At 38.5% G+C, this 121,896-nt stretch overlaps 1 protein-coding gene across 2 annotated transcripts; it reads left to right on the forward strand.

Moving 5' to 3' along the window:
- Positions 1 to 51,106: 51,106 nt before the first annotated feature.
- wls (Wnt ligand secretion mediator) lies at positions 51,107 to 115,454 on the forward strand. Of its 2 annotated transcripts, none has more exons than XM_039734549.1 (12): positions 51,107 to 51,337; positions 66,769 to 67,035; positions 84,713 to 84,840; positions 85,108 to 85,269; positions 91,013 to 91,149; positions 98,193 to 98,361; positions 101,327 to 101,424; positions 103,969 to 104,032; positions 106,624 to 106,767; positions 107,790 to 107,873; positions 112,442 to 112,483; positions 114,305 to 114,421. In XM_039734549.1, the coding sequence occupies exons 1-12, from the start codon at positions 51,232 to 51,234 to the stop codon at positions 114,317 to 114,319; spliced, it is 1,416 nt and encodes a 471-aa protein (XP_039590483.1). In that variant the 5' UTR covers positions 51,107 to 51,231; the 3' UTR covers positions 114,320 to 114,421. The 2 variants fall into 2 exon arrangements, with proteins under 2 accessions (XP_039590483.1, XP_039590482.1); XM_039734548.1 differs by having other exon boundaries at positions 51,116 to 51,337; positions 112,442 to 112,595; positions 114,305 to 115,454.
- The last annotated feature ends 6,442 nt before the right edge of the window (positions 115,455 to 121,896 follow it).

Raw genomic sequence — 121,896 nt, forward strand, 5'->3', positions numbered from 1 at the left:
TCTATGTTTACTGCTTAGTGCCATTTAAATTAGATAGACTACAAGATTAATATTTTTTTGAATCACCATTTAAAGTATATACTGCATTTGGAGACACACGTTCCATAGAAACAATTTTAATGTTTTTTTAGCAGAATTAGTTAATTTTACAATAAAAAATTAGCTGTGCATGATTTTTTCTCTGTTTCAGCAAATAAGATATGCGACTTGATGTTCTCTGTTTTTAAGATCTCAGAATATATTTATCCTTTCCATTTGTTCTGACTGTTTTATCTTTGTATCAGCTATAATGTATTTCAACCTCTGCCTCTTCTAAATTAAGTTTAGGCAGTGCTAAAACACTGATCCCCCAAAGCCTCTTGGACTTCCTCAGACTATCCATCCATCCATCCATTATGCAACCCGCTGTATCCTAACTACAGGGTCACGGGGGTCTGCTGGAGCCAATCCCAGCCATCGCAGGGTGCAAGGCAGGAAATAAACCCCGGGCAGGGCGCCAGCCCACCGCAGTTCCTCAGACTAGTAGGCCTATAAATTTCAGGACATCTAGTCCAAAAGCATCAAACAAAAATTATAATGTTGCAAAGCCTGTTAAGGTCCATAAGCACCTTTTACTCAATCAACCATAACCCTTCTTGAGAATAAGAAAGAATTAAAGAATTATGGCTGCTTGCTATTTGGAGAGTCCCAGGAGAGATGTGTTATCACAGAATAATACAGGCCATTCATTCAAAAGAGAAACATTAAAAGATTATATGCAGAGTTAAGTAGCTTTGAGGTTGCTCTGGATTCTAGCCCCTCTTTAGGCAGGAAAACTCAAACCCATGGACCAAAAGATTCTGTCAGTCCACTGTAGACTATTGTAATAACTCGATCTTAAGATAAAGTTTACAACAAGTGTGTAAAGCAGTACAGATGAGAAACCTGTAGTGTTTGTTTATTTTTGTTGAATGACCTGAAAAATATTCTTGTGTTTATGATCATTCTGACCTCTCTTAGTACTTCAAAACAGTTCTCCCTGCTTCAAAAGAAGAAAAAATATTTGTGTGCTCGATTGACAGATTCTGATGTTTTTCCCCCACTAACTTCAGTAATGACCCATACTTTTTATATTGAAAACAAGAAAATCTTACTGGAAAACTTTTCAAAACCTGAATGTGAGTCATTTTTTGCAAAAACATTTAAAAATGTGTAATTACACTTTTTTCCTTCCAAAAACAGTTCTTTTCCACAAGAATCATTCCCAAGTTTCTTTGAGGAAGACCACTTTTGTATTCACTAGCCTCTTTAACACTGATCTTGCTTTAGCATTGCCTGCCACTAACGTCACATCTTATGATTATGTCTTTTTTGTAGTTTATTTCGAATTCATTTTCCCAATGCTCATCTGTCACAGCAGAACCACAGAGGACCAACATCTATTGTGGCAGTGTTTAATGTAAGTCAGGGACCAACTCATAATGTCAGCCAATCCATTCAAATGAACATTCACACACATGCCAACAATCACTCCCACTGGAACGATTTAGTGTTACCAATCAGCCTAACATTTGTGTTTTTAAGATGTGGTAAGAAGAAATTGATATATCAGGGGAGAATGTACAAATTCAAAATGGTCAGTGATTGTCAATAACTGAAATCCAGGGCTCTAGAGACTTGAGGTGCTAAATATTACTGGCAGGGAGGTGAGCAGAACTGATGCACCTTAAGGGTAACATTATACTTGTACACAATAGGCATTAATTTGTATAAAAGGTTTCTAAAATTATTTTGTGGTTGTGAAAGGTTTATAGAAATATAATGTATCTTTCTTCCTTGAGAAAATGATTAGTCTGTGCCTGTTTTATCTTGGTAGAGTAATATATTTTGCTCTACTTACCCCTATTGTATTATTAACATGTAGCCTTAGAATACCTAATTTAACAGATTTACTACTGTTTATAAGGTATTATTGTATATAACTTAACCCCACCTTCCCTTCTATATCTATAACCTCGGTCTGTAGTATGATGTAGTAAAAAGACAAGCAGGAGTTAAGTTACACATAAAATAATGTATTATTGATAATATTCATAAATAATAACAAAATGCAAAGTACATTTGAATATTGGCAACTATACAACCTGATAAAATGGTGATGTGTAATTCAGGTGGCACACAGACTTGTAGTTACTTAATTTCTCTAGTTGAGGCATCATTAGTGCTCAGCTTTTAGCCACATGTCTGTTCAAAATGGCTGCTGAGCTGTGCTCTTCATTGTGTTGTCTTCATCATCACAGGTTAGCAAGAGAGATGCTTCTTCATCATATGTTGGTTAGAGAGAGAGAATGTGGTTGAGCAAGCAAATTTATAGGTTTTCTGTCCAACCCCTCCAGCCAATCCAGACAGCCATATCTCAGACCAATGGGTGAAATAGATCATCTTATCTCCTGCCCCAAAACCATATGTTAAACATCCTGGCTTCCTTGCAGGGGGTTAAAAGACTTTAGCAGAGAAATACTCATCAAACTGGTTTAAGACACATCCCCCCAAATAAAATTACAAAGAGACAGTCGTAAAATGGGGGGCAAACACGAATAACTCTCACCAATGTAACACTAAATTACATTGGTTTGTCTAAATTATAAATAAAGACATACAAAACATTTATCAGGTTATATGCAAAATCTCACATCACAATAGTTCCATAGCATAAAATTCTCAAATCTGCTTAATTTAACTTTAAGGGTCATGGGAGCCACATCCTACACCAGTGGTACTGGGTGTGAATCAAGAACTAGTCCTGGATAGGGGAAAGTGTACTTCAGGACCTGCTCTCACATGCACCTACATGACCTATTCAGAATCATCAATTAATATTTAGTGGTGTGAGATGAAAATTAGAGAACTGGCAGAGAATCTTACTCAAACAAGTAGTGAATGTTCAAACTTTACAAAGACAACAACAGCCAGAATGTTGGATCCATGAGGCAGCAAGGTTAATCACAACAACACTGTGCCACCTATAGCCCAAGCTTTTACTTATCTTGTGATGGCATCACACCAAAGAAAAGGGACAGCAGTAATGATGTAAAAGTGTACAACATGTATGACAAGTCATTACCCAAGTGCCGCACAACTAAAGCTCACTTATTGCTGCTGTAGGCAGAAAAGGTGTGTATATTTATTAAGCTTTGTAGTATATGCACGGCTTGCTTACATGTACTTTTGTTCTGATTATTTCTGTTATCACTATGTTACAATACTCAACTTTCCTTTTTATTATGCATTGCTTGCCTTTGATTTTGTTATTTTCCTCTGTGAGAAAGCTGTGAGAAAGTACTCATTGGGCTCTGCTAGGAGAAAGACAGAGAAAGTTGTTTGTTTTTCAAAGACCTCTAGAAAGGGAGTAGTAAAACTCCTAGTTAGAAACTGATTGATTTATTGTACCAAAAAATATCTTAAATTTATAAAAAGTGTTGCAACACCCTGGCATTTTGAGACCCCATAGCAGTTGATATGAATTGCTTCCCTCCATAACCTTTCACACTCCAAACATCTGCACAGTCCTACAACATCTGGTTAAGATAAGAGTCAGAGCACCAACAGCACCTCAGCTGACTGTGCCAGTCATCTCTTTTGAATTTTATCTTGGGTATCCCGACAGTGCCTGACTGTGGGTTTGTATGCTAAAAGATAAAATTACTATTTGTGAAGTGATTAATTTGTCTTATTGGTGTAGTTTTTTTGTCACTTTTGTGGCTTTGAGGCAGCAGTGTAAATCGAATGATCTCTCCACGATATGATTCTAAGTACTGCGCCTGATCCATCCAAGGAGCTAGTTCTCCCTACTGTACAACAGCTACCTAGAGATTCTTTACAAATTGGTAAGAATAACGGGGAAACATGCCTTTGTTTGTTTTCCTCAGTTCTCCTAGACTCTTCCATGTTGTACAACAACAGGCAGGGATTTGTAGTACAGGAGGGCAAACAAGCAAAAGGCACAAAGTTGAATATACTGTAGCAATTAGCTAGTCCTTCATTTACAAGAGATTGTTAAAGATTTTACTCTTCCTAAACTCAAGATAAAATAAATGGGGGTCGTAGTCATTAAATAAGAAAGGATCTCCCTTTAGAAAACATAATAAAGTCATAATAAACATCATCAGATAAATGAAAATCATAGATGTTAAATGAATAGTTAAATCATTATAAAAATTATACCAAGAAACAAATTATGATTGTGAAAGACAGACCAAGAAAAAGAAAAAGAAAAAAAATCACTACTTTTAACTGATAGCCGGAGATAATTGTTGTACATGGATGAATTGGTTTTCCCATCAGATCGAGCCTAGGAGAGCTTTATAGTAGATGTCTGTACTGCGCTGATTTTTTGATCCTGCTCCCAACAAAGGTTTACACTGTTACTTGTCACTACCAACAAAATTCCATTCCATTTCTGCCTGCTCCTGCCAAAAATGCATTCTTGTTTTCTCCACTAAAAGGCACTTGAATTAGGCTAATAGCCTGGGTGGATTTTTAAAACTTCAGAATCTACAATAGGAGATAACATCATACAGATGAAAGTGAATTAGTAGGCACTGAGGCAAAAGTGTACATTTACAGTTAGGAAGGAAGTAGGAAGCTCCATGCACCATTTGCAGAGCTAGCACATCAGACCTAAAGTTCATGTTCATTCTGTTCACAAAACTGCTGTTAATTTAAGAGAGCTCACCCGCAAAAATAAGACAATTTTTGAGGAATGTTCCATTAATATTGATCACTTTTTAAAAACAGTGAGGACTTCTCCTAGGTTATGATTCATGTAGCAGTCTTATTTTAATCTCAGACATTGTCATAAAAAAACAAAAAACTTTAATATTAACGTGGGAGTATATTTGTGTATTTTTCTTTTTATGCCATTATGGAACTTTAGAATGTCAATGTCAACTTTATTTATATAGCACATTTAAAACAACATAGGAATGCTGTGGCCAAAGTGCTTTACAATAATAGAATAAAAGAAAAACATACAATTAACATGAATAGCATAAATAGAGATAAAATAAATGAACATAAATAAAATAAATAATAAATAGAAGTGAGATTATATAATCACAATGAGGAAACCATCAGTATGACTGAAGGTCACAGAATGCAAGTGAATAGAAATGAGTCTTTAATCTCGTTTTGAACAGTTCAATTGTAGACGACTCCTTTATGTGATGAGGTAAAGAGTTCCACAGGCGAGGGGCAGCAGCTGCACAAGCCCTGTCTGTCCCCCCTTAGTTTTACACTTGGTACGAGGGACAACAAGAGACAACTGACCAGAAGATCTAAGCACTCCAGTTGGCTGGTGTAAAACACATAATTTGGATAAATAGGCAGGAGCAAACCTATGTAAAGATTTAAAAACTAGCAACAAGATTTTAAAAGCAATTCGAAAACTGACAGGCAGCCAGTGTAAAGGAGCTAATATTGTAGAAACAGAATCAGACTTTCTTGCCCCAACCAGAAAGTGAGCGGCAGCATTCTGGACCAACTGTAACCTGTGTATCAGGGATTTGCTAATCCCAGAATACAGCGAGTTGCAGTAATCAAGGTGAGAGAAGATAAAAGCATGAGTAGCTTTCTCAAGATCCCTAGAAGATAAAAAAGGCTTGATCTTACCTAATAGACAAAGCTGGAAAAAGCAACTCTTGACTACAGAATTAACCTGTTTCTCAAAAGAGAGATTACTGTCAAAGATAATACCTAGATTGTGGACTTGAGGTTTGCAAAAGACAGAGAAATAGCCGAGAAGTCCAAGACCAATTTGGGCTTTAGCTGATGGACCCAATATAAGCATCTCCGTTTTATTTTGATTCAGATCAAGAAAATTATTAGCCATCCAGGATCTTAGTTCAGAAAGACAGTTGTGCAGTTGATTCATTGAAGAGCTGCAGACGGGAATATAAACCTGAGTATCATCAGCATAGCAGTGAAAAGAAATGTTAAATTTCCTAAAAATAGCTCCAATAGGGTGAAGGCATATAGAGAATAAAATAGGACTCAAAATGGATCCCTGAGGGACACCATATTTAAGAGGAGCAGTAGACAAAAAAGAGGAATTTAAAGTCACTGAAAAGTGTCTACCAGTTAGATATGACCTGAACCAGTTAAGAGCAGCCCCTTTAAGCCCAACAAGATGTTCAAGCCGCAACAGCAATATCTCATGGTCAATAGTGTCAAAGGCAGCGGACAGCTCAAGGAGGAGAAGGACTGCCGTATCACCCGAGTCAGTATTTATAGAGATGTCATTGAATACTTTAAGGAGGGCCGTCTCAACACCTTGATAATGCCTAAAACCAGATTGGTAGATCTCAAAAAAATTATTGGAGTTAAGGTGATCAACCAATTGATTATAAATAATTCTTTCTAATATTTTAGCCAGAAATGGCAATTGGGAAATCGGGGAAAATTGGCTAAAACTCCAGGATCACATTCTGCCTTTTTTAGACAGGGACGTATTGCAGCATGTTAAAAAATGAGGGCACAACTCCCTCACTAATAGAACCATTGATAATGGCTAGTAAAGATGGACCCAAAACATGAAAGGCTTCCACTACGAGGAGTGGTGGTACAATATCAAGAGGACTGAGAGCTGGGTTAAGGGTGTCAATAGTGAAAGTGAGACAAGATCAAAAGAGTCCCAGACAATACCATGATTAACAGTAGGAATTCATAGCCAGTTGGAACAATACCACAGCGAATTTTATGAATTTTACTGACAAAGAATGAAAAAACTGCTCATATGAAAGAACAGTGCTATTTAATCTCATCACAGAATGAGGGTGAATGGCCACATTAATTGAATTAAATAAGAATCTATGATTCTAGAATGACAGGATACTAAATCAGCGAAAAAATCATGTTTAGCTTTCTTAACTGCAACCTAGAAGTTGAATAGAGAAGTCCTAAAAATCTGTTTAGAAACAATCACTCAATCTTTTTTCCACGCTGTTCCGCAGTTCGGCAAGCGCTGCGCAGCGATCGCGTAGTTTCATTTAGCCAGGGAGCAGGTCTTCCCTTATTACAGCGTATCTTGAGCAAAACAATTGAGTCTAAAACCCTTTTACAAAAAGAATTACTTTATGAGTTATAATGAAAAGACTCAAAGAAAATTGTTGCTATTCTGTGCTGTGACCTTTCTGAGTGCCATTGTTGACACTGTTGTGATTCTGTTGTTACTATATTTTTGAGTGTAATTATTATTTAGATTTTTCTATTCTGATACTGTTTTCAGTTATTTTGACTGTAATAAAACACTAAAGTATACAAATAATGGTTTTATTTGTTTATATTTAGGGCCCTGTAAAAACCTTTTCCCCAGGCCCTGCATTGGCTCTCAGTGTCCCCAAGTGTGGTTTGGTGGATTTCTGCCACTTTCCACTGTTTTAGTGTACAATCATTTTGTCATGTCTCAAGGTTCAAATTCATGTTTAATGTCTTTTTTGTTCATTTTTGATTCTTTGATTTATGTTGTTTATGCACGTTATTGTTTATTTTTGATTATGTATGTAAGCTGCCTGTGTTTTGGCCTATGTCTTTTATGGGTGGTCACCAAAGAGACGGGGTCACCTGCTAATCACTACCAGGAACTGCCCTCTACTCTATAAGCCTGGATTGTATCCCACAGTTCCTGGCTTGCCTGGAAGTGGTGAGTTTACTTGTGTTATGTTTGACTATGTTTCTGGATTACTGTATTGGATTGCCTTGGTGTTCTTAGGCAATTTCTTTTTTTGTGAAAATAAACTTTTGATTTAATAAAGATTCAGTCCTTACCCTTATTACTATCCAGGGTCTGATGATGATATCACCCTCTAGTGTGCATTTTTAAAAGTGATTTTGGAACTTATATGCTTTGGGCCTCCTAAGTCTAAGACACATTTATAGCATAGCAATCAAACTACATGTTAGGCAATGCATGTCACCTTCAGCTTTAGATCAAAGTAGAGTTGCCTTTTCAATGCATTTCTGTTTTGAATTCCAGATTAATTACTTTACTATTGTGTCTGGCTTTTAAAAAATATAATAGATATGGATTGTGAAATGAACAGCCTCTGCACACAAAAAGGTTTGGGGCAGCCACCCATATATTGTCTCTGGCTGGAAAAGGGTTTTGCATATGCATTAGACCTGAGGATTACTCTGGCTGTAAAAGTGCCAACAGCACTAGTGCCAAGTGTTGCTCCAGAAACAGTGCAGGCGGGTCTTGTGTAAGCGACTGGCCTTAGGATTACTCAGGTAACTGGTGCAGACATGTCTTCGCCTAGCCTCATAATGGCGTCTTGTAAAAAACATTTTTCAGCAGCCTAGGTGTTGCACGCTCTTGACAGTGACACGAGTAGTGATGACAAAGTGAATTTGGAATTCAGGAAGTGAAATTGAAATGAACAGTGAAATTAAAAGTGATTCTGATGAATCCGAAAGTGACACTCGTGTCTGGCGCAAATGTGCAGTGTGCTGTTCAAAAGCTGATCAGTCTGGAAAGAAAATCAGAAAGGAATCATGCTACTATTGTCCCAGCTGTGACACTGGATTGTGTATATCACCATGATTCAAGATATACCACACAAGTGGCACATTGTATTTGCATTATTATTATTATTATTTGTATCATTATTATACTTTCTGCACAGTATTAGCGTTTTGCACATTTTACAGTAGAAAGATAAAATTTAATAAATATGTCATTTTTCAAGCTAAAAAATGCAACACTTTTTAAATATTTTTGAAGAACAAATGTAACGCTAAGGAGGTTAAACTGTTCTGATACAAGATCTAGATCTGGAATGCAAGAGAATTAACTTTAAAAAGCACAAACCTCCACAAACCTTCCGCAAACCCTTCGCCAAACACTAATCACCATCTTTCCAAAACAAAATAACATACAGACCAATTTCACTTCTGAATAACGACGTTAAAATACTCTCTAAAATCATAGCCAGAATGATGGAGAAAATGCTCCCCTCGGTAATATCACAAGACCAAACTGGATTTATTAGGGGCCGACACTTATCTTCAAATCTTCAACGCCTGTTTAATGTAATATACTCACCAACTAAATCAAACACCCCAGTAATATTATTATCATTGGATACAGAAAAGCATTCACATGATTGAATGGAAATACCTTTTTACTACATTGGAGAAGTTTGGGTTTGGCCCGAACATTTGTGCATGGATTAAATTACTGTATACTAACCCAGAAGCTTCAGTTTGCATCAATAACATTTGCTCAGACTACTTTAAACTAGAACGTGGCACTAGACAAGGATGCCCCTTGTCACCCTGCTGTTTGCGATTGCCATTGAACCACTGGCAATACATTGTCGAAATACTGATCAGATAAAGGGGATTAGCAGAAAAGGACTGGAACAGAAAATCTCATTATATGCAGATGACATGGTACTGTATATATCGATCCAGAAAATTCTGTGCCTGCAGTCTTAGCAGCACTCACAGAATTTCAAAAGATCTCTGGTCTCAGAATTAATCTGAATAAAAGTGTACTCTTTCCAGTGAATTCTCAAGCATATAATATTAGATTAGACACCCTACCTTTTATCATTGCAGAACAGTTTAAATACCTAGGGGTAAACATCACAAGTAAACAAAAAGCTCTTTATCAACAAAATTTCGCGCCTGCATGGAAAAAATTAAACAAGACTTGCATAGATGGTCAACCCTTCATCTCACACTAGCTGGAAGAATTAACACTGTTAAGATGAATATTCTTCCTAAGCTCCTTTTTATTTCAAAACATCCCAATATACATTAATAAATCATTCTTTAAGCAATTAGATTCAACAATAACCTCATTTATTTGGAATTCAAAACATCCACACATCAAAAGAGCGACCCTACAAAGACAAAAGGCAGAAGGTGGCATGGCTCTACCTAACTTCCAGTTTTATTACTGGGCAGCAAATATACAGGCGATAAGAACCTGGACACAAATAGAAGAACATACACAGGCATGGACCGCAATAGAAGTAAAATCCTGCAGTACTTCTTTGTATTCCTTGCTCTGTGCTCCAATAAACACACGCTATCGGCAATACACTAATAACCCAATTGTGCTCCACTCACTTAGAATCTGGAACCAATGTAGAAAGCATTTTAAGACGGAGAAGCTTCTATCTGTGGCACCTCTGCAAGAGAACCACCTCTTTCAACCTTCACAAACATATGCAGTTTTAATATCTGGAAAAATTTGGAATTAACTTGCTTAGAGATCTTTATATAGACAACGCCTTTGCATCCTATGAACAATTACATTCCAAATTTAACATTCCAGCTACACATTTCTTTCACTATCTTCAAATCAGGAACTTTGTTAAACAGAACCTTCCAGATTTTCCTCATCTTGCACCCTCATCCATGCTGGAAAAATATTGCTCAATCTCAAGGACTTAGACTCCATCTCTACAATATATAAAATCATTTTACAATCCCTCCTTTCAAAGATCCAAGAGGACACTGGGAAAAGATCTCTCAATTAATATATCAGAAAAGGAGTGGAAAGTAGCAATGCAGAGAATTCACTTGAGCTCCATATGCGCAAAACATACAATTATACAACTCAAAATTATATATCGAGCACATCTGTCTCGACTAAAACTATCTAAAATGTTTCTAGGGCATAATCCACCCTGCGAATGTTGCAACCAAGTTCCAGCCTCACTATGTCACATGTTTTGGGCCTGCACCAAATTAACATTATTCTGGACAAAAATTTTGAATTACCTTCAGACAGCCTTGGACTCACAATCCCTCCTAACCCATTAACAGCTGTGTTTGGGGTTCTTCCAGAGGGGCTTAAAGTGGAGAAGGACAAACAAATTGTGATTGCATTCACTACACTGTTGGCACGCAGACTCATTCTGATAAACTGGAAGAACCCAAACTCTCCTCTTTTAAGTCAGTGGGAAACCGATGTGTTATATTATTTGAAATTGGAAAAATCAAATACTCAGTTAGAGGATCTGTGCAGACTTTTTCAAAACATGGCAGGATCTAATCAGTAATATTTTAAAATAAGTTTATAAAGCACAGAGAATTTATTAATTTAGGTATGTTTACAAGCCTTAAATTTTACGCTTGGCTTGCTCTCTCTCTCAGGGTGGGGATCGATCTGTTCTTAACTCAATTTTTCTTTTTGTAAAAACTTGATTGCTTTGTATGGATTGTAATAAAATTAATAAAAATAAAAATATAGTGCAAAAAAAAAAAGCACACCCTTGTTCAAATTCATTTTGATTCCATTAATCTTATGAAATGCTCATAGCAAATGCATTACTAATGGCAAAGGCAAGTATGAGTCTGAGATGTTCACTTTGGTCATCTCTGTTGTTTTTGGATTTTTACTTTACATATTTTTATAGTTCTGTAATTTTTGTATTTAATGTTTAAAAAAAAAATATATATATATATATATATATATATATTACTTTTATTTATGTAATACAGTATATATATAGTGGACTATGGCCGGCCATTCATCCTGGCCAATAAACCCAGGCCGCCAGAGGGAGCCCTCCCTGCGACATGGAGATGCCCCGAATTCCAGCAGGGCATCATGGACTATGTAGTTTTAGTACACAGCCCTGCTGGATAATGTCGGGGCCACCAGGAGACGCTACAGGGAGGCTCAGAGATGTTTATTTTCCCTATAACCTGGAAGTACATCTTAGGCACAGCGACAGAGGAAATGATGTACTTCCAGGATGAAGAAAAGGAGTTTTCACCTGACCCGAAAGTGTTAAGAATCACGTGGACTGAGGGATCAGAAACACTTCTGGGTCAGGGACTATAAAAGGACTATGGGAAACCCCAGCGTGTTGTGCTGAGTCGGGTGGCAGAGCGACAACGCGTCTGGGAGTGGAGGATTGATTATTGGTTATTGTGTATTGGTTATTGTATGAATATAGTGGAGTGGAGGATGCTTTGTGCATAATATTATTCGAATAAATATAATATTTGGCCTTTTATTTATTAAAACAATAAACAGTATACAGGCCTTCCTTATGATGAATCTTATCTTTATCTTACCTTATGTTATGATACATCTTATTCTGGAAATGGATAGCTAAGAGCTCAGTAGCAACCACAAACAGCATTGATGATAATGGATAAACTTGTGTAGTTCCATGTCCTAAATTGAAATAATCTGAATATGTATTATCCATATGGACTGAGGCTTCCAAACTAGTATAGAGTAATTTAATCCATGCAGATGAATTGATTTTTGATGTATGTATTGTTAAGTTAAATTTATTTTTCTTGAAGCTATGCTAGTCTCCATGGATTTGTTTGCATCCTTTTTTGAAAGCTGCTTTAAAATAATCAGTTTTCTTCAGTACTAATTAAACATCAGAAAAAAAATACCAGATGGATATTTATATATCTGCTTTTTAAACAACTGCTAGATACAAAATCATGTTGCATGGAAGCTCAAACAATGACCACTAGGATGCAAAGGAAGAATAGGTGTCTTTCTGTGTACTGTGGATTTAATTTCTATGGCGCAAGTCCCCAATTAAATTGTTTGGTGGCCTCAAATACTGTGGTGAGAAGCGGGAGCTTGATTTAATTTGAGATCCTAGCTGCTGCTGCTGTGAAAACATTTCTATAGGTCCCTGCTGACAATGTAAATGTTGTTGTACAAAGGCAGCACTCTCCACGGGGTCCTGATCATGACGTGACAACAGTCCTTCACGCTGGGCAGATACTCTTTATATCAGTTGCTCCCTGAGGGGGGGCTGCAGTCCATAACATTAAAGCCAGGAATATCCAGTACAAGCTATTCAAAGACACCCAGCAGGATGGCTAGGAATTAATAGAGGTAAATGTTGTGAATTCCACAGAGCTCTTTCTTTGCTCATCACAGCTGGGAATGGGGGATACTGCAACATGAGAGTGGCGCTGTCAGCATCAATCATTGTTAGTTGTGTTACAGCATTCCATCGACATTATGGGCCTCCTCTGTGGCCAAAAGCGTTCAGTCTCTGCTGCATGGTGAATGTCTGCCTCACAGCAGCAAAAGTGCCCACAGACTGACTACCCAGCAGTTCTTTTAACAGAAAATATTCAAATGCTTTTTTCATACTTTTCCCTTAATATCTAAAAATGCATTTCTACAAAATGACGTTTTCTCTTTATTACCAACCATGCACTGTAAATTGTGCTTAAAGATGGTGCTTAGGGCAGCACGGGAGTGTAGTGTCTAATTGTTTGAAACCTGGTTTTGAATCCTAGAACTGACTGCTGTATGGATTTTGGGTATTTTACTCTTGTGTGCATTGCTTTTATTTGGATACTCTAGTTTGCCTACCATATCAAAAACATATCCGTTGTAATGAACAACACGAATGGGCTGGCCTCCTTGCCAGGACTGTCCCCATACCCTTAACTGGACAGGAGGTCAACACAATGGAGAGATCAGGGGAAGGCTTAGTATCAAGTCTGTATGTTCTCCTGACCCACTAGATGTCAGCATCCCTGGGCTTCTGAACCCATTCAGACACCCACAGGGAATCCTGAGAACAGCGGTCTAGTGGTATAACCCTGATAGGATCTGTGGGTGCCGCCAGGGTGTGCTGCAGGGAGTTGCACTCCTTACTTTATGGGACTTCCGTATGACCTGGAAGTGCTTTCAACAGGCAATGCCCTGGCGCTGGAAGTACTCCAGGGTCTTCAATAAAAGGAACTGCACTGCCTTTTCCAAGCTATTTAGAGCAGGGAGAGGAGACAGACAACACTCATATGGGAGGAGTAGAGGAGAAAAGAAATAAGAAGAAAAGATCTTATTGCTGTACAGAAGTATTTCTTTAAAATAACCATCTTCATTTTGAACCCAGGACTTGTATGCATATCTGGGGTATGGGGCTCTGTGGCACCCCCTGTTGATAGTACAGCACTATGCTAACTGGTAACTCTAAACAGGCTCAGTAATTTAATAAGACCGTCACCTTTAAGATTAGCAGCAAATCCATATTACGTACCCTTAAACTGTGTTCAGGTATTGGCTCTTGTGAAATATAGCGACCCAGACACACACAGGCGGACACCATTTGCTCCATCACCACACGTTTATTAACACAAAGTCACAAATGTTAAGTGCACCGCAACCAAACCCCCAGTTCCCCAAAGTCAACAAACACAGTCCTCTTCACACAACACTCAGGCCTCTCCTCGCCTCCTCTGCCTCGACCTTGTCCTCCTCCTCACTCGACTCCAGCCTTGATTGCAAAGTGGCGGCTCCTTACAGTGCTTCTCCCTGTACCTTTAATGATTTTCCCAAGGTACTTGGGTTTCCTTCCACTTCCAAGAGACATTCAAATTAGTTTAACTGATGGCCCAAAACTGGCCTGTCATGAGTGAACAATCTCTATGATGAAATGGTGTCCCGTCTATGAATGGATCCTGCCTAGTACACAATATTGCTATGACTGGTTCCAGATCCTGATTACATTGTATTAGAAGCTAAGAGTTCAAAAATTGAGAAATGCATGTTTGATTTTTTACCTTAACATTTCTTTAGCTTTTCTACAGTTTTGAGGAATTTTGAAGATTGAATTGATTTTATTATCATACGTCACAGAGTGCTGCAGAGTGCTGGACCCTGGCTGGGTGTCCTCCCCGTAAAGTTTTCCCGTTGGTGTACATCTACTGTACAAATGCACCTAGGCTTCCGGGAAAATGTACTGTACAGTAAATAGGTAAATGGTGGGTCTGCTTGGGCATGTTCCATGTGATGGACTGGCTTCTTATCCATGCCTTCAATTTCTATCTTTTTAGAGAAGCAGACGTACAGTAGAAATGTAAAATTACTATTGCTGAGTGACCTCTAAAAAAAGTTGAGCCTCAAGTCTAGTAAAAGCAAAGGTTTAATATCAGACATGTAAAAAGATACACAAGAAGATAAATGTGTTTTGCTTCACTTGTCAGAACATGACACTTAGTTTTGGTTTATTGCTGCTTTATTCATTCCCTCACATATTGATGATGCTTGCTCCTAGGCTCAAAAACTTTCTGCAATCAGAAAAGTAAGGATTGATTGTAGCTGGCAATATTTGGCCTTCACTTGCTTGGCTAACTTTGTGAATTTCTTAACTTTAAATTTATTTCCCATGATTCATTTGTGCAAAATGATAGCAACTTTACTAGTGATTTCTTACACCCTTCAAAAAGTCAGTCTCAGAATCTCTAACTAGACCAAATAGATTTAACATATTTAGTGACTTTTAGTATCCTGTGCATTATTTCTTAAAATCACGTCACACCAATCAGAAATCTTACCATTAGTGTAAATTAGGTATAAAGTCACATGTACAGCAATTAATTCAGGTAAATTTTACTTCTGTAGTTAATCAGTGTGCATCAAATAAAAAATGTGGGCTTTTTCCACAATGAATGACATTTTGTATGCATTGTAAGAGGTTTAACATAGTGTTATATTTCAGCCAGGGTTCCGGATTCCAATGCTCTTTTATGTCCTTCTTGTTCGTTTTTACTTTCTCGTATATGAAATATAGGCAAAGTACTGTAATCGTCCAAAGATTCAATGTTGAAATTTTTATGAATCTCAATGTTTTAGACCTCCCCGACTTTCCTGTATACAAAGTATAGGGAAAGTATTGGAATCCTCCAAAAATTCCATTTCAAGATTTTGATGAATCTCAGCGTTTTAAACCTCCCCGAGTCTGAAAATACTATTTTTGGAATTATGTCTGTGTGTCTGTCTGTGTGTGCTGTGATGGGTGGACTTGGCCATTACGCACCGTGATGCCAATGGAATTGAAGAACCATCCGAGAGAAGATTGCTGAGGCAATACCTCCACAGGGCAGGCTGGAAGCTGGAGCTTGGTGAAGCCCTGTTGGGTTCCATGTGGGCCACCAGGGGAGCTGCAGAGCCATTCACTGCATTTCCACCACACCTGGGAGTGATTTCAGGTAATCCTGATGAACCACCTGGAGAACTCCCAGGTGCTGAGTAAAAGGAGCTGCCTCACTCCATTCGAGGAGTCAGAGTTGGGAGGAGGTGGCTGAAGTTTTCCTGGGGAGGAGTGGAGGTGGAGGAAGAAGGAAAGGGAAAGGATTGTGTTTGATTATCAGCACATTGGGCTGTATTGTGCTGAAGGGAACGAAAGGAAAGCGTTCCCCAACAGTGCATAAAATGTGTGCTGTGTGGCAACGTCTTGTCCTGTCTTTCTGTTTCAGGTTAGGGAAGCTGTATGCCTCCCTGGGCTTCACAGTGTGTATATGTAAACACGATAACTTAAGTACGCTTTCACTTAGGTCAACCAAATTTGCATACAAGTATTAGATACGAAACGTAGATTTCTTGTTAACTGGAAGTGGTACTTTACCTTTTATTCATGCAGCTGCAGAGTCCGATTTATTCAACTTTACATTTATAATAATTGTTCAACATATTATTAAGTTAGTTGCATTTGTTGTTGATGATTCTTTAATGTACATAATCCATACTAATAAAAGGCAAAGCCCTCACTGACTGACTGACTGACTGACTGACTCATAATTGAGTGCCTGCCCATATAAGGCCTTCCGTCAGCAGCAATCCAGCAATCCAATGGACTTGCTGCCGCTAAATATTCGCGGGTAAAGGACTGTGCTTATGCAAAGGAAGATGAGATGGTCAGGGATAGAATAGTGTCTGGCAGAAACTCAGCGAAAGTGCGAGAGAAACTTTTAAGTGCCGGGTCTGAGCTAACATTAAATAAAGCCGTGGACATCGCAAGATCGCACAAGATAGCACAAGCACAGCTGAGAACCTTCGATGAATGTACTCCGAGCGGCTCACATGAACTGACTGTGAACGCAGTATGCAGAGAACAAGCCAGAGCTCCAGAGAGCGCTGAACAAAAAACGCATTACACAATTGAGAAGGCGGCAAAAGAATATGAAGCGAGTGACGCATACAAGCATATTCATAAGTGCAGCTACTGCGGAAAGAAAGCAGATGGTGGAAAAAGTCAATGTCCAGCTAAAGGAATACAGTGTAAAAAATGTGGTAAATTGAACCACTTCCCTAAAGTTTGCAGGACTGGGAAAGGTAAACCCGTGCATGCAGTGTGCAATGTCTCAGAAAAAGATGAAGACGAGCTGTTTATTGATGCAGTAAAAAAGGAACAACCCTCTGAAGATGAACAAGCCTTTGAGGACATATCAAAAGGAAAGCAAGGTGTAAAGTTTAAGTTTAAATTAAGTTCATAGACACGCTGCCGCTAAATATTCGCAGGCAAATCCACAACTTAATACTGGGAATGGCTGTTAAACATCTTAGATTCACGAGTACCGATTTGGGTAGAGAACACTTCGATGAATGAAACCTGTTATCTTTACAATGGTTGACAAACACAGAATATAACTTGAACACAACACATCCTCCAAATGTGAACCTGATTGAAAGAAATAATGATAATCAAATCCTTGATGACAGCAACACTCATAACAGTGATAAAACAATTACATTGACAATCATGTTACGTTATTTTTAAAATATTTCCTTTTCTTTTTCATAACTTCTTTAACACACTACTTCTCCACTGCAAAGCGCGGGTATTTTGCTAGTATAAAAATATAATCATTGTCTTGCAGTTTAATCCTCAAATATCCATACCCATATCTGAGTATACGAGAATGTCTAGGGGAGACTACTCACGATTTTTGATTCCTTTGTTTGTGTTAATATTGTCGGTCATTTAATTTCTGTATACCTGTGTATCTTCTTTTATGGTCTGTTGTCTGTGGGTGGTCCGCCATGAGGCAGGGCCACCTGCTCATTTCCGTCTTTTGATATTTTGTGATTAACTGGATTTTGAAAACTTTTACTCTTTCTTTTGACTATTCTTTGTTTATTAGGACTGTTTTGGAATTGTCTATTTTGAAGGCATTGCCTTCTATGCCTTTTGTCTTGTGCTCCTAGGATCTTATTTTTGTTTAATAGATCTTTTTGTTAAAATACTAGGGGGCTCTGCCTCCTGTTTGCTTTGCTCGCCCACCCCTGTGCTTGGTTTACCGAAGGTACAATTTAAAGAGATTGTTATTTTCATGGGAATTGTTACATATGCATTATTTTTACTTTTACTTTAAGACCTTTTGCAAAAACAATACTTGTTCTTTATTTCCAGCCCCGGGCGTGGTTACAACTCTTTCTCGCAGGACTTATAACGCTGCTCATGTTGTGAGGGGGGGAGGCTGAACGCACGCTATGGAGATGCCGTCGGATCATCTGCTGTCTTTCATCTGCTGGCGAGCTGCCTGTTCTGCTTGTCGTATGTCGTTGTTTTAAGAGCTGTGAGCACATGATGCATGTCTGCCAAAAGCAATCCAACAACTGCTAGGTTAGATGTCTGTGGACTTGTTTTAAATGATGGCTCACTGCCTTGTCTCGCATGACATTGTAAAAACAATACTGATCCTTTATTTCTTTTCTCAAGCGTTGTTAAATGTCTTTCTCGCAGGACGTATAACGCTGCTCGCATTGTGAAGGGGGTGCAGCTGCTGTCCTTTTTGCCACTTCATGTCTCTGCTGCTCACGTTGTGATCGCTTCTCCGTGATCATAAACATACACCTGACCGAATTGTGTTTTCTTTGAATTAAACTTGTTGTTGCTTTAACTATTGCAGGACAACAGATTCTCATAGCGTATGGTCCATTATTGTGTAAATTTATGTTTTGTGCATTGAATGATACAAAGGCAAAAAGACTTTGTTTTCTGCTCTTCGCCTTTTATTTCTGACCTCGCTTTGTCCTACTATTTTTTCAATTACACCTGGTCCTGATGATTAATTTCCTTTTGTTTGCACTAATGCAATCTTTACTATCTTTTTTTTGATACTGTAGCGACTGACGTAATAAAGTGTCACAAAAGTTTTACTTGAACAATCGCTGACTTAATAACCGCAAATACAACTTTCTAGCACCCTCTCCAACTCCTCGTCCCCCAGGTCTCGCCCCCTTACCATATCAATCAATACCCCACTATCAGTCTTGTACTCCACCCTCTCTCAATCGGAAACTAACAGTCACTTAAAACAAAAAAGGCTTCAACCTGGCTGGGATGCAACAATACTTTCGAATTTAACTGCTTTCATATTATTTACCTTTCTCTGCATGTGTATTGCGCCATCGTTTGCTTGAGCCTTTCGAATTCCAATATTTTCATAATCTCTTATCTGCCTTTTTTTCTCTCCAGCGCTTTTGGGTTGCTGCTTCTTTCTTCTTTGCTTAGTCGTTGACGTTTCATCTAGAATGTATTGTCCTTATACGCTTTATATGTGCTGAGAGCACAGGATCTGTGTGTGCTATGTTCCTTTACACGGCTGAGTGTTTGCTGGCCATGCTCTCTTATTTGATATTGTTTGCATCTCCCAGGTCTTTTAAGTGTCTTCCGAGAAGATCGCGTCTTGTCGCCCTGCTTTTCCTTTCCAGGATTTTTTTTATAATAGAGAGAAATAATTTTTTAATAAAGATTCTTCATTGCCATCTTTGTTACTGTTTTGAGGGAATTTTCACCATTAATAGGTATTTTTGGGATTTTCTGGACTTTTATGCTTGTAGTGTAGGTTGTGGTAAACCAGCCTGGACACCAATACAGACAGACACAGGAAGTCCCGAATCACGCACGTTTATTTTACAAAGTCCCGCACAGAACACAGTGCCCCTGCACCAAATACCCTTTCAAAGTCCGGGCTTCTTTCTGGTCCTTCTTCCACCGCCTCTACTCCTCTCCTTCAAGCTTTGTCTTCTTCCTTCCGACTCCGGCTCTTGACTGGAGAAAGGTGGCCTCTCAGTCCTCTGGGTGCCAACTTATGGTGGCTACGGGCCCCGATAGGGTTGTGCTTCCATGCTTGGTTCCTGTGGCCCCCATACAGACCAGGGCAGCTGCCCTTTCGTGGCCCAGGGGAGGTATAATCCCTCTCCCGGTCCTTCCAGGCATCCAGGCGGGGCATAAGCACCCAGCCGACTGCCACAAGGTTGAATACTTGAACTCTTGAAGACTCCCCACAGACAATAACTGGACACAGAAATTAAACCCAGTCCCCCTGGAAGTGTCAGGCAGCATTGGTAAACATTGCCAAACCAACAAGTCAAGTCAAGTCAAGTTGGGGAGCATGCACTGGTACAATGTGCTGCCGCACCCACTACACAACGAAACAACTCGGGATCCCGGTTTGCAACCCCCCCAGGCAGATGCACAGTCCAGTCCCACTCTCTGGAAATGACCCTCTATCTGCTGCAGCCAGGTGTTACGTGGGCAACACCCTGGCCTGGTCCAGCCACTCGGGTCCCCAACAATGAGGATCTTACGAGCTGGATCACCCTCTGGGAAACGTGCCACATGGCCGTAATGCAGTAACTGATGCTCCCTCACAATGCAGGTAATGTGCCTCATTTGAGACTCCATGAGCAACCGATCATTTAACACAAAGTCAAACCAACGGTATCCAAGGATTTTCTGGAGAGACACAGTACCAAAGGAGTCCAGTCTTCATCTCAGGTCACTGGATAGTGTCCATGTCTCTCAACCATATAGAAAGACAGGAAGCACCAGGACTTTAAAGACTTGGACCTTCGTCCTTTTGCATAGATATCGGGAGCGGCACACACCCCTTTCCAGCAACCTCCTGAACCACCATGCTCTCCCAATCCGTCAACTGACTTCATAGGAACAGTCACCAGAGGCATGAATGTCACTGCCAAGGTAAGTAAACCTCTCAACAAGGTCGACACTCTCTCCACAAACAGACACACTACTGATGGCTGTGCCCAAGAGATCATTAAAGGCCTGGATCTTGGTTTTTATCCAGGACACATGCAAGCCCAGAAACTTTTTTTCCAGAAGCCCAAGAACACACTCCTGACGAACCCCAGAATCAACTGGGAAAAATGCAGAGGTCCTGCCTCCACTCTGCACAGCACTCACAGTACCAGTGTACAAGCCAGCCATGATATCCAGCAACCTTGTAGGGATCCTGCAAACCCTCAGGATGTCCCACAAGGCAGCTCAATCAACTGAGCCGAACACTTTGTGAAAATCGACAAAGGCTGCAAAGAAACTCTGCTGATATTCATGTTTGCACTCCATGAGAACCCTCAGTGCCAGGATACAGTTGATGGTAGACTTCTTAGGCGTAAAACTAGACTGTTCCGGTCACTGGTAGGTGAGCAAGTGATCACGGATCCTATTGAGGACGACCCTAGCAAGGACCTTACCCGGCAACGAGAGCGGTGTTATCCCCCTGTAGTTGCTGCAATCCAGGCGATCACCCTTCCCTTTCCAGATAGGGATGACAAGTCCCATTTCCAGTCAGTTGGGATGATGCCAGTCTCCCAAATGGAAGCAAAGATTGCATGCAATGCCAGGAGGACAGCCTTACCAACAGCCTAGAGAAGTTCACCCCGGATAACACAGATCCCTGCAGCCTATCCCCCCCTCAGCTGGTTCACCACCTGTGCAATCTCAGTGAGACTGGATGGTTCACAGCTAATCGTAGGATCAGCCTCAAGAACCATGAACCCAAAGATATCCAACATCCTAGCCAGAGGATCAACTTTGAACAACTACTCAAAGTAGCCAGCCCAGTGGGTCACAACTGCAGCGTCATCCGTAAGGACCGTTCCATCAGCCGCCCTGACTGCGACTCTCCAAGGAATAGATTCAGATGTGCGTAATGCTTCGATTCCTCTGTAATCAGGATGTGGGTCGCTAGACCACAGATGGTGTGTCACTTGCTCATAGATTCCTCTAACAAATGCCTCTTTATCTGCCCTCAGAGCCCTTGCAGCCATCCTTCCCAGTTCCCGGTACAGACCAGAGTTGCCTTGAGTCATGCGCTGCAACTCCTCTCGATGATATCCAGGGTGCCATGCGAGATGAAACACCTCCTTCTGGGAACACCGGTAACACCAACACAGCCCTCAGAGACCTTAAGGGTCTTGTCACGGAAGGTCTCCCACATCACATTAGTCTCAGCAGTCGTATCCAAATCTGAAGTTCCTCATACAAACTGCATTCAAACTAATTAGTATGGCTAAGTCCAGGCTCATTTTCCTAGTAGGTGGTAACCTAGTGGACCTAACCTGGATCCTAAGAGTGGCAACAACAAGTCTGTGGGCAGAATTCACAAACTGGGCACTTCTGTAGACCCTACAGTTTTGCAAGAGCCTCCAGTGTCTGCTCATGAGGATGTGATTGATCTCCTTTACCGCACCACCAGTATTGGAATACCAAGTTCAACGATGTGGTGCAGGGTGCTGGAACCAATATCCAGTGATTCGCAGCCCCTGACCTTTCGCAAAGTCGAGGAACATGGAGCCACTTTCACCACGGTCACCAGACCCATGGGGACTGAGACAATCCTCATAGCCAGCCCTGTCAGTGCTGCCAGTGGTTGCATTGAAGTCACCCATGACCAGAGGAGTGTCACCCTGTGGGCACCCATCAACCACTGAGCGAAGATGCAAATAAAATGTTTCCCTCACTGAGACATCACTGACCGTGGTCGGAGCATACACTGAGACAACAGACAAGGCACCCAAGGTGTGCCGTAATCTGAGTCCCATGATACGCTCGTTGAGTTGTCAATTTTTCCTGCAAAACCATGACACCCAAAATTAATTTAATGTTCCTTTTATTAAGTTGTTATTTTTAAAGAGGTTTCCAGACACAAATGATGTTGACTTCTAATGAATGATTCAGATAGCAATGATTAGGAAAGGTTCTTTAACTGTAATGTCTAGCTCATCCAATGTTTATTCTGAAAGTAGTCTCCAGTTTGATTTAACTGCAAGCTCACTGAGTCACCCAAGGGAAATATTTATTTAAAGCTGCTATCTGAACAAATCAGGTGGTCAAACTGCATACACATATTGATCATTTATAATTATTTATACTTCATATAATCAAAAACAGTTTGCACCTACATTTGTTACATTACTTTGTTTTCATAACTAATATGACTTTGAGAGACCTTTGGTGGTGTAAAACGCTCTTGAGACCTGAAATAGTTTTATTTTTATTTTGGGTCATGAGTAGAATAAAATGTGCATACTTAATAGTACAAATTCCCTCTTGTAAACCAGCAGAATAGCTTTACATTTGTTTACCTTTCTAGTACCAATCTCAGGTTCCAGCTCCCCATGACCCTACAGTTGGATTAAACGGTTTGCTAAATATGTGTGGGGGTGTAATATACAACAGAATACAATAGCTTTACACAGTGTCTGACAATGAACTTTAAATTAAGTTGGAAAGTCCATTTATAAAACCTATTTTTTTCTAGTCTGGTGATGTTCCTGTGCAGGGTGAGTCTCATGCTTTCAAGTTCAGTGGGATTTTGTGATCATGTCTTTCTTTAAAACAAGAAGCACAAACCACCTCCACCTACATTTAGATATCTTGACATACATTGAGCTTATTAAGGGTACTACTCTAAAAATCTTTCTTTCCTGTTATTATAACAAAGGCACATTTAACAAAATAATGGGTTTGCACTAATGTAATAATGCTTTTCCCTTTAATGATGCACAGGTGTTTGTTTAGTAGCTACTGAAACTGAACAGATCTTGGAAAGGTTTCCTGGAACAATAGGACCATTGTTGATCTGAGAACTGCGCCAAGGTACACCATGGCACAGCTGCACACATACTGCACCTAGAACAATTTAAAAAAAAATAAAAATTTTTTTAGCACATATGATTTTTAAACTTACATGATAAAAACTCAAATAGTATAAAAAAGAGATACTCCACAAATAAACTGGAAAATGTCTGCTGTTAGCTGATAATTATTAGTGTGAACTGTTTAATAAAAATATGTATTTATGTAAATATTTACAATATCTATAATACTTTCTGATAAAGCTCAATGTACTTCACACAAAAATACTATACTGATTACCTTAAGATAGGTACATTTTTCATCCATATATTTTATGTTTATATATATATGTATATAGTGGAATGAGCCCTGGACACAGACAGGCGGACAACATTTAGTCACCCAACACACACATTTATTTACAATATTTACAACTATATAAGTCCGTGCACAACCCAGTGCCTCCAACACCAATCCCCCAAAGTCCAGGCCTCTTTCTCCAGTGCCTTCCTTCTTCAGGCCACCTCAACTCCTCTCTCTCCAGACTCCCGTCCACTTCCACCCGACTCTAGTCATCGAATGAAAGGAGGCGGCCCCTTTTATACAAGCCCGGATGGGCTCCAGGTACTTCTGGGCACTACTCCACAGACACTCTCCTGTGTGGCGGAAGTGCCGGCTGCGCACCCGGAAGCCCTACGGGTGTCTCCAGTCTTCTAACCCCCAGCACTTCCTGGTGTGGTGGAAGTGCTGAGGTCCAGGGCTCTCCAGGCATCGGGACACCCCCTGGAGGTGACCGGTGCAACCAGGGATGTCGCCCCCTCCTGGGCGTCCCGGCTGGGTACCACCCCCAGCCATCTGCCACTCTATATATATATATATATATATATATATATATATATATATATAAACAGTACAGTATATATATATTTAAATATATACATATACATTCATATATACGTAAGTATACACACACACACATGCATACATATGCATATACTTATATATTGTGAAGAACCAGCCCGCATCACAGACAGACACAGGACACCTAAGTTCAAGAACACACACATTTCATTTCTGCTCTGTTTTACAGCACACACACAGTGCACAAATCACCAAAGCTTACAGTCTTTTCTTTCTCTTTCTCTTTCTTTCCTTTCTCCTTCTTTTCTTCTACTGCCTCCACTCCTCCCCCACAAGGTCTGTCCTCTGCCTCCGGATTCTGGCTACCTGAATGGAGTGAGGCGACCCTTTTATAATGCATCCGGATGTGCTCCAGGTGCTCACTGATGACCTTCCTGCAGCACTTCCTGGTGTGACTGAAGTGCTGCATGGGCACCCGGAAGCATTTCAGGTGTACCCTGATTCTCTTCCAGCAGCAATTCCACGGACTCCAACAGGGTTGAGCTTTCAAGCTCCAAATCTGTGGCCCTAATATAATCCAGGGGGGCTGCACTCTTGCACCCTGAGGAAGATATTGCCCCTCTCCCAGTCCTTCCCTTCTCCGGGCATCCTGGTGGGGCAAGGTCCCCAGTAGTCTGCCACAATATACATACATATATGCATACATGCATACATACATACTGTATATATTGTGATGGACAGGAGGCAGCTCAACCTGGCCGACACACCCAGGACACTAGTTGGCAACTTCCCTGCAGCTTAGAGGTGCCCCGTTTTCCCAGCAGGTGAGCTGGAGTTGGGAGGGAGTGTGAAAGAGCTGCTGGGAGGATAGGAGGAAAAGAATTGTATTATTGATTATTGATTTGTGTATTGTGGTGGTGGTGATTTGAAGGCAAAATTTATTGAGGAAAAAAGAAATTAAAATATTTCCTAGTGCTTTTACCTGGTCTCTTGGACGTTTGTCTATTGGGTTTGAGGAGCAACAGCGCCCTCTAGTGTCACAATATACACACACATATCTCTATATATAATCTTCATTTGGATCTTGATCTTTGTTTGTCCGCGAATGAATTAGAAGAAGAAGCACTAGATGGCAGTAGAGAGACAGCTAAAACATAGGCATTGCATTAAGAATCTCCTCCAGGCTTATACTACTGAAGACTGTAGTACACCAGTCACAGCTCTAAACACAGACATTCAAACTAAACAAATTGTTGTGCTTTAAATTAACTAAAGAGATCTTCATTTAGATCTTGATCTTTGTCCGCGAATTCCATGCATGCGTAGACCACCTTCCAGTTTAGCACGTTGTTGTTACTCACGGATGTCAACAATGTGCCCGAATAAGGTAAAGGGTGGTGGACAGTGTTACGCTGGTTAGCTCCTGAGGCCTGGTTAGAGAATGAGATTGCCAAAGATAAAAGGTATGTACCTACGTAACATATGAATGAAAGAAAGACAGTGGGTAAAATGAATGACAACGTAACCGCACGTTACGGAAATTATTATTGTTACGTTGTAGCCGGCGAGGGCTGCACGTCTCACAGTTGTACTGTGGCTTGCTCACATGTCAGTGAAGTGATCCCTATTAATGCTTTAAATAGCCTGGATTCCTATTTTTCCCCCTTTTATAACCATTGCTCCGTGTATATTGCCTTACTCTTTGGATTGCCACAAAGCAACCTGCAAGATTAGAGAAAGGTTGAGAAGAGATCGTGAGAGGAAACGACAGCGTCATGAAAACGAGACGGACTGTGAATGGACAGAAGCAGAAATGCTCCCACACCACCACATAATTACGATTCGGACAGTGATTACGAGTAGGCCGTTCCTATCGAATCAATGTCCAAGGGTTTTCTTTTGTAATTTTGTTTCCCTTATAAAAAATCATAATGCTGTGTGACGAAGGGCCCAGTTCACAACTGGCAGCCGCGTTTAAACAGTGAACAATAATTAACATTGAATAAGTAAGGTCCGATGGCCAGGGTGGACAGAAAAAACAAAAAAAAAACTCCAAAAGCTGGAGAAAAAAAATAAAATCTGTAGGGGTTCCAGACCACGAGACCGCCCAGTCCCCTCTGGGCAATCTACCTAACATAAGTCAAACAGTCCTCTTTGTATTTAGGGTTTTCATGGAAGGACCTGATGATGATGGTCACGTAGACTTCTGGCTTTCAGTCCATCAATGTTGGAGCATCATGATGCTTTGAGTAGGTGGTGGTGCAGGCCGCCACCACAAAGAAACCGGAAAAAGAAACAGAAGAGAGAGTTGGGGTCAGTACGGATTTTAGAGCCACTATGAATAGTTATTGTGATGAATTGAACATACAGAGTATCAGTATTAAGTTAAAGTGAAGTTATGAGAAGGCCATGTTAAAGTAATGTGTTTTCAGCAGTGTTTTAAAGTGCTCTACTGTATTTGCCTGTTGAATTCCTATTGGCAGGCTATTCCAGATTTTAGGTGCATAGCAGCAGAAGGCCGCCTCACCACTTCTTTTAAGTTTAGCTTTTGGAATTATAAGGAGACACTCATTTGAAGATCTAAGGTTACGATTTGGAATATAATGTGTCAGGCATTCCGATATATAAGATGGAGCGCGATTATTTAAGGCTTTATAAACCATAAGCAGTATTTTAAAGTCAATCCTGAATGACACAGGTAACCAGTGTAGTGACATCAAAACTGGAGAAATGTGGTCGGATTTTCTTTTCCCAGTTAGGATTCTAGCAGCTGCATTCTGCACTCGTTGCAAGTGATTTATGTCTTTTTTGGGTAGTCCTGAGAGGAGTGCGTTACAGTAATCTAGTCTACTGAAAACAAAAGCGTGAATTAATTTCTCAGCATCTTTCAATGATATAAGAGGTCTAACTTTACTTCCGTCTTAACTTTTAATCCTAGTGCATCAAGTTTATTTCTGATAACCTCATTGAATCCATTATTGCCAATTACTAAGATTTCAGTTTTCTCTTTATTTAGTTTGAGAAAATTACTATTCATTCATTCAGGAATACCAGTAAAACATTGTGTTAGTGTATCGAAAGAGTCAAAGTCATCAGGTGCTATTGATAAGTACAGCTGTGTGTCATCAGCATAGCTGTGGTAACTCACGTTGTAACCTGAGATAATCTGACCTAACGGAAGCATGTAGATTGAGACCCAGGATAGAGCCTTGTGGAACACCATATCGGATATCATGTGTCTTTGAGTTGTAATTACCACAACTCACAAAGAATTTTCTACCTGCCAGGTAGGATTCAAACCAGCTCCTCTGAGCTTTGTCCTTCCGCCTCCCGACTCCAGCCTCGAATGAATGGAGACGGCCCCTTTTATATGGTTCCCGGATGAGCACCAGGTGTTCCCGGCATTCCTCCTCTGGCCACGCCCAGCGTGGCGGAAGTGCCGGCTGTCCTCCCGGCTGCTCTCCGGGTGCCGTCCTAAATCTTCCCCCCAGCTCTTCCTGGTGTGGCGGAAGTGCTGGGGTAACAGGTCCCCAAGGCATGTGGGTTCCTCCTGGCGGTGACCACGGGCCCCTACAGGGTGGAGCTTCCATGCCCTGTACCCGTGGCCCCCAAAACAACCAGGAAGGCGACCCCCACGTGATCCAGGGTGGGCACAGACCCACATCCGGTCCCTCATGACGTCAGTTATGACGATAATCAGTTTCAGCTGCTGTGGTGTTAATGAAATTAACAACAGATGCACTAGAGGGGCAACAATGAGATGACCCCCAAAACAGGAATGGTTTAACAGGTGGAGGCCACTGACATTTTTCCCTCCTCATCTTTTCTGACTGTTTCTTCACTAGTTTTGCATTTGGCTACAGTCAGTGTCACTACTGGTAGCATGAGGCGATACCTGGACCCTACAGAGGTTGCACAGTTAGTCCAACTTCTCCAGGATGGCACATCAATATGTGTCATTGCCAGAAGGTTTGCTGTGTCTCCCTGCACAGTCTCAAGGGCATGGATGAGATTCTAGGAGACAAGCAGTTACTCTAGGAGAGCTGGAGAGGGCCATAGAAGGTCCATAACCCATCAGCAGGACCAGTATCTGCTCCTTTGGGCAAGGAGGAACAGGATGAGCACTGCCAGAGCCCTACAAAATGACCTCCAGCAGGCCACTGGTGTGAATGTCTCTGACCAAACAACCAGAAAGACTTCATGAGGGTGACCCAAGGGCCCCATGTCCTCTAATGGGCCCTGAGCTCACTGCCCAGCAAAATGCAGCTCGATTGGCATTCGCCATAGAATACCAGAATTGGCAGATACACCACTAGTGCCCTGTGCTTTTTACAGATGAGAGCAGGTTGTTAAAAAATATAAAAAAGCTCTCTTTAAAGCTTGCTCAGAATACTATTCTACAACAATAGGCAGCAATAAAATCCTCGGGTACTCTTTAGAACAGTGGCTAAATTGTCAAATGGAAACTCAGATCTACAGTGCAAAATACCAGCAGATATTAGCAGTACAGACTTTATGAACTTCTTCAATAAGAAAATTAAAATTATAAGATCCCAGATCTCAGCATCACAGTAAAAAACAAATACTAGCTTAGCAGACCCTGTCTCACATTGCATTTAGCACTTTAGTAATTTTAATCCTGTAACTGAGCAGGAAGTCTTAACTTTAATTTCTAAAATGAAGCCTACTACTTGCTCCCTAGATCCAGTGCCATCAAAACTAGTAAAAAATGCAATGGATGTTCTTGCAGCGCCTATTCTAAACATTATCAATAGTTCATTATTGCATGGCACAGTACCTGATGCACTAAAAGCGTCAGTCATTAAACCATAACTTAAAAAGTCAGACCTAGACCCACACATACTAAATAATTATAGGCCTATTTCAAATTTACCTTTTCTCTCTAAAATACTAGAAAAAGTAGTCGCCAATCAACTTCAGTCACACCTTACACATTGCAATTTATTTGAGAAATTCCAGTCTGGTTTCCGCACTGGTCATAGTACAGAAACAGCACTAACGTGGGTTGTAAATGACGTTCTGATATCCTCTGATGAAGGAAACTCCACCGTAATTATGTTGTTAGACTTAAGTGCAGCATTTGACACCATTGACCCTTCTATTTTACCGCACAGGCTAGAAAATGATGTTGGGCTTACTTATTCTTATTTATCAAATCAATTCCAATATGTACAGAACAGGCTGACAGTACTCCATCATTATACACAGAAGTTCAAAATGGTGTCCCGCAGGGCCCAGTTCTGGGACCTTTACTATTCTCAATTTAAATGCTTCCACTGGGATCTATCATTAGGAAACATAATGTTAATTTTCACTTGTATGCAGATGACACCCAGTTATACCTTTAATTTAGATCAAATGAAGTTTCTCCGATGTTGTCTTTAATTAGTTGTGCTAGTGAATTAAAAGAGTGGATGGGTGAGAGCTACTTGTCTTTAAACACAGATAAAACTGTGATAAAAATAGATAAAAATGTTAATTTTTGTAGGGAATGACGCTGATCACAACAATATTCTGTCATCATTTAACTCAGTTGGAATCACCATTAATTTTACTGAATCAGCCCACAATCTAGGAGTTATCTTTGACACTAGTATTTAAAGCGCATATTGCAAAGTTGTCCAAATTATGTTTCTTCCATCTTAAAAATGTTGGGAAAATAAGGCGCTTTCTAAATAAACAGGATTCTGAGAAATTAATTCATCCATTTATTTCTAGTAGGATTGACTACTGCAATGAGGTATTCACTGGATGTTCAAACTGTTCTTTATACAGCCTACAGTTAATCCAAAATGCTGCTGCAAGAATTATTACAAGAACAAGAAAATGCGAACACATAACTCCAGTTCTTAAATCCTTACACTGGCCCCCAGTTAAGTTTTGGACAGATTTCAAAATCCTCCTTTTAACATATAAAGCATTAAATGGCCAAGGTCTGGCTTACTTGCCTGAACTTATCATGGCTTACAAATCAGAGCGCACATTAAAATCTCATGATGCTGGTCTGCTTATGATTCCAATGATTAATAAAATAACAGTGGGAGGTTGAGCTTTTAGTTATAGGGCCCCTAAACTGTGGAATGGTCTGCCTGCTACTATAAGAGATGCCTATTCGGTCTCAGCTTTTAAATCCCGGCTGAAGACTCACTACTTCAGGTTAGCATATCCTGACTAGAGCTGCTGATTAACTGTACAGACTGCATCTCTGCTGTTAGTCATTAGCACTAAAACATAAGTAACATGATAGTTATAATTGGATACAAACCCTCACCTATTCTGTTTCTCTTCTTAGTACGCAAATGTGGCACTTGGTTCCACAGCCCACCTGCCAGGTTGTTTTGTCTACCTAAGGTAAAGTCATCCCTGATGGAGGATCGCAGGAATCATGGGAAAGAGGGGTCCTTTCATCGGAGCAACGTTTCAGCCGTGGCATGGCCAAATGGGGAGGCAGCAAGATGGATGAGGTCTCCAGGACTCTAAACAAATCCAAATCATATTATGTGTTATCATCTACTGTTAAATTCTACTCCGTATTTCTAAAATTTTTATTTGAATACTGTATTGAGGATTTGTTCTGTTCTGTGTATTGTATTGTATTGTATTGTGTTGACCCCCTTCTTTTTGACACCTACTGCACGCCCAACCTACCTGGAAAAGGGTCTCTCTTTGAACTGCCTTTCCCAAGGTTACTTCCATTGTTTCCCTACAAGGGTTTTTTGGGAGTTTTTTCTTGTTTTCTTACAAAGACAAGGCTGGGGGGCTGTCAAGAGGCAGGGCCTGTTAAAGCCCATTGCGGCACTTCTTGTGTGATTTTGGGCTATACAAAAAATAAATTGTATTGTATTGTATTGAAATATGTACATTCACCAAAAACTAGCCCATAAACACACTCGGATTACAGAGCTCAAATTTTTAGAACAAATTCATATTCTAGAAAAAGCTACTCACAATATAGACATGGATCAGATAACCTATCAAACTCTGCACTACAACAAACAAGGCATCATACCATTAAAAGCCTGACAAAACAGTGTTGCTTATTGACATTGCTTTAGAAAGCCTAACGTTATAATAGATTCAAAACAGTCAAAAATGCAGCAGCCCCATACACACTGAGTTACAGTGGGACATCGGCAAAGAAATCACAGCTCTGGTCATCCTGTGAATTAACAAAATTTAAGTGGGCTGTGAAAAAAATGAACGTCCCAGGGGATTATCTGCAAAAATCTGCACTTGTCATGATATACTATATAACTTAACGAAAGAAAGAGCTACATCCAAAATGACTCTTGGTTATAGAAAGCAGTTTGGGTCTTTTATGTTTAAACGTATAGATGTTTGTTAGGCATATACAGTATTTTGGTTAGAATTTTATCAAAAACATTTTTCAAAATACTGTTATTTGTTATATGCTATTTGGTATGAAGAAAATCAACTGATTATGAATATTTCATTAGTCTACTCACCTACTAATTTGCTTTATAATTAGTCATGATAATAGTCAAACAAAATTATTACTAATAAAATTCACATGCTGTATTTCCTGACAGCTAATACAGATACAGTTGTATACTCTGGTTATACTGTAAGAGTTACAGCTCTGTTCAAAGCCTAAACTTGAGAGAGGCAGCTCCTTTTATTCTACTTCTGGGAGTACTCCAGGTGGCTCATCAATATTGCCTGGAATCACTCCCAGGTGTGGTGGAAGTCCATTGTAGGGCTCTGCAGCTCCCCCTGGTGGCTCCCAAAGAATGTGGGAATCCATGGTGCCACAGTCACCCAGGAGGACTGCCCTCTAGCATCCCAGGGGAGGCCTCAGAGAAATAGAAGAAAATAATATTGGCAACATTTTAGCAGTGAGGTTCTGTAAGAAAAAGCTTAACAAAATCATGTAAACAATTATTTCCTGCTTAATTTGTGTTATTTTAAGCGCACCACATTGAGTTTACCCAATTATACTTACTTTACTTGATTTCACACAACATGAGCCTATTTTAGGACTCATCTACTTTGGGTCTGTTCTTTTATAATAATTGTCAGAAATGGGTGGAATTTTTTCAGGAAACAGTGGAGTTATTTTTCTACAGTGTGTACATGTATAAAAATGATTGTTTTTCATGTTAAATGTGTTACTTTTTATAAAGGGGATCTACTTTGTTGCTGGTAAATTATCAAAAAAAATCAAACTCCCTCACTGATATAAAGAGAAGGAAAGGGTTAAATATGGTTTGGATTTTTAACAGCTTTTGCCATTTGAATTTTGAAGAAACAGGCAACCCTAATTAACATATTTTCCAGAAGAGGAGTGTGATTTTTTGAAAGTGGCAATTTTTTTTACTGCTTTACGCACATTTTTAATATTATTAAAATAAATATTAAATAGTCAGACATCTTTGTATGATCAAAAAACAGTAAACTTTGAATTGTACTAGGAAAAAACACATAATTAACAGTGTATAAACATAAATCTATTCATTTGCTTTTGTTTTTGCTGGGTTGAGCATCCCCATGTAAAATATGTACTGTACTTGGCAGGTTTCCTAGAATGGCTTATCTTGTTTTGGTCAGGTTGTATAATAGAAATCAGATTAAACTACTCCTCTTTGATGCAGTAACACTCAGGCAGGTACCAACGTGTAAGCTACTCAGCCAAAGTGCTGCCTTTCTAGCCTCTAGCAACACCTAAAAAATTAATAAAGAGTTTAATTTTAGCTTCAGTCATTCCAAGAGGTTTTATCTCTACTGGCAAATCCACCCTGGAAGATGAAAATGCTAGGCTAGATTGAACAACACACTTTCAAAGGAATATTTTACAATAGAACTAATGTGAATTAATTAAGTTTGTAATTAATTTTTTATAAGCGAGTAACATACCATATAAATAAATAAGTGAATTAATTAATCTGAACTAAATTTTGACTTATATGGTAAATTTTAAGTATGTCTTTTGCACATTAAACAGCAGCCTTACAGAAACACAACTGTTGTTTCAGTAACTTTTACCTTTTTTGTCCCGGCTTACACCTAATCTTTGCCATGCCTCCCACTGCCAATCACAACTAGTCAATAACAATTACAGTCAGTCACCTGAGGCACTGCAGTGACTGCATGTCACAGAAACTTTATACAGGCTCCCTCAGTAGTTTAATTCTTAATATTTCTGGTAGTTCTGCCTAATTTTTAGTTTGTTTTGCTATCCCCTTAGATGTGTCCATTTCATCTCTTTAGACCATTCCTTTTAAATGACTTGGACTACATCCTTAGAGATCATTAGTTACTGGCTATATCTCACATTCCCAGTTAACTTGATCTGAAATTGCAATATAGGGCATGTAATTAAATAAAGTCCTGGATTTCATTCGGTCATTAATTCTCTTGAGCCTCTACACTTCTTGTCAAGTGTATCTGGTTCTGCTTTTCTTTTTAAGCCATTTTGTTTTGGTTTATTGTGTTTCAGACACCTGTTTTGGTTTTGTGTGTTCCAATATTTTGTCTGATTTTGCCAAGATTTTAACCAAGTACTTGTTTACTTTTTAAAACCTTTATGAATCCTCTAATTTCATTATGAGATATTAATCTTTGTTCTGTTCTTGTTTTGTGCTGTCAGGATGACATCAGGATCAAACCATAAACAGCTGCACTCTTCCTCTCAAGCCTTTCCAAGTTTAGATGTCCCTAAACAGTTCCATTCCTAATGTGGGGGAGGCATGTAGGTTAGCTATAAACACCAAAGACAGGGTGAAATACTGTCATGGGTTGGATGCAGATCTAGCAATAAAATGTGATACATTTTATTTTGCTCTACTTTTGACCTGTTAAGCTCATATATTGATGTTGATTTTTTACTTGCCCTTTGTTGTCATTTGTTATTTTTTGTGGCTTATCTTTTAGCTTAAATCTTGCCTGGTCCTTGTCTGCCTCTGTATTTTTTCCTTTTCATGCTCAATCTCTACTGACATTACTTTTCTAACTTTCGGTTGCATAACTCACATTTTAAAATCCAGCTTTAAGCGACTCTACTAGAAACTCTCATGCTTTTATACCTTTTTGTGATTGCAAGATAAACAAATGGTAGATAACCAGAAGACATGCAATCATATGTAAGACAGCCATATACTGTATAACTGCATTGAAAAAGCTATGAAAAGTGATGTTTTGATTAACACTGTCCTTGACACATGAATCTTCTCTCCCTGACCCTTAACATTCTATGCAGATATGACAACATTCTGCCAGTATATTTTGTGTGCTTTTAAGCAAAGGATTTCCACAGGGCACTGCCCTGTACTGCAAAACATCTTAGAAGAAGTCACAACTCTGCTGACTCACAAAAGTAAGCTATCAGTAGACTGAGTACATGCTGTTATGCTGTTTGTATCGTTAATATGAAAGGGAGACAAAGACAGCCCACAACATACAGCCATAGCAGGCATGAGTGCTCATCTGAAATGGAAGTTAAACGGCAAACATGCATTTAGTCTGCAGGTGTGGCCTTGTGAGATGCATTAGATAGATAGATAGATAGATAGATAGATAGATAGATAGATAGATAGATAGATAGATAGATAGATAGATAGATAGATAGATAGATAGATAGATAGATAGATACTTTATTAATCAAAAGACATTACAACAAACGTCTGGAAACAGACCATACAAAGGCAACAATAATACACAAAAAGTTGAAAGAACTAAAGCACCCAAATGTCAAAAACCAAAATGCAGAAAGACAACTTTAAAAAGAAAAAGGAATACTCCAGTGCACACCACAAGAGTGAGCACTTTGATTGTTATGTTAATATCACAATTATCTGAAACCTCTCAAGCAAAGAAAAAGCAAAGAATTATTAAAAATACTCACAATGCAGAGCATAAGCTACTGTATATCTAAAAGAAGATAATTGGCAGAAGAAAGATAAGCGATTGATAAGCTAGTGCACACACATTATATGAAGGTGCACAGGTTACTTCATAAACAGGAGTGCAGGACAGTGTCACAGATACACGCTGGCGGATCACCTACACGGCACTGCTAAGGTAAGTAATACCACTCCGATACAAGTGGGGGCATTAATGTTATAACTTCTTTCTCACCTAGAACCTCGACAAGCATCCCAATGAGGATGTCTTGTCCTGCCATAAAAATTCCAGTGCAAACCCCACCCCTTCCGGACCCAACGCAATAAAGCAAGACGATCAACCAGAAGGAGGTGCCTTTTTAGGACCTGGCCATAAAGAAAGACAGTGCTCCTGTCTTATCCTGTTTATATCAAGTAAAAACTCATGTAGAGCACTGCTTTGGGCTACAGTAGGAACTTTTGTGTTGTGCCATTGACTACCTGTGTGATAAGTCAAGTCTGTAGACTTAAGTTTAAAAATAGTGTTTAGTATAGCTATTTAAAGCTCATCACGTTCAGATAAATAGTTACAGCTTAAAAAGTTACTTAAGTATTGTTTCAGTGCTTTAGTGTAGGAGAATACGGTGGTGAGGCAAAGTAGCACCAATATTCAAAGTCTTCTCGCAAGTCATTCCACTGATCTGAAGGCCTGCAAGTCAGGTGGCTTCTCCGGGCTTGAAGCAGCACTACTCCAAGGTGCGTGTCCGATGCCACTATATGAACCACAAGCACAATTTCAAATTGAAGCAGCACCATGGTAAAGCGCATGCCCGAAGCCACTGTGGGAAAACAAAGATCAGAGCAGTCAGTTTAAGAGGCTGACAGAAGAGAATATATGCACATAAGAAGAAGGATGAAAAGAATGAGTGAAAGTATGTGAAAGTTCACTATGTAGCTTACTTAAGAGGAAAATAAGCAGCTGATGCAGTGTGATTGTAATCACAATTGCACGCAATTTGATATTGGCAAAACTGCCCCTGATCACAGGAGGCCATAGAGTGATTGACTCAAAGTGATTTGCTGTTGTGGGACCCCTGAAAATGTGAATAAGAATTGGCTAGGCAAGGGGGATATCTAAATAAAACTAAAGTCTAGACCAGGGGTGCCCACACTTTTTCAGTTTGCGAGCTTCTTTTAAAATGACGAGGTCAAAATGATCTACCTACATTAAAAATGCTATATATATATTGTGAACTTGAACCCGGACACAGGCAGACAGACATCGTTGTTTGCACCACACACTCGTTTATTTACAGTATTTACAAATCCCGCGCTCAAGTCCGCAGTGCCTCTTGCACCAATTCCCCAAATCCAGGCCTTACAATGCCTCTCTTTCTCTTCTCAGGCCTTACAATGCCTCTCTCTTTTCTGGCCGCCTCCAGTCCTCCCGCTAGCTCCATCCTCTTCCACCCGACTTCCGCTCCAGACTGAAGGGAGGCGGCCCCTTATATAGTGCTCCCGGATGAGCACCAGGTGTTTCCGGCATTCCCTCCTTGGCCACGCCCCAGCGTGGCGGAAGTGCCGGATGTCCTCCCGGCAGCTCTCCGGTCGCCACAATAAGTCTTCCCCCCTTCAGTCCATAATTCCCTATCACTTCCAGGTCAGATAAAAGTCATTTTTTCACCCCAGAAGTACATCATCCCTTCCGCTAATGTGACTTGGAAGTACTTCCGGGGTATAGGGCAAAAAAGAAGTCTTTGGTCCTCCCTGCAGCTCCATCTTGCGGCCCCTGTGGTGTCCAGCAGGGCTGAGGATAAAAACTACAAAGTCCATGACTCCCTGCTGGTCTTCGGGGCACCTCCATACTGCAGGGAGGGCTCCATCTGGCGGCTTGGGGGACTTGGCCGGGATAAACTGCCGGGCACAGTCCACAATATATATATATATACTGAGTATACTTTATACATAAAATGTATGTTGTTGTACCTTGCATAACTGAATAACCTTTATGGCACAATAACAATTCAATACATTTATGGTCACTACAGTACTTGGATTTAATAATCTTCATGTGGGAAAAGGCTGCCTCGCATAAATAAATAGAGCCGAATAATGCAGCCAAGGAGCTTTTGAATTCATCCGAGTGAAAAATGACGGCTGTCCGATTAACTGCAATTTTAGTTCACTCTCCTTTCTCTTTCTCAGATCGCTTTTCAGAAGGAAGTCAGTTTTGTAGTTTTTATGAACAGTTCGAAAGTGCCTTTCCACATTTTCCTTCTTTGGAATAGCAATGATAGATTGACAGAACAGACAAACGCACTTGGATTGTGCCATTGTGAGAAAAAAAATCCTCTTCCAATTCCACATCCAGCCCATACCCTCCCCAATTTTTTTTTTTAAATCCCTTCTTTAGTCGATATAAATTGGAGTTTTACAGTAGCTTGCGCGTTTGATCGTGTGGCAGGATGACCAGTGTGTGTTAGAAAAAAAGAGACCGGCTGCCCTGTATGTCAATCAAGTGGCAAATGCCATAGGGAGGATATATGATTTTTTTTTGGAATGCAACGCGATCTACCTGCACTACCTTTGTGATCTACCGGTCGATCTCGATCGACGCATTGGGCACCCCTGGTCTAGACCACCAAGTATCATCCTTTGACTGATCTTTGGCCTTGCAGATACTTCTTTACAGCTGAGTTGGTACAGCAGAAAGCAGAATGTTTAAGTTTGTAGATACTGGTGTAAACAGTTTACTTCCATTTGTATATATATTTTGTGGAAGTAATCTGTGGTTGTGGGTGCTGAATTTTTTATTATTGTCGTTTTTCAATTATTGCTTTTTATTTTTGTATCCATTCTTCGTAGAAGAAGGAGGAAGAAAAGGCCTTTTGATTATCTTTTTTTTGGAATTTTTTAGCACTTTTTGCTTTGGAGTCATGGTAATTGTATGTAGCACCAGCACTTGTTTTTCTTATTTATGTTAATGTTCACATTGAATTGTGTAAATATATGTAACACATTACTGTAAATGGATATCAACTCCTTAGGAATAAACTAGGATTCTGTTTCTTGAACAGCCAATATTCTCTGGATCTAAATTCTTCTATCCCCTGGTCGTTCTATTACAATTCCAGGTGCATGGAGTCTGAAACTGCCATTGCATGGGGCACCATAGTCTATGATTTTGTTTTTTGTCAAATTAAATTGAGTTTCACCAAATTAGTGTCCCAAAATTCTCAATGGTGGTCTATTGCTTAATCACAACAAGCATTTTTAATTACTGTGAAGACAGCATGATAATAATATAGCTGTGAGCTTAATATTTATTGAGAAAAAACCAGCAACATGTACTGACAAGCAGTAGAACTTTAAAGTGCTGTGACAGAAGTCCAGGGATCTTGCCCCACCGGGATGCCGGAAGAAGGGAAGGACCGGGAAAAGGGCAGTATCTTCCCTGGACCACAAGGGGCGAACTCCATGGTTTACATGGGGGCCGCAGAGCCTGGGAGGTCAAACTTATGGTGGGATGTGGCCACCACCAGGGGGTGCCTGGACAGCTCCGGAACTGTGGCTCGAAGCACTTCCGCCACACCCGGTAGAGCTGCCAGAAGAGGAGCTGAACTCTCTTGAAGCACTTCCGCCATGCTGGATGCTGTATAAAAGAGGCCGCCTCACTCCACTCAACAGCCAGAGTCGGGTGGAAGTGGACAGAACTTGGAAGACAGGAGTGGAGGCGACAGAAAGAGAGAATGAAAGTCTGAAAGACTAATTAATGGTAATTGGTGCACTGCATTCGCATGAGATGCAATAAACGCGTGTGTTAAGGACATTCTGTGTCTGCCTGTTGGAGTATAAAATCATTAATCTCTATAGTCTACTGTATACTCTATAATTTCAGACACCAATATTTTTACATTTTGATAAGGTTATGGTTTAAAACCTGATGAACCCGTACAAAATTCCCCAAGGGAATGGGAAAATAAGAAAGGCAAAAGCACTACTTCTGCTATTATGACCAGCAAGGGTGTCTGTTTATGAAAATGGCAGATTGCTGGAGGAAATGTTTTCCAGAATGCACAGATCTGCACACACTAACCAGAAACCAGAACCTTGGGGTTGACTGATTGGGCAAAGCTTTGTAATAGGGCTAGCCAGAGTCTTTAATCAACAGTACTAAATCAATAATGTGAATTTCTAACAAAATCTTTTTTGAGAGAGGATGTTTCCTTTATTATTAAGTAAAGACATTCTTACTCCAATCTTTGGATCTTAATAAACAGTTAATAAACATGATTAATACATGAGTACAATACACTAACATGAGAAAAGGTCCATTGATATTAATTGTAAGTTTAAACACAGTATGACTTTATCAAAATAATGGAAATGATATGCAAAATTACTTCTCAAAGAAAGCAAACATGGAAAAATTGCCCCAAAGCACTATGTTACTGAACAGTTAACTTTCTGAAGAGGCTTTCAGAACTGACAGCTATGACGACTTTAAATCTTTTAACATTTTTTAAACAATGACAAGACAAAAATATTTCAAGTTATAAAGAATAAGCGTGCTGCCTAAATAAGATTTCATACAAATTTTAGAAAAACTTTTTTGCCTACAGATTATTAGACATGATGACCCAATTGGAGTTATGGCTTCCCTAAGGAATTTGGATCAGAAATTATTTTTGCAGTACTATTTTGGATTTGAGTTTGAAAGTCCTCAAGTGTTTGTGGATTTCATTTGCAGCTTTGTCTCTTTCCATAATTGAATGGCATTGTGTAAGGTTAATTATTCCAATTGGAGTAAGTGTGGGAAAGTGTGTGCCCCGTAATGGGCACCCATACTGCCTAGATTTGATTCCTGACAAACCTATCTTGCCTGCCATGATCCTATACTGGAAAAACAGGCATTGAAATGATACAATGCATTTAACATTGGCCTTTTCTCATCTAATATGTATTTTTTATGTTTTCAAAAAGTAGTTTAGAAAAATACTCAAATCAGAAACACAATCCATCTGTCCCCTTCACTAAACTAATCATGCATTTTTATTTGAAATAAATATTTTAACCTTTTCATATGCTATTCATTAATTTATGCTTATTATGATGTTCTTTATCTTTTTAGCTTTTCACACACAGACATGAATGCAATTCTTGATGTTTTAGCAATATTTGTTCAATATGCTGGGTGCTGTCACAAAAAGATACTGTTATATTTTAATTGAACAAAGCATTATCACTGTTGTTATATATGCTGCTTGGAGTCTATGTTCATGAAATAATTACAAGTGAAGTGGTAAGATGATAAAGGGTGGATGATGGATACCATTAACATCTCACAAAACTGAGTTCAAGTATTAAATCTGTGCAGGAGCCCCATTTTGCTCTTTTTTCATTCAATCTTTTCTGATTAATGGTGATCTGGCATACAATATACCATCCAGCTTTTCTGTCAGTGACTATTGCATATCATTTATTTCTGAGCCTCTTTTAGAGCAGAGTCTATCATATTACAGTATTTCTTCTTCATTTTTTACCTTTGACCTTGATCCATGAAAAATCAAAGCATTCCCCTTTTCTTGCGCTACTGCAAGGTTGAAATATTTTATCTTTAACTTTGTTTAACTGAAGATGACATCAAAGTACACTCAGGTTGTATCTAACACTACTTTCTATTTTCTTCTTGCAGTCACTTGTATGTCATATTCTCCTTTTCAAAAGCATGGATTTTCCTTCCTAATGAAACAATGTTCTTACTCATATGCTACATGTTGGAAAACGTTGGCTATAACATTTCTTATTTTTTAAGTCATCGCAGCATCTGTGGGTTTCATTACCATATCCAGATTAGCCATGACATTTTTGTTTATTATAAGCCAGTGATTCCTCATTTTGGAGTCTCCACCCATGTAAATGTTTAAAATCTATAAATTTCTATCTTTTTTATTGTACTGTAGGTCCTTACGTGGTTTACAAAGTCACATAACATAATTTTAGCATGTTTTATACTGGGCAGTAGGTCACTGTTTCCACTTAGTTTTTTTCCTGCTTATCAGGAGCATTTTCATATTTTATTAACTTTCAGTTGTTATGGTAGTGTTATCATAGTTAATATGATAAGTGATAGTTATTCCATTATTTTTAATTTTGTCCTTTGCTCCTTCCCATCCTGCCAACATACAACTTCAAAAAAGGAGGCAGTTGCTAAAGCACTGGCAGAGAATTTTTCCAGTTCAAACTATTTTTTCCATTATTTTTAGTTCTGAGCATTTGTTAGTTATCATGTATAAAAATGTCTTCAGTAGGAAAAGATTATGAGTCAAAAACTCATGCCTTTCATGATGTTTCATAATTTGTACTGATCAAAAAATTTTAATATCTTAACCTAATCTATGAAACAAAAGTGGACATTTCTTGGTGTTATAAGAGAACTAAGGGCTTACACCCTGCTTACATCGCTCACCAACCCAAATTGCCTGTGGTACGCACCAACCACTTTGTGTCTCTGCTGTTCTTGTGGTGAAGAGGGGGACTGAACACATCCCATGGAGACGCAGTCGCTCCACCAAAACCCCCTCTTAAACGGTGATACAATGGGAAATAAATGCAGTTTTTTTTAACCTCCTCTTTGCTTGATCAGCTGCTGGCTTACTGCTGCTGCCATGCCACATGATCTGCAACTTGCGCTGCGCTTTGAACATTTAAAAGCCTGTACAGCAGCTGTCTTTGTCATCTACTCTTTATTTTTTAGTTTATAATTTAAAAATGGAATAAGAATCTGAAAATCTAATAACCTCACATTAAAGTTTGATAAATTCTGAAATGAATGATATGAAACATTGTGGAATATTTGGACCCGGACACAAACAGGCAGAGACAATGTTCTTAACACACACGTTTTATTGTGTAACACACAATAACACCCTAAACAGTGCACCAATCACCATCAATCAGTCCTTCAGACTTCATTTCTTCCCTCTGTCTGTCGCCTCCACTCCTCTCTTCCAAGCCCTGTCCACTTCCACCCGACTCGGGCACCTGAGTGGAGTGAGGCGGCCTCTTTTATACAGCACCCGGAAGTGCTCCAGGTGCTCCCCAATTAACATCTGGCAGCACTTCCAGGTGTGGCGGAAGTTCTGTGGACCACTGTTCCGGAGCTGTCCAGGCACTCCCTGGTGGTGGCCGCGTCCCTCCATAGGGTTGAGCTTCCAAGCACTGTGACCCCCCATGCAATCCCGGGAGGTCGCTCCTTTGTGGTCCAGGGAAGAGACTGCCCTTTTCCCCGTCCTTCCCGTCTTCCGGCATCCCAGTTGGGCAAGGTACCTGGACATGTCTCACAACATATAAATGTAGGTTTTAAAATAAGCCTGATTTAAAGCATGACAAAAAAGTGCCATAAAAAGTCACATAGAATTGTTGCACAAAATCATTGCACTTTTATGTTTATGATTTTATATATACCTGTATATAAAGCAGATTGTAAGAAAATTTGAAACACATATCAAATAATTTTATCTACATGTATAAAATGTTAGTACTGTCAAAAGGGTACATATACAAGAAGGAACACCATGTTTTAGAAAAAATTGGAATTTGAAGGTATGTTAAATTTATTTAAAATTGGATTTGTTAGAGCCCAGGTATAGTCTAATCAAAGTACTAAAGTTATCTCTATAAATTCAATCCTATTCACTCTGACTCCAAAACCTAATCAGAGATGTGTTTCCTGAAAACAATGACACTTAGATATTAACAATCTACTTTATGAAATAAATATGTGATGTACATGCAACTTTCTTGTGAGTTTCTGATGGTGCCTGACGCCCCCACCTCTGCCACTGTCCTGAAAATTTTAACAGATAAACCACTTGGACCTTTTTGTAGGTAGGGGGATGAGGAGGGACAACTGGTACTGTGGGCAGTGTGCTTGTGTAGTGCTAAATGTGTCCCTGTGCAATGACCCCCCTGGAGTGTATGTACTGATTAAAAATCCATGGTAGTGTAGTGACCCCAGTGACCCTGCTGCAGTGACAGTGCTCCTGCCTCCAAGACCTCCTCTCCTTAAGCTCACTGTCTCATCTTAGTACCTCCCGACCTGGGGAACAAACCAAGTGGTGATGACAGGAGGAAGCTGCCTGGACTCTGTCACTTACTGGAGTCTGGACTGCACCTGGGTTGTCATTCATTCATTCACCCTTGAAGAGGAGGAGGAGAGGACTGGGACCAATCATGTGTCTGTCTAGAAGGCTGTCCATCACATGGGAAGATCAGGGCATGAGTCCTGACTCCTGTTCCTGGCAACAGCTAACTGACAAATGTGAAGTGGCTCTGTCACACTCTCATGCACGCAGCACACAATTAGCGAGCAAGCTGCCTGCACTTGTGTATGCAATAGCACACAGATTGTGCTTTACATAGTGCAGACAATGCTGGCTCTGCTGAGGCGCACAACATAAACTCTTCTTTGTGCTCTGGTCCGGTCTGGACAAATTTTTCTAAATAAAATAAACATTGGAATCTCTACATAGGGCTGCAGTAATGTGCCCTAAACACTAGAGAGCACCCTAGGCCCTTGCCTGGACAGCCATTGCCCAGAAACTGCCCTTTTCCACACCAGCCTGGTATACACTCTCTATTTTAAGATCAGCAGCATATCCAACCTCCATCCCTTCTTCCTTGTCCTATTCTTCATCATCTTCACTGGATCTGCTTAATCAACAATGTTGAGCAGTACTGCACATAACATTATCAGAGTGCAGCAAGACTGAGGTGAAAATCTGATGCCACCTGAAGAATTATAAAAGGAGCATTTTTCTACATACCACTACACCACCACACTGTGAGTTTCCTAATATACTACTACTACTACCTACTATAATCCAGTAGCCATCTACCACTAAACTCGACATTTCCTGTCAATTGACATGCTGCCAAATTGACCCAGATGTGGATGTTTAGGCTGTTTTAAGGCCTTTTGCCACAGTGTCTGTAAACAGAACACTTATTAATCAGAGTATAGCATCAAGTCAATGAAATTTCTAGGATATTGATCTTGTCAGTTAAGTAGCAGAGGGAATTGGAGTTAATTAAATTAACAACAGGTGCAGTAGAGGGGCAACAATGAGATGACCCCTAAAACAGGAATGGTTTAACAGGTGGAGGCCATGGACATTTTTCCCTCCTCATCTTTTCAGATTGTTTTTTCACAAGTTTTGTATTTTGGCTATGGTCAGTGTCACTGCTGATACCATGAGGCAATATCTGGACCATACAGAGGTTGCACAGGTAGTCCAACTTCTCCAGGATGGCACATCAATATGTACCATTGCCAGAAGGTTTGCTGTGTCTCCCAGCACAGTCTCAAGGGCATGGAGGAGATTCCAGGAGACAGGCAGTTACTTTAGAAGAGCTGGACAGGGCCATAGAAGGTCCTTATCCCATCAGAAGGACCAGTATCTGTTCCTTTGGGCAAGGAGGAACAGGATGAGCACTGTCAGAGCCCTACAAAATGACCTCCAGCAGGCCATTGGTGTGAATGTCTCTGACCAAACAATCAGAAACAGACTTCGTGAGGGTGGCTTGAGGACCTGATGTTCTCTAGTGAACCCTTTGCTCACTGCCCGGCAGCGTGCAGCTCAATTGGCATTTGCCATATAATACCAAAATTGGCAGGTCCACCACTGGCGCCCTGTGCTTTTTACAAATGAGAGCAGGTTCACCCTGAGCACATATAACAGAAGTGAAAGGGTCTGGAGAAGCTGTGAAGAATGTTATGCTGCCTGTAATATCATTCAGCATGACCGGTTTGGTAGTGGGTCAGTGATGGTCAGGCTAGACAACGGAACCTTGACTGCAATTAGGTATCGGGATGAAATCCTTGGACCAATTGTCAGATGCTGGTGCAGTGGGTCCTGGACTCTTTCTGGTACACGACAATACCAGGCCTCATGTGGCAAGAGTATGCAGGGAGGTCCTGGAGGATGAAGGAACTGATACCATTGACTGGCCCCCATGCTCACTCACCTGTCCTAAATCCAATAGAACACTTCTGGGACATTATGTTTTGGTCCATCTGACGCCACCAGGTTGCACCTCAGACTGTTCAGAAGCTCAGTGATGCCCTGGTCCAAATCTGGAAGGAGATACCCCAGGACACCATCCGTTGTTTCATTAGGAGCATGCCACAACGTTGTCAGGCATGTATACAAGCTCGTGTGGGGCATACAATCTACTGAGTACGATTTTGAGTTGCAATGAAATTTTGGCAAAATGGGCTAGCCCGCTGCATCATTTTTTCACTTTGATTTTCGGGGGTGTCTTTGAATTCAGGTCTCTGTAGGTTGATAATTTTCATTTCCATCAAACGATGTGGCATCCTTTTGTTCCTAACACATTAACCAGTCCATACCAGTATAGATATCCAACATGATTTTTTCAGATTGAGATCTGATATGTTTCTTTAATTTTTTTGAGTAGTTCATAATCCTGCAACTGCATTACTAAACCTCATGAAAATTATGCCATCTCTTCATGTATAAATTTTTGTTTTCTATATTTTCAGAGAACTGTAATGACATAAACTTATGCACTCTGTCTGGCGACCACTGTCTGTATTGTGGCACAAGATTTAGCCAGTTTAAAAAGCATGCCATTTAGTGATTAACAAGTGGGTCACAGAGCACACAGCTATTCATAAATAAAGCACTGTAATATGTTAATTTACAGTGGATTTTAGGAAACACTCATAAATTTATGACCTGTCTTAAAATAGAGCTTACAATGATCTTAGTGCTATCATGCTCTCAATGAACTCTCCTCCAAATCATGTTGATTAGCTATTTTAATCTCCTTTGCGTTTTCAAACTCTAAATATTTGTGTCATAATAAACAAATGCAAATTTTATATTTTATCCATATTTAAATGTACAAAAGTACAAAAACAAAACTGAATTTTCAAAAATATTCAATTTTGTTTTCATTACTATTTATGTACAACGGGTAGTACTAGGTTGTTGTACCGTGTTAGCCATTATGAATGTAGAGAAAAGCCAAGCAAAATGACACCTTTTATTGGCTAACTAAAAAGATTACAATATGCAAGCTTTCGAGGCAACTCAGGCCCCTTCTTCAGGCAGCGGGTAGATATGTAGCAAATTAATACAACAGAAACTGGAATCAAGCAACTGCATTAAATTCAGATTTACATTATCTTCAGAGTGGCTAAAAAAGCAGATACAATTTTTGGAAAGAGGTGTATTAGCATTGCTGCGTAGGGTTTTCTGTCACATGCATAAGTAACATTAGATCTGGCCTTCTATAGATTTAATAAGCTCCATAATCAATACTCTTTCTAAGTGAACACAAGGTTCTACTTGTGTCTTCCAAAATAATTCCTCTTTTCCAAAATGCTCTATAATAATAATAATAATAACTATATAGTGGGACTGCCACCCTCAACTCATTTTCATACAGTCACACTATCACCTGCTTTTCACAATCTGTTGGTGATGTGGCTCCAATTGTGCTATACTTCTTCCCAGAGTGTAAATGCTTCCTTGATTGGATGAAACTTACTTATACTGTACGTAGAAACTCCCAGCCATTCAGTAAATATATAGGGTATAAAACATCTCAGTAAAAGGACAGCATCAATTCCCTGCCCTCTGCATAAAAAAAAATAAACCATTGTTGATTTCCTGTTGCCCACAGCACCCTCATGAAGCATCCAAAGAACTATGCTGGAAGTACCACTGCTACCTTCACCTCTTGTGCTTTTTTCCACTTCCCTCAAAACGTATCTTTGCACTTATTTTTTCCTTATTTTTCAGCATAAAACCATAGTATGGTTACATCCACTTCCATAAAAGATGTGAATACAAGAAATTTACAAGACCTTCAAATTGGACTTATTCCTCTCTGCCGTTGCCTTGTGCCTTAGAAACAGTCTTTTGGGTCAGTTGTTATGTCTCCTATGGTAACTTGCGATGAAGACCTTTGTTTTATTTTTTTGTGTTGATTTCGAAATCAAATTGTTCTCTTAACACACAGATATTGTAGTCATGAAAATGTCTTGTCACTCTTGAGCACACATAGCCTAAAGATATGCCTGACACAAGGAAATAAGTAAATGGATCTTTGCTTCTTCCCCTAAACAAAACAAAACTGAACAGGCTGTTGTAGGATATTCATTTCAACACAAAAAGGTTGATGCTTTTTAACAGATGCCCAGTGCCTTCAAAATCTCCCCTAGAGCCTTAATCACCTGTTTTTGAACACTGTTGTTTCTACAACAATACTATGAACTCTGAATGTCAGCCACAAGAAACATCATAGCATTGTGGCAGGATGAATTTGCCTAATTTGTGTAAAATTACATATAACATACTGTATGGTTAGCTATCTAAGAAAAGTATACATTAGCTAAAATTTATTTTTGGACGGTCATGGCATAATTCCTGTGCCCCATTATTCTAGGCCTGGGTTCCTTTTGTGTTTGCACTTTTTAAATTTGCTTGATTTCCCTAGGAATTCTAGAGCCATGTTGCATTGGGCAGAGACATTAAATTCCTCCACTTTGCCATTATCTGCTTGTGCAGATGTGTTTTGGCATTCGCAACAGTGTACTTGTATATCATACAAGTTTCAACCTTGTATTTATGGGTGTCTCCCTGACCTTTAAAAGTGTCCAGCAATTTTCTTATCCCCTTATTCAACACAGGGTCGTGGAAGCCATACCTTATCACTGTAGCATTGGAAGCAAGATGGAGACCAACCCTAGATGAAGCACTGGCCCATTGAAAGACATTTTCCTGGTCATATTCTTGCTTTGAGTGAGCCAGTTTAGAGCTGCCAATGAATTTAAAGGTCATTTCAACATACAAACTCCACCCAGGCAGTACCTTTGACAGGACTTGAACCCGACCTCCTGAAGATATGTGGCAGTGGTTTTAACAGATGTATCCTTGCATAAACATTCAGTTTGGACAGATGGTGATTCAGAAGGTACTAAGACATGTAGTTCCTTGCATTTGCAACCCTTCAAAGGAATTTTCAACGGAACCACATAAAATAAACTCATTGTGTTTGCACATCTCTGTACCTAAAACTACAGAGTGGCTTGTCTTTTTACTTCTTGGCTTCAAAGTTTTAAAATAAAATACTACTAATAAATAATTTTACCTTTAAACTTATGCTCTGAAGACCGCATTGTGTGCAGGTTTATATTCTTAATTAAAAAGTAAGCTTTTGGCATTAATGAAATTAAACACCTATACAGATGTAAAGAATTATTATTATTATTTTATTAATGTAATGAATTGTCAGATATATCTAACTGTACATTTCCTGTAAAAATGACCAAATACTTTGTGGATCAGGCAAGTAAGTGATTTTCAATGTTTTATTTTTCTTGTCTCTTATTTCTTACTATTTATTTCATTGAAAAAGCCAGAAGCCATATATCAGACACATCTGATGCAAACAAGAATAAGCTGCTGTAGCCACTTGGCTGCCATATCCTTGTTGTCCATAGCTCACATAACTAACAGCAGATTAAGAAAAAAAAAGACCCAATGGAGGTTTCTGAATTTTAATAAGACGCAAAACTAAATTAAGTCACCAAACAGTTTGCTCCATTAGCAGTGATAATTCATTTCCAATTAAGAAATTGTCTGAAAAGAAACCCAGTAAGCACTGTGGCCATACTGAAACAGACACCCCTGTCTTGGACTTACAGTACCTGTGCATACATCACATAAAGAAACATATAATCATACTGTTGACTCCACTGAAAAATTTCATCATATTTACTTTGCCACTCACGGTTAACTCACCATTGAATAGCAGAGTTGTTTGTGAATGTGAAGGAGCCACATATTCCCAGGACAGTAACTGCAGCCACTGAAATCATTTTCGAATCTGACTGACATTCATGAGTCTGACAATAAAAAAAGCAGATTATAAAAATGGCAAAAGGTTAAAAAAATTGAAACAGTAACAAACAGTACCAAAAAGCAGCAGGCATGCAGTTAAAAAGTAGAAAAAAAGCAAACACAGACAATAAATTGCTGGTTAAATTAATTATTTACATTTGAGAAAAAGGAAGTCCGATATGCACAATTCAGCATTCATCTGTTTTCTTAAATGGTTTAATATAATACAAGGTTATGTGGAGCTGGGCAGCAACAGGTGAAATACCACAAACCAACCCTGAATGGGATGTTAGTTTGTCTTGCGGGGCACACACAAATACTGACATACCCACACTGAGTCATTTCAAAGTTACTGATTGACCTAAAGATCACTCCTTTGAGATGCAGAAATACACTTCACTGCTTGGCAAAAAAACCCCAAAAAAAACCTGAAAAATAAAGGTTATTTTAAATCCACCCAAATGGTGGCCAGACCAGACATTAAACCTAGGTGCAGGTATAAGACATCAGCACTGCAATGACGCAAATATCAGCTGCCACATCCATGTCTGGCCCATCAATATCAAAAATGAATTTGTTTCTACTCTACACCTACTCAGTCAAGAGCCATTTCAGACTGATGTGCAGAAAGGGTGCGGTCCATTTACACAACAGTATCTACAGGGAACTATTTACTCACAATGAGCTCTTCATGGATGCTGTAACAGGGACAGATTAGGCAGAATGTATGCTCTATGTAATAAAAAGCCCTTTTTCAAAAACTACAAAGTTCACGAAGGATATACATCTCCAATATTGCATCCTACTCAATTTTCTTTAACATCACATAATTTAAAAAGAATTATGCTTACATTTAAAATTTCCACCATAGAAAAAGATTATTTTTGATGGCTGAATGTTTAGAATGTGCAGCCTTTAGTGTTACCTGCCAAAGTCCTGATTCAGACAGGCTAGCCATACGCGCAAATATTAAAAGGTATACTGTATACTAGAGGCCTCCGTTTTTATTTGACAGTATCTATTGATATTCACCCATGAATGCCTGTTAATTTCATATATCAGTGGATATATTCCTGAATTTTGTTTCCAAAGTTTCATGTTTACCAGAGGGTCATTTGAGCTTCTGTGAGTCCGTTTCCTCTTCTTAGTGGCAACTGCAGTGACGACCTCGATATACTGCAGTTAACGGATCGAGAAACTTGACCATTAACAGTTCTATTTACAGAATTAGGACTTTCACCTCTCTGTAGTTTAGAATAATATAGCTTTGGTTTGTGTCTAACTGTTGCTTTAATAAAATATGCACGTATTCACTGTATACTCAACCGGCTCAAGGTCCCGGGAAGACGAAACCGCCAGAATCTAACGCGAGTCAGTCTGAAGGGCAGAAGGGTATTGAAAGCCACCTGCAATAATAATATTTAGTATCGTGTAAATTATTACACTCAAATAATTTGTTTCTTGCTTTGGAATGTAACATTCTGTATAGGAGTAAACCAAGAACGGCGTTGTGTAGGAGCAGACGAAATGAAATAACGACGTGAAGCTCTACGCGGCAACTTGAACAATCCAGGCAGCTTCAAGAAGATGAATGAACCGCTTGGGCTTCAGTTCACATCTGCACAATGTGGTTATGTGTGGCGAACAAAGAAAGAAGAATGGATTAACTTTTGTTTTTGACTAAAATCTTCGCGGCTTTTTCTTCTGTCCCGCGCTAAAACCGTACTTTATGAGCTTGTAATTTAGCTGACACTCACACAGCGGCTTGCAAGGGAAATCCCGGTTAGGTCACGTGAGTGCATCCCATTCCTGCCTTTAAGAGCTGCGAGGCAAAGGCAAGCCTGCATTGAACGGGTGGCGGGGGACGCAGTGATTTATACGGTCGGCTTTTAATTCCAAAGTGGCACCAGGGCAGCAAAAATGGCAGGGGCAATTATTGAAAATATGAGCACTAAGAAGTTGGTCATTGTTGGAGTTATTTTACTCATTTTCCAAGTGCTCTCCTTTCTGGTGGGAGGATTGATTGGTAAGTTTATATTTGTGATGTGAAACTTTGCTCATTCCTTCACCCCTTCGGAGCTTTTGTTAGCGATTTGTTACACTATCGCTGACTCGTTCCTAGGATCTAATTAACGCCGCTATTGTACTTTGGAAAGCACGGCTGCGTGGAGCTCTTTGTTGAGATTTAGTCCTTGAACGAAGAAAGAAGGACAGTGAAAGAAAGGCAGGCAGAAAACTTTTGGCCTAGTTTCAGTATCAAGTTAAAGAAAGGAGAAAAGTCTTGAGTATGGCGACTGACTGTGCGAGACTCGATTGTTACTTCCTTAACCTTTATCGAGTTAAAAAAGAAACGGTTCGATGTGTTAACATTTTATGGATTTTTGGAAAAATGCTCGAGTCCTCCTTGGTATCGAGGTTCTTTACCTTGTCACATAAAACGCCCTATCGGATTTGTTACATTTGCTAAGTGTCGGGTAAAACCATGTCCAATTTACGCTTTGTGTGGCCGCATTCCTTAGGATCGCTCACCGTCTCGCCTCCTTTGATATCGGATACTACCGCTTGAACGCACGGGCACATTGACAGTAAATTTAGTTTATCTTTGACGGTGTTCCTTCAGATTATGAATTTTCACGTTATCCGCCCCGTTGCCCTTTTTCTTCATGTGTTTTATCCGCGAGTAGTGCGCATTTTGAATCACAGTCTAATCGGGGACCCCGTTTCTGTGTATCAACCCTCAAAATAAGGAAATAGTTTCTGCTGCACTATTTTAAAGGGAAAAAAATATTGCTTAGTTTTGGGCATAAAAAATTAAAGCGATACTACCACGTGCAGTACATTTTCGTCGTCTGAGGTAGTCCAGTAGACATTAGCATCAGCACTTTAAAGAGGGCATTTTTGGTACATTAAAAATAAGAGTTTTTGTTTAGAAATGTACCTCTTTGGAAATCTGAATTTCAATCGTGTTTTCAAAAGGTTTTATTATAGTGACGCTCCATCACAAGGTGTTCACTGAATCAAAGAGGATGTCACTCATGGAACATATTTCAAGCCAGGACGGGTCAAGAACGCATTTCTGTGCATTAATGTTATATTTATATGTCTGGATACTCTGGAAAATCCAATTTTGTAAAATTAAAACCAAACCACCTATCCAGGCCAAGCTTTACTATTATAGAGGGCACAGTACATTTATCAAAGACATTTTTTTCAGGCTCCCCCACACTAAATTATTTTAGCTTTCTTTTATGATCATTTTTCAGACACTGTCATTTTCTAGTGTACATACATCTTCTGTAAATGCTTAAAGGCTAAAGGCATTGTTTTCATTCATTTTCTAGGTAGCTACCATTGTACAACTAGGTGAATGCAAAGCTTCATGTTGGACCTCCTCTGACACTTACAAATTTTTTTTTTTTTTTTTTTTAAAGATGTTCTATCATGATTATAACAATCTTTATATTGCTAGCATATAACCACATCAAAACTAAAGTGTCTCACCTTTAAAAGATGGTAATAGTAATAGCAATGCAAATTTTGCTTAAGTAGAAGGAAATGCATTTTAATAAATACTGTCCTTCTAAACATTTTTATAATTATTTTGCTACCATGTTTGTACTGTATTTCTTGGTATTTATTAAACCGGAGAATGTAATTGGCTTTCTTTTTAAATTGCAACTACAGCTTTCATCATTTCAGTTAGCAATGAAATTTTGTATATTCATAGCTCAACTATATCGGGGATTATACCGTATTTTAAATCAATATTGCCAAAACTTTAAATTACTGTATATTGGGGGCGGGGACCCATTTTTAATGAATACCATCTATTTAATGATTTGTGTGTGTGTTTTTTTTTTTTTCCTTCTAATGTGTTTGAGTAAATTATACATATACCATTTTAGTTTGTAGTTTTAATGATTCACACATTTTTTAGTTTTGAAATACAGTCCTTATTCTTTGCATGGTGCACATTATGTATTTTTATTTTATTTTTTAAACCACAACATAATCTTTGCTTATCTCTTTCGGCAGATGCTTATCCAACTTAAATGTATTTGGATAGGTGAGTGGGGTTGATTCAGCTTTGGCTGCCATGGGTTCAAAGTAAAAAGCAACCCAGGATGAGAGGTCAGCCCATCAATCGTCGCACACAAAGCTACTTATACAGGCTGTTCATGGAAGTCAAGAATTAACTGTATTTTATAAAATTTTTACAGTTTAGCAACATAACTCTGCTTATAGAGTGACAGTTTACTTGTCAAAGCATATAGAACATCAAATATTTGTCTCAGCCAAAACATTAAATAGGTACAGGAAGTATTCAGAAGTTTCTGTTATAGGGATCTTTCACTGCTTTATTTTTATTTTTATTTTATTTATTTTTTTTTATTTTTTTTTTTTTCCTGGAGGTTATTCAACTTTATTTATTCTTGGCATCATTTTGGTTTATTTTTTTTAAGTCCTAGTTAAGTGACTTTCCTACATTTTTATTTAATTTGTCAGTCTTAAGTCTAACAAGATTTACAGAATATACAAGGCACAGTTAATATTTATTAAATATCATTTACATTATAAAATTGCCGTGATCTTTTATTTTCACATTTTCATGTTAGATCATGAAATAAATGGCTAAGTAGGGGATGTAGGTTTTGTGTGTTGGTGTATCTGTTAGCAAAATTAATTGGAATATTTTACTACAGATGTAAAATCTAAGTATGGCCTTAAAGACATTAGTAATGTGTAATTTTACTGGGGCTCGTTTGTGCACAGACTTCTTACAGGTCTTCTGTTTATATTTACCTTTTTATCACATATGCTTTGAACAACTATACAGGAGCCAGTAGAGCTAACCTTTCATCTGCTCTCTTTGTGCACTTTTTTTTTTGTTTTTTCAAGATGAGAATTATCAATTTTTTTTCAGATAGCAGAATGTGGTAAAATGTTTTACATTTACTGAAAAATGTTACTCTGGTTCTCAAAGAGAAGCTGTCTTTTTCTACAAATGAATAGGAGACTGATGCCTTGCAGACCTGGTACTTAGATATTTGCAAAGTAGTATAGTTTTGGTATGTGGCAATTTATTCACATTTCCATTTGTAAATAGGATTACAAAATCTATGTGGAGTGTGAAAATGGGTTATGTTTTACTTGTTTATGTAGTAATTAAGATTGAAATGCTGATGCAGTATAATGTAAGAAAACTATCCTTGTGACTTGAAGAACACAAAATGTAAACCACAATAAAATGTATGAAAATGTAACATTTATTGTCTTGACCCTTTAGGAATCTGGTTTTCCAAGAAAAACGTGTGAAGATACTGTTTGCTTTGCTGTTGGAAAAATCTTCAATTTAGTAGTATGTGAATGGTAAAGATGCTGTAAGGAGTGTGCAAAGTGTGCTGTAGCTGCAGGGACACGCCTTTTAAAGTTTGTTTATTCTGATCCAACAGTGTTTTGAGTCCAAGAAATCCTGATTCACAATACATTTTCACTGTGTTATACAAACCAACAAATCTATGTGTAACTACTGTGGTTTATGGTGGAATTACTGACTGCAGAGAGAGTGCAGTCATCTATACAAATATCAACAAAGGCTCATTTCATATATCATTGGTGTAAATGGTGTGCATGTTGCTTTTAATACTGGGGAATCAGTAGTCGACAAATCTATACAAATTGTGCCCACTACTAACAACAGTATTGGTGAACCTCATTCCACTTCCATTTGAGATTGGTATGTTGAAGTAAAACAATACTTTACATATCATGCTTTGCATATACACCTTAGGAAAATGTAAGCTATTTATGGTTAAAATTGTCAGAAGAAATGTTCTTGTAAGGGAAGCCAAATTGGCTGAAGTAGGGCCAAAAATGGACCTAAACACACAGTGTGAAGGTGCAACTTTGGAAATTTAAAGTTCTGCCTTACGTGATGTATCAGTGTTTTGGTTTAGTTTGTTTCACTGAATGTACCTGAAACTTGTTGCACTGTAGCCTGATATTTATGTTTTGGTCTAAGGTGCCATGTTTTATATGTGAATGGGGACCAGAAGAGGCACTACTTGTTCATTCAGATGTCTTTCAATTTCTTATACACCATAATGTTGCCAATCAACTTTATCATTCTCTATTTAAAAAAGAAAAAAAGGGTATTTGAATACAGATTAATGAGCTCGATGGCCTTATCAAAATTTATAAATTTCTTATCAAATATCTCATTACTTAATCTAATTTTGTGTGTTAAGTATTCTCGCTGTGAGCATTGTTTTGCTGACACTGATTTCATACTCTGTGTCAAAGTCGAGCAGGAAGACTAATTAGTGTCTTTTGGCTTGGGGTATTCTGAGTTGAACTGGGCTTCAAAGCACTGCTAGTTTTTGCTCGTCTCCCAGGTTCCGAAAATGAAAGGATGGCTTTCATTTTTGTAGTATTTTAAAATTACTTCAAGGCCTATGTGTTTTCTAAATGTCAGAATCATTGGTTTGTAATTTTAAGCACTTGAATGCATTTCAATCCAAATTCCCAAGAGGTGTAACTCTCGAGATAGTCTTGTACTTCTTTTATTTTGTGCACTCAGTGAGTCATCTCTGAATGCTGGCTTCTGTTGAAGTTGTGTTGTAAACATCTACAGTAAAATGTATTGTGATCATGCTTCTCTGGATTTTCAACCTTCATGATTTAAGAGCTTCTTTACTTTAAAAGGCCTGGTTATTTGTTTACATTTCCTAAATTCCTCTATCCGAATAGTGGAGATTAAAACTAACACCGCTGTTGATAGGTACATAATCTATCAATAAAATCTCCAGATTGGTGAAATTCTGTTTTTCATTGTGCATTGAAGTAAGCCAAAAAATGTTAAATACAGGTCCCCAGAGAAACTGGTAGTAGAGTTTGGTAATCCTTTCTCAAAACCCAACTTGTACTCCTTTCAAATTTCATGAATATGAGAAAACAACAGTTTTTTTCCATACTAGATGTTTTTAAAGCCGAGTTTCAAAACTTGTGCATGTGTTATTAACAATACAGTGTAAATGATTGGTGGTGAATGGAACTGGCTAGTCAACATCTGGGGTAACTTGGTATAGGGTGATCTGTCAGTTAACTTTGCTTGAGTTACATATTTGTCAATTTTTGACCATCTCCAGCCATAAGGAGATCCACTGCCCATTTTTCAGTCCAATTATTATTTAGGTTTTTGTAATTATCTCATTATGATTAAAAATGAAACTCTTTGACTTGTTCTGAGTGAGTACAGCTCTTTTGGACTAGTCTAGCTTTTTGTGATCGTGATTACATACAGTATTAACTTCTTGTTTTGAGCTAGCCAACCGCTTGTGATAAATTAGCCTATCTGTTCCATCCTACTTCTGTTGGATTTACTGAGGCAGACTTTCATTGTATTTGTTCACTGGCTGGTGTGTCCTCCTTTTGCATTGAAGATAACTGGGTGGAAAGGTCAAATTGTAGCGGGGTTGTTTGAACACTGCATGAGATCAGTCGTTGGAGTGCTTTAATCACTATAGACATAAGTCTATTTCATCCATTAAATATGTGGATTTTCCTTTAAATTCATAAAAGTATTTATTTAAATTAAATCTTTCGGTAAGGATTTTAGATCTCGCATTTATTATTCGGAATAATTGACTTTTCTTTCAATAAGTGGTTTGATTGAATAAAAACTTGTAACCACCATAACCTTCTAGGTCTGGAACTGGTGGACTTCTGATCTGCATCTCTGCTTTGTGCAAAAAGGGTCAATTTCCTGAAACCATTCCTGGTGTTTCAGTAATTAGAAGTCAAGCTCTTAATGTTCTTGGTCATTTTACAAGATACTGAAAATAATCGGATACAGGTGTTAAGATACTGATGGCTTAAGATTTTTCTTTTAACAACATAATCATAAAGACGTGTTACTGCAGGCAAAGGGTTCTCAAGATATTTTGAGCTCTTTCAGCTTTTTAAAGTACTTAAGGAAGGGGAAGTGCTGTGAAATGGCTCATTCCCTTGGGTGTTGTTTTTAACGCTTTTATTTTAGAGATTCAGGATTTTTGTGTGCATGCTGACAGCTAGTTGCTAAAAGCCAGCAGTTAGTTGGATGTTTTGCTCATTCACACATTTTTCTTCAGATTATTGAAGATCTCTTCCTCCTGGGAGATTGGATCTTTAAGCCACATTTTGGCTAAGTGGGCTGTAAATAGTTCATGTGTTGCATGTTAATACTCACCTTTCATAAAGTTAGCTTTTAATTATTTGCGTTTACCATAACCATCAAGTTTAGAGTTTACAGAGAAAACATGCAGATTAAGGCAGATACTAGGTAAAAATGTTAACTGCTGCTAAGGAGATGCAGTACTTGGAGAATTGCTCAGAAAACCGACAGGTTGGCACAGATATCACTTTAATTTTTCATACTGGTAGAAATTTTTTTTTTTTTGGTCTCTCACAGCAATTAAGCTCACTCTCAATGTTTTAAAGTGAGTGTAACAATAATTCTTCTAATTGAAATGCATCTTTTTAAAACATTGCAAGTCCATATGGGTAAAATGCAACACCTTGATTTTGCTTTTGTTTGTCTTTCATCTAAAAGTGGTTGCTGAAAATTGATGACTTTTCACCACGGATGCTGAATTTGTGAAGTAGCAGCTTTTTCTGCTGCTGTGTCAATGTACAGTGCAAATGCTTTACATTTGCATATACAGTGAATTGTGTCCTAATAACATCTGATTAATGTAGCTGGAAGTGAAGAGTGCATTATGATCCCTCCCATATGGTTTACTTTGCCTTGTATGCTTGTACTGTTTTCATAACATTTTAGTAGATGTACAGATGGGTTTTTCAGGATAATGGAGTACTAACCAATTACACAATTATTAGTCTGGCTGCTAAAAACCAGTTACTAATGCAAGCTTCTTTTTCTGCTTTGATCGTTTTCCTGCCAGTCTTGAGGCTGTTGATTGTGAAGGACCAAGGAGGAGGTTTATTGAATCTCTTTTTAATTCTTATAAGCTCTTTCGGTAAACCAGCAAGTATGGAAGCTTTGTAAATCCCTAATAAAATAAAATGCTTAATTTTGCCTAGAGGTTGGTAAACCATGAATATCTGGTTGGGGGTGTTGATGTTCTGTGACCTTCCATATTGTTTGATTTGTTGCCACATTGTTTAATTACTTTATTGATTGTTAATCCATAATTGTAAATTTATTAGTTATCACATTTTCACTTGTGGCAATCAACTTTTGTTGCCTGTCCTATAGGCCTGGGTAAAAAATAATTTTTCAATTAATCATTACTTTACTTTTCATTAAAATTATTTGATATTGATTAAGGACTAGATCGATCTTGTGAATCTCAATCCTGCTTAATTACTACAATGTAGTTTTTTGCTTATCTTCATTTTTGACATCCAATCCAGTAGATAGCACACATTTGCCCGTTAAGGCTGTCTATGAAACTAGGACTTTACTATCTCACATAAAATGTCTCCACTTTAACTGAAATCGGCATCTTTATAACACTTAAATCAGATGTGTGGACAGCGGAACATTCAGAGCAACAGATTTCTATGTGACAATTGAACATTAAAAACAACCGAGCATCTGTGCCGGATGTGTTGCAGTCAAGCACACGGAATACAAGTCGCACCAGGAGCAACCTCACTGCCTATATACAGGGCTGCTGAGATGACTCTTTTGTTCCAAAAACCTTTCTAGCATTTCCAATGCACTGTTCCATTGCAGGACTGCATCACAGGTTTGTGTGTTGGCAAGTCCGATAAATGTTACTTCTCTTTAAGGACGTGGCTAGTTGTAATGTTGCTGTGGAAAAAGTTTGCAATGTGCCTAACCTGACAAGAAAAGTGGGCAATGGTTGAAATTTTCGGAGCAGGAGCAGCATGTGATACAAAAGTAAACGTGTTCAAAGCAGCCAATTTGAAGTAGCTCCATAATAGCAACGTTCTCAGTCACGATGGCCAGTTCTTATGTTCCATTCATTCAGTACCACTGTCAACAAGCATCTGCTCTAGATCCTTGTTTTAAAATGCTTGCTGAGGACTCTGAGGACACATTTTTGAAACTGCTACTTGAAGAATTATATTAAGACATGAGTCTTACTGCTGTTTTCTTTAATTTCAGCTAATTAAGATTATTTTAAATGTTAAATAGAGGAATAAATTTGGCCAACTTTTTAGTTGAAGGGTGTCTGCATGGAGATTCATAATGCAAGAATAGGTTCTTGAATAACATTTAAGAGGCAGTATTTGATTATTTTATAATAATTGCAAGATGACATAGCTGTTTTATAAATTATATGCCTTTGCATTGTATTAACACAAGAAGCCCTCCCATAATACGTGTAAATTCTGATGTGACGAAACACATTTTGCTTAAAATATGGTGAATTTTGAATAAGTGCAGTGCTGTTTTTTTCTTCTTCGAAATACTGGTGATTGCTGTTCATTACTAATCAAGTATTTCTTCTTAAATGTCATACCCTGTTTATGCATATGTTATGAAGTCACTATGTAGACACTTCAAATAAAGTGTTCCTGAAATTTGTTGCATTACTTTCTCATGCATGGAGAACATTATATTTAATTTCTAAAAGCCACAAATTCAAATATATTGGTGTGCGCTAATTCAGTCAAGATAAAACCAATATTGGATTGTGGCATTGTGAATCGGAATTGAATTGAGTCTGGACATCACTGCTGATACCCAGCTCTACTGTCCTACTACACTTGCTGAATAAACATGCCCTAGCCTAATGTTACTCGAGTATGTTTATTTCTTTTGCAAGACGCTTTGGATATAAGCGTCTGCCAAGCAAATAAATGTAAATGTCTTTGGAACTATGCCACCTTATATGGCATAATTCAAGAAGCCTACCTTGTGCTAGAGTGTCAGTGTGGTATTATGTGCAGATCCAATGGAGTGTTTAAAGTGGAGGAGGTTTGCAAAACCTGCAAACACCTTTCAAGGTAAAATCTTTTATCAAAAATCCTGAATATCTGTTCATGCAAGCTGAAATGGGAAAGCTGATTTTTCTGATGCCTTTTCATTGTTTTAAAGGTAATGCCTTTGTGTATAAGCTTGTATGTGAACTGTGTCTAATATATAAGCTTACCTCTTTCCCATAGTGATGTGTGGTTCAGTATTATTGATGGATTAATGCAGACAGAAAGATGGAACATAAAAATATTGTTTCTTGTGCCTTGTTTGCCATGCAGTATCGTGAGTGAAACAAGAACTTTGTCTCTTGAGCTAATGTAATATACGTAAATACTTGCTATTGAAGCCATTTGAGAGGAAGAACATTTAAAAAGTGCTTCAATGGATAAGAGGCATGCCTTTGCACATAACTAATTAATTCATTAGTTAAATGTTACAATCTGAATATTTATGTACAAATGAATTATACCAGGATCTACCAACATAGTCAGTTTTTAATGATATCTTGAAGTCATTGTGGGTTCAGAGACAGGTTGAGAGTGCTCCCTCCAGATTGCAAGTCAGTGTATTAAGACTCCATAGTGACCAATGTAATGTAATGTGCTACAAAACTGGTCAGTATCATTACATAAACATTTTGTCACTGGACAAAGCCTCAAAGTCAAATTTCAAAGATGTCTCCCAAGTTTAAAGCACTTATCCCTTAATGAAGTATTTGTAAGGGCCTGGAACTTCTAACTACACCCCCACTTTTGGTTATTGTTTATGGAATGTTAATTATAGATCACTACACATTTCTTTAGTACTCCTCACTTCCCTACTAAGGAGTATTATTTTGATAGCTGAGCAGAATACCCTTGAGCACAACATTCAGTCATTTTGTTGAAAAAGATTAAAACATAATTACAGGCTACTAATGAAATTTAAAGTATTTTCAGTGTTAATTGCTAATGTACTAGATGCAAATATCAAAAGGACGAACTTCAAAAAGGGAAAACTATGTTTTTGTTTTGTATTTGTATGTGGCTGTTTTAAATTCATGTAATAGTAATAACAGCAGCTCATTACTCAAAACGGTAAATGTTGGGAGGATCTGGGCTTGAACACGCAACTTCTTGATTATGAGGCAGCAGCTCTTGCCTCTACACCAGCCAAGCAGACCTGTTTAGGTTGTGTCGATTTGATATTTGGGCTTTGATTTTTACACATTGACAGCAACATGTAAATTGAATAATTTATTTTTCTTCGGTTATATTCTTGAATATAGGCACACTTATTTTGTTATACCATTTGTGAATTTGTTTATTTGATATTTGAACTTCAGACTTCATGCAGTATACACTTCACATCAACATTTATTACTATTATTACTATGACATAAAGTTTGTTTTAATTGTGTTCAGCATTTCTTGCCTCGCATTTCCTGTCATCCTACATTTACCCTGATTGTTGTAGACATGAAAACACACATGAAATATATGTATTCCAAATAATGATGTTATTTACCCTATACAGTTCCAGACCCCTCACACTCAGATAAACAGACTTGAGCTCTGAGAATTTTGTGTCTGACTTGACTTCAGCTGCCGTGGTGGGGGATAGGATAGCAGGCTGATTGACATATTTGCAAAACAGACACTGATGAAGTGGTGCAAAGAAAGTTAAGGTGGCCCAGCATTACGACTTTGTTTTTCATAGGCTTCAGGGATTCTGATGTTAAGTCATATTGTTTTGCATCCTTTTTTTTTTTTTTTGTTCCACAATTTCTGTTGCTCGCATGAGTGCTGAACCTTTAACAGCTTCATGAATCCTTTCTTTGTCCGTGTTATGTTGTTACATCATCAGTGTGAGCCTTTCCTAGTGTCCATTGTGTTAACAGTGAGAGTAGAATTATACCGGCAGAGTTTGAGCACTTGTGTTTTCTGTTTTAATATTTCAGCCTGTTAATAATAAACATTAAAAGATAAGAGTTCAGTATGGTTTCATGACCCCTTTGTGGTGGTTCACACAAAGCAGCACATCATGAGTCACAGCACAAACTTCAGACGTTAACCAGATTCAAAGCCAGAGCACAGCAGTATAGTTTGTGCCTTAAACATCAGTTGTAATGGGATAAATTGAAGTCGCATATGATTGCCTTCACTTTCTTTCCTATATCATACTGCTTGATCACCTTCATTTTTGCATTGAGATCAATTGCCTTTTTTCTGTAATTGTAAGATAAATGTAACTTAACATGGTTGAAACCGCTGCAAGTAATTCACTGAGATCAAGATGAAGAAGTCACAGCATATGGAGCTGGCATGGCAAAAACTGTCATTTGCCCTTGAGATGCGGTAACGGTTGTAAGTCGAATGAATGGTCATTAAACATACAGGTCATATGTCAACAACTACTTGTAAAATAAAAACCTTTTTAATGTGTGTTAATTTAAAAACTGAATTAACAGCTCATAAGTTTATGTATATTAGGAGTATAAATTACTTTTTTTTTTTTTTTTTAATATATAAGCTTGTGGCAATTTTAATGACTTCTACACGAGTCAGTTAGAAGCCACATTTTAATTTACTTTAAGCAAGCTGGAAATTATTTTTGAATTAGACTGCAAGAGAGATGCCCTGATTTTGTGTTTTTTAAATCTGCTACATCTTCATCATTACATCTGCAGGCAGCAGTTTACATCCCTTCTAAATGCTGTGTTCATAAACTTGGAGAATTTTTGTAAATGCATCTTGTGACATCTCAACTCTGAATTTATTGTACAGTGATCCCTCGCTATATTGCGCTTCACTCCATCGCGGATTTTAAATATAAGCATATCTAAATATATCATGGATTTTTTGCTGGTTCTCGGATTTCTGCGGACAATGTGTCTTAATTTATGGTACATGCTTCCTCAGTTTGTTTGCCCAGTTGATTTCATACAAGGGACGCTATTGGCGGATGGCTTACAAGCTACCCAATCAGAGCATGTATTACGTATTAAATAAAACTCCTCAATGAGCTACGATGTGCTTCCCACGCAGTGCTTGATTGTTTGCTTTTCTCTGTCTCTCTCACTCTCTCTGACATTCTCTGTGCCTGACGAGGGGGTGTGAGCAGAGGGGCTGTTTGCACAGAGGCCGTTTGCCTAGAAGATACGGACGCTGCTCTACAAAATGCTGCTTTGAGGTGCTTCGGCATACTTTAAAGCATGTATTGATTATTTGATTGGTTGCTTTTCTCTCTCTCTCTCTCTCTCTCTCTGACATTCTCTGCTCCTGACACGCATTCTTTGAAGAGAAAGATATGTTTGCATTCTTTTAATTGTGAGAAAGAACTGTCGTCTCTGTCTTGTCATGGAGCACAGTTTAAACTTTTGACTAAAGGGTGTTATTTCAGGTCTAGAGGGCTCTAATAATGTTAACAGTGTGGGAGAGTTTATAAGGGCTTAAAATGTATAAAAATAACCATACAAACATATGGTTTCTACTTTACGGATTTTAATCTATCGCGGGGGGGTCTGGAACTCAACCCCCGCGATCGAGGAGGGATTACTGTACAGCATTGTTGCACTAATGTACAGTAATAAAAGCTTCTTAGGATATGCTCTCCAAGTGGTAAATTGCAGGCAGAAATCTGTAGGTATTTAATACTCAAGTAGTACACTGGATTTGTTACATACCATTTGAGCAGCTGCCTTCTTCAGTCAGGTAGGGATGATCCTATACTGTGCTTTACCACAGAAGATTGAACCTTTTCCATGGTGTTTACTTGTAACAGACTGCATTTTGGTCATGTGTAATTCTGAAGGTTTTTTTATTTTTCTAGTAGATATCAGATATTTTTAAGTACATTTTGTTTATAACTTCTGGGTTAATTTTAGTAGGTAACTTTACAAAATTACCAAGGACTTGTTTAAGACTGCAAAATTACATTGATCTAATTTATTGCACGTAATTACAGTGTACATGTTGACCCCACTCCCAAAAAACATTCTTTTTTGCTGATCATAATTTCACCTATAACATTTTGATTATAGTGCATCAAAAGACAGAGTTGTTGTCACGCGTTTCAAAGAATATCTATTTTTACTTCAAATGAACAGGTATGTGCAAGCCAGAATTTGAGTGTTCAAGAGACATTCCTTCAAACCTAAGACTTATCTCCTCAATAATGCTGTACCATGAACAGCTGGTTGAAGAGGTAGTAGAAATGTTATGTTACTTTTTTGTTTGACTGCTGGAGTTATTGAGCCTTGGTGTGACATTTTGAAAAGCCATTCAAATTTTTTGAGTAATGTATTGCATCACCCTGTGACTATTGGCTGGTAATGCAGCAGTGGAAGTTAACAAGGCAAATTAGTGCTCATAAATTTTAAATGTGATGTTCTAGGAAAAAGGTGTTGGCTTGCTGTCTTTAGAATGTGACACTCACTTAAGATTCAATATGTACATCCTTAAGAACTTAAATTGACAATTTTAAATTTGTCACAGTGTCCATGACAGTGGGAGAGTTTCATTTACTGTTTCAATTCATTAAGTGTGCTTCCACTAAGCCCAGTGACATTTATAAATCTAGGGTGGGTCAACCCCGTCAACCCCCGCCAATACATACTAGGGGGTATATGTGTAATTATTAACAGTATTCCTTATTTAAATGAAGTTCATGATTATCTCTAAAATGAAATATACATACTTTTAATGCATTTCATCATGAAAGTAGTTTCAAGTATACTGTAAATCTAAGGATTCTAAATGAGCAGAGAGCTGGAATATCATAAATGTAATGTGTTCTGTGTGGCAATTGCTGCTTGCCGCTGCCGTCATTTCAGGAAGCATGTAGCAATTAACTGGGTCACTTAAGATGTTTTTGACATTTTGAAATTTCCACTTTAATAACAAAATAGACCCTAATTTTTATTCAGTGTGGCTCAAATATGCTACCATACATTCTGATGCTGTTGTGAAAGTGCAAAAAAAAAAACCAACGGAAAAAGACCACACAAAAGACTGTATGTAAGACCTGTAAAATGTATTGTCATTACGATGGGGAATATGCAATGTTAGAAAAGAAAAGCACTTTGCTTCACTACATCTAACCATTCATCAAACCTCAAAGCACACATCAATCCTGTAGGATCTGCAAAGCTGCTTGCTCTCACATGTTAATAGTAATCCAAGACTCTGACATCGCATTCCAACTTGAACACATTGTGCCCTCCCCCAGTAGTGCAACTTGCACACACATTATGTTAATTTCTGATGATGTGCTTGGAGGACATGTCAAATGAATGCTGGGAATGCGTTGTAGCCATGATGCATGTGCATATGCGTTCAGAGTGTAAAGTAGAAACCGGCCCTTAGGCTCTAACTGAAAATATTCTTGGTCATTGTAGTGACTGTCCCTAAAGTAGGTTTGTCCTTTTTTACTTTTTTGTAAAAGTGAGTGAGTGCACAGTGGCAGACCCATTTATAATCAGTCCTCATTTGTGAAATTCAGGGGTGGGAATTAGCAGGCACTTCACGATTCAAAGCAATTAAAATGCGGGGTGCTGTGATATGGTTTAAAAGTGATTCTTAAATCATTTTATGCATTTGACATATACATGAGTTTTTATTTTGTAACTACTTGTTGCCCTTAAAGCATAAGCATTATCCATCATGAAGAGTAACATTTTTAACATTCATTGGTCCCATTATGTTTTGTTTTTTTTTTTTTTGTTTTTACTAACCCAGTACAATAACAAATGGAGGTGGTAGGTAGCAAGTTGCATTGTGTGTCTGCATATTTTCTAGCATTTTAGCCCACAAGACCAAAAAGTGTGTGTCTTGTAGTAGTTTAGAGTTCACCATACCTGCAAAATCACTTAACATAATATGAAGGTGCATCTATTACTAGTGCATTTTAACATTTTTTATTTTATTTTTTTTTAAATAAATGCTTTGGGAGTCACGGATGATCCATTAAAAATGCATACAGTAAGGTGCTTGCTTAACAAAGTCTGGCCCAGTTTTTATACCTTACACTATCAAACATTTTCTATCGGCTTTATATTTGGTGTAATTCAGCTGGAATACATACACTTGTAAAAATGCATGTTTGCGTCATGCTTTGAAAGAGAGCATGCCCCTGTCTGTGTATATTACTCTTCCACTATAAAAAGGAGTTTGATTGTAGATCGCATGGCTCCGCACAGAGAACTGCTATTTCTAGCCATCTCTTATGATGTTTAATTAATCTGATCACAAGTTAATGTCTTTTTTTTCTCCTTTTAGTTTCCATTCTCTTAAGAATTTTTTTTCAGTTCACTATAACTAGATGAATAAAAATTTAAAACACTGCATCTCTAATATGAAAATAATGGAAGAGTGACTACTTGTAGCCAAAAAGGGAAATGCAACCAAAGCCATGTTACATATACTATATAAGCATTGTAGCAATTTGATGTATGTATGTATGTATCTGTATGTATGTATCTGTATATTATTATTATTTATTTATATATTTTTTTTGTTTTTTAATAGCTCCAAGTCCCACCACTGCAATTAATTATGGGACTGCCAAATGTGTGGATATCCGAAAACATCACCAGAAATGGCTTATGCCCTGGGGAGACAAACAATGTGAAAAGATTAAAGATTTCAAAGAGGCCGTAGAAAGACATTTTGAAGCCAATGACATTGTATTTGCAGCTCACATTCCAATGGAAAAAAAGGAGATGAGTTCGTGGTTCCAGTTCATGCTGCTTGTCCTCCATTTTGACATTGTCTTTAAACATGACAACCAAATTGGTAAGTAAATTTAAAGTTTATTAAAGTTTACTGGAGTTATGAGGAGAGGGAGTATTTATTTAATGGTGAAGTAGGAGTACTTGATTCAAAAGGTCTAAGGGTGGGAAACGAGCTGAGGGAATGTTTGAAATTTAAACTAAGATGGAAAAGCTTAAAGAATACCTATTTTAAAATGCAATGCCGTGAAGGAGAGCCTAGTAGGGTGATATTTCTGAAGCAAGAAATGAACAAAATCTTTTTTTCTACAGAAATGTCACATTCATGGTAACAGCAATTTTAATAAAAAAAAATGATGCAAGTGGTTTCCTTAGTACAAAACTTTAAATACAATGCATAAAACCATGAGATACTCGAATCCGTAGTGAGCAGGTGCCTCTCCATTGGGTAACCTTATACCCTTGAATGATGAACCCACTCTTTTTCCTTCCTACTGCAATTTTGAATACAGTGTAAGTGAACATTAGATCTGAGCCAATAGCAGCAACCTATATTTAAATCTATTTTTGATTAATGCAAGGTTAATGGTTGACAAATTAAAGTATCATCAATGGAGGGAAGGGTCCATAACTTGTAAAGGGAGAAAAAAGGAACCTAGGAAGGAGACAAAGATGTAGCTAGGCATAAACAAATGTTTAATGTATTATTGGTCTATTCATATTAACAAAGATAGATATAAGAAAAAAAAAATCATAGTTTAAAGAGTTTGAAAACCAGCAGAAACTCTGCAAACCTGAGACCAGCACAGTTCCTACCCTAACTCATCCAAGCATTTTAACCTTTTTTCCTACACTGCCTTTACAGTTTAGGACTAGCAGGATTAGACACCAAACCAACCCTGAAGGCAGTACTAGCCCACCTCTGTGGAAATTGTACAGATTGTACCAGATAGGATTTGAATCCTGGATTCAGCAGCTGTGAGTCGGAAACAATCACAGTGCTATTCAAATTCCTAGAACCTCTGCATGTATTTTTTTTTTTTTAAGGTACTGTCAAGACAATGCCTAATTGAACAGATGCACAGTTAGCAAGCCTGCCAAATCAGCAAATTTCATGGCTGATTACATACCTGCAAACTGTAAATTTGTGTCATTTTCTTTGTTTTAAAGGCAACCTAATGTTCATGAGTATAATCCTAAAAATGTGAAGAACTTCATGAAACAGCAGTTCTCATATTTGAATAGTACTTTTGCAATGGGGATGTAGTCTCACTTATGAGTAATTGAATAGAAGGAACTTTGGTCACAAATTATTTTTCTAATTATGTATAAGTATAAGTAAGGTGGGCTGGCTCCCTGCCCCGGGGTTTGTTTCCTGCCTTGCGCCCTGTGTTGGCTGTGATTGGCTACAGCAGACCCCCGTGACCCTGTAGTTAGGATATAGCGGGTTGGATGATGGATGGATGGATGTATAAGTACGTTGACAAATGCAATAACAAAATATAACTTAAGATAACTAGAAAATAGCACTAAAAGTGCTGTTTTTATGGTAGTTCTAAAGTAATGGATTAATGTAAAACTGACAAGTTTGATTTCACTTGAGACAAAGAAGGGAGAGATCACTAAAGTTCAAGCACCAGGGGCCTCATGCATAACGCCGTGCGTAGAATTCACACATGACGTAAGCACAAAAGCCGAAATGTGCTTACACACAAAAAATCCAGATGCATAAATCTGTGCGTTCGCCAACTTCCACGTTCTTCCGCTACATAAATCCCGGTCAGCAGGAAAATTGACGCACGTGCCTGCTGCCCCACCCCAACTCCTCCCAGAATCACGCCTCTTTGAATATGCAAATCAATATAAATTGCCCTTAAGCTCAGTTTTCTGTGAAAAGGCAATGGCAAAAGCACAAGGGAAAATAGAATTTCAGCGAATACCAAGTGGAGGCAAGGAAAACCGTACTATTTGTTGGTTTAAACAGTGGTATAAACAAGAAAAGGAAGCTGATCGAGTGACCTAGTGTGTCGGAGAAACTCAAGCTCAAGTTCACAAAGTCGCACAGTGCTGAAATAAAAAAAAAAAAGCTGTCAGATATCAAAGTCGCCGTGAAAAGGCGAGTCGTAGCACACCGTCCGAGTGTCATATGAAAGCTTATTAGGGTACAGAGGAAATAAAAAGGCACACACTGGGGGGGGGAAAAGCACGAAATGTCAACTTTAATCTCGAAATTTCCACTTTAATCACACACTTTATTTTGTCATTAAAGTAGAACATCATAAACTTCATCTTAAAATTGTTTAATTTATTAGTTTCTCAAATCCCATCGTAACTAAAGTAGAACATTAAATGCTTTGTTTTGTATTTGATCTTCTATGTGCTCTGTGTGTGAATCACTACGTGCTTCCAGGCTTTCTCTTCCTCCAACAGGTCACCGAATCTATTACATTCGTGATATTACAGCTCTCTGAATAATGAAAATACTGAGATGTATACGTGATATCATTTTCATGATAAGAGTTAAAGCATGTTATTTTACATGGGAACACGGTGGCTTAGTGATTGTTCACGTCTCAAGCAAGATGCTTGAATGCTCCATGCGCGACCTTCGATGAAATACTTTTATTGTAGCAGTACGGTCTTTTGCAAACGTAATAACCTCTAATTCCTGTCCTTACTTTTCTTTCTCCAAATACCAAATCGCCACACAATCAGCTCTGTAATAGACGTTAAGCCATCTGTAAGCTTAGAACGCCGATTCTTCAAAACTTTTAAGGAACATTGAAATATCTTCGTAGTGCATGTTTAATTATTCTTTCCATCTATCCATCCAGTGTTACGCCGGCCCCAGCACATATACAGCGTGAGGCAGGAACAATCCATGAGCGGATGCTGCGGCACCGTGTCCTCGCATGTTTAACCATTAACAATATAGATTATTTAAATGAAGTTAGTTTTATCTATATAAAAAAATAAACATATTTTGCTGCATTTCATCTTAAAAAGTATATCGTCATTATATGTAAATACACACTTTATAAAGTGGCTCAGATTGTGCAAAATTATAACTATCGCAAGTTTACAGTGAGATAATTGTACTTTATGTACAAACAGTTCTACAAGGAGCTCTTGATGTACTGACTGAGTGCGTTTTAGAGTCCTTAGGATGAAACTGTTTCTGAACCACGAAGTCCGTACCTGGAAAGGCTCTGAAGCGTCTCTCGTATGAGAGCAGTTCAATAGACCGCATGGCTGAGGCAGCGTGTGCTTGATGCTGTATACCGATTAATTCTCTTTCTGATCAGCTGTTGTACAGCTGTGATTCACACTCCTATACAGTGATATAAATACTCCGAGTGGTGCAGTGAGAGTAATATGGAAAAAGATTATCTGATGTGGCAACCCCTAATGGGAGCAGCTGAAAGAAGAAAAAGGTGCAGTGAGTAATAATGCTAAAGCAGCTATGGTATTTGGAATAGTTTGACCATTCTGTGGACCATTATATTGTTACAGATTAATTACAATCAGATGCATTAAACAAATAAACAATATGCACTTAATTTCAGTGTATTTATAAAGCCACGTCAGGGATGTGGATATAAAAAAGAGAGGAAAACCACACAGGAATAGTAGCACTGCTTTGATGCTGGGTACCGCCAGTTTGCAAAACCGAGCGCAGAACTTGCGTATGACCGGGTATGAGCTACCGTGGAAATGTGTGTGGTTTTAGGTTTAGGTATACATCACGATTTGAACATGGAAACATTCTTGCGCAACATTTTTGTGCGTACGCACCGTTTATACATGAGGCCCCAGGAGTTTGTGACATTTGAAAGTTCAATTTGACATTTTTTAAAATTTACTCATTAGTAGTTTTGCCCACATGAAAGAGATCCAGAATATTATACTTGCACTTTTTCTGTCCTGTATTACATTAATATTATAGTAAATAAACAACTAATCACACATTTTTAAAAAGGACAACTAGAGTAAAATGCCATTTACAGTGGTGTGAAAAACTATTTGCCCCCTTCCTGATTTCTTATTCTTTTGCATGTTTGTCACACAATGTTTCTGATCATCAAACACATTTAACCATTAGTCAAATATAACATAAGTAAACACAAAATGCAGTTTTTAAATGATGGTTTTTATTATTTAGGGAGAAAAAAAAATCCAAACCTACATGGCCCTGTGTGAAAAGTAATTGCCCCTGAACCTAATAACTGGTTGGGCCACCCTTAGCAGCAATAACTGCAATCAAGCGCTTATATAACTTGCAATGAGTCTTTTACAGCGCTCTGGAAGAATTTTGGCCCACTCATCTTTGCAGAATTGTTGTAATTCAGCTTTATTTGAGGGTTTTCTAGCATGAACCGCCTTTTTAAGGTCATGCCATAGCATCTCAATTGGATTCAGGTCAGGACTTTGACTAGGCCACTCCAAAGTCTTCATTTTGTTTTTCTTCAGCCATTCAGAGGTGGATTTGCTGGTGTGTTTTGGGTCATTGTCCTGTTGCAGCACCCAAGATCGCTTCAGCTTGAGTTGACGAACAGATGGCCGGACATTCTCCTTCAGGATTTTTTGGTAGACAGTAGAATTCATGGTTCCATCTATCATAGCAAGCCTTCCAGGTCCTGAAGCAGCAAAACAACCCCAGACCATCACACCACCACCACATTTTACTGTTGGTATGATGTTCTATTTCTGAAATGCTGTGTTCCTTTTACGCCAGATGTAACGGGACATTTGCCTTCCAAAAAGTTCAACTTTTGTCTCATCAGTCCACAAGGTATTTTCCCAAAAGCCTTGGCAATCATTGAGATGTTTCTTAGCAAAATTGAGACGAGCCCTAATGTTCTTTTTGCTTAACAGTGGTTTGCGTCTTGGAAATCTGCCATGCAGGCCGCTTTTGCCCAGTCTCTTTCTTATGGTGGAGTCGTGAACACTGACCTTAATTGAGGCAAGTGAGGCCTGCAGTTCTTTAGACGTTGTCCTGGGGTCTTTTGTGACCTCTCGGATGAGTCGCCTCTGCGCCTTGGGGTAATTTTGGTCGGCCGCCACTCCTGGGAAGGTTCACCACTGTTCCATGTTTTTGCCATTTGTGGATAATGGCTCTCACTGTGGTTCGCTGGAGTCCCACAGCTTTAGAAATGGCTTTATAACCTATACCAGACTAGTAGATCTCAATTACTTCTGTTCTCATTTGTTCCTGAATTTCTTTGGATCTTGGCATGTCTAGCTTTTGAGGTGCTTTTGGTCTACTTCTGTGTCAGGCAGCTCCTATTTAAGTGATTTCTTGATTGAAACCGGTGTGGCAGTAATCCGGCCTGGGGGTGGCTACGGAAATTGAATTCAGGTGTGATATACCACAGTTAGGTTATTTTTTTAAGAAGGGGGCAATTACTTTTTCACACAGGGCCATGTAGGTTTGGATTTTGTTTTCTCCCTAAATAATAAAAACCATCATTTTAAAAGCTGCATTTTTGTTTACTTTGTGTTATATTTGACTAATGGTTAAATGTGTTTGATGATCAGAAACATTGTGTGACAAACATGCAAAAGAATAAGAAATCGGGAAGGGGGCAAATAGTTTTTCACACCACTGTATTGTCTTGTCCTCTATATTGTAATATATCCTCAAAAAGCTTTTTGGAAATATTTTCAATGATTGCAGATCCCGTAAAAGGAGCAGGGTCTAACATAGCTATCGATGAACCTTGGAACCCTTTAGAGGTAGAGATGTGAGAGAGAAAGTAGTGCATTGTAAATAAGGCAAGAACTAAGCTTGACATTTTACCTTGCACTGCTGAAACATCTGCATTTAATGTTGTAACCAAAATTTCAAGTAGCTTATTACTAGAATGATCCATTTTTACCCTAAATAGTGGTTTCATGCCAAAAGTCTAGGGTCACCTCAAAATGTATTTAACCCCCACATCTTTCTGAAAAAAATATACCTAACAGTATTCTTAGTATTCCTTTTATCATGTCATTTGGCATATTGCCACATTGCCACATATATCTTTAAGGTTCCTTTTTAGTTAGGTTACTACTTCTTCAATGTGGCATTTGTGTGGTTTTCCTCCCTACATAAGTAGGTGAGAGGTTTAAATGAACCTGTTTGCTGGCCAGAGAGGACATACTGATTTGCCCTTGACAGAATTTTAGCATGAGAAGATAAGCCTAGAATAGACTGGAAGGCATGTGACATGTCAGATCAAAAATCTTAATATTTTTCTTTATACACACTATACTATATGGTGTGTTGTGTTGGGTTTTTTTTTTTTTTTTTTAAATACATTTTTTCTTAATTGCTGATTTGGTCTCTTATTAAGTTAGTATACCTGAAATGACATTTCAAGGATAGGTGCTTGGAAGCTGTCCAGGATTTGCTTTCATAGAAGGATTAGTTGATAACTTGGCCCCTGTAATGAAGGGGCATTGTTGTACCAGGCTGCCTGGGAAAATGTCAGTAAGGAAGAAGATTTTCACCGCCACACTGACAAATAAATGCACGCACACACACCCCCACCAGGGAGGCTTTACAAGATTAGACTATATGCATGTCTAAAGGGTTATAGTTTAGGGTTAATGTACAATATATGGTTTACCTTTAATGTATGCTGGGAAGAATTTTTGGTGGGTTACCAGCAAAGGCCTGCATGTTTTAATTAAGTCATTTAAATAGTGTTATGTGGTATCAAATGTAGGAATAGTACCAGAAGTTCAGAAGAGTTTTACCTCATTAACAATATGACCAGTTATCTCTCTTTGCATTGGCCTTTTCTCCCCAGATTATATAATTTAAGGCCAATTGCACACATATGCATATGCAGTAAGGGGGTTACCATGTTTATATTGACATATTTTCCAGTGTGCAGAGTTTTATGCATTTTCATTAAGTGTTTAGCATATAACCCCATTTAGAAACTGAAGAAAGAACTTCAGAGTTTACAAGCAAACCTATTGCTCCGAGGCTAGTAATGATTGGGAAGTGTTGTACGTAGTGTGCACATTGGTTGCTGTAGAGTGGCAAGTTGCAGGATGCCATTTACCTGTTTCCATGAATGCCACATTTATTTATCACTAGCAGAATACCCGCGCTTGGCAGCGGAGAAGTAGTGTGTTAAAGAAGGAAAGAGAAAGAAAAGCAAACATTTTGAAAATAACGTAACATGATTGTCAATGTAATTGTTTTGTCACTGAGTGTCGCTGTTTATATATATATATATATATATATATATATATATATATATATATATATATATATATATATATATATATATATATATATATATATAGTAAAATACCGCGCAGCATGTCATGTGTTAAAGAAGTTATGAAAAAGAAAAGGAAACATTTTAAATATCTATCTATCTATACTTTTTTTTAATCAGAGTATAGCATAAAGTCAGTGAAACTTATGGGATATTAATCTGGTCAGTTAAGTAGAGCAGAGGGGGTTGTTAATCAGTTTCAGCTGCTGTGGTGTTAATGAAATTAACAACAGATGCACTAGAGGGGCAACAATGAGATGACCCCAAAACAGGAATGGTTTAACAGGTGGAGGCCACTGACATTTTTCCCTCCATCTTTTCTGACTGTTTCTTCACTAGTTTTGCATTTGGCTACAGTCAGTGTCACTACTGGTAGCATGAGGCGATACCTGGACCCTACAGAGGTTGCACAGGTAGTCCAACTTCTCCAGGATGGCACATCAATACGTGTCATTGCCAGAAGGTTTGCGGTGTCTCCCTGCACGGTCTCAAGGGCATGGAGGAGATTCTAGGAGACGAGCAGTTACTCTAGGAGAGCTGGAGAGGGCCATAGAAGGTCCATAAACCATCAGCAGGACCAGTGTCTGCTCCTTTGGGCAAGGAGGAACAGGATGAGCACTGCCAGAGCCCTACAAAATGACCTCCAGCAGGCCACTGGTGTGAATGTCTCTGACCAAACAACCAGAAAGACTTCATGAGGGTGACCCAAGGGCCCCATGTCCTCTAATGGGCCCTGAGCTCACTGCCCAGCAGCATGCAGCTCGATTGGCATTCGCCATAGAATACCAGAATTGGCAGATGCACCACTGGTGCCCTGTGCTTTTTACAGATGAGAGCAGGTTCACCCTGAGCACTTGACAGAAGTGAAAGGGTCCGGAGAAGCCATGGAGAACATTATGCTGCCTGTAACATCGTTTAGCATGACTGGTTTGGTGGTGGGTCAGTGATGATCTTGGAGGCATATCCATGGAGCGATTCACAGACCTCTACAGGCTAGACAACGGCATCTTGACTGCCTCTAGGTATCCGGATGAAATCCTCGGACCCATTGTCAGACCCTACGCTGGTGCAGTAGGTCCTATTTTCCTCCTAATGCACGACAATGCCCGGCCTCATGTGGCAAGAGTATGCAGGCTGTACCTGGAGGATGAAGGAATTGAAACAATTGAATGGCCTTCACGATCCCCTGACTTAAACCCAATAGAACATCTGTGGGACATTATGTTTCGGTCCATTAGGCGCCGCCAGGTTGCTCCTCAGACTGTACAACAGCTCAGGGATGCCCTCATACAGATCTGGGAGGAAATGCCACAAGACACCATCCGTCGTCTCATTAGGAGCATGCCCTGACGTTGTCAAGCATGCATACAAGCTCGTGGGGGCCACACAAGATACTGAAAAGCATTTTGAGTAGCAGAAATTAAGTTTTTGAAAAAATGGACTAGCCTGCCACATCTTCATTTCACTCTGATTTTAGGGTGTCTACACAATTGAGCCCTCTGTAGGCAGAAAACTTTTTATTTCCATTAAAAGACTTGGCATCCTTTTGTTCCTAAGACATTGCCCTGTCGTTATTTGTATAGATATCCAACTTCATATTGAGATCTGATGTATCTAATGTGTTTCTTTAAAGTGTTCCTTTAATTTTTGTGAGATGTATGTATGTATGTCTGTCGTGTTAAAGAAGTTATGAAAAAGAAAAGGAAACATTTTAAAAATTAATGTAACATGATTTACATACATACACACAAATTATATATGTGTGTGTGTGTGTATGTATGTATGTGTATATATGTATGTGTATATATATATGTATGTATGTGTGTGTGTGTGTTTGTGTGTGTGTGTATGTATGTGTATATGTATGTATATATACACAAACATACACACAAGTATATGTATATATATGTGTCTATAGGTTTGGTCACTGAGTGCAAGGGAAAAATAATAATTTATAGTCTTTAAGTTATTAAACAGTAAAACATTAACGTTTTAAGAAGTACAGGTACATTGAAATTACATTTTCTATATGAACGTTCAAATTTGTGCCTTACCGGCATTTAAAGAAAATTAGTTTTGTGTCCTCTGCAGTGTTAAGAGAGAGAGGCTTTTTCTTTTATATAGTATAGAGAGATGTGTTCGCTGACGTTATGATCGCCTTTTTGGGACAGTCGTGGTGGGTCTTGTGTAGACTGGTCAGACGTCCCCGCCATTAATCGGCTGTGATGGCACAGTCAGTCCTCCACTCCTGTGCGTGTCTTCATAATCCGAGCTGAGGACCTCATAATCGTATACGTGCAAAAGAAAGTGTGAATCGCCTTAATATTTTGCCGTGGTGTAGAAAAGGGGTCCCGTGTTTGCACTTGTCTGGGCTATAGCGCAGGGGGAGGATGAAAAAAATTAAAAGTGCTCACTTTGACTTAAGGCAGAAGCGCAGTCAGCGTCTCAAAGGCCAGCACAGCTATGCACGCGCCGGTTGCTCAACTTTTGCTGGGTAGGAGACCCCAGTTTTTGCAGACATGTTCATGATATCAAAAGTCTCCGCGCTCTTTGGAGGTCATTCATTATATATATATATATATATATATATATATATATATATATATATATATATATATATATATATATATATATATATATATATATATATATATATATATATATATATATATATATATATATATATATATATATATATATATATATATATGGAGAAGTAGTGTGTTAAAGAAGTAATAGAAAAGGAAACATTTTAATAATAACGTAACATGATTGAATTGTCATGAGTGTTGCTGTCATATATATGCCTGCCTAAATAAGTCACCCTCGCTTTGCTCTTACTTTTTACCGCTCATTTAATCATGGCTAGTGGCGGAAAAATTATAAAATTGAAGGAGGATGGCTTTACCAAAACAATTATTGATGGTGAATTGATTATTCATAAAGCTTGAATTGGTGATCTGTTTTTCTGTGTTAACCTCATATTTTTTCATACTTCTTCTCAAACTAAGGTGGTGCGAGGGTAAAATGAATCGGGATGCGCTGATCAATGTAATCGGTGTACCAGGAAATCATGCATTGACAAAAGCTCCCCTTTGCTTGTAATGCAAAGTGCGATTAAATGCATTATTTTTTAACGCGTTATGGAGCACATGCATCGAAGCTTCTCAGCTGTGCTTGTGCTAAGAAAAGGAAAGATTTTAAAAATAACGTAACACGATTGTCAATGTGACCTTTTGTAAGTAGTGCCTGGAGGATTCAGTGTGGAGAAACTCTAGAGACAGCGTGTGTATTAACTTGTGGATTTTTCTGTGAGTATTTGGTGGCAGTCTGACGAAGTTGCTTCGGAAGATGGCGTTTAGCCTCGGAGCTCAGCTCAGAGCGAAATGAGATGAATGGGAGGGGAGATGATGACGTGACTCCCCCACCCGCCTTAACTGTCAATCCCCCACAAACACAGTCTCGGAATTTGCATAAGCACACCCTTCACCTACAATTTTAACTTAGTTACAAAGTGATCAAAACTCGCTTATATCCCGCCCTCTCATTAAACTTGTATCCCGAATTACCTGTGGGCATGTGAAACGCCAGCGGTAGCCTGTCTATGAACTTAATTTAAAGTTTAGGTTTACACCTTGCTTTCTTTCCGAGGTAGCAGCACTCATGAATATGGTAGTATATGTCACTCGCTCGCTTCTTATTGTTTCGCTGCCTTCTCAATTATATAATGCATGTTTTCTTAAGCGCTTTTTGGAGGTCTTCCTGGTTTTCTACGCACTGCGTTGACAGTCAGTTCACGTGATTACGGGAGGCGTGATGATGTCACACGAAACTCCACCCCCACGTCTTTCCAGCTAAACTCCATTATAGTTAATGGAGAAAAATACCTTCCAGTTATGACCATTAGGCGTAGAATTTCGAAATGAAACCTGCCCAACTTTTGTAAGTAAGCTGTAAGGAATAAGCCTGCCAAATTTCAGCCTTCTAACTACACGGGAAGTTGGAGAATTAGTGATGAGTGAGTGAGTGAGGGCTTTGCCTTTTATTAGTATAGATAGGCATACTATGATCCACAGTTGTGATATAATCAGGGCCCTAGAATGTGATTGGTTTTACTGTGCTACTGATATCATTCATTATGTGGGAAAATGTAGAAATGTAAAGAGTGGGGTGTGTGTGTGTGTGTGTGTGGGTGGTGTGTTTTTTGTTTTTTTTTTTTTTTTTTCTCTCTTGCAATGTTCTCCTTAACCTCTTGTAAAGTACTTTGAGGTACATGCCAAGTATGAAAACGTGCTATTGAAATTTTGGTGGTGGTGTTTTTTGAGTATATCGGACATTAAGTGTTATCAGGTTTAATGTTACCTATCTTTTATTTCTTATTGATTTGCTGCCATTGCCTCTGTAAATCTGCTGCTATTTTTTTTCTATTTCTCTGTGAAAATGTAATTATTTTTAAATATGTTGTTGGTCTAGACCAGGGGTCCTCAATCACGGTCCTGGAGAGCCGCAGTGGCTGCAGGTTTTTGCTCCAACCCAGTTGCTTAATAAAAAGCACTTATTGCTAAAGTAATACTTCTGCTTCACTTTAGTGATTTTGAGCCCTTATTGCTTAATTTTGTCTTAAACAGCTAATTTTAATTGTTCCTTATCAATAACATGCAAATGACAAGAGAGAGCAGAATTTCTCCATTTAGCTTATTTACATTTACACCTGTGTGTATTTATCTGCACTATTGGGTTTAATTAAATACTTGGAAGAAAAATGAAGAGAAAAAAGTGAAGGACTGAGAATTCCTCGTCCATTTTAGCCTTCAAATCATTTGCATGATAGAAAGGGAAAGAGAATCTAGGATATGAGAATGACCTGACATAGCAGAGTTAATTTAATTTCATAGCTTTTTAGTGCTTTATTGGCAAGAATTGCTTTCTAATTAAGCAACCAGGTCAGAACAAAAACCTGCAGCCACTGCGGCTCTCCAGGACTGGGATTGAGGACCCCTGGTCTAGACCCATGGTCCATTACAACTTGGCTGCTATCACCCCTTTGGGTATTCAACAGTATGATAAATGCATGCCTGAATCCGAAATGGTATATACTGATCTGATCTGAAGTAAAATTTCCTAATGTTGTATAATTACTTTTCGAATCACAAAGTTCCCAATTGCTGTCTCATGCAATGGGCATCTGCTTTTGCAATGCAAAATAACCCCACAGCAGGATACAAGGAGTCGAAATCGAAATGTTGACCTACAGTGGTGGTATTTAAGGAACGGATTTTGCTGTTTAGCATGCCGGTTTCACTTCTTCATGGATGTGCTGTGCCAGATTATTGCCTTGGGGCATATTGCTGTTTAGAGGTACCCACTGGTGGACATACTGCTGTTGCAGTGAAACTCATACAATTCTTCTGGTGTGCTCAATACTTCTTCCTTCTCATTGGCAAAAGTATACAAAGGCTGTAAAATAAAATACCAGACATCTTTAATTTTATAAAATTGGAATAAAAAATGTAGTCATAACTTACCCAGTGTCAAGCTTGGGCCATAATTTGTCTTGATACTAAATCTTGTAAATCTTGAGTAAGCCTAACATCTGCATTAATAGTTTTATTTAGTTTTATTTTGAACATGTGTGTACACACACCAGTAGAACATTTGAGTAGACGAATAACCTGGATATGCTGATGCATGTTGGCATACCAATGAAAAGATGAATTATTGCTTTTTCAATGCTTCTACAAATTCTCGATCTTTTGAAATAAAAATGTACAGTACACTTTCAATGCAAATTCATCTTCCTGTTCATTCATTGACAACACTGAATGTAATTGATAGATACATTATCCAATTTGGAGCAGAAGGAAATGTAGTACTAAGTATTTAACTTTGGTAGCAGTGTAAATGTTTGTCTACTGAGTAGTACCTGCATTTTACTATCCGTGTGTGGCTTGCAGTTTTGATGTGAAGTTGGCTTTAAGGAGCAGACTTCTGCCCTTGCTGGATCCTACTTTAAACCCTATGGCATACATTATTTACATATTTTTGGTACAATAGTTTGCCACTACTTTAAACATTGTATATTGTCTTTTTCTGTGCTCTCTTCGATGTGTTAAAGGTTGTGTCCATACTACAAGAATTTAGCTAGCAGCAAAACTAAGTCTCTAGTTAAATCATTTTAATGAATGATTCATCGGAGTATCATTTGAGGAGTAGGCACATCTTTTTGTAGAATTTCACAACCATGAAACTCAAATCCTGCACTATGTTTGAATAATTTTGGAGAAGAGAGTAACATTTTGAGCAAATTGCTAAAGGTAGTCTATCACTGTTGATTGATCTCCCAGTCATACTGTGTACTGTCTCTGCATGTCAACACTGAGTCTTCATTAAGAGGATCTTGTAAGCCTAATAGTAGCTTTTATGAATGCTGTGCAATGGAGAAGTAATAGAATGCATTACCACATTTGGTATTTTCAGTACATTTTATTTTATTGCTGTTAGGTTATGATAAATATGTTGTGAGGCCTTTCAGGTAAGGAGGATGAATCTTGAGACAAGGCTGTTAAAACTCATTAATCATGGTGCTAAAAAATATATGCTGACTATGTCTTGCAGGTAACAATTTCACTGTACTCTGTATAAATGATAGTAATAAGCCTATCAACCTATGTTGAGTGTAATGCATCTTCCCATGTGCTAGTGACAGGTTACTAAAGTTGTATCCCTTTAATATGCCACATGAGTTAGACAATCTGGATTTGTGTGTGTGTGTGTGTGTGTGTCAGAACGGGAAACTGGGAACCTTTTTCTTTGTTCACCTCATATGGTGTGTGTCTTTCATTTCATAACACATTTTACTATGTGGCTTTATTTGGGAACTGTAATCTGTTGAACATGAGCACATTGTAAACAAATGAAATACCTTATGCAAACTTCTCTTAAAGACTTTGTCTGCGGTGATGGTTATCAAGAAATGATATTCAGGTGTCTATTTACCTTAATGACATAAATGTTCTGCCTCCTAAAGCTGTGTATTCCTTCTTAGGGCAGGTATTGGCATGCCTATTAGCTGCAGACTCTCTTGTTATTGGCTTTTTTTTTTTTTTGGCTATACCTTTTGACTAGCTTGTTTTGTTTTAAATTTTTCATTCTAAATTATTTAAAAGAAAATAAGGACATTTTGTATGTTTTCCAACATTGCTCTGACACAATAAGGCAGCATAACCAAATTTTCCAGGAACTCAATTGTGATTCCTTAGTAAGAACACAACAATGTCTGTTTGATCCAAGATGAATAGACGTGAGGAAACAATTACCACAAGGATGCAATACATTATGAGCAGGAAGCAGTACAGACATAATGCACATAATACCACTTTGTGATTTATCACAGAATTCCACTTAACTTTCTGCAACCATAAACCACTAGTCATGGTAGAGTAATTTATGAACCGAAATTAATTTTTTTTTTTTTTTTTTAATGATATACGTTAAGATTGCAGACTGAAGTTAGGTTTATAATTGGATAAATGGAGTGTGATCAAAGTGAAAAAAAAGATGAAGCGGAGTTTCCTCAATTGCTTTTATTTAAACTGCTTGAAGTTTGTTTTGTTTAGGGCATTACAAGGTCAGCTTAGCAAAGCGTATAAGCATTAAAGAAGGATAAAAAAAAGAAATGCAGCATTATTTCAAAAAGGCATAAGCTGCACTCAAACAGATGAGCTCAACTCTCAATGAACAAGAGAGACTTCCTGTTTAAGAAAGCTGTCGAGCTCCTAATTGCAGAATTTCTGATCCCAATAGATGTTTTGAACTAATGGATAAGAGGTACCAAACTGTAAATAGGACTCCAATATCCTCTCGGTGCAATAAAGCTTATTCACACAAGCGAGGAGAAATGAATACTCTCCCCAAACGACTTTGGCAGCACTCCAGCAACAACACAGCTGTTGAAATGGCTTAGTCGCTGGGGCAATGAGCTCGGTGCTGTGAGGGAATGTTTGTGTGCTGTGAGCTGACATTCATACCATTGGCAGGATCTTCTGTGTAAAAGTACAAGAGCATCGAAACAACAAGTAATCCCCTCTCGGAGTACTAGATTTCTGGCTTGTTTCATAACAGTAGAAGAGCTTCTTTTTGCTCTGTGAAGTGCAACTTTGCTGGTTAATAAACATAAGTCCTCCCATTGTGCGCAATCCACCTATAGCTTTTAAAATCACAGGACTCGAGCAAGGAATGTCTTGCCATATCCTAATTCTGATGACTGCAGGCACTCTTAGTATGAGAGAACCTTAAACTGTAATTTGTACAGCTTCTGTCTTGCATCTAGAGACCTGAATAAACTGGAGTTTAAGTAGCAGCATTCCCTAGTTGATTGTAACTTAAGTGCATCTACTACGTAAAGGCTTATTGGAAGGAAGACTCTGGATTTGTACGGCTGCCTGCCATTAAAGTAACCAATGTGATGATAGTGACCATCTCGTTAGTGTCCCTAATGTAGTGGGAGCTGCCATGAAGAAAACTAAGATCTAATGCATGAATACACAAGGGTTTACAGTGACTTCATGAATGACTTGGTTTTAAGATAAGTGTGTTTTTATCTTTATTTATATTGGACTTCCAGGAAAGCCTGCTGGATAATTCAAAAATGTCTTTTTAGATGAACTGTACAAAGTGTGCAAGATTGTTTTGGGATTGCAGTGAATTTTATAGTATTAAAGTAACTTCATCTGTACCCATCTTGTGCAAGTCTAATGTCATTGTACGCATACCTTTTTGTCATATGTATTTGAACACTGGGCTAGAAAGATTTAAAAAGTTTCCTAACACTAAGCTAATGCACCCAGAGTCTGTAGACATGTAAACATGTTGGTATAAAAAATTTGAATGATAAGGTATTTTTGTTTATACGTTGGTAGCTTTTGTGAACTGATTAAATATATACTTGTCCTTGTTCTACCTTTATACTTGGGTTGATGTTTTATTTGTATGAACTTCACCAATCCAAATTGCATTCACTTGGTAGTTTGCAGCAAAAGATTACATTTTTTTTTTTTTTTGCACATTCCTATGCATTTGGGATCAGGGTTAGCCAAAAGAGCTGAGTTGCTTGAACCAGATCACTTGGATAAGTGTGGGTTGATGGGCAGAGTGGCTGGATTAGGAATCAAACAGATGGGTCTTGCTATAGTAGATCCTTTAGTTTAGTTTAAACAATTCAGTCTCATTTGGCTACAGGGAGTAATATCTAAAGAGTGCTACTTTTTTGAGGTTAATTCTGTATTTGATCTGGGAGAGCAGTTGCCAAGCTTTATCTGTGGAACACAATGACATACAATATTAGAGTATCTGGCTCAAATGCTACAGGCAGCATTTAATATGACTCGGATTGTTTAGTAAAAGTGACTTTTTTTACTTTTGCTCAATATGCAGCTGTAGCCATGGCAGGCAGCAAACGTAATATGTTGCTAATGTGAAATTTGACTTTCAGCAAGATATTTTGATATGAACAATGGCTGATGTGCAATACTGAATTTCAGAATAGTCTATATTACAGGTAAGATTAGATATATCCGTGTGATATATTTATGTTTCTAAAAGTTCTCAAATTTACCTGTCACATGTTTGTTCATGACTGTTTAAAGATGAAAACTGTGGTTTGAGAGCTATGCGATAATCTCACTGCACCCAGTGTCCAGTTTACTTTTCATTATGGCATGATTATTCTTTTCAATAGGGAGGAACTATTTGAGTTCAGAGCTCTGTATTGCAAATCTAACTTGTACCTTCTATGGAAAATTTTCATTAAATTAAGCCATGTGCTTTTATTGCATCTAAAGAGAAAAAGAAATGGACTGTCAATAGCCATATTTTAATTTCCATTATACTTGCTTTGTATGGTCTGCTGTTGCTATTGACCAACAAGCACAATCCTCAGCTGTCTATATAATCTCAGTATTATTCTTCCACTGTGTGCTTATGAGAAGAGCCTTGCACCCTATGCACTTTCTGTTGAAATGCTATTAGCACTACAGTAATAATGACAAGCCAAAACATTCCCACACTTGTTCTGCTGCAAACTTCTGTCGTCGGGTCAGTGTTGTTCTCCTCATCCTTAGTGAGAATACAGTGCTTTTTTATTCGGTGTCAGTAACAAAGCGTTGGTGGATAATAGAGCTTTATTTTTATACAAGGTAAGTATACAGTAGTTAGTTTGTTTTGACTGTGTTGAAATGTGTATTCCCTCTTCTTCCATGTTTGAAATATTGCTGCTTCTGTTTTGCAACTGTTGTGTGAATTTGTGTGTTTTTCTTTCATATATCCGTAATATGAATTGATTTTCATTTTAGTGGTCTGTAAACCATGTAATGTTTAAATGTTGTGTAAGTGTGGGTGAAAAAGTAACTCTTAGGATGCAGCTTTGTTTTGAAGGCCTGCAAAATTTCCATTTTTGTCTTGCAGATGAAGGAGTAGTCACAATTGATGTTTCCCTGGCTTATAGAGATAATGATCATACTGACACTGAATGGACACCAATGGCACATTCAAAAGAACAGCGCAAACTAAACTGTGTTTTCAAATATCCTAAGGTATGAGGTTAATTTAAAGGTTACTGTTTCAATTTTAAAATGTTCTGTCTTATTAGATGCCTAAATGAGAATTATTGCTGGTGTATTGTGAAAGCTAGGTAGTGAAACTGGTGTCATTTAAGTGCTTCTTTTCTTTGTACCACCATTGCAGAAATTTGTATATGTGTGTGTTTGCGAATGGCTTTAAAATCTTGTTTCATTCATAGTTAATACTATTTAATTATTTGTTGCTTTAGACTTCTGAATGTTAATCTTCTCCATTTGTAGACCTCGGAAAATGACGGTCGCCCCTATGATTGCGATTTGTTGCCGTTAATGGAAGTGGGAACAGTTGCCCATAAGTATTATCTAGTGAATATTCGCCTTCCTGTGAATGAACGAAAGAAAATCAATATTGGAATTGGTGAAATACAGGATATATCACTTGTGGTGAGTTTTAAGTGTGATAAACACCAAAAATAAAAACTTGTGCCTTTTTTTTTTCTCTTACTTTATTTCTAAAGTGAGATTTCACTGAGCTAAGTCCTTTAACAAATTCCTGAACCATGCAGCCCAAATTCTTAGTATAAGCATCTCTGAGTGGGGGGAAATCGCAGGATTTTGTTTTGTTGTTGGTGTTGTGTGTTTTTTTTTTTTGTTTTTTTTTTTGGCCATTTTTACTGGTTGAGCCTTTGGTTAGACAAAGATCATTTCTGGGCATGTCGCAGACTGTCTTTCAATTTAAAGTAGATTATTTTAAGTCTTGGGCATTATAGTGTGCACTACCAAAAGGAACGTAAAATTTTGACCTTAATTTGATTATACTTGCATTCCAGTTTTTGCTCTTTGATAGACGGCAGCTTTTTTTATTCAGCCTACTTGTCTTTTTTTTCTCTTTGTAGTTCTAGTATTGATTTTGAAGCTGTTGATTGTACTATGTCTGTGTCATTTATTTTAATAGTATGCTATTATAAATTTCTGCTTTTTGAAAATTTAAATGTATTAAAAAAATGAATAAAACTTTCCATTCATTTCAGCCCTAAATGCCAGTTCTGCGAAGTGTCTCCCAAACATTATGCTGGCACCATTGCATGTAATAGTTGGAAAGGGGCTTGCCACCTGATGTGCTTTTTCTTGGCTTACATTGGGTTCCGTTTCTTCTAGTCGTAACTTAGTGTCCTGAAACTCCTTTTCTCACATTTTCAAATTAGCCAGGCTCATGGGATGCATTGTGTACAATGTTATGAGATCGCCTACAATTAACTTTCCTTGTCAGTATACAAAGTTTGGAGGGACACTTTGATCTAAGGTGTTGAGCCATATGGTTCAAGGTTCTTTCTTTCTATACATTTCAGAACTTCTTCCTTTACCTTTTGGGAAGGCAGCCAATCTCTGTATTATTGGGGGACAAGATGCAAAGAAATCCTGGTTTGTTTACAAATTTATTGTAGGGTATGCTGTCTCTTACTAGGTCAGTTTTAGTATATTTGGAATGTAGGAAGAAATCCCCGATTTTATCTGATTTTTAAAATCCACAAGGTTACCCACATGTGTGTGGTTGGGGTTTTTTTTTTTTTTTTTTTAAATGAGCTGCATGATTGCAGTGTTTTGTTGTTTTTGATTTCTCATGTATTTCATATCTTTGGATTGTTGGGGGAAACAAAAGCTGACTTGGCTATTGGTAGAACAGAGAAACTCTACATGTGGAGTGACCTGCTTGGAAGTTTGGTTAGTGCTTTTACTTTACACTCCCATGTTCATAAATACTCTACCATAGTGCCCATCTTAGGTAGCAGTAGGTAAATAGTTCCTTGGGTATAATAATGTTAAGTGATTTAAAAGATGTGTTCTAGTGAATGTAGTATTGGTTACCAAGGATGTTATACCTGCACAACCTTGACTGCACTATATTTTGTGCTGCCTTTCTATGCATTAGTGAAGCATGTGCTTTTATTGAACTAGCAATAGCACTGTGTCTGGGGAAAAAAGCTGTTGCATGCATACTTAGTGTTGTGCAGTCTTCATTTTGGTAATACAACATTGGTGATGATAATGGAGGTTTCATTCCCACCACCCTCTGCATTCCTTGCACTGCTGGGCAAGCTGCCAGTGCCATGGAGTAACTGGATTGAATCTTTTGAGACTTTATTTAGCAGCTGTTGGTCTGGACGAGGTGAGCAATGCTTGTAAAAACTGCCATACGTATATACTGCTTAGGCACAGAACACCAATGCATCCTTTAAAACCCTTGGAACTCCATCTGGATGTTCTACATCAGTTTGCCTCCTGGCTTCTCATTTCTCTACACTTCAAACTGTTCTCATCTCATGAATCCTCTTTCATCTCCGTCATCCGCAGCCTGGCAAGTCAGTTCATGGCAGACTTGTAGGGCTTAGCCAGCTTTTGTAAGTTTGATTTACATGAGGAATTTATCTGGAACCAACTTGCAGAACATACCAGTAATCGTAGAATTTGTTAAAGATTATGGATGGCACCAAATGATACAAGGCTCGTGAAAGCAGTTGATATGGCATTTCAAATGGAGTCAGCCACTGAACTTAAGGCTAAACTTGCCGTTTTCCCTGGTACAGCACCACGCTGCCACATGACAAGTAACTGAATGCTCCAGTGCCACAAACGAGAACGCAGTTTCATTTCGGGACAGCTTCAGTGGTCACTATACAAGGCATTTGCTGGCTATTTCTAAACTGCACTGCAGGAACTGTGGTTCCATTGATCATAGGTCTAGAGCACTCCGCTGCCCCACAGACAATACAGGTGCCAGAACTGCGGGAAGCTTAACCTCTTTGGACTGCATCCACAACCATTCACTTGGTGTGTTCCACAGCCCTAACCTTCAAAATGCGCCTACTTTGGAGCTGGACAGTGCTCTGCTCTTGGACACTGGGATAGCTGTGTCTCTGCTTAATGTGACCACAGTTAAACAGCTTTTCTCTCACTTCACTCTCACTGCTAAACTCTGCTATTCCGGGGCAGTTATAGCAGTGCTAAAATTGAAACTCTGCACTCTCTCTGCCTGTCTGCTATAGCCGAAAATACTTGTTTGGCACCCCATTTCATGCAACACAGGTGGCACAGTACTTGTGCTACTTCATTGCTGTCAGAGTCCTCCCTGTGTGGCAGCATTTTGAGTAGTGAGAAAAGCATTATATAAATGTAATGAATTATTTTATTATCTCGCCCACTATGGTGCCAACTTCTTTACAGCCCAGGGATTTATATTACTAGGCACTAAGTGGTCAGCTGTTCTCCATATCTTCTCACCATAGCTTTAGCAATGACCAGCTTTTTTCACAGGTTTGGATTGTCTCAACTTTTAAGCACCAGCCACTACTTGATCCTTCCATGCACTCTATCATCCAACTATTCAGAGTTCCCTGACCCTCCAGGATGGTTATGGCTGCTGAACTATGCAACATGTTGAAGAAAGGCATAATTGAACCAGTTAGTGCATCATTGTGGGTCTGAAAAACTAGTAAAAGCAAAACGTAGAAATGGGGTTTACGCTTCTGCATTGATCTCAGGGTTGTGGGGTGAAAAAAGCCATAACACCAGGTAAATACCCCTTGCCAACCACCGAGGCACTCCGCACCCAGTTCAGTGACTCCAACATATTGTCCAAATTGGACCTTTTTACTAGTGGGTACCTGCATGTTTCTCTCCACCCTGAAAGAGTTTTGACTGCTGCTGTTGCTGCCAATTGATTGTTTAGTTATACTAAGGTACCATTTGGCCACTGCTCTGCCCCGCAACCTGTTTTCAGAATGTGATGTCTGTCTTTTCCAAGATTCCTTGGCTGGTCCTATATCTGGATAACAGTCATGCATAGTCCAACCCTGGCTGCCCAAGATGAGCACCTCCACAGGGTATTCGCTAAACATCACCTCATACTGATTGGCGATAAATGAGTTTTCTTAGTGCCTTCCATTAAGTTTGTGAAATTTTGTGTAGCTGTCAATGACCTGTCTCCATTCCCGTCTCATTTGGAAGCAATCCAGCACATCCTTGAGCCCACAAATGTAGCCCAGGTGGCCTCACGTCTCAGAAAGACTGCCTGCTGTCTTTGATTTCTGCCACAGTACTCTTCCTCCACAGCCTGACTATGTTGCCTACTGAGGAAGGAATTTCCTTGGTCCTGGACTCCCACCTGTTCAGAAGCTCTCAATCCCTTGAAGGTACAGCTCACTGCTATCTCTAGCCATACCTTTGTTATGTGTGATGCTTCCAGAGTAGCACTAGGAGCAGTGTTTTCGCATATACTGAATCCACTAAAAGACCCATTTCCTCCAAGGCTCCAAGTACAGCTGACCAAAAGTACCTTGTAGGTGAGCATGAAGCTCTCGCTTGTAAACAGTAGCATATGTTTCTTTGTGGGTGGACATTCATGTTACACACTGACCATCAGGCAATCGCAGCCCTACTATCAACATCAGGCATTGTACGCAAACTCCTTAGGATTTACCACTGGTTGGAGAGACTTCAGCAGTAAAATTTTTACCTTAGTTCAATCCTGGCCATAAAAATATAGTGACAGACTTGCTATCCCGTGCTTCCTCCTACTCTACTACTGACATGGGACCAGACATTAATGAACCAGAACTTGTTCAGATGTTGCAGTCTCCACTATGAGCCAATGTCTCCTCCTTTCAGGATCTTCAACACACCTCTGAGCATGATGTTGTCCTCTACCTGCTGTGGATTTTGATTTGTACAAGTTTGTCCTGTATGGAGATGTCTCCATATAACAGAATATGGGCTGTGCTGTCCTGTTGGAATTAATTTCTAGCTGCCTCCAATCACATATCCAAACCATGGCTCAGGAAGGCCATTTGGTCATTGTGCAAGTTAAACAGTGCTGCTATGATCTGTTGTGGTGGCTTTAGAAACAGTAGATGGAGATATTGAACATCTTGTTACCTGCCTGGCCAGTAGGAAGACTGGTTTCTCCCATTACACCTCCTGTATAGCCTGTAATGTGGCCATACTGGTGGTGTGAGCACCTGCAGCTGGATATTTGTAAAGAGTTGTGGCATGTATAATAACCATTGTGCTGTCTTCATTTTGACAGTATAACATTGTAGTTTATCAATGGTGCACAGTTGGAATTTGTGTATTTTAAGCTATTGTGGATTGTGCACAAGTTGAATTAGTGACTGAAACCGCTACACTTCATCAGGGAATCAGTAGAGCAAGAAAGGAGGCTTGAGCAGTTGCTGTATCTAATTGGATCCTTTTGGTTGGAGGCATGCTCTTTGAGACTTATACCTGTGCTTATACTGACAAGGGAATTATTCGGTTTATTGTTTTATGTACAAGAGGTGAGAAGATTGTATTTGTGTTCATTTTCAGTGCATACATTTTAGACTCCTTGTCCATTCAGATTTAAAAACATATTTTACTGTAGATATTACTGCCCTCATGATCTCTTTGCATGGTACCTGGAGAGCTTCTCCCATTCATCCACTTTGGGGTCATGGAGAGCTGGTGTCTGTCCTGTCAGCAATAGGTGCAAGGCAGGAACAAATTCTCCATTCAGGATTGATGTATCACAGGGCAGACATTCATGCCTGGTGAGATTCATAGCTACCAGTCAGTAAATCTTATTGGATCTTGGCATGTCCCCCTGTGACGAGTTCTGTAGCTTTTCCTCTGCTCCTTAAATCATGTTAATGTCAGTAAAAGGCATGTAGCAAACTTTTTTAAACTTTGTGTTTTGTGTTTAACTTAGTTTCTTTATTTGCATAAAACCACCTTAAACAGATTAGGATAAATTTAAAATTACAGTACGAGTACAGTAGTTGCCAAACAATCATTTTTCATTTTATCATTTTAATAAAGACAACATTTTTGTTTTGCGCAGTCAAATTTAAAAAAAATTGATTTTAGATGCTCTTAGCAAGTTAGGAGGCTTACCTGCTAAGGTTTCATATCTCCCTCCTGGTCCACTTTCCTGTGTATACGAGTAAATTGCAAGATTTTTGAAGCACTTTGTTCAGCTTGAGAAGAGGTGTTTAGAATGAAAAGTGGTAAAAACAATTCTTCAATAAATTCTTGCATATGTAATTACCTTGTTCTACTTACAAACCAGGTATCTTAAAACCTTTCTTAGTTTGTGGAAGAAGGAAAAAATCTATTCTAATTTCTCTTTCTCTTAATCCCCCACCCCAAATAGAGTATTCATCAGAATGGCGGCTTTACAAAAGTGTGGTTTGCTATGAAAACTTTTCTTACTCCCAGCATCCTCATCATTATGATCTGGTATTGGAGGCGAATTACTCTGATGACTCGACCACCTGTCCTTCTTGAAAAGTGAGTTGTACTGTGGGTATTCCCATCTGTTCCTTCCTAAAATCGTCATCTTCCTTTTGGTTCCAATTTCTTAAAAGTAGGATTTTTTGGCTATTGTACTACCGAATTTAATTTGTCTATATAAATTTCTTGAACTGGAAATGAATGTTTTATAGCAAGTGCTAAGAAATTCAACAAAACCATTTTGAAAAATAATACATTTTAAGCAGTAGTCGCAACATGACCACAGTAGTTCAACATGAATGTTGGATTTTTTTTTTTTTTATGTAAATTAAATGTTTTGGAAAAAATTTTGTTGCAACTATCTGAATAATTGAACAAGTAAATTGTAATGAAAGTTTGACATTGGTACTACTCACGTCATTAGAAATTAAAAATGACAACACAGCAGGAGACAAATGTGGGATCTATGGGGTTTTGGAATTCTTTCCAGAAAATACAACTTTGTAGGACATGGCATTGTATGGCTAACATATGGGAACAATTTAAGACTTAAATGCCCTGATGGCAGTGGCAGCATCCTTGAAATTCCATCATGGTAGATGGACTAGAATGTCAAATTGCTGTTTTTAGTAAAAGCTTTGCTTTTATTTTTAATTTTTTTCTTAAATATACTATGATTTAGAAACATTTGTTCACAGTTTCTGGCACAGCTATGTAAATATTTACTCATTCAGTGTGTTTGTTTTTATATACACATTTCTCTGTGCATATTATAGGGTGCCTGGTTGACAATACGTTGGCAGAGTTAATACCTATATAAAACCTCCATGTCAGATAGCAAAAGAGACACTAGCAGGATAGACCCTGTAATTGTCTGGGATGGCCGCAGCTGCCATACTTCCTTGAAAATAGGACTTTTGGTAGACCGGTTCAGCATGAGCCAGTTAATGAGGACACAGTGCAAAAAGTACTTGGTGCTCTTATTATTCAAGTGTTTAAAAAGTAAAGTGTAGTTCAGTCCTCCTTCAAACAAATACTGTACATAAATAATCCCAATAAAAACTGTTCATGGTGGAAGTTAAATCAACAATAAATCTTCCAACAAATAGGTTAAAACTGAACATAAAAACAATCTGGATCCCTTTATTAAAACCACAAGACACTGTGCATTCTTCTATATTCACGTCTGCGTTACTTTCCCTTTACGATCCATTCTGCAGTAGCTCTTGTCCTCCATCCTGCCACAATGCTGACTTTCCTCCTAGTTTGACTTCTTTTGTTTCTTTTGCCAACAGCCTAGTACTGCTTCTTCTGAAATTCCTCTTGATCCCTTGCAGTGCCACTGATCGCTCTGCCTTCCTTCCATCATGCTGGCTCATACTCCCAAAACCTGCCTGTGTGTCTCTCTCTCTCTCTCTCTCTCTCCAATGTAACCACCTACGGCTCCTTTTAATCTAGAGTGGGTGCAAATGCATTGATCACGCCCCAATATAGTGTCAGTAAGAGAGCTCTCCGTTTCATAAAGGAGATTGTTTGTCACTTTTTCAGAAAGGGTTTGTCTTCTGGCTTTTAGGAATCAGACCCTAACAAAGGTTTTAATGTATCTTGCTCCCATCGACACCAGGATTGGCTTTAACTCTCCTACAACTTGTATTGGAATAACCAGGGAGATGGGATGTCCTCTGGTTCCATATGTGGGCATGGTGTGGGGAGGAACCTAAGATGGGGAGTTTGATAGGGTTCCTTAGGTTTTTGGCTGTTTCTAGGTTAATACTGTTCGAGGAGAAAGCTCAGTAAACTGGATAGTTTTTTTCCTAGCAGTCTTACCTTGAATTTTAACAGCTCAGGTGTGTGGTGCAGCACACAACAAAAGTGACACTCTTGTCACAACATAGAGTATAGCTATTTATTTCCTTACTTGTGTTTTTTCTTTTTTAAATAGCTATGGGAAAAAATGAGACACACCTACCTTGAGTGAGGAGGAGGACGAGGTGTGTTGCATCTCCAAAAGAGATGCAGCTTCTCAGTGGTTCAGGTTCTGTGTGGCCACGGCATGTATGCCTGATTTATTTAGTGTTGTGAGAATTTAAAAAAAAAAAAACAAAAAAAACATTGGTACCTGGGAGGTCTACCACCTGTTTGCCACTGTTGGAAGTGGGAAAGGGGGCAATGTTAAAGTTGTGTAGCAGAGTCTCGAGCAAAAGTTTAAAATTGCCTGTACTATTTAGCAGAGAGAGTGCAGTGGCAAGCAAGAGAATTAGAGGTACTTCCTTAAAAAATGTGTGCCGGCAATTACCTCTGTAAAATAGAGTCTCTGGAGAAGGGGCAGCACAGGGTGAGTGGCGTTGCTGCGTGCTCACTGATTGGGGAACGAGAGTGTGTAGAGGGGGGTTGGGTGCAACATTCCACCTTTGACATATAAAATAGAGGAGTGGACACTAGAGGTCATCTTTTGACTGGATTGGGTGTCCATCTAACCTTCAGAACCAACACAGAGTTAAGGTGGAGTGGTGAGCGTGAGTTAAAACCCATGTATATTTGTGTTTTTTTTTTTTTTCTTTAATGTAAATTTGATTTCTTTTTCCTGATCATTCAACTGTGGGTTAGGAAGGATATTTGTTTTTGTATGTAGTTTCTGCTTGATTATTGTGTGGTGGAAGGGAGGAAGAAAATATTTCTTCTTCTGTTTGAATAAGATCTCATTGTTTTTGTTTTCCTTTCCTGATTTTTGAGTGGCATAGGAGGAAAGGACGGTATTTTTGTAAATATTTGCTTTTTGTTGACTTTTGTATCGTTTTTGCTGTGTGTGTATATATAGGTGTTGTTAGGACTGGGTTTTTATTTAAGCACACCACATTTTGATTTGGAATTTTTTTTTTTTTTTTTTACCATTTTTGTTTGTAGCACTTGTAAATAAAGAATAATTGTTTTTCTTCACTTTTGTAATTTTGTGTCTGTGCCTCTCTGTTCTTACCATCAATACATTTGGCGCATGAGCTACAAGAGCCCAAAGTTGTAGCATGGTGCCAATTCCATTACCTGGGGTTTCACAGTCATGAGACATGTTTGAGGAGGAAACAGTAAAAACAACATAATAGCTGCAAGCTCCAGTTTTGAATTGTTACAATTTGAATTGTTTTGGTCTTAACACTGGAGTATATCATAATTCAAGAGGATGAGTGTCACATCTCTTATTTGGGCACAGATATCTTAAAGAAAAAAAATACCTGAAGGAGAGAGCCAAAATGTAAATGAGACATAAAAATATGGCTTTTTGACTGCAGCTTTTGCTGGTGGTTTTTGTTTTAAATAGACTAATGAGCTGAATTCCATTTCAAAATTAGACTGCCAAGTTATTCAAATAAATTTCCATCTGCTGACATTGTCTGTGTTTCCCATAGTGTATCTTACTCTTCTAGGACCTACATTTTTGTTCTTCCTGTCTGAGTAAAGGCTTTTATATACCACACTTTTTAAAAGCTGCAAAGCCATAAATGTCAATTATACCCTTTTTAAAGTCTCATTGCATAATTGATGCATAATTCAATAGTTCGCACTACACCATGAGATAGTGATTAGTTTCCAGAAACAGTGCAGATTTTTTTTTCCTCCTTTAATGTTTTTTGTATTTTTAACGCTTTTGAATGTAGCTGAGAGACTGCATTTCATAGTTACAATTCAAGGGAGTCAAAGTACAATATTTCCCTTGATTACCGGATTCATGACCCTAGTAAGAATCATTGTCGCTCGGAACAGAGAGAAGTGTGTACCTTGCAACAGGTAGAAAGGACAGTCCTTGGGTGTATGGGAACTGTTTAACATTTGAATCTGATGATTGAATATACCACTGAACTGAACTCTCTGTACTATTCTTTCCTCTGCATGTCCTGGAGTACAAAAGAAACACCCCATGCACCCAAAAGTGGACACTGGCAAGATCGGGGGGGAACGCAGTCACTGATTACAACCGCAAGAAGGCGTGCAAATGAATATAAATGATATGAATAATGTTGCATCCGTGCCACACTGTTTTCCAAAATGTATTATACAGGTCATAAAATGAGTTATTCCAAATACTATATACTGTATACCTATGTGTCTGGTTTTTTTTTTTTGGTCAGTGTGGCTTTGACATCATGGACCATAAGGTGCATACTAATTCAGCGTAAGCAGGAACACTCAATAAAACAAGAAATCAAGTGACGGTGAGATACGAAGAAGGCAGATTCACCAGCGTTTGTGTGTCCGCTTTTATCCCACCCGATCAATTTCCAGTTCCATTGTCTCAAAACACCACTCTCATCTACAGTTATTCTCAGTTTCAGATAAAAAGTAACCGCATCAGATCTGGGGCGGGGAGTGGGTGTTGTATCATGATAGTGACTGAGAGAATAAAAGTGAAAAAAAAGGCAACTTTTAAAAGTACTATAAATTTACAGCGGCTGTTACAGACACAAATCAAATGTTTTTGTTGTATAATATTAACAATGAGTAGCTCACTACTCAAAACAGTAAATTTGCGGGGGAGCTGGTTTCGAACTCGCGACCTCTGGATTATACGTCGGCAGTCCTAACCACAGCACCACAGAAGCTGGCATATTGTACTTGTACCTTTTGTGAAAGTGTTTATTTGATATTTGGCCATCAGCCTTCACACATTTTACAGTTCATGTTTACATTTTGTTGTTTATTACTAAAACATGAAAAATGTTTGTTTTAACAATGTGTTTACATAGATTGTTGTAGACACAAAACACACATTAAATTATTTCCCCTGACAATTCTGGGTAGCTCACTCCCAGATAATCATTCAAAGCGGAAACTGGGAGAACTTCTTGCCTGTTCTGAGGCAGTTGGTATAGTAGGCTGCTTGGGCTTATCCACGCATTTTGAAGACAAAAGACGCTGGTGGATAGGTGCAAAGGGATTTAAGGTGGGCCAGATTTACAGGTGGTGTTTGTTTTTTTTTTTTGTTGGCTCTGGTAATTCTAGTGTTAAGGAAGAAGGCAGCTGGAAGCGAGGGAGCCAGTGTGTGCGAGAGAGAGCAAGCAGGCGAGCACAGATTTGCGGATGTTTGCAGGTAGCTGGGAGAGGCGAGCCCTAGCAGGACGTTTGTTTGGCACCTGGGGGGGTAGTGGTTGCTCCTGCTGAGCGCTTGTGTGGAGCAGGAGTGACCGGGGGAAGGTTGGCTGGCTGCAGCAAAGGCAGCGGGAGTCGGAGATTTGGAGTGAAACCCCAGTGTGAGCGTCCTGGCCATTTTAGGAAGCCAAGTTTCAGGCTGACGGATGGCTGAATGAAGCTAGGGATCAGGAGGCCACCAGACCAGCCAAGGGAGAAGAAAGGTCAGCTGCAGGTAGGGTGATTTTTCCCCTGGTGCATAGCCTGGATGGGAGAAGCAGGGAAGTCGCCAGTAGAAGGCGGCACTGGGCTTTGTTTTAAAAGACTGCTTCCAGCCATTGTTTAACCTTGTTTTTATGGATTTAACATCCACAATTTCATTTGCTTTTAATGGATTATTAATTTTAATGACTGTTTGTAACACTGCACTATTTATTTGGACACTGTTTTTGGTTGGCTTTTAATAAAAGCACTTTTGCACTTTTTTGCACCATTCCCTTGCTTAGTTGTGTCTCACTGTCCAGCTCATTGGTGACATTACCGACCGTGTCTGGTTCGAGAGTTCCCCAGAAGCCAGATGGGAGCATGGAGCAGAACCCGCATTGTCACAAAAATTGTTGAAAAAAATAACCGCTTGCGTTATGTGTACCTTTTGTGAAAGTGTTTATTTATTTGATATTTGGACTTCAGTCTTCACACATTATACACTCCATGTCAAAATTTTGTCATTAGTACTATAACATAAAAAAAGTTTCTATTTTACGTATTTGTTCAACATTTCTTGCGTTTCACGCATCTCCTGTCATCCTACACTTACCCAGATCGTTGTAGACATGAAATGCATGTGTTCCAAATAACAATATTATTTACCCTGTGCAACTCAAGAACCTCACATGCAGATAAAGAAGACTTGAGCTAGGAGAACTTTTTACCCAAGATGAGCTCTGGCGGTGGGGGGGATTGGATTAACATATTATCAAAACAAAAGACGCTGACGGAGAGGTGCAAAGGGATTTAAGGTGGGCTGGGATTAAGTTTTTTCGTAGGCTTCAGGGATTCTAGTGTTAAACTTTTATAATACAGCATTTTTCTTTTGTGTGCATGTACAGTATATGTATATATACACACTGTATATAATGTGTGTGTATGTATAATTCATTTGCTCTGTATCCATTTTAGCCACTCAAGATTTAATAAAAGAGACCAGCAAAATTGATCACTGCTGCTCTGGGCAACTATGAAATTACATCATAGTTGGAGGAGTAGAGAATTGTGCACCTTTTGGTTTTTATTATACACTTAAGCCAGTATTGTTGCTGTTAAGTTAGTGATTGTGTAGTTTCACTTCATGACATTCCAGTTTCAGATTTACTTATGATTTTAAATATTTGAAAAAGTCTTTGAAAGTAATAAAGGTCATAAATGAATGATAAAAGCATAAAATCCCCCATCACTGGTAACTGGGACAATACCTGCACCACCAGAAGTGCGTCAAACTCTTGTAAGGCTTACTTGCACCTGCCAAGGACAAGATTTCTGTATGAATTCTCATATTTTAGGGGTCTACCACAGTGGTGCATCATTAGCTCTGGCAATATAACCATGATTTATGGAGGAGTTCATGTACTTTCTTAGTTGAATTTAGACTGAGGAATACGAGGGGGTGGGGGAGTGGGAATCCTCTCTTGAGTCTAATTTTTATAGGTTGACTACAGTGGTCTTGTTGACAAATACTATAGTAATTTCATTTAATGAATGGCTAGCCAAATTGAACATTCACAACAGTTCAGTTCATCTCATTCAGTCCTCCTCACTCATACAGTCCACTTTTGTGGATGTGTTCATGACAGAGGTTTGGTTGTTGGGTGGTATGGAAAAGTTATTTTCTACAGTCTCTCTCATTCCTGGCTGGGGCATTTCAAAAATGCTTAAATTTGTGTTTTTATTTTTTCCCACCCATCTTGTGGTCTTGGAATTTCCAGAGTGATCTTTGCACTTGGCCTTTCAATGACATTTATCAACATTCCAGTGGAGTGGTTTTCTATTGGCTTCAATTGGACCTGGATGCTTCTCTTTGGGGATATTCGACAAGGAATATTCTATGCTATGCTGCTGTCCTTTTGGATCATCTTCTGTGGAGAGCATTTAATGGTTGGTATTGATGCATGTGACTGTGTGCCTAGGAGACATATTTAGAACTAGCCAAAGTACCAGGCCTTGTCCGGGTGCATTGTAAAATGGGTTACCAATATTTGTTTTGTTTTTTAAATGTTCAGCATTTGTCATTGCTGGATGAAATGCATGTGACCTGTCTGTTGTCTGCACTACCTATCAGTTTATCTGCTCTATGTATGTCTGTCTGTCTGTCTATGACACATACCCTGTGCCATTTTCCATTGTACCATTGATGTGAAACATAGCCTTGACTATAAGAAGGGCCAAACCTAAACAGTATGCCAAATCTGTTTATATCGGCTGAAACCATTTTGGTGCTAAGGCTTTGGTTTTGTCCTACCTCTTGATGGAACATTTTACAAGGCCTAAAAAATTTACTCTCTCTTTTAAATTCTGTCAGCATATGCATGTAAAACTTCATGAAATTTAACACGGCTGTTTTGGGGTGATGCATTTGTTGCTGTCCAACCACCCTTTGAGATTTTAACATACCATTGCTTCTGCCTTATTATACACACAGTATAAAATTGTAAGTAAAAGACTGACTCGACCACTTTATAATAATGGGTTGTATTTGGGTTGAATCCCCTGAAAATTTTTGTAAAATGCTATATAACCTGTAATTTGTAACAAATGGATAAATAACACCAAACAAAGACACACATTATATAGATATAGATATATAGATATAGATATATAGAGAGATATATAAATAATATTATGAACCTCGCCCCCGGACACAGACAGACAGGCAGACACGTTAATGTCACCCACACACAGGTTTATTTTCCGTTCTTCTGTACAATTCTGCTCACCAACCACCAATACCCATCAGTCCAGGCCAATCCAATGCCTTCTCTTTCTTTTTCTTTCTCTTCTTTCACTCTTTCTCTCTTTTTCCGACCGCCTCCTCCAGACGTTGCCACTCTTCTACCCGACTCTTGTCAATGACTGGAGGGAGGCGGCCCCCTTAAATAGGACCCCGGATGGGCTCCAGCTGCTTCCCAGCATTCCTCCCTTACCCTTCCGCCACACCAGGGATATTCAGGCACTGGGGCGCCGCCTGGCGGTGGCCACGGGTCCCTACAGGGCTGGGCTTCCAAGCCCTTTACCTGAGGGCCCCCAACATAACCAGGAGGGACGCCCCCTCGCGGTCTGGAGGAGGCACAAGCCCTCCTCTGGTCCTCCTGGGCATCGAGAGAGAGAGAGATTAAAATAAAACATACATACGTCTCTGAACACGTACAAATCGTGTTGCGACCAAAGTTTGCCAAACTTTTGCATCTGTTCACGACCACATACTCGGGTGACAAACAAGCCATTTCCGTGCATGTTCAGTCTCTCCCTGTACTGTGCATTGTTCTCGGTGCATGACACAGAGGGACTCTCCCTCAAAACTGTAACCTCCTCTCAACCCAGCTTCCTCCTGTGGTATAGCGGGTCCACAGCTCCCGTCAAAAAGGCCAGTTTTAATAAATAATCACCACACTTAGTGAGGGGGGCGTGGTGGTGTGTGGCCAAAGCGGTTCCTGAGGAGTTCGTGATGTGGGTGTTTCTCACCTAAGTGTACAGGTGAGAAGCGGTCCGCATCTGTAATTTTTTTTTTTAGGGGCTGCTGAATGCCACGGCTACCGGTCCTCATCATAAATAGAAGTGTGAGTGGGCTAAAGGGGGGAAAAAAAGAGAACAGGAAAGAACGGGAGGTTGCAGGAAGCAGGAGGAGAAAGCTGGTGCAGGAGAGTGAGAGAGAGCGCAGGCTTGCTTGCAGCTGCGAACAAACGAGGAGCTGAGCAGGGAGCCTGGGTGTTTTGTCTCAGTGTTATTCAATGTTTTTACATTTAGTTTGCTGTCTCCCTGTGCATTCTAAGGTATAATTAACTATTTTTGTGCCTAAAAATCCTTAAAGAAAAAATACAGTATATTTACATACAGTTCGTACAGTCTGGAACGGATTAATTGTATTTACATACAGTCCTATGGGGGAAATTACTTCGGGTCACGACCAAATCGGTTTGTGACCAGAGTTTTGTAATGAATTATGGTTGTGACCCAAGGTTCCACTGTATGTGTATTTTTGTGTGTGTGTATGTATATATATATGTGTGTGTGTGTGTGTGTGTGTGTGTGTGTGTGTGTGTGTGTGTGTGTGTTAAAAGGTGGTAGATGACATGCAGCTCACTAAAGTACTTGCAGTAGTGGTGGGGAGATGCTGTTGAAGCATATGTAATAAAGATGCATTGTGGTGTTCCCGAATAAAGAAAAGCAATAATCATGCATCAAAATAGTGAGTGCTGTAGGTTATTTTATTTATTTACTTGTTTATTTATATTACAATATAATATTGAGGATGGCAGGGTGTCTCTGTAACAGTACGTTTTGTTGTGATTGATTTTAGGCAAGTGTATTGTTTTAGTTTTATTTTTTTTAAATTAATTTACTCGCAAAAAAGAATTTCTTTAAAGATTCATTACCATTGCCATAATAGATGGTGTGAGTGAATAAAAAGCAAGTTACATCTTTTTATTTATTTATTTATTTTGTTCTGTTTTTCTGCTCATATTTTGTCTGTGAGAAGGCTGGGATGTATCTGAAAGACTCAATTTCAGTTTGGGCAGACTTGCACCATCTTCGCCATGTGAAGATTGCATCTTATTTTATAGATGGATGGAAAGATGAGCTTGACCCATGTATGCTAGTTTCTAAATGGCTTGCATCTATGTTTAAAAAGAAAACAAAAAAAACTGTTAAATGGGTTCAGAAATGGGCACTGTTCACACTTGCTAACTGCCAGTTGTCTTTTTTTATCTTCAAAAAAGAAGAAAAATTCTTTATGAAGGGGAAGTTGTATAAATTGAATATTATCCATATATTTCATGCATAATAGTGAGTAGTATCAGGATAGTTGAGGGGGGGAATAATTTAGTTTTCTTGTTTCTTAAAGGATCAAACGGAAAGGAATAGATTTTCTGTATACTGGAAACAAGTTGGGCCAATTGTCTTTGGCTCCTTCTGTCTCTTCATTTTTGACATGTGTGAAAGGTAGGTTCAAATTTAATTATCCTTTTTAATTCCATAGGAGTTTAAATTTATTTTTTCTGGTGCAAAGAGGTTGTTAAAATTTAAGGGAACACCCCCAGCGGATTCAAAGTTAGCCTTTAAACAAAATGAAATAATTACCTGAAAAATGTTGCAAGGATTACATTCAAAATGCAGAATTTTTGCATTGCGATAGTGTTGGTTTATTAGTCACGTGGCCAGAGAGGAATAGCCAAAGATGAGTTGTGTTTTTTTTTTTCCCTCTCTCTCTCAATGGCCTGATGACCATGCATAGCTACCTTATGCATGACTGGGTGCATCAAAGTATTCTATATAAGGTGACAAAGATGCACAGCTCTAAATCCCCACTACTGTTGGAGATTTGTTTATTTACTTGACTTTTTTATGTTATGTTTTTTTGTGGTGCTTCTGATTGCACAGCACTCTAAGCAGTGTCTTTGTAAAAGCATTAGTGTCATATTACACACAATTACAGTGCAAGGAAATCACATATGAACTACTTTTAAGACCATGATAGACTGATATATATTACATTGTATCACAAAAGGAAATGGGAAATGAGATTTATAGTATTAACAAGCTCTTCAAAAGCTATTGGAGTGTCCTCGCAAGGCACAAAACTTAAAGGTAGTAACATTCTAATGTGAAAGTGATTACAGTAATCCTTCGCTATATCGCGCTTCGACTTTCGCGGCTTCACTCTATCGCGGATTTTAAATGTAAGCACATCTAAATATATATCATGGATTTTAAGCTGGTTGCGCTTTCTGCGGACAATGGGTCTTTTAATTTTGGTTACATGCTTCCTCAGTTTGATTGCCCAGTTGATTTCATACAAGGGACGCTATTGGCGGATGGCTTAGAAGCTACCCAATCAGAGCATGTATTGCATATTAACTAAAACTCCTCAATGATATAAGATGTGCTTCCCGCGCGGTGCTTGAGATTGTTTGCTTCTCACTCTCTCTGCCTGACGGAGGGGGTGTGAGCAGAGGGGCTCTTTGCACAGAGGACACGGAGGCTCCTCTACAAAATGCCGCTTTATCGCGGTGCTTCTGTATACTTAAAAGCACGTATTGATTTTCTGATTGTTTGCTTTTCTTAGCGAGCGCTCTCTCTGACATTCTCTGCTCCTGACGGCGCTCTTTTGAAGATAAGATCTGTTTGCATTCTTTTAATTGTGAGAAAGAACTGTCATCTCTGTCTTGTCATGGAGCACAGTTTAAACATTTGGCTAAAGGGTGTTATTTCATGTCTAGTGGGCTCTAATAATGTTAACAGGGTGGGAGAGTTTATAAGGGCTTAAAATATATAAAAATAACCATACAAACATATGGTTTCTACTTCGCGGATTTTCACCTATCGCAGGGGGTTCTGGAACGCAACCCCCACGATCGAGGAGGGATTACTGTAGTCATTTTTGTAAGTGTTCACTAAATTCCTGCACTACTTGAAGGCCCATGAAAAGCACAGGCTGTTATCAGCTCATTTTTGGTACATCAACTTTATCACTAACTGTTTCCAGTAATGCTGAATGTCCTTCTCAGTATCTGATAGGAGGTACATCCCATGAAATATGGACATTTAACCCCACCCAGTTCTTGGATTGTGCTCCTGTTAAAAAACGGCCAATCTCATAATTTTAATTTAGCTATAATTTTCTGAAAGTTTAAATGAACTAATTGTATTTCATAGCTAAATTAGTAATTGCTGCCATTTTTATATATTTTCATACACCCTTATAATGGATATCTTATTTGTGTTTATTAGTTGATAATAAAGTAATCTGGTTGAGATGGTCTGGTGAGCTTCTTGCATGTTTAAGTTGTGTTTTTATTTATTTTTTCCTTGTGTTGCACTCCCAGTTGTGAAGAATAGCATAGGCATCCTTTGTTACTTAAAAACTGTTGAGAAAACAGCTGGATGTGCATGGCCTGTGTAGGACTGGCACTCCATTCATTGCTGGTGCCTATATAGTGCCTGAATTTGCCAGCACAGACTTCAACAACGAAACCCTCAGAGGCTATACATATGAGGAATAATTTATAAGTAATATTAAATGAATACATTTAAAAGTATGATAGGAGGTTACAGTAGTTAATAAGACTAAGTTGTGATGGTCTGGCCTGGTAATTGCAGATGTGGACTTTGTGGGTTTTTGTTCCCCCACCCCACCCCCCTTTGGGTTTCCTCACACATTCCAAAGATGTTCCCAGATGCTTTGCCAGGTGTGATTGTGCAATGTGATGTATTGATGTCTGTTTACAAGATGGTCCATACCCCATACACAATTCTGGCTGTTGCTCTATGCTGTCTTTAATAGAATGAACAGGTTAAAAAAGGATCGACTGAATGTTAATGAAGATTCTTATTATAAACCTGTTTGTGCATTGCTTCTGGGTAATTTTACATTTCTCGACTCATCCTCCCTCCCAATAGATTCCACTTTGCATTTGTACGCTTTTGGTTTTGATGAAATGTGCTGCTGTGCTTTGAAATTTCACACAAATTTTAATCTTTCCACAGGGGAGTGCAGCTAACAAATCCTTTCTACAGCATCTGGGCATCAGATGTTGGCACTGAGCTAGCTGTATCCTTTTCTCAAATTTACATTTCTTCTATGCTGACAGCTCATTTAAATTAATCCCTTGGAGATTTCTGTATCTCTTGTGTACCTTACAACTTAGATTTGTAAATTACATTTTGAGTTTTTTTTTTCAGTAGATGTTTGGCTTTGTGCTTTCCACAGAAAGCAATTCTACATTTGTTCTTGGAGGTAAAGTGCAAATTACAAAGTTCTTTAACAATTAACGTTTTAATGTTGAACTTTGCATTTGACTAGCAACCTTGATGAGTACTATGGAGTATTTGTAGGCTGAATGAATAGTTTCAAATCTAAAAATTTTCACTCATTAAATAAAAGATAATTGACTGTGCAGCATCTTCCTCTTGATTTTCTTTGAGTTTTTGACAGGAACTGGCAAATCCCCTGCTAATAATGAACTGGGAAAAGGCCAAAAATTTTAATTAGCACATGTGTTCCCCAAGGAGAGTTCCAGTGTGCTGCTTCTAGCAGTTCAGCTGTTCCTTTTCAAAGATTATTTTCTTTTCAGCGCTCAAATTCTCTGTCTTCTGAAACTGATGTTTTAAGTTATTTGATTGCAAAATTAAACTTTTAGAATTATTACGGCCAATTTGGCTATATATAGATATATAGATATATAGATATATAGATATATAGATATATAGATATATAGATATATAGATATATAGATATATAGATATATATAGATAGCCAATTTCTATATATATATATATATATATATATATATATATATATATATATATATATATTTGGCTATATATATATATAGATAGATATATAGATAGATATAACGGCCAATTTGGCTATATATAGATAGATAGATATAGATAGATAGATATATATATAGATAGATATAGATATAGATATAGATATAGATATAATACACACACACACACACACACATTCTTTTTTGCTGGAGTAGGAGTATAACTGTTACTCCTTCTTTTGAATAAAAGTCTACTGCTTGGTGTGTATTTCTTGAGATTCTATGTTCCATTTGGATAAAAGACTTCCCCACCCCTCCGAGGTCAATCTTAGCCTTTATATTTATTAAACAACTGATGTAAGGTTCTTTTGAATGAAGAAAAGAAAATGTACTGCTGATCTTTTTCCCTTCTATGAAATAGCTCCACATAGGATTTAGGAAGTTCAAAGTAATTTAATTCAATATGCTGAATGCCAGTCCTGGTATATCAAGGTGTTCTTACAATGTAATTTTGTGAAGTAGTCCTCTTTACCTGAGCTCGATAGAAATGTGATACTCTTTTCTTCAAAGCATTAAAATTGGCTTTAATGGAAGTGACAATGCTGTGCTCCACATCACCCAACCTGCTAGCTTCGAGGTCTAAAACAATCACTTGGGATCAAAAGCAGATGCATTTTAATAAATAAGCTGGGTCTCATTGGAGCCCAATACTGAAGGCATTTGGTGCTTCTGTAACCAGTAGACGTGACAGAACAACAGAATTCCAGGATATCTACTTTTACTGTAATACTTTTTCCAGTGTTAAATGTTTAAATAAACATTTTATGGAAGAATTTTTTAACTATATAGTTCTAATACCCCAGGGAAAAAATGTTTTTCTTCCACCCAAAGGGCATTACTAAGTAGTTACTTAAGGTGCCCATACATTTGCAAATGCTATATTTATTTTTTGTTTTTCAGTTCATCCAGTAAATTTAACTTTACATTTCATAAAAATGCAGTTGTTTTAGTTTGCTTTTAAAGTTACTATTTTTACCTAAAATGTTAATATGTAATTTTAGCCATGGGAGTAACCTTTTGCATGGAGTTATATATAAATAAATTAATAGACAGAAGTAACGCCAGTTTCTTTAACAGTGAAGGCAAACATTAAATATTTCTAATGGCGTTAATTTCCCAGGCTTTCTCTGTCATTTGCTCTCTTCACTGATAGCAATTTAAGGCACAGTGAGCTACTTTGCACTGTGAGCATAAACCAAGCAACAAAGGAAAAGCAAAAACATTCAGTGTTCAAGTGAATAAATTAAAACAAGACCTTGTTTCATAGAAGAACAGGTGTTTCTTATTTTTGACTCTGCAAGTAGACTTCCCAGAATTTTTCTTGGTGAAGAATCAAAATAATCATCAGGAATTCCAGTCCTTCTTCATTAAGACTTAGTACTTGTTTACCATCTTGAAGAGCCTTCTTGCTGTTATAGACCTAGTACTTGTTATGCTCATCTGAATTGTGCCAACAAGCTTCAAAGTCCAAAAAGGTTTCTATGTTTTAGTGCCTATTTTTCTGCACCATTTCATTAAGGAGTGTATCCACATGGTTTAAAAGTGAACTAATTTTCTCCATGAATTTCTCAAAAAAAAAAAAGGTTTCTTTTGTTTTACTGCTGGGTGTTTTCCTCATATAACATGTCGGATGATGTGAATGAAAATCTTGTTTTTTTTTTTTTTTCCTTGAGTTGCGTCTTGTGGACATTTTTATAATGCAATATTTAATTTCTTTTCACTCCATTGATAATCTGCACCAACTTCTGTTTTGTCAAAACACAAATTCAACCTAAAATTTAGGATTCCTTGATTTTTATTTCCTATACAGATGGCTTTCATTATTGTTGCAGGTATCTGTGCGTGCTTGTACTTTTTGTTTCTTTGCTTTATGGTGTTCCAAGTATTTAGGAACATCAGTGGAAAAAAAAGCTCCCTTCCAGCAATGTCTAAGGCCAGACGTCTTCATTATGAGGCAAGTATCTTAATTTTTCAATCTATTAAACCCATGTTGGTTCTCTCTCTATCCCCCATTACCATATACAAGTGATTCGTTTTATTTTAAGTAAACACATCTACACAGGATGACCTCGCCATAGCTTTACTAGCTTACAGCACTTCCATGCAGGTTCAGATTCCAGCATCTGGTTTTCCGTGCCTTCTAGGAGTTAACATTTTCTCCCATTTTTTTTTTCTTTTTTTTCCCCTCTAGTGCACGTCGTCTTACAGCCTAGAATGATGCTTTTAGTGTGAATGGCATTCTGAATTTGAGTGTGAGACTAAGCTTGTGACAGAGTTGTCCCTGTTTAGGACAGCTCTGATGTGTTGGCTTTTACCTACTACTGTTATTTCTGAAATGACACAACTTTCTTATCCTGGACCAGGAAAAAAAGATTTTGATTGCTGGAAGAATTTTGGGCTTCTCCAATGCCATCTAGTACCTTAATGTGAATTTAATGAATGTTTTGCCAGCTTCTTTGTACCCATTCTTCCTGGCCTGTCTGTTGCCAGTTAGGCATACAATATGCCATAGATTGGAACAAGTTGCTAAATAAACAATTTGATAATTACTTCTCTAATGTGAAAATAGTACTGTATTTACTGTCCAGAATTGGGCGTTAACTGCACCCTGTTCATGCATGCTAAAGCCACATTCACTTTATGAAATGTTTGGTACTGGAGTGAGCATACAACTCTTTACTTTGACCATACTACTACTACATATTCATTTTGCTCAAAGTAAAGCAGAAAAGGTTTGATCTTTCAAGTGATAACATGCTCGTTTTTCTTGGTAGAGTGCTCCACATGTATATGTGTGTGTGTTCTCCATCAAAGGCAGTATCATCATATCCAACATACATTGATGACATTTATGTTGCATACTGTAAGTGCATATGTTGTGTTGTAATAGACAGGAATTTGTCTAGGCTTATTGAACATTTTGGTGAATAGTCCTTTCTAATCAAGTGTACTATTAAACAAATATTTCTATTTCAGGGTCTGATTTTTCGGTTCAAGTTTCTGATGTTGGTCACTTTGGCTTGTGCAGCTTTGACTGTCATTTTCTTCATTATCAGCCAGGTGTGTATTTATTCCTTTGTTAAGCCAGCCAACACAAACAGTCGTGGTACCTCTTTGTGCCCTGCCTAACCCGGAATGCACAGCCAAAATCTTCAGTTTTTATTTCCAGAATACAAGAGGGATGTAATCCCAGTAAGAATATTTTGTCTCCGTAGTCTTGCATCAATGGCTAGGCATAACCCTCTTCAACCTGTTATGCACTATGGGATTTAGGCATTATTAGACCTAATTTACATATCCAAAAATAAATGGCGATTACTCCTTTATTGTAAAAAAAGAGCTGTAATTGGCTCAAGAGGATCATCAAGTACACTTTCAATTTTTAAATGAAAGTATTTATTTATAGGATTAAAAACCTTTGTTTACACTAGCATAAACCAAATAAAATAAATGTACGTGTTAGTGATTTTTCTCCAGAAAACTGAATTTTACAGTACATAACCAAGACCGTTTATGATGCACAAAACTTGGAGTCAAGTTTCTTTTGTGTGTCATCCTTTAGCATTTCAAAGTACTACTGTTGGCACAAGATGTTGCCCTTCTTGAAAACATTTCGTTTTTTGCAATTAACTTCTCAAAACCAGTATTATAGTTCAAATTATAGACTTTTATTTTTTTAGAAAAAGATGTACATACAGTCATATGAAAAAGTTAGGGAACCCCTCTTAATTTTTTTGTATTTTTGTTTATCATTGTCTGAGCTTTCAAAGTAGCAACTTCCTTTTAATATCTCGCATGCCTTATGGAAACAGTAGTATTTCAGCAGTGACATTAAGTTTACTGGATTAACAGAAAATATGCAATATGCATCATCACAAAATTAGACAAGTGCATAAATTTGTGCTCCCCAACAGAGATTTTACATCAATGCTTGGTTGGGCCTCTTTTTGCAAATATAACCGCCTCTAGACGCCTCCTATAGCCTTTGAGGAGTGTCTGGATTCTGGAAGGAGGTATTTTTGACCATTCTTCCATACAAAATCTCTCCAGTTCAGTTAAATGTGATGGCTGCATAGCATGGACAGCCTGCTTCAAATCATCCCATAGATTTTCGATGGTATTCAAGTCAGAGGACTGTGACAGCCATTCCAGAACATTGGTGGTCTCCCTCTGATTGAATGTGATTTCGAACTGTGTTTTGGGTCATTGTCTTGTTGGAATATCCAACCCCTGTGTAACTTCAACTTTGTGACTGATGCTTGAACATTATCCTGAAGAATTTGTTAATGGGTTGAATTCATCTGACCCTCGACTTTAACAAGGGCCCCCGTCCCTGAACTAACCACATAATCCCACAACATGATGGAACCTCCACCAAATTTGACAGTAGGTAGCAGGTATTTTTCTTGGAATGCGTTGTTCTTCTTCCACCATGCAAGCGCTTTTTTTTTTGTGACCAAATAGCTCAATTTTTGTCTCATCAGTCCAAAGCACTTTGCTCCAAAATGAATCTGGCTTGTCTAAATGAGCATTTGAATACAACAAGTGACTCTGTTTAGGGTGTGCGTGCAGAAAGGGCTTTTTTTCTTATCACCCTGCCATACAGATGTTTGTGCAAATTGCGCTGAATTGTAGAACGATGTACAAATACACCATCTGCAGCAAGATGTTCTTGCAGGTCTTTGGATGTGATCTGCGCGTTGTCTGTAACCATTCTCACAATCCTGCACATATACCGCTCCTATATTTTTTCTTGGCCTGCCAGACCTGCTGGGTTTAACAGCAACTGTGCCTGTGGCCTTCCATTTCCTGATTACATTCCTTACAGTTGAAACTGACAGTTTAAACCTCTGAGAGAGCTTTTTGTAGCCTTCCCCTAAACCCTGATACTGAACAATCTTTTGTTTTCAGATCTTTTGAGAGTTGCTTTGAGGATCCCATGCTGTCACTCTTCAGAGGAGAGTCAAAGGGAGGCACAACTTGCAATTGACCTCCTTAAATACCTTTTCTCATCATTGGACACACCTGTCTATGACGTTCAAGGCTTAACGAGCTAATCCAACCAATTTGGCGATACAAGTAATCAGTATTGAGCAGTTACATGCATTCAAATCAGCAAAATTACAAGGGGACCAACATTTGTGCACCGCCAGTTTTTCACATTTGATTTAATTCCATACAACTAAATGCTGCTTCACTAAAAATCTTTGTTCAGAAAACACCCAGTACTCAGATGTTCCTAGGAAATGAAAGACATACCACTTTTTTTTTTTTTCCCCCCCCCCTGTTGAAAGTAGAGTAAATTATAATGCTGGCTGAGAGGGGTTCCCAAACTTTTTCATATGACTGTATACATACAATATTTTCACTCTCAAACAGGTACACCATTTGTAATTATATACATGTAATTATGTACTCCTCCAAACCTTGCAAAATTTTTATGCCAGTCCTTGAAAGAAAGTAGGTTACTACTAGACACTACTACTAGAGAGACATTATATTTTGTAAAACAGATTGGGTTTTTTTGAGCTGCACTAGACACATTATACCCTGCTGTAATCCAGTACATTTCTTTTTTGTTGTTGTTACTTTTTTCTTGCATTTCATTTTTCATTCCAGCTTACAGGGGTGGGGATAGTGCTTTTGTTGGTAGCAATCTGCACAGAGCTAGTCATATAGACGCATACAACTAAACCAGTGTTTCTCTGGCACTTTTGAGCAACAGGAGGCTACTGCCAGCTTGTGAGAATGAGGCTTGTTCATGGTGTTGAACGTCCCAAACCCCACTTCTTTATCCCTGTGACACCACCAAAGGGATCGACCCAGCTTTGCAAGGCTTTTTATCCGGAGTTGTTACATAGGTATTATTTTTGTTGTTTTACATACAGATGTGACCTGTAGTACAAATGACCGATTGCACACAACTATACAGCACATCATTAGAATGCTCTGAAGCTCAGCTATCCAGTGGTAATGAGCCTTTCGCTGTATGCAGATCAACAAAGGTGGGATATTTGATAAAAGGAGGCTAATCAGCTGTGAGCACTGCTCGCCTTGGGGTATACATGTGCAAATCACACATTTTAATAATGAAAGAGCAGACAACATAGAAGCTTGTGATTGATTTGAAAAGACAACTTTGGGTATGTAAAAGTACCATTATTGTTTTTTGATTGAGTTGTGGGTTTATTCCATTGTACACCAACATCTTTGAAATATGCCGATGTCTCATGCATAAGTGGTTAATCCCCACTGTTCTTGACTACATGACAAACCACTGTCCCAAGTTAACATTTCTACCTCCCAAATTTATTTTCTGACTTGTACCACCTCACCTGAAAACTTAACAGTGTAGAAGAAAGTAGTTATTTTAAACCTCTCAGGTTTTATTTCCAGCTACCTTAAAAAGTCTCTAAAGGCCTTAAGTGGCTAAAGCTGAGAGTTTTATATGGCATGCAGTAGCACTAGACTTTGGCAGTTAGGGATGATGTTTTCTCATGGACTGGCACAAGTAGTAAAATAGCAAAACCATTTTGACTCCTGCCGTAGTAAGAAATTTGTGTTTTATCTCCAGAAGGCAGCCCTAACAGTGCCCAGTTCAGCCAATGAGATCCAACATCTGTAATAATAAAACATGATAAAATGAAGTTTTTGTGGCACTTTGCAGTTTCTTATGTAAGAGAGAGACCTTGGATGAGAATTTACCAGTCATCTGTCCATTTATTTCTATATTACAGCAATACTTTCCTAATGACTTAGGGGATAAATTGGTGTAAAATGTATGTCTTAGGTTTATTTATGCTTCAAGATTAATAAAGCTGTGGCTGCTGTGATATTATGGTGTTTTATGTTTAGACTAGCTGTGCTACCCATCCAAGATGGATTGAAATCGACGAATAAGCATAGACCTTGGTGTTAACGTTTGCAGTGCATCTATTGGAACTTTGTAACACATGTAGTGTGTCAAATCATTTCCGGCGCCGCATCCGAGTGGCAGCCTTTCAAGCAGCTCCGTATACGACTTTATCTTTTTACCTTTTTATCTCTATTTTTCTCTATTTCACTGATCACTTCTACCACTTTCTTTTATGTGGAATTGCTCCCTGGACACTTTTTACACATTTTTACTATTTTACTATTTGACATGGATTGTTACACTCCGAGAATCGCCTATTCAAGTAGTCGGCTTAAAGCACTGAGAAGAAATGCTTATGCCGGTGTGGTTCCTTATTTACCTGACAGGGTAAGAAGACGATATTGGGGCAGCCGAGCCGGCGCAAGGATAAAAAATAAGATTAAATCGAGACAACTTGAGAGAAAATGGCGTTATAAACAGTCGGTGCCTTCTGTGATCCTGGGAAATGTAAACTCACTACCAAATAAGATCGACGAACTGGCTGTGATGGTGAAAAATGTCAGTTTCTTAGAATGTGAATTTCCCCTTGGGATTAATAAAGTATCTATTTCTATCTATCTATCTAGTATAAATTTATTACTACAAATGCTTGTGATACGTCATCTTTTGGAATGACAGACATAGCAACTGGACAAACGCACAGACAGATACACACATTCTCCATTTATTAAGGTGGATGCTAAAATTTTCATCTAATTGCTTTGTGTTGCAGGTCAGTGAAGGTCCTTGGCATTGGGGTGAACACACTGTACAGGTGAACAGTGCCTTTTTCACTGGTATATATGGAATGTGGAACTTGTATGTGTTTGCCATCATGTTTCTTTATGCACCTTCACATAAACGCTATGGGGATGAACAATCAAATGGTGAGGCAACTTTTAGATTGCTTTATTTTTATTTTACTCATCTTATTAATTGATTTTTTTTAATACATTATTGGCCAGACATAACCCGGTACTGAATTTCAGCAAAGTTTTTAATTTGGCAAAAGTGACATAGTATAGGACTTTCACCTAGTCATGGTGTTTGTGTCACTAGCAGTATGTTTATGTCCAAGGTGAGATCTGTTGTTTGGGGGAATGAGAAAAGGCTGTAAAAGTCCTGCTTTAAAATTTTGTAGGAAACTCTTTTGTTCAGAGATCAGGTCAGGTGCATGCTGGGGCATTGAGCCCTTTGTAGTAAAGGGACCTGTTGCTCTTGCAGAGGTGGTCATGAAGTTGTAGGAGTACAGACATGTGAATAGGATTTGCCAGATAAAAGTTCATCACTTAACACTAGAATTACCAAAGCCTACGAAAAAACTCGTAAACCCAGCCCACCTTAAATCCATTCACAATTCAAATGTATGTTTTTATTGTATAAGAGTAACAATAAGAACAGCTCACTACTAAAAACGTTTATTTTGTGACGTGGCAAGGCTCAAACCCACGACCTGTTGATTATCAGTCAGCAGTTATTACCGCTGTACTGCCAAAGCGGTTGTGACAACGAAGTACACTAACTGGACTTCTTTTTCTTTGGTTATAGTCTTGAATAAAAGCACATTTGTTTTTTCATACTTGTATCTTTTGTGAAAGTGCTTATTTGATATTTGGACTTCAGTCTTCACACATTACACACTTCATGTCAAAATTTTGTCATAGGTAATCAAATATGAAAAAAGTTTGTTTTAGGTATATGTTCAACTTTTCTGTCATGCTACACAGATCTTTGTAGACCTGGAACACACGTGAAATGCATATGTTCCAAATAACGGTATATTATTTACACTGTACACTCTAGGTACTACGTCATTCCCTGATAAACAAGGTTTGAGCTGGGAGAGCTGGTTTTTCCATTTCTCTGGCGGTGGGAGGATGGGATAGTAGGCTGCTTGCGCTTATCGACACATTTACAAAACAAAAGACGCCGACAGAGGTGTGAACAGGTTTCAGGTGGGCCGGGTTTACAAGTCTTTTCGTAGGCTTTGGTAATTCTAGTGTTAACACTAAACAGATGACAACTAACAAATGATTCTCAACCCTATATAATCCAATAGAGAGGCTGCATTGGGCCCGAGCCTATTCTGGCGGCACTGCCTTGGGCCCAAAGTTGTCAAGACAGCCTCCTGTCTCTCCATAACCCTAAATTAAACCGGTTTTGAGAACACAAGTTAACTTATAATGACTTGTTTTTCTTTTTCTAACTTCCGAAGTATCAACAGAGGCTAAATACGTGACTTGCATCAAATTTTGTGTATATTAGTGTATAGGCAAAAGTAATTTTCCATTATTTCTGCAGTGTTAGTTTTCAGGTTTTTTGGTTTTTTTTTTTTTTGGCCATCCGTTTTAAATGAGTGAGAGAGATTGAGAGAATGCTATATAGTGAAGTTTTTATCATAGACTAACGGTTTCATTCCACACTGTGGTTCAGTAGTTAAGAGTCCAGGCCTGGTGAAAGTCTGTGTACCGTTGACTTGTTTGCCATTTATCCTGAGAATCTCCCGTAGGTACTGCAGTTTTCTTTTGTGTGTGGTTTTTTTTTTTTTTTTGGCAAGTTTAAATGTTTTCCTCTCTTTTTCTTTGTTCCTGTGTAGGAGATCTTGGAGTGAACAGTGGGGAGGATATACAGCTAACCACTACCATCACTCATGTAGATGGTCCAACAGAAATCTATAGGATGTCTGGCAAAGAGGCACAAGAGTAACCAGGCAGAAAACTGGCACTAGTCTGCATGCTTGCTCAGTCCATTGTATACATTGATACACCCAATCCTCCCCCCCGCCGCCCATAACAGCAAACAGGGCCGCTGTCAACATCCCTGCTCTGCTCATTTTAAAGAACTTCATGCAGACAAGCATTGAGCAGACTGGACCAAGGAAGACACGTTTTGGAGATTTTTGCAGACTCCGCCTCAACCCCGATTCTGTCATTCTTGCCTACTTGTTTCAGACGGCTGATTTTATTTTTTCCTTCACCACACCTTTATTTGAGATGAAACATGTGATTTAATTACCAATCCCTTTGTATTGAGTCATCCAACAATGGCAGGCAAGGATGTGGAATAAAAATCATTTTCCTTTTTTCCAAGCATGAAATTTCTCTTTTTTTTAGGTATGGAATTCTGCTCATGTATCGGACTGTTCAAAATGGAGCCCTTACTACACCTTGATTACTGTTATGTTTGACTAGAGAACTGCATCTTTAATCCTAAGAGTGCACTTTTTTTCTGTTAATATATGCAGTGCAAAGTGTATGATGGGAAATCAGATTTTTGTCCATTTTTTTCCATTCTGTACAAAGCACCAGACAAGGTGCACCTTCCAGTGCTGCAAAAGTAATTCCCTTTTAAAAATGAAAAGTCGCGTCCATTTCCTTTTTTGACGCAGTGCTTCATGGTAAGCTTTGTGAAAGTGTTCTGCATGAGGGGTGTTTGACCAGCCCTCAACCCAAAGCCCTGAACCCTAATGAAATGTGCAAATCATTACATTTTGGTAATACTACTTTGTACAAGTATTTTATCTATTTAAAGTTACAAGTTTGAAAGGTTTATGCCAACTGTTTAAACTCGTTGGTTTGTAATGTATGTTAGAAGTTCATGTTGTAGATTTTTTTATATACATAAATCTATATATTCTGTTACGATTTGTAAAAAATTTTTTAATGGTAAAGCAAAGTGTTATCTTTTACCTTGAAACATGGTCACACTACGTGTAGTAATAACCATCTGCTTTTTTTTTTGCTAAGTGAAAATAAAATACTTTTTACTATATTAAAGCATTGCTTTGGTAATTGATTTATAATACACACTTCAATATGAGCCTCATGCTGTTTTTCGTGGAAAGAAAGTTGAGGCAGATCAATGGTGCAGCAGATTTGTGTTGATTGTGGGTGAATTTCAGTCCTGGCCCCTCGACGCCTAAACACTGAACTGGATCTGTAAACTGCAAAGCAAGCAAACGCTCCAAAGCCAGCCTGGGCTACCTGTCTAACCTCTCTCTCTCTCTCTCTCTCTCTCTCTCTCTCATTTCTCCTAGGGCACGAAGTAGAAAATGGCCGACAGTGGGGTAACTCGCGTTGAAATCGTAATTGAGGAACTCCAAGCACTTGATGAAAAGATTCAGAAACTCCTGTCCCGACGGAAATACCTGAGAAATCTGAAGGCCCGGCTGTTGGATAAACCGTCCTTGCCATCTGGAACCGGCGAAACATCAACCCCCCAGCCGACCTCACCCCGCCTCGTAGGAGCGGCGCCGCTGCTGACCTCGGTGGATTTCAGCTATGCAGGCGGGGGTTCAAGGCCAGAGCACCTCCATCGGCACAGGCGAGCATTTTATCTCGGAACCGGTTTGACCCTCTACGCGTCCCCATTTCGCCTTCAGCACCTGGTGATGTATTAGTGGTAGGTGATTCCATCGTTAGAAACCTTAATGTCGCATGCCCTAATGCAAAATCGTTTGTTTCTTGTTTTCCCGGTGCTCGTGTCCGAGATGTAATGAAAGCGCGCCAGCAGTCTACGAGAAACACAAGGAGAGGGCAGTTGGATCAATCGCCTTGCATGCCGGCGTAAACGATATAAGGCACCGACAATCAGAAATCCTGAAGGCTGACTTCGCAGCTCTGATTAGAGACACGAAGGAGAGGACCCCATCGGCAAAGATCTTCGCTTCGGTCCACTACCTCTCCAGACGATCCAACGAGTACTACAGTCGTCTGCTAGGGTTGAACAACTGGCTACAGGGTTTCTGCAAGAAGAAGGATGTCGGCTTCATCAACAATTGGAATCTCTTTTTGGAAAGGCGCGTCTCTTCAAGCGTGATGGCCTGCATCCGAACAGTTTCGGCGCCCGGTCCTCTCGAAAACATATCGAAGGTAATTCGTTTTTCTTGACTATCTATCTCTGCTCTTAACCCCTTCCGAAATAATACTGCTGTGCCAGGACATGATGAATGTTTAATAGAGTCTTCCGTTAAAGTTCACACCATTAATACTGTAATAAGCAATCTCAATGCACGTAGAAAACCTAGGAAATACGGCATAAACTCCAATAATCTAATTAAAATCACTATTTTAGAGGAACAATGTATTAAAACTATAAAACAGATCGCAGATTAAACAAAAATATACACAGAGCGCTAATAATAATAATTTAGTTCCTATTCCAAATAACAATAACGCACATAGTACTCATCTCTGCACCTCCAAACATTAAATATGGCACTATTAAATGTCAGAGCTTTAACTAACAAAACGTTTTTATCAACGATCTTATTAGTGATAAAAAATAGATCTTATTGCACTAAATGAAACATGGTTGAATTCAGATGCGCGTCAGTTTTAATCGAATCTGCCTCCGGATTACAGTTTTACTCATTCAAACCGCCAGGGAAAAGGGGCGGATTGGCTAACATTTACTCGAGCGATTAAAATGTAAAGATGTCAGTTTTGGTAAGTTCAAGTCCTTTGAGTATCTCGCCGTTGTTATTCATGGAGATTCTCAAGTTCTAATACTATCCGTGTATAGACCTCCTAAATATAACGCGCGTTTTTGAGGAATTCTCTGACTTAATGTCAATTTTAATTACTAACTATGACACACTCCTAATAGTTGGCGACTTTAATTTTCATATAGATAATCAGTGTGATCTAAAAGTAAAAGAATTTATGAACCTCCTGGATTCTTTTGATTTGAGACAACTCATAAATCAGCCTACACATAAAGCAGGTCATACATTAGACTTAGTGATTACTAAAGGACTGAAAGTTGATATAAAACAGATCATTGATATTGGTCTATCAGACCATTTTCTTCTACTTTTTAATATAGAAATAATGATAAAAACACTCATGAGAAGCATATTGTTAAAAACGCTTCTTTGATTCGCAGCAGCTTTAAAACTTACAAACATTTTAAGCAATCAGTCCGTTTATAGTGCCAGCTATAATAGCGAGGACAATGTAAATAGTAAGGTGGAAAGATTTAATTCTAAAGTGAGAGCTGCTGTTGACATAGTTGCACCTGAAAAGACAGTGAAAAAATCTTCTAGCATTGGTATACCATGGAAGACCCAAAGAGTGTCTGATTTAAAGAGAACATGCCGTAGAGCTGAGCGTCAATGGAGGAAGAGTAAACTTACTATCCACCACGAAATATTAAAAGTCAAAATAACAGAATACAATAACACTGTCCGTCTTGAGAGACGCTGCTATTTCTCTAATATTATAAATAACAATGCTAGTAATCCTAGAGTCTTATTTTCAACAATTGATCGCCTACTAAACCCAGGTAGCTCAAAGGAATGCCTCCTAAGTGCTTCCAGTGAAACCTGTGAGGCTGTCGCTGTATTTTCAATCAAAAATTAATGATATTAGAAATAACATAGTATATCTCCCCAACACTAAGGATCCCCTAAACCCCAACATCCTGTTATAAACAAATTAAACTCTTTCACTAGGATAGATTTACCTGATTTACAAAAATAATATCTCAATTAAAACCCTCCACCTCGTCCTTGACCCGATACCAACAAGGTTTTTCAAAGAAGTATCAGGCGTGCTAATTGATAATGTTCTTGACATAGTAAATTCGTCACTAGATACTGGGGTCTTCCCAGACTGTCTTAAGACTGCTGTAGTTAAACCCCTACTTAAGAAACATAATCTTGACCCTCGCTCTTGAAAATTTTAGACCCATCTCTAACCTGCCCTTCTTAAGTAAAGTTCTAGAGAAGGCAGTCATTATGCAGTTAAATGACCACCTAAATAAACATGCTATTCTTGATAAATTTCAGTCAGGTTTTAGAACAAATCACAGCACAGAAACTGCACTCGTTAAAGTAGTAAATGACTTGCGGGTAAATGCAGACAGAGGCCATTTATCTGTTCTCATCCTCTTAGATCTGAGTGCTGCATTTGACACCATTGATCACAACATTCTTAGAAATCGCCTTAGTCAATGGGTGGGCCTCTCTGGCAGTGTCTTAAATTGGTTTGAATCCTACCTGACAGGGAGAAAATATTTTGTTAGTTGTGGGAATTACAACTCAAGACACATGATATCCAATATGGTGTTCCACAAGGCTCTATCCTGGGTCCGCTGTTATTCTCAATCTACATGCTTCCGTTAGGTCAGATTATCTCAGGGCACAACGTGAGCTACCACAGCTATGCTGATGACACACAGCTGTACTTATCAATAGCACCTGATGACCCGATTCTATTGATTCACTAACACAATGTCTGACTAGTATCTCAGAATGGATGAATAGTAATTTTCTCAAGTTAAATAAAGAGAAAACTGAAATTTTAGTGATCAGCAATAATGGATACAATGAGGCTATTAGAAATAAACTGGATACATTAGGATTAAAAGTCAAGACGGAGGTAAAAAGCTTAGGGGTGATTGTTGACTGTAATCTGAATTTTAAATCACATATTAATCAGATCATTAGGACAGCATTTTTCACTTAAGAAACATAAGTAAAGTTAGACCTCTTTATCACTGAAAGATGCTGAGAAATTAGTTCACGCGCTTGTTTTCAGTCGACTAGATTACTGTAACGCACTCCTCTCAGGACTACCCAACAAAGATATAAATCGTTTGCAACTAGTGCAGAATGCAGCTGCTAGAATCCTAACTAGGAAAAGAAAATCAGAACACATTACTCCAGTTTTGATGTCACTACACTGGTTACCTGTGTCATTCAGAATTGACTTTAAAATTCTGCTTATGGTTTATAAAGCCTTAAATAATCTCGCCCCATCTTATATATCGGAATGTCTGACACCTTATATTCCAAATCGTAACCTCAGATCCTCAAATGAGTGTCTCCTTAGAATTCCAAGAACAAAACTTAAAAGAAGTGGTGAGGCGGCCTTCTGCTGTTATGCACCTAAAATCTGGAATAGCCTGCCAATAGGAATTCACCAGGCTGATACAGTAGAGCACTTTAAAACACTGCTGAAAACACATTACTTTAACATGGCCTTTTTATAACTTCATTTTAATCGTAATTTAACTTAATCCTGATACTCTGTATGTTCAATTCATCATAACAACTATTCATGGTGGCTCTAAAATCGGTACTGACCCCTACTCTCTTTTCTGTTTCTTTTTCCGGTTTCTTTGTGGTGGTGGCCTGCGCCACCTCCACCTACTCAAAGCTTCATGATGCTCCAACAATGATGGACGGATTAAAAGGAAGAAGTCTACGTGACCATCATCATCATCAAGCCCTTCCGTGAGAACCCTAAATCCAAAGAGGACTGTTTCATTTATGTTAGGTAGAATGCCCAGAGGGGACTGGGCGGTATCATGGTCTGGAATCCCTACAGATTTTATTTTTCTCCAGCCGTCTGGAGTTTTTGTTTTTCTGTCCCCCCTGGCCATTGAACCTTACTCTTATTCGATGTTAATGTTGATTTATTTTTTATAATTATGTCTTTCATTTTTCTATTCTTTAATATGTAAAGCACTTTGAGCTACTGTTTGTATGAAAATTTGCTATATAAATAAATGTTGGTGTTGTTGTTGTTGTTGGTTCTGACGTGCAACGTTTGTGCTGCATTCAGGTCTTTGTAGATTTTTCTGTGCTGATTTTTCAGATTTTCTGGTTCAGAAACTAACAAAAAAGGTAAAAGGCAATAGTTTGGGCACATGTGTTCAAAGGGCCATGTTTGAGTTAACACACAACCCCTGGAAGTCCTACCTGCCCAATATCTTGACATTGTAATTTGCTAAATTCACCAAATAAAAAGCACCTGTGGTATTTGTGTGTGTGTGTGTTTTTGGCAACATGGTGGTGAGGAGTATAGCGTGTACAGGAGTTTGGGCACCCAGTTAGGCAGTACTTGGTAACTCCTCGTTTGTAGAAATGACCGCTTACAAGCTTGTCACGTGCTGTAGTAAGTGAAGGGTCTTTATTTTTTTCTTGACGAACTCTTCCAGCTCAGAAGTGCTTTTAGGACCCTTGGAAATGCTTCATTTTTGAGGGTTTTGCAGAGGTTGTAATATACAAATCTTGGGCCTGGTGATGCTGTTCCAAAAAACCTAATCTTACTTTCCAGTAAGTTCCTCATACTTTTTGAGTGATCTTGCTGAAATATCCAATATCTCTTCACCTTCCATTTCTTTATAAACTTAGCTTCATGGTCAAGCTAATATTTAGTTAAATCCTATATTCCTTCCATGAATGTAACATTCACTGCAACACTGATGGCCTTGCAACCACAAAGCATAACACATCCACCCTGTGCTCAGCAGCTGAATAGGCCTCTTTTTTTTTTTTTTTGGTTCCTGTGCTTCCTCTGCTAACTTTTGGCCAAAAATGTAGTTTTGTTTTCTCAACCCACAATACTCTTTGACCAGCACAGCATTCTGGATGCTCTCCCAGGGTCCCCTGACAGCAAGTGACCTTTACAAATCGCCACCCTAAAATCTCCAAGGGGTACCAAACCCCAATACACCTTCCCTGCTTAATGAACGAGTACCTGCAACTCTGTATGAAATAATCTGGTGTCCATGCACGAATTGTTATTATTAAATTATGCAGGGGCCTTAATCCAGCCTTGCATGTGTGATCATTTTTACTGTAAAGAAGGTGGCATGAAAACCTAGAACACCACCCCCCCATCCCAGGGGTCCTCAATCCCAGTCCTGGAGAGCCGCAGTGGCTGCAGGTTTTTGTTCTGACCTGGTTGCTTAATTAGAAAGCAATTCTTGCCAATAAAGCACTAACAAGCTATGAAATTAAATTAACTCTGCTATGTCAGGTCATTCTCATATCCTAGATTTTCTTTCCCTTTCTATCATGCAAATGATTTGAAGGCTAAAATGGACGAGGAATTCTCAGTCCTTCACTTTTTTCTCTTCATTTTTCTTCCAAGTATTTAATTAAACCCAATAGTGCAGATAAATACACACAGGTGTAAATGTAAATAAGCTAAATGGAGAAATGCTGCTCTCTCTTGTCATTTGCATGTTATTGATAATAAGGAGCAATTAAAATAGCTGTTTACGACAAAATTAAGCAATAAGGGCTCAAAATCACTAAAGTGAAGCAGAAGTGTTACTTTAGCAATAAGTGCTTTTTATTAAGCAACTGGGTTGGAGCAAAAACCTGCAGCCACTGCGGCCCTCCAGGACCGTGATTGAGGACCCCATCCATCCCACTTGGGCCAATGTAAATCT

The sequence above is a fragment of the Polypterus senegalus genome, chromosome 14 (genome assembly GCF_016835505.1).
Source record: "Polypterus senegalus isolate Bchr_013 chromosome 14, ASM1683550v1, whole genome shotgun sequence".
Lineage (NCBI taxonomy): Eukaryota > Metazoa > Chordata > Cladistia > Polypteriformes > Polypteridae > Polypterus > Polypterus senegalus.

Coding starts and splice junctions, on each gene's coding strand:
- wls (XM_039734548.1), top strand. CDS start 51,232: ATGGCAGGGGCAATTATTGAAAATATGAGCACTAAGAAGTTGGTCATT. Junction 51,338..66,768: donor TCTGGTGGGAGGATTGATTG/GTAAGTTTATAT, acceptor GTTTTTTAATAG/CTCCAAGTCCCACCACTGCA. Junction 67,036..84,712: donor TAAACATGACAACCAAATTG/GTAAGTAAATTT, acceptor TTTGTCTTGCAG/ATGAAGGAGTAGTCACAATT.